Source organism: Poecilia mexicana, unplaced genomic scaffold (genome assembly GCF_051168715.1).
Source record: "Poecilia mexicana isolate PSO_F unplaced genomic scaffold, ASM5116871v1 scaffold_12, whole genome shotgun sequence".
NCBI classification, from domain to species: domain Eukaryota; kingdom Metazoa; phylum Chordata; class Actinopteri; order Cyprinodontiformes; family Poeciliidae; genus Poecilia; species Poecilia mexicana.
The window spans coordinates 7,896,654-8,037,838 of record NW_028263381.1 but is presented as its reverse complement, the minus strand read 5'-3'; the positions used below and the strand labels follow the sequence as shown (position 1 = coordinate 8,037,838).

At 39.6% G+C, this 141,185-nt stretch overlaps 5 protein-coding genes across 5 annotated transcripts; all 5 read right to left on the bottom strand.

Moving 5' to 3' along the window:
* Positions 1 to 25,639: 25,639 nt before the first annotated feature.
* Positions 25,640 to 79,398, bottom strand: LOC106932550 (carboxyl-terminal PDZ ligand of neuronal nitric oxide synthase protein). The gene is made up of 11 exons (XM_088010846.1): positions 78,746 to 79,398; positions 75,034 to 75,105; positions 50,013 to 50,105; positions 49,871 to 49,929; positions 49,217 to 49,325; positions 48,073 to 48,220; positions 46,318 to 46,496; positions 42,986 to 43,147; positions 41,462 to 41,666; positions 38,888 to 39,200; positions 25,640 to 28,223 (listed from the first exon to the last, which is right to left on the bottom strand). Exons 1-11 carry the CDS (start codon positions 78,848 to 78,850, stop codon positions 27,674 to 27,676), a joined length of 1,995 nt encoding a protein of 664 aa, XP_087866972.1. The 5' UTR covers positions 78,851 to 79,398; the 3' UTR covers positions 25,640 to 27,673.
* Positions 79,399 to 82,432: 3,034 nt separating this feature from the next.
* cacfd1 (calcium channel flower domain containing 1) lies at positions 82,433 to 89,436 on the bottom strand. The gene is made up of 6 exons (XM_015011318.2): positions 89,054 to 89,436; positions 88,771 to 88,932; positions 86,732 to 86,804; positions 85,693 to 85,818; positions 85,429 to 85,536; positions 82,433 to 85,070 (listed from the first exon to the last, which is right to left on the bottom strand). The coding sequence occupies exons 2-6, from the start codon at positions 88,877 to 88,879 to the stop codon at positions 84,980 to 84,982; spliced, it is 507 nt and encodes a 168-aa protein (XP_014866804.1). The 5' UTR covers positions 88,880 to 88,932; positions 89,054 to 89,436; the 3' UTR covers positions 82,433 to 84,979.
* Positions 89,437 to 90,383: 947 nt separating this feature from the next.
* ptcd2 (pentatricopeptide repeat domain 2) lies at positions 90,384 to 94,526 on the bottom strand. Its single transcript, XM_014997992.2, has 10 exons — positions 94,253 to 94,526; positions 93,225 to 93,317; positions 93,016 to 93,145; positions 92,808 to 92,925; positions 92,635 to 92,713; positions 92,475 to 92,566; positions 91,806 to 91,919; positions 91,638 to 91,712; positions 91,431 to 91,544; positions 90,384 to 91,325 (listed from the first exon to the last, which is right to left on the bottom strand). Exons 1-10 carry the CDS (start codon positions 94,365 to 94,367, stop codon positions 91,104 to 91,106), a joined length of 1,152 nt encoding a protein of 383 aa, XP_014853478.2. The 5' UTR covers positions 94,368 to 94,526; the 3' UTR covers positions 90,384 to 91,103.
* A 4,362-nt stretch (positions 94,527 to 98,888) lies between these two features.
* map1b (microtubule-associated protein 1B) lies at positions 98,889 to 119,127 on the bottom strand. Its single transcript, XM_014997991.2, has 7 exons — positions 118,013 to 119,127; positions 115,890 to 115,991; positions 109,102 to 109,184; positions 108,183 to 108,323; positions 102,063 to 107,196; positions 101,724 to 101,953; positions 98,889 to 101,095 (listed from the first exon to the last, which is right to left on the bottom strand). The coding sequence occupies exons 1-7, from the start codon at positions 118,197 to 118,199 to the stop codon at positions 100,940 to 100,942; spliced, it is 6,033 nt and encodes a 2,010-aa protein (XP_014853477.2). The 5' UTR covers positions 118,200 to 119,127; the 3' UTR covers positions 98,889 to 100,939.
* A 4,122-nt stretch (positions 119,128 to 123,249) lies between these two features.
* On the bottom strand, positions 123,250 to 129,046 carry LOC148155968 (uncharacterized). Its single transcript, XM_088011340.1, has 2 exons — positions 128,750 to 129,046; positions 123,250 to 123,942 (listed from the first exon to the last, which is right to left on the bottom strand). Exons 1-2 carry the CDS (start codon positions 129,044 to 129,046, stop codon positions 123,250 to 123,252), a joined length of 990 nt encoding a protein of 329 aa, XP_087867466.1.
* Positions 129,047 to 141,185: the final 12,139 nt, after the last annotated feature.

The window sequence follows — 141,185 nt, the reverse complement described above, 5'->3', positions numbered from 1 at the left end:
TGATCATCTCTTATCATGGGGTGATGTCTGCAGCGAGCTGATACCAGAGACATGTCATCTTTATTGCACATAAATCTATTTGGTACATGTATATATGTGTGTGTGCGTGTGTGTGTGTGTGTGTGTCTTTGTAAATCAAAGTATGTATCATTAAAAATTTCCCACAGCAGCAGCATACTGTGTTATAATAAATGTCTGTCAGCGACTGTCAACTCCGGTTCTAATCTAAAGAAGCAGCAAGCTCAGCACACCAGCACAACACAGGCAGAGAGGCCCAGTGGAGAATGATTCTTGTGCCAGAGTTGCTAAAATAGCAAAAGAGGAGTTATTAGCTAGAGGTGTCACTCGGAGAGAAATCGAAAATGTCCTCTGTGAGCCGGAGGTGGCAAAAATTGAAACATAAAACACAGTATTTTACAGTTTTTGAACTTCATAGTTCTCCAGAAAATATTGTTACACGCCGCTGTGTTGCGTGAACACAGGTTCACTTTAATTTATTTCTCCCCCCTGATTAAAGTTGTAACAAAGGACTTCTTCTAGACAAAACAATTCAAGCTGAAACTTCAAGCGGTTTAAAAGGTCAAAGCAAAAAGCTGTAGTTGATGTTGCTGCTGCAAAGTTGTCTACAATAATATGAAGTTTAAATGTTTTTATTGTTTAAAATGTTTTTTTTTCTTGTTTTTTTTTTTTTTTACATATTTACGTATACAGGAGATTAATAAACAAATCAGCTGAGTTTCCATCCAATTGTCATGTGAATGAATTGTAAGCAAACTTTTAAAATGTCACAAAAAAGAAATGCAAATTCGACATGTTTGGGAGGAAATCTGCCAGGCAACTCAATGCGTAATTTATCCAGATGCTAACGTTACGCGTGGCTGTAATAAAGAAGCAGAGACTACAAACTAGCATGGACCACATATCTGAGAAAAACAAAGAGGGGATTTCAGGAGTATGTGGCTGTTGGGCAAGTTGTAATTGTTTTGTCATAAAAGCTAGCACTGCCGATGTTACGGACGGAGAAAAAGAAATGCAAACGCCGACAGCAGGAACGGCTGGTCGGTCATGTGAGGTAAATGTTCGCTACATTCGAACTTATTCGGCAAATGTGTTTCCATCTCCCCTTTAGCATATCAACTCTTTTTCAGAAAAGCCAAAAACCACCTCAAGCGAGCGTAAAAACCTTTTCTCTCCCTTAGCCTCGATTACACACAATGAACCCTTGAGGCGTACGAAAGAAAGTTGTTTTGAATTTTGCCGTTTCCGTCAATCATTTCTAATGCCATAATTAAAAAAAGAGCTTTAAGAAATTGTTGTTGGAGACACAGTTAATGTTTATTGTAGAACAACACAAAGCGATTTACGCAAGATAAAAAGATGTCAACAAAACCGCATGCAATTAATATTCACCTGCTGCCAATGTTGTTCAAGCTCTGTACTGGTGGTAACACAATTCTCCGGCTCAGTCCTCTTGGATGTTATTAACCCTTTGCTATGGCCCCTGACCTTTCACCTTGAAGTTCTTGATAATCTGGAAAGCAGTTTTTTTCTGATCCAATGATCTCAACAGCAGATTTCTTATATTTTGGGGGCATTTTTAAGCACATCGGCCCCTCTTTTATAGCAACAACTGTCCAGATGAGATTACTAGACTGTTTTCAACTGGACTCTTTCACGGCTTCACCTGTGCTGCTATTTGCAGTGAATTAATATGCATCAGCAGGTCGCAGAGTTATCTAAAAATGGCTCTAAACAGGATGTAAAACCCACTCTTCATTCATAGCAGCATTCTTGAGCATCAAAGCTGAAGTAGGAATCACAGCTTTTTATTTAATTAATTTATTTATTTTTAGCAGGCTCTTCTTTGATTGATAAACCGCTACGTGGGTGCTTCCTGTAGGTTTGCGGAGATTCACTGTTTCTTTATAGCAGGAAGAAATGTCAGCCGATCTCTCCTACGTTATGTAGATCTCTAGTGCATCTGCCCAGTGTTTAGATGAGGAATTCTCCCAACATGAGTCATGGCTGCGTTCAAAGAAAACCACGGCCGTGTTTGCGTGATTCTGTTTCAGCAACTCTCTGACTCACAGTTCTACGGGAACACATACATCAACCTATGGTTAGTGGAGCCTTTAAATAGCCGCCCTCTCACTTACGCCACTGATCAGGCCACATTATTACACAGAACGGCAGAACTATTTGTTAAAGTCTATTTGGATTTTTGTCAATAAGGTATGACTGGACATCAGATTAAAAAAAAAAAAGTAATATTTTTTTATTATTAAAGAACACATTCTGTGCGTATTTTTAATGAGGCGGCGAGGCCGAGTGTGTATATGTGTGATAATCTTGTGTATTTGCTTAACAATCACACAGAGCCTGTTAAAGCTGCAACCCGCTGTTGGCTTTGATAAAACTCTCAATGAAAAAAACAGTATTTTTGTGGACTGTACAGAGAAGATATACAGTTACAATAAACAGTAAGTGCTCACAATTTCACTAAAAGCTAATATATATATATATATATATATATATATATATATATATATATATATATAAAATCCAGCCTCTGCCTGGTCTGGTGGTTTGTTTTAGTCCTATGGGAGGATAAATAGCAGAAAATATGAGCATTGTTTAATGTTACCTTCCTAAAATAATAGCCTACTTTATTTTTTTATGCCAAAAGAGTTTTGTTTTTGTTTTTTTGTCTAATCATTCTTTTGGCAAAATATGACTTAGGCTATTATTTTAGGAAGGTGACAACATTCCTTTGTTGCATTTAGTGTATTTAAGAAAAAGCAGGTTGCTCTTTTCCACCTGCATCCGGTGAATGCATAAACGTAATGCTGCACCAATCAGAGATTACTTCTTTTTCAGTATCGTTTTTGCACATCCATTCCCAGGGTTGCATCGGCCTCATTAGCATCCATTTAAATTACGGCTCCTTTAACCACGGCGTTCACTTTGCATCGCATGTGGTTTTTATGTCCTTCTGAAGGTAACATCTGACCCTCTGGTATCTTAATTGCTGAGCTGTGATCAGAAGCTGGCTGGGTTCAGACAGGGAGCAGATGAAAGCGGCGCTGATTAGAGAGATAACGCACTGACACCAAACTTGCTTCGGTACCAAATCCGAGTTGTGCGAAAGTAAATCTGCAGGCATTAACGTGTTCTGGCATACTGAAGATAAACGTCTGACTTAAGAGGCGACAGTGAGTGACAGCACACGCTGCATAGAAATAATGTATCTTGTTAAAAAAAATAGAAATAAGGAAAGCAACAAACTCTGTACATCACCGTCATTTTTAGTGTAAGCACTGTATTCTAAGCAACATCCCTTTTTTAAGCCACTAACTAGCTATGATCATTTGTAATACAGTGAAACTGACATCGTGTAAGAACTACCTTAAAAAAAAAGAATGACTTCGTTTATGACTGTTTTCTTTTCCTTGAATTAGCATTATGGTTCACACATTTTTGTTCTCTTGTACATCTCTTTCTTTGTGACATGCATAACCTGCACAATTCAATGTACTAGAACACTAAAATTAAAAAAAGGGGCAGTAACTTTGTTGCATCAGAGTGCAAACTCTGAAATGATCACCTCGTTAATGAACCTGTGGATTTAAAAACCCCATTTAGAGATTTTTGATCAAAATAATTCCTTAATGGACCCTCAAGCCTTACACTAGATGTCTTAATATGGTTTTAATGTGAAGATGTAGTGTCATGTTAAAAAGTTCAAAAGCTACACAGATTGCAGTCTGTTGTGTCCATAGCTTAATGACATGAAAAAAATAAATCAAATTTCATGATGGAATTCAAATATTACGCTGTCACACTTGGAGCTTTTTTTATACTGGAGACCTCATCTTGTGTTGGTAATATTTGTCTACAATACCTTGAAAAAGTCTTGAAATCTGTCAAATGTGTGAACATCTATCCACAGTTCCCTTCAGGTGACCTCTGACCTTTGGCTAAGCCATTAAAAAAACATTTAACTACTAGGAGGAAGTCATTTTGTTGTTGATTTGTGTCTTCCTGGACTCATCTTCCGCTTCACCATCAGCTTTGAAGGAAAGTGATGCATGATCACCGCCGTGTTTCGCTGTGGGTATGCTATCCTTCCCTTCAGCTTAGCTTCATCAGAACACATCCTCCCACAATATTTCTGCAAATCTGTAGCCAGGCCCTGATGTTTTCTTTTGAAGAACACACTGCCAGCTCCAACCGCACTTCTTATTCCAGACATAATAACACAGAGGACGACTGTCACAGCCACCGCTTGCCAGAAATTTCTCCTGCTCCTTCAGTTCTGCTGCTGGCTTCTTGGCAGGCTACCTGACAAGTTTACAACTTTTCTTTTCCTCAAATTACCAGTGACTATTTTCACTGTGGGTTGCATGTAGGGGAGGGGAGTTGGCTGCTCTGCTACCTTAGAGCAAGAACGTCTTGGCTTGGAGTCCAGGCCTGGGGCTTTTCCCGTGGAGTTTGCATGTTCTTCCTGTGAACATGCAAGTTTTCCCTGGATTCTCCAGCTTCCTTCCATGTTCCACAAGGTAGTGCATGTTAGGTTGATTGGTCTATTAACGTAGAAAAGTAGCCCCTGCTCCAAAGTTGAGATAAGCATCCTTGTACTCAGATCAGTTGCAGCACTTTGCAGGCATTGTTGGTGAAATAAACGGCAGCCTTCCACAAATACCTATGCTATCATATTCAGGGAAGCACACCCACCTTTTGTTCTTGATCATCAGCCTGATTAAAGAATCACTGCCAATCAGAGATGCAGCTTCACCCACTGAAATCAGAATCACTAGAGGAATACTTGTTTGTGTGTTTGGCGCAGGGGGTTTTAGAGCCACTGTTCATTGTCTGCGATTATCACCAACAATTCTCCCTTCATTCCCTGCACCTGATTGCACCAACAAACAAAATGTTGGAAGGGAGCAATCAGACAGGCGGGCTGAAGTGTCTGAGTACAGATGTGCTCCAGTAATTTACTTTGCCTTCTCAGATGATGCAATCATGCCACACTTGTGTGGTTGATGAGAGGGTTTTGTAGGTCTACGAAAGTAATTTGCACCTGCAAATGTGGGAAAATTACTATGCCAAAAGCATCTTTGGCAACGTTGTACAAAAGTGTGCACATTTTGGTTACATTGCTAAGTTTGTGTGGTGTAAAAAAAATATTCTTGATAATATTTGCCCTACTCTAAATTGTAAAAGTTCATCAAATCTGGTCGACTGTTGGGAAATCTCTTCTCCACAGCCCACTTCAGCTGACGTCACAGATTTAGATCTGAACTATTGCTGCTTACTGAACGATTGCCATATACCAAAAATATATCTTCATCTAGAGCTTTCTGGCAGATATCTCCAGATTTTGCATCACTTGAACTATTTTTAGTTTATTCAGAGAAAATACCCAGTCCCTCCAGATCATGATACTGCCACCACCATGTTTCGCTGTTGTCAGTGTTCAGGCTGAACCAAACCTACTACTTGTAATCGTTTCCCAAAGTTCAAGCTTTGTTTCAACCCAACACTGAGCTCTGAAACCTCAGCTAGACAACTGGAAGACCAAATGTAATTTTCAACCTCTCTGAAATAAAGTAATTTTGTAATATTTAAAAGTATTAACAAGATGGCAATGTCTAGGAGTATCTAGCCCTTTTCTTAGTGATTCACAGTGGTTCTCAAAAGTTTCCAAACTCCTGCTAAAAAGCCAATTTTTCCAGTCTTTATTGTGACGCATATGCTGCACAATTCAGCTGAGAAAATAGGGAATAAAAGAAATTAAATTGCTCCATATGCCTGCTTTCAGAAGTGTACACATCCTTGATCTAATGCTCATCACTTTTTGGTTCAAAAGCAGCATCCAGTCTTATTTGGTACGGATCTATCAGCACCCACTGACTTGCAAATGTTCTCCAAACTCTGTCACGTTGTGACGACATCCGTTATCCACAGACCCTGTTCATGTGATGCCACAGATTCTCTCTCAGTTTTGGTCCTGAACTCCAGCTTGGCCTTCTTCTGGTTGCCATTCTGCTGTTGATTTGGATGCGTGCTTGAACCGTGTGATCAAGAAAAGTAAAACCTTTATCATCAGCTTTCTAGTAGACCCCCAAAGTTGAACTGATGTGTTTAAAACTGTTGATGCTTTTATTCGTTTTAACAGAAAGCTCAGTTCCATTTGAGGAAAAGGGATAAAAATGTATATCATCTTCCACTGGAAGATTTTGTTTATTTTGGAAATACAACACATCTCTTCACCCTACTACTTTGTCCAGAGAAATAAATACAGCACAGTGAGTTGCTGATCCATGTACTGATGGATCAGCAACTCCATAACGAAGTCCAGTTTTTTGCAGTTTTCTGTAATTTCATATTTCCTCAAATTATTAACAACTGTCCACTACACTGTGTTAAAATTTTTATTATTTTTTTTTTTAACCCTGCTGGCTGATTGAACAATGAGATTATCCTGATATTTTCAAAACTCTATTAACTACATGATGCAAATTTAACAAAAAAATAAATAAATAATAATAAGTACTGTCAAGTGCTAATTTAAGGTCTTGTCAACTCATTCTAGCTGTTTTCATTAAAATTTTTTCCACTTGAATCATGTATTGCAAATCACCCATTATACAAAGAACAGTTTAAAAATGATTTTTAATGGTCTTACATTAAAAAACATGACTAATAAAAGGACCACGCATATACCAGTGTCCTTCTGTCAGAGCGATCAGGCTTTCCTAAATGTTTCATGCATATGGATTATTTCATGTTCCACTGATTACTCCAAGGGCCCTGCCTTCCTCTTAATTATAATGGCTTCATTAGGATGCACATATATTCTGAATCTCTGCCGGATAGCCACCCTCTCTACATTTTAATGTGACCTCTCAAGCACCCGGCTAATTGAAGGCACAGAAGTCTTCTTGGAAATACTTAAATTTCTATCTTTTCCCTGAGTGCTGCTTTGTTCTGACGTGGGTCTCCAAACCCGGGAGGGCGGCTGTGCATACACGCATGCAGCTTTGTTCCTCTTGTGCGCGTCGAGTGTCAGCGAAAGGCCGGGAGCTAATCAGCAGCGGCACGGACAATGAGAAACAGCAATTACCGTCTGGTGGTCTGTGATCACAGACGTGTGGGCGAGCATGACTTCGAGGAATACGGTCTCTCGTTCTGATGGTCAGCCCCATTTCTCAAGAAGGACGCCGAGGCTGAAGTCCGCCCTAAAAATATTCAGCTGAAATGGACTAATGAACACGGTTCGTGTAAAATGTTGAACGTTTTCTGAATACATTCAGACAAGCTTCTTTTGCTTCTTTGACCTGATAAAACAAAACAAGATTAATTTACGTTGAGAAAAAAATTGAAAAATAGCAACAAAAGTCCTTGTCAAATGGCGTTTTGACTAAAAAACTGGATCTTTTTTTCTTTCAAAATCTCTTTCTCTTTCTTACTGTTTATTCAATGTCACATGCTGTAAAGCACTTTGAAATGCCTTGTTGCTGAAATGTGCTATACAAATAAAATTTGATTTGATTTTTGATTTACCTAATTTAATCGTCCTTTGTTTTGTTCTTTCATATTCTCATTTTTACAAAGTTGCTTTTTAAAATGGGGAAACAATCTCCACTGCTTTGATTTGAGATGTGATTTCAAAACATGAACACCAAATTCCAGGTAACACTTGAAGGCTTCAGAGTCCTCAAGTTGCCAAAATCTTTTTAAAAGGAATAAAATTGTGTCACTAACTTACAATTCAAAAAAATCATGAACACATTTTGTCACATTAGAACCACATTCTGTTGAGAACATAAAGTAATAACACAGCTATGAAAGGAAATTAAAACAGTCTTCAGAAATATTTTTCAAATTAAATAGAGCTGAGATGGATTGTTGCAAAGTAAAAAAAAACTGAGAAACTCTAATCAGTTTTTGTCATTTTATATCTGACCGTCTCCAACCATTTGTGCCAGCCAAAAATTTAAGGTTGTTTTCTCAATTTGAATTTTACTGTAAAGAGATGTGGTCATATGACTCCATTAGACGTTAGCTACAAATGTATCCTGGTTTCTTCAGGGATTTAAATTTTACTTCAACAGGAGCCCTCTTGTGAGGTTTTCCAGTTTTCCTTCCTTGTCATTGTCTTTGTCCATATTTTTTTTCTGCAGAGAGTATAGTAAGCAGCTTCAAACCAGCAATCCCTGCTCTCATTATGACATTAATGAGAGAGGGAACAGTTTTTTAAAAAATCTGTTCGCTTCTCTGTGTTAGCGCACGGATCATAGGAACAGCTGTCAGCTATTCTCGCCACGCTGCGACTCCCCGAAATGTCATTAAGTTCAGCTGATGCATTTGTGCAACGAAAACATCCTCCCTTTTAAATGTCACTCGGACTATTCGCCGGCTGCGCTGTGAAAAACGTTATTGCTTCTTGCCATTTGTCGTAGCACATTATGCAGCTGGGAGGGCACGTTTGTTTATCCGCGCGACACGTACCGGGGCGTGGAACAGGACGAGAAGGACGTCCGTTGCCATGGGAAAGGTGAGGAGGGCAGGTGAAGCTGCTTTGTTGTGGGGAATCCCCACCAGCATGGCTTTAAGTCATCTGAAGGGAGGGCCACTTTTATAACCAGACATGTTGTTTAGAAGTAAATGAAATTTTTTGCAAATGTCTCTTTTATGTGTTGATCATTTCACCTTCCCTGCTGTCAGCATCTTCCCCCTACCATTGCTCACCCTGACTCTTCCTGAGAGGGAGGTTTCAGGCCTAAATGTGTGCATGGACACAGATTGATTTAGCAGGGACACCTTTCTAAGGCACGAGGCGGCGTTATTACAAAGCATGCCGAGGCAGCTGCAGTAACTTTCAATATTCAGAGGCCCAGCTAGTGATCTGCAGCCTGCGCACTATTTTTAGATAGTAATAAATAACATTCATAAGAACCCCGACCACCGTCTCCTTTTTCCAATATGCACCAGCAGCAGGGTTTGAATATGATAATCAATTTTGGGACCGAGCGTGAATCTGCGACTGACGCTGCTCCAGTCAAGGACAATCATCATCTGTTTCAGAAACCACAGTCAGCATGGCTGCCACTTATTTTCAAACTCATCAATTTCACTTGAGGTGAACGTTTTGCCCTTGAAACAACAAACTGATTTTTCTAGTTTGTCCACTGTAAATGATTAGTGTGAATACAGATACATGCTATGTAAATGTGAAAGTGGAATCCATGGCGTTAACCCTAAATTTAATGGAATATGTACAGAAACACATTAAACACCAGATGCAAAGTTAATTGCATCTGCATTCTTATGCCCATTGTCCGCATGTTTTATTTTACACCAATAAGGCTAAACATTTTATTTTCATCTCTATTTCTAATATCAAAACATTTGTATCGCAATTTCATAATTGCACACAAAATACACATTCTCCACATAATAAGCTGGTTTGGGGCTATTTTACCGTAGACAACAAACAAATGAGTGTGAGAAGAGCAGATGTCCCTCCAACCTGTTTGTGTCCAGATGTACCCTCTGTTTGGAGGCATTACCCAGGGTGCAGTTCACCCCTGGAGTCCACCCAACTCATCAGCAGTTGGCTCCAGCGAAGACAAAACTCTGTCCGTGCTGTCGGAGACGATGGTTGACGCCCCCAGTAGAAAACCGAGCAGCTGGTTGTTAGATACCCTTTTAATTCCAACACTATAAGACCCAGAGGACAGGCTTGTAAAAGACATCTGCAATTTAATGCAATTTCCCGTAAGTTGAGAGTTCAAGACCGGGGATCAGACACCACCGCAAGTTGTGAATTAGTGAACACTAACATTCATAAGAACCCCGACCACCGTCTCCTTTTTCCAATATGCACCAACAGCAGGGTTTGAATATGATAATCAATTTTAGCAAATTCAAATCTTAGGCGTCCTCTAATGCATTCAGAGAACACCACGAGAAAATTAGAAAATACTTTCCCTGCATATGCAGTGAATGCTAAATAAACCAAGCTGGTCAGCAACATGATCGACGTACTCCAGTAAGACACAATTCCATGAAATAAGAAGATAAATTGAAGCATGTAAATCAGAAGGCCCGTAAATCAAGGCTTATCTCTTGAGGCCAGGGACAGGATGTGAACCTACGAATGTGTTTTTACGCACACGTACATCTCCTCTCGTGCACGCACACTTACCCTCATGACAAGTGTTAGACGCAGTGCTGGAAATGAGGTCGGATGTTTCTCCGTTATGTGTCCGTCTCTGGAGAATGGAGCGCATGCTGCCTCAGCATCACTCCAATCAATCTATCACCGCAGAGCAAATAATCGGATTAATCTTTAGAAGAGAGGGATTCATCTTAAAAAGGTAGATGGCTGTTTTTTTTTCCTTACCTACTCAGATGTCCTGTTTGTACGGGCCTATTTTTCCCAGCCATTTCTTTTCTTCTTGATATTCTTGTTCTTCACCTCAGTAAGAGTTGAAGTAAACAACAAAGGAGAAAGGACCTGCAGTTGTGTTTCTGTTTGTATTGTTAAGACATAAAACAAAAGGTGCGTGAAACATTTCAGATCTGATGAGAACTGAAACAATCCAACTGAATTAAATCAACTTAATAACCCATTAAAATCTGACACCTTAATCTTTGAAAAACTAATTTTAGGAACTGTTACTCAGATGAGAGAGGTTAAAAAACATTAAGCAAATAAATGATACATTTTCATCATGCTGTGCCATCTGTTATGGTAGTTTCAAATGGAGAAGTCAGCTGTAATTTTCACCACTGGTTTTTACAGCTTCTCCCTGCGATCTGATCTATTTGGATTTGTAAACAAACAAGTAAATTGCATATTATTTTATATGTCCAATCCAATCCAAATGAATTCAATAATATTCTTTCAGATGCAGAACATCCAACAGCAGTTCAAGCAGGCCAACAATGTAGCCGGTCGATATCCAGTCTTCACAGTAACCAGCTTAGGGTTCAGAGTTTCACAACAGATCCTTTATCTGAGTGGAAGACAGGCATGTGACAAAGTGCTAAAGTTTGTCTCCATTTACCACTTGGCCCTTAAATATATTTCTGATTTATTTAATCTTTCCATAATTGGTCATAATGCTTTAATTTAAACATTGCTGTCATAACCTAACTTCCCTCACTGTCAAAGCATTATATATATATATATATATATATATATATATATATATATATATATATTGTTTCAAGGTAAATTTCTGGTATCTTATTTGTTTCTTTTATACTCACCATCGCTTGTCCTTTTGATGCTACAGTCCTAGCAGGTGTATAGGAGGGGCCGGCCCACCAGTTCCTGTTTAAACAGACGTATGACATCACTGATTACATCACCGGCCACTACCAAATGAAGGGTTTTCTTTTTTTCTATTGTATTATTTGGCTTCTTTAAAGTAGCCTTTTGGGTTGCCCTGTATTAAATGTTTTATTTTGCAGATCTTTTGGTTATGTAGGGGAGTTTGCAAGTTAGATTAATAATTTGATTCCTGTTCCTTTGTTTAAATTTTGTTGTTTGGTTTGGCCGGTTTTCTCAGGTGAAGTCTAATGAAGAGCAGGTGTGTTGCCAATTCTGTGTAAAACCAGTACGATTTTTGGCCACTTGAGAGAGATGTCAGCAATTAAAGATATTAAACAATAAAATCCAGCAGAAAAACTTGGGATTTGGCTGCTTTCAAATCAGCTTTTATAATCCTCTGACGACACTACTTCACAAGGCACGAAATATATTATTCCAGACAGATATAATTAAGTAGCAGTCTTTGTGCTCACTAGGTTGCAACTCATTGTGTTTCATTAGATGCCGCTGCATGATTCCCACCTGATCCAAAATGTCTTCTGCTCACACTCAAAACAGCTAGAAACTGCTGGTGCTAGCATATGTTTGCCCTTTGAGAAAATTCTCATTTCTTAAATTAGTCTTGTTTGATCAAACAAAATGTCCTTTTTTTTTAGCCTCATTAAAAAGAAAAAGAAGAATTAAAGATAGAAATTCTGATTCACACCAAACTTTTCTTCATCAATTTCTGTTTGACAATTTGAGGCAACAGCAATCGAAGGTGCGGCCATGAAATTCAGACATTTCTCTACCACCGTGCACTTAAAAGTTCTGATTGACCCAAATCCAATATTGCGATGTAAGGTTTCACTACTTTAGCTTGTTGAGGTCAAGCTGTGAGGCGAAGTAACGTCCGTTGTTTGCAACTGACAGTCAGGCATGAAAGGAGATTTCTGCTGGCACTTTTAAGAAAAGGTTGGATGTGACAATTAGACGTAGTCGAGGCAGTTGCACAAGAATGGGGGCAGAAGAGAGAAGTAGGCGAACACATAAAAACACACACAACCAGGCCGCCTTAATGAGATCTCCAAGGTGATGCCCGCAAACTCCTCCAGGTGGTTTCCAAGGCGTACCCAGACCAAAGTGTATATATCATCCCTCCAGCTGGGTCTGGGTCAACTCAAGTGTTTCCTCGGAGCAATTAAAGCCTAAAAGACTGTAAAAAGTAAAGAAGCATTGCAATCAGATTGTTGACTTACTTCAGTAAGCAGCAAACACAAGTTAATTATACACTGCTCAAAAAAATAAAGGGAACACTCAAATAACACATCCTAGGTCTGAATGAATGAAATATTCTCATTGAATACTTTGTTCTGTACAAAGTTGAATGTGCTGACAACAAAATCACACAAAAATCATCAATGGAAATCAAATTTATTAACCAATGGAGGCCTGGATTTGGAGCCACACACAAAATTAAAGTGAAATGTTCCCTTTATTTTTTTGAGCAGTATATATTAAGTCATTTGGTTCTGTTGAGATTCCATTGTGTACACTTGGATTTAATTTGTCCTTCACAATATTTTACTGACTTCCCAGATTAATCCACTCCAGACTATTTCCAGTGTGGATGTAAAGTGCAAGTGATTGTCCATGTGTATGAAGGCTGAGCTAAGCACTCAGTCCAGATGGCAGATTATGAACAAGGTCACACACACACAGATAAACACGGTGGATCTTAACGAAATGATTCCCCGCTGTTGCAAATCAATGAGGGCATGTCAGCCTGGTGTTTGTTTGAGTACCATTCGAGAAAGTTGGCACTGAAGGCCTCACCTGCCTCATGAAAGGTCAAAGTTCATGATCTACCAATAGGAAAGACATTGGGAGGAAATAGAAAAACCAAATATTCTACAATATTGTTATCATAGATGATTTATGGCAGTTAGGAAAATTATTTTTTCATACAGGGTGAGGACAGTTTTTCCCTTTAAGAAAGACAATTTCTATTAAAGCTTTTGTTAGTATTTTGTGTTGATTCAGATCATCTTCAATTCTGAAAACTGTTTATTTTATTTGGGTGTGACAAAAAAGCAAAATCATGGCGAATAGTTTTGCAATGCACTTTGTGATTGATGCCTGCCAACACAATGTATGTACTAAAATGTTGTGTTAAAGTTATGACTGTGTAAATTAGTTGGCATTTCTTTCATATTCATTGATTCCCTGACCATCTGAGGGTGAGAGTTTAATGTTTTATATAGTACACAAGTTAGTTCCCACATACATTGAAATAATTGTAACAAAATTGCTCCCAATGGCCTGCTACTGGAGCCAATTTCAAGCATTTGGCATGCTGAGGTGAGGAAATCATCAGTGCAGGCAGAGTATTTGCATAATGTAGCGTAAAACTAAGCGTACGCTGCAAAAACACTGTTTGTTCTAGTTTCAAGTGCAAATATCTTAGTTCACTTGGAATAAGACAAAACAAACTTACAAGTAACTTTTCAGAGTTGGACAGTGCTTGATCATTATTTACTTAAACGTGATCATCTTTTCATGCCATTAAGATGTTTTATTTTGTACATTTGGGGACAGCAGATGAAAGATAACAAGCATTTTGAACTGAGACAAAAAGTGTTACTTTTGACAATAAAACCCGAGTGACATTATGATGTCGATAATATCAGCTGTGCCGAACTGCGGGCTTTGAGCACAGCAGAAGGACCACTTAGCTGGATTAGATGAGCTTATCTGAGTGACTCGCTTTTGGATGACTTCAGTCAACACACCTGTGCTTGTACATGTTGACCAGCTTCAAAAGCAAATTCTTTTTTGTGTTTTACAAACTACTGGTACAACAGTGGTTAGAACTTATAAGGTAACTCCATTTTTTTTAATTACTCATTCTTTAATTTAACCCATTCATCCGTTTAAGTGGATGAAGTCAGGTGGAACTGCAAAAGTAGTTTTTGGTCTTTGGCTAGAGGCAAATCCAAAAGCAAGAAAACACAAATTTCAAACATAGTCTGCCAAAAACTAAGCTGAAACACAGGTATTTTTCCGCCTGCTTCAACCAGCTGAGACATCTCACTGTCTAGTATCAGAGCCCGCCATTACAAAGGGGCCAACTCGGTTTTGAATTCTCATTTTCCTTCAGCTGTGTTTTAAATTAATTTCCAGACAAGTAATTTGAGGATAAACATTCTGCTTTCCAGCCTATTCCATCTAATGGAGCATCATTTTTAGGGCCTCCTCACTTTGTTAAAAGCAGTGAATAAAATAATGTGAAGTGGACTGATTAAATGGGCCTCAGATTCAATTACACGGGTTGCGGAGGTTGCACCGAGAGCTAGTTACTGGGTAGCAGATACTATTGGAGTCTCGGAGTGAACATCATCAAAAGAACTGGCAATGTAGCTTAAGGGGGAGTCGTGAAGGAATAGCTTAAAAACAACCGTAATTGTGCTGTTAAATGGATAACGTTTCAAAGGTTTACTACTCCAAGCATTTCCCACACTCAAAAGGAGAGTAATCAAGGACATCAAATGCAATGAGATTCTCTGATTGTCATTTTTGGACCAAAGACTTTGTCTCATGTATCAGAATAGGAATAATGCAGATCTTTGATGTAAATGTTCTGGTTTTTTCTGGGGTTTTTTTTCTTCATTTTCTTTTGAGAAGTAAATGCTAAATATTAAACATATGACAGCACTATAAGGAACAAGCTGTCAATAATCATCCGATGTTGGCTGTGAGTCAACTTTAAATTATTAGAAAATGAAAAAGGGAAATTTAGCCTCAATTAGAACAACCTGAAGAAAGATGCCACAAAGTTTTTATACTTTGTGAAGCCATTTGCAACAGATCAGTCCACAGTTTTATCATGTCTTTCCCATCCAGGGAGAGAAATATTGCAGAGCAATCTCAGAGTCATGCCAGATCAACTCTAAAGCTCTAGATTCCTTATGACTTACATGAAAGCCATTTTCTTTTGTCATTGTCAATTTTTGGAATTACTGAAACATATAGTTGGACCCCAGGGAAACAGGACATCATAGAACGATAATTATATTTGCTAGCCACTCTAATCAACTTAAAAATAATATAAATGAAAAAGAAAAATGCTCTAGTTTTCGTAGGAATTTTTAGGGCAACCAAAAGACAAATGACCAAATCTTTAAGAATTTTAGATGGAAATGTAAACTTCCTGATCTTCCTCTAACTGTCATGGTACCACACGATGACGTCTGACGTCTGTAGCCAAAACAGAGCCAGGAGGCATTAAAACTGTGTTTTTGTGCAAAAAGCATTCATTTGACATTGTTGCTAAAATTACTCCTGCATTGTATTCATTCCAAACAAAAAATAATAATAAAAAAATCCCTCTCAACAATCTGCAGTCCATTCTCTTGCCTATCATATCCCACAATGCTGAGTGCTGAAATGATCGCAGCAGTCGGGGGGGATGAAAACACTAATCTGGTGTCAGCAGGGAACGCTTTCTTTTGTATCTGAAAAAAGCTGGAACACAAAGCAACATGAACTGCGGAAAAAGTAGCTGCAACCTAAATTACATTTAAATACAAGTGATATGCATGATGTCTTCCTGTTTTCTAGAAAAAATGCCATCCGTCTGTCAGGTAAATTCACATATTGGGAGATTTTTTTTTCTCTTTTTTTTTTTAGCAAACCCAAAGGGTTTGCAACAGAAAACCTGCTCTGCCCAGCTTAAACCCTACATAATAAATCTATTTAACTACAGAAAGCAGTCTGCAAACAGGATATTGGGTTCATGTGTACCATGTGGAAAATGGTTTGAAAAATTGCAGAGCATTTGAATGTGTAACACACACAAAGAGAGAGAGAGCTGAAGAAATAACTCAGAGGCAAACAGAATTACATAGCTGCTAGCTCTGCTGCAGACTAAGGTTGGCTCTAAATTATATCTGTCAATGCTTAAAAGTTGTTGTCACAGAGGGAGTGAGAGGGTTGAGCTAGATATATGAGGTGCAGTAGAATATGGGTTTGGGCTAGTTATTGTGACCTCTCTGGTGATGTAGGCAACCAACATCATTAAACAACCTTTTTGTCTTTTTAAACTTACATCAATTCATACAGGGCACCAAAATAACACATTAGTGCCATCCCCCCAAACCCCCAAAAATCGCAGAGTGCCAAACTTTTATCACAGTTCTAGGTCTTCAGATCAGATTAAAATCTGTGCCAGATTCTGCTCCGATGTACAGCGCTGCAACGAGAGACGGCCGCGCGTCGCCCACAGTAGTCAGGAGAAACCGCTGCACCTCTCAGTCAGCGCTGCCAGAGAAAATATTATGCTGTAATTCCATCGTCCTTACTTTCTCTGCAGACTATCAATTATCATATCCCAGAGAGGCCCGCTGGATATTTTGCTTTCAAAAAAATAATGTTTGCATTGTTATTCATTTGGCGGTAAATCTGTGCTGGTTGTTTTGGGGCCTGCCCATAGCAGTGCTGTGACTTCGCAAGGCAAGGCAGTCGCTGCCTCCATGCATTGCATGGCAGGAACCTATTGTTCTACACCCAATAGAATGTCTCTTTCTTTATTGGCGCCTGCCCATAGCAATGCATAGGGAGGGCAGTGACTATGTAATGCATGGAAGGTAAACTAAACCTTTTTTTATTCGCAAAGACAACTCCGGATGTCATCTGTGCCTGAGCCCAGCAACACAAAGATATAACTTTTAGATCAACTGCCAACCTAGATAATATTTTATTAAAAAATAAAACTATTTTAAACACATGGCTACAAAGAGACCTTTCAATATTTGGAAGAATTTTACTCTCAAAAATGGAAAGTCTATCAAGACTTATTTATCCGTCTTACTCCTTAGAAATTTCCAATAACATAATGAAAAAAGTTAATCAAAATAATTTTACTGTCATTTGGAAAAACAAACATCACTACATTAGAAAAGATGATATTATAAAATCACTGGAAGAAGGAGGCCTCAGTGCACTTGATTTTGACTCTGTAAACGGTTGCTTAAAACTTCGACAAAACTTTCTGAAACATGACGAGAGCTTTTGGTTTTGGCCTCCCTGCTAAAATCTTCTTAGACTTTGGTGGGGTAGAATTCCTTTTAAAATGTGACTTTGAAATTAATAAACTTCCAGTTGAACTTCACCAAATTTCACCAACAAGTCCTTCAGTATTAGAAATTAATCTATAAGCACAACGTTTCCCCCCATAACACTCCTATTTGGAATAATAGATGGACCTCTTTAAAAAATATCGAGAGGGACTCAAAACTGCAGGTTGAGAAGATTGAGGCAGAAAAAAGGCAAATGATGACTGAAATCAAAGCATACCAAGTGAAGGTTGAAAAGCATCAAAGTGAAGTGAAGACACTTGAGGTTGAGGTGTCCCAAAAGATCGACAAAATCGGCATGAAGAGTAATGAGATTTTGAGAGAAAGAGACAAGTACAGACTTCTTGAGGTCAAGGTAAATGCTCTGGAAAAGCAGTTGGAAGAGGCAGAGAAGGAAAATAAAATTCTTGAGAAGAAACTTCCAAAAACTTCAATGGAGGAAGCCATAGATGGACCTAAGCAAGAGTTTAAAACAATGATCAATTTATCTTCAGGCATATTAGCTGTGAAAAAACAGCGAAACAGGTGATTAAAAGAGCGTCTGATGAAAAAAAAATACAAGGTGAGTAAACTCATGGAGCAGCAGGCCGAGACCTCCAAGCTCTTAGCCTACAGTAACAGAGAGAGGCTGCGGTTGTAACAAATAGTTTTGCCCAGACAGAATCTGATTGGAAAAACCTGAAGAGAGAAAATAGATACTTAAATAATCAGTTAAAGTTACTACTCGAAAACAAGGACAGGTATCTAAATGACATTAAAGAAGCCACCGACCAAGTGCGTAAGGTGACAGATTTGTCAGGGCCGTGCAGAGACCACTAAAGGGGCAGGTGCTCAAAAAAAAAAAAAGGGCACATCTAACCACATTCTAGGACAGAATATTAAAGCCACACAGTTTTCAGAGTTTAATAAAACAATGATAAATTACAAAATTTTGCAATCAAAGCTAAGAAAAATCTCTATATAGAACATACAACTATGCATATGCAAGATATTTTATTAATTTCTTTCTGCAGGTCTATTTTGTTATAGGAAAGTATTGCAATATTCAAACCCGCCATTTAGCAAGATATGTAAATCAGAGCTAGACCACCAGACATATTTTGTCTTTACAGAATTACACTATTAAAAATATAAACAAGGGCACAATGCAACCTGATGCAACCCAAGAAGCAAGTCTACTCCACTTTATTCACCAAAAAATATTTTTTTTAATTCAAAAACTGTTCTGTAATCTGGAACGTTCGCTACGTTGAGCGCCGCAGTTAGCCGCCTTATCTCACTGCGCGAGAGACAGCTGCGTCATGCGTCACGGGCAAAAGTTCAAAGGTAACAAGGTGACCGGAGGGCTTATTCTGTTGTACAAAAAATACCCAACAACAAAAAAAAAAAATAATAATTACAAATAATTTTAGTACATGTTATGTGTCAGAAGAGGGCTTAGGAAATAACACCAAAAAAAAAATTGACTAAAAGGGCACTTGGGGGCAAGGAGCAAAAAGGGCAAGTGCTCAAGCACCACCAGCCCCCCTCTGCACGTGCCTGTGACATCTATTCCCTTAGTACAAGTGCTACAGAAGTACTTATAGTATTTCAAAAGAGCAGAAGAAATCTTATGTTTTTTGAACAACAATTAGCATTTTGGCTAAGTTTAGTTTATACACTAATTTTAAGATATTGAATGAAGTCAATGTTTCTCAACATGCTCGTGTCTCTCCACATGCTATGAGTACATTGTAGTTTACTTTAGCATTGATGCTAATTTTTAGCATCAGAACAGGCACACTTTGGCAGTCTCCGTTTAAATTTGGGGACAACTCTAGACTTTTCCAAGAATGGGGCGATCCGGACCCCCGGGATTTATGCCAATGCGCGGTACTATCGGAGACGACAAATAGCCTTCCCATAGCTTCAAACGGTTTTTGAATACATCTCATGGTTCCTGAATGGGAAGCAGTTGTACTTTGGACTACTTTTTTTCAGAAATAGAGATTGATTTTCAGAGTTGGCAGAGGAGGGCTGAGTTGGGAGTTAAGAACTACAACAATGGTGGAACTCTCAGGTACCACAGGGCTGAGCTGGTATTTATAACTACTTGCTGTTTTGGGCATTATATAGCTGGATTAACCAAACCACTGTTACACACTGTTACGGATTAGTGTGGCCATTTAAAATGAAGCTTACTGAAAGTTTCAAAATAAAAGCCTTATGCGGCGCAATAACATTAGCCTTTATTATGGTTTTCTCTCAGGTTAGTAAACATTAGCACAAACATTAGCATTTCACTGCCCCCCATTAGCATTAGTCTTTTCCCTAAAGTTAGCTGTTAGCTAATTTTCTTATTAATTAGACATGTTTAGTATACTGAATGGAGCAAGTCAAATTAAAATAACATGCTAGTGATGCTCCACATGCATTTAGGCTAACATTAGCATTTTGGTTAATTTTAGCTTATACACTAATTTTAACTTATAGAATAGCATAAGTCCATGTTTTTCTGCTCTTTTTCTTTTTCTTTTTCATCCACATAAATAAGAGAATGTCCTGTGGGTCACTTCCTGACTCATGTTTTCTGTTTGTCGGTAAAAACCTTTGTAACCCAGTCCAAAATAAAGGTATTTTGTATTGAGTTAAGTTCATGGAAGGTGTAATAATTTAGAATGTATTAAACATGTTTGCTTAAATATGTTAAAATTGTTATGAATAAGTGTTGACAAAAAGCTGTATTTACAGGTATTTGATGTAACAGGATATAATAAGTTAAAATATTTGGGAAAAATGTAGTTAAAACTGTTTCATAGAAAAGTAATCTTCAACATATTTTATTTTGAAGGGCTCATGTTTGAAAGAGGAAGTTGTGTAGAGCAAAGCAACTTTTCTGGTTCGTGGTTGGCTGAGGATCAGGAAGGGTTAGGAGAGTAGCGGGGAGACACAGAAAAAACGTGTAAGAGAGAGGGAAAGAAAAAAGAGAGATTAACCGCGCTGAAAAAACGTGGCGGATTGATTAATGAACGAGTGTCTTGCAGATATTTAGACTTTCAACTCCACAGTCTTTAATAGATATCGACTCTACACTCTTTGTTTGCAGCTACTGTGATAATTTCAGACTGGAATTCACTGTACAGTAGGCGAAAGTCATATGTAATGCTCGCTAACGCATTAGCATTCATTAGCACATTGAATGGACTTGAATACTGTGAGCTAACTCGGCTAACAGAAGACTCAACTAATGTTTCCGTCGTGGGAGCGTTCAAGAGTTAACCTAGTGCAGAGAGATGAGCTTACACTGAGAGTTTCTATGACCGTGCTGGAGGACTGTGTCTGCGTTGGACTTTCCTGCTGTTCCTGAATCCTGTGGACCGAGGAACTGGTGAAGGAGCTGAAGACATCTTGCCGACTGGGACCAAGGACAGGTTAAATTCAAAGAAGGTTCGAGATTTTTCTTGGAATAAGGTATTGCAATTCCACGCTTCATCACATCAGGCCTGCAACGGGTTTTTGTTTGGGACTATATTTAGTTAATCATTGCCGGCTTAGGTGGACATTGAAGTGTGGGCCCACATTTATTAATATAGGGTTTGTGAAACTAAAGACTGAAATATTTGCATTTTGTGAATCTATTATTGTTTAATATATGTTCAAAAGTTCAAATCTCATAAAGGTGTGTGTGTTTGATTTTTTATATGATAGTATGTGAAGTTTATTATCCTTAATCAGTGCTACATAAAAGTACTGGAATGTTGTTACTTTAAGGTGAGTGAAACTCAACATAGGTTTTAAACACGAGAGTGTATTAAGTTATTATTCCTAATTTACTGGGTTTAACGAACTCAGGGGCCCGTACCTACTTTAGAACGGTATAACTGGGCTACACTTTTTTTTTTTTTATTTGATTTGGTATTGTGTGAAAAAGCAACACAAAGCAGTACACAATTTTTTAAGTCAGCCCTCTTTCCTCTGACACCCCTTAATAAATAAAATGATCTTCTCGAGTTGTAAAAAGTTTCCTTGTGTTAATTCGACTCTGCACATTATCCTGAACATGTCATCCCCATGATGAGAAACAGTGGCAGAAGCATCATGCTGTGGGGAAAGGGTTGCTGGTTGAAGGATGGAGGAAGACCTGTTAAATGTGTTCTTTTATGGTTTTAATAGATGCACACAGGATTGATGTGCCCACTTTGAAAGTGTTTTTTTATTTTCTCAGGAAGGTGTATGACTCACCAGCATGGATATGGCACCCTTCAATTAACCTTCTTCAGCTCTGACCCTTCCTGGATGACTCTTTCTGTTTGCTAAAACATCATGAAAGAAACACCCCGTCTCAGTCACTGCAACTTGTAGAAAATTGTGGAGCTGTGTCGAATATCAGAGAGCAAGCAGAGAGAGATGCGTGGCTTTCGGAGGGCATAGATGACCTTTTTTTTTTTAATCTGGTTCTAATAGTAGAGGGAGGAAACGTTATTACTTCTTCTCTTGACCTCAAAAAGAAACGTTTCTGTGAGAAGAAATATCTTGAACCCAAGGTTATTGTTTCTGCTAGAGGGTCAGACGAGAAATAGTTTTACATTCATGTCGCTTCAAAAGGTTCCCAGCAGCACAACGATGTCAGGGGAAAAGCCTGATAGAAATTCAGCTAAGAATATTATCTGTGACTCACTCTCATTCTGCTACAGGAAGACAGGAAAAGTGTATGTAAATAAAAGACAAACTTAAGATGTAGGAGAAGCTTAATCCTCTGATTTGTGTGTGTGTGTGTGTGTGTGTAAATTCCTCTTTCTGGTTAGTTTGGTTTCTGGTTATGTTCTTGCTACGTTCTCAGTCCTCTGTTGAATTAGTTTTCCTGCTGCTTAGACCGACTGTCGATCTATATTCAGTCCCATCTGCTCTTCATCAATAATCAGCCTCCAAGTATTGGCTTTACACTACACGGCTCACTCTTCAATTTTTGTTTAAAACCATGATGACTCGCTTCGCTGACAGATGTACATAAAAAAAAAAAAAAAAAAATTAATCAAAGTCTGAAATATCTAGTAGCCAAACCCACATGGAAATGCCATTTAAACACATATGGAACTTTTTCATACATTTATTATGCAGACCTATAGTTAAACCAAGGGTGAAGGGTGGCAAGGGTGAACTAAACCGGACTTGTTGGTTTCAAAATAAAGGTGTTATCCTAAATCTTAATTTGCCTGGCAGTAGCAACAGACCAGGTCTAAATAATCACAAAATTACATAAAAAAAAACCCCCTAAGCTTAAAGCATAACACCTTTTGAAATTGCTCTGTATTATATTATAGTTTATTGTAACTACTGCTTATCTCACCCTCCACTATAAAAAAGTGAAGGATTAACGTTTTATCTGACCATTAAGGCCTTTTCCAATCATTAAAAAAACCCAAAAAAACTACACCTTGTTTACGTTTTTTAGTCTTGACACTCCTCTGATGTAGATAACAGAATGAAATTTCAGAGCACATGCATTCTTGAATATTTAAAGGAAAACGCAACAATAAAGTCAGCCCCGTTTGCTTTATCTGCAGCCCTGCTGGTAGCAGTTAGGAGCTTGTTGAGTTCGCCCGCGTCGCTGTGATCACAGGCCTCGCATTAGCTTTGACCACTGGCAGGCTCGCCCCGGTCCGCTCACACAGGCAGCTAATGCCTCTTCTGCAGCATTAATGACTGCACAAAGTGCGACGGCCTTGTGTTTTAAGCGTCTGTGTAAAACCTCAGAGCCGGAGCTGCCACGTGGCTCTTAAGAGCTGCATCGCATTGATCGCAGATCAAAAAGCAGTCCCGGTATTGATCGGGCTCATTGGACTTGGTTGGAAGCTACCGCTGGAGGAGGAGAGAGTGCAGGCGAGACGGCCTGACAGCATCATCGATTGTCCGGCTGGGGAATACCATGTTGGAAGGTGGCACGAAGTGAGAACTGGTGGTTATATAGAGAGATGCATCGAGGCTTTTCCTCGCCATTACTGATTTCTGGTGTTCTCTTAGGTCTGAGTTGCAGATTTTGACTTTTTGATAACATTTTGCTTTTTAAAGGACTATGACATAAAAGTAAAAAAAAAAAACGTAAAGTTTTTTCAGACAGCAGTTTAGAATCTGACAGAAAATGAAGCTTACAAGATTAATGTTGACAATCTTATCTGACTTTTTTTTATTAAACTCAAAAGAAGGTATCTCATACGGTGTTGTTTACAAGCTGCTGAAAATAGTACAAATCTAATCTGAATTCTTTTTCATCACAAATACATATTTCAAATCATCATTATCATCAAAAAAAAGTAACCTACCTCTGTTGCATTTAGTTTTGAGTGTGTGTGAATGGTTGCTATTCCTGTGTGTCTCTGTGTTGACCTGCAATAGACTGGCAATCTGTCCCTGGTGTCTCCTGCCAGACACCAAACCCCAACAACCCTGCAAGGATAAGAGACTCTAGATGGATGGATGGATAAAGATAACATGAACAAATATAAAATGTTTTTTTTTAAACAATGATTTCATTTATTACGGAGAAACAACGTATCCAAATCACCTAACTGAATGTGAGAATAAATTCTCCCTTGTCAAACCAGAAATAACTGTGATTCCCACCTTTATTGGTTCAGTTTCACTCACCTCACCTTGGGGTAATTACTGCCTGACTCTTAAAAACAACAACAAAAAACAAAGCACTTAAATCCTGTTTGGCAATATGAAAGGATCTCAGAAGGTGAAACATTGCCTTTTGATCATTGGATAAATGATCATTGGATCACTTATCCAATGATCATTGGGCAAATTGGATAAATTGGTAATTTATCCAACTTAAATGACCAACATGACTCCACCAGTGCATCAACAACTCGCTCATAGAGTCACAAACAGAACATCCAGAGCCTGAAGTCTGCTTCTCTCAGCTGACGTCAGTGTTCAAATTCTCGACTGCAGTTGTCACCAAAATTCAAAGATGTCATTTGTTTTCTCACATAAAGTCTAGTATGAATATGTTTGTCTCCTTTAATAAATGGAATCCTCATTTTGTATTTACTCCAGTTATATTATTAGTTGGATGGTTTGGGGGCTGCACAGTGGCTGTTGGTAGAGATGTTGCCTTGCAGCAAGAAGGTTCTGGGTTTGATTCCCAGCCCCGGTCTTTCTGCATGGAGTTTGCATGTTCTCCCTGTGCATGCGTGGGTTTTCTCCGTGTACTCCGGTTTCCTCCCACAGTCCAAAAACATGACTGTCAGGGCAATTGGTTTCTCTAAATTGTCCCTAGGTGTGAATGTGTTTGCATGGTTGTGTGTCTCTGTGTTGCCCTGCGACGGACTAGTGACCTGTCCAGGGTGTACCCCGCCTCTCGTGGGGTACAAAGAAAATGGATGGATGGTTTGAAAATTTTAAGCGTCATGAAAACATACTTTTGCACAGCAGCAGTAGACTGAAGCTCATTATTGCCTTTAATGTAGTCAATTCTGATCTCTGGCAGATTAATTGGTGCATTTCTTGCTACAAAACATGCAACTCTTATGCTTGCTGTGCCAAGAGATGCTGCTTTCACTTCTGAGATCCTAGCTGCTCTGGGACAATTTACAGCTTTAATACCTCATAGCAAAGGGAATTCCTATTTGCTTAATTTCTAATGAGTGCATTGCACAGAGGCCCAGAGGGCAATAAGCCGTTCAGCCTCGTCTTAATGCCTGGCAGTGACGGCAGTGCTGTGCATGCATGCCTTTCGGCTTTCGCGTGGCAGAGAGAACCGCTAAGCTTGAAGACGCCTCTGGAAAAAGTGACACAAAGCCTTAATGAGACTTGTGTGGAAAACGAGGAGTATTATAAACAAGGAGATCCGATTCAAATGTTATCAACAAACCGAGGAGGACTTCTCTGCTGCCAACTCAGCTAATTCTCTAAAACTTTGCTATATGTAAGCTCCTTGGTGCTTTCAGCTCCGTCTGCGGGTCCAATGTACTGTGGTTACAGGAAATTATATAGAAGGTTGTCAACAAAGCTGACTTGCAGAATGAAGTACGTGCACAGACAGGTAATTTCAGCAGTACAGAGAACGTAGGCGTCATACACGGCACATTAACCTTTCTATCATTCCGTGTGCAGGGTAATGCAAAGCCCAGACCAACGTGAAGGTTCCCTGAGAATAAATAATGGAAAAAAGAGAGAGAGTAAAGTGCCATAGTTTTCAGCTACACCTCTTTATTGTGTTTTATTTTCAGCCATGTTAGTGTTGTAAAACTCCCTGCTGAACGTGATGTTGGGGAAAAGCCTCATCTTTTGGTGTAAAACGTTTCCCTTCAGGACATTTTACTTCCGCACCCATCGCCTCCATCCCTCCGCAGCTGCTTCGCCTCGCATCTCCCCTTTTATTGTGTTTCTCTGTCTACTAATCAAAGCTCACAACAGAGCGCTTTCAGTGAAGTCATAAAGAATAGCAAAGCAGCAAAGTGAACGCATAAACTTCTCAGCCGTTTATTGCTGAGCTGCAGAAGTTTTTAAACGTGTTTTTACTTTAACCCACACTAAGAAAAATAGTCAACCCAATTTTACTACGATATTATTTTTTACACTTCCAAGTACAAAATTCACGAAATGTTACACCTGAAATATAATAAAGTGTCGTTGCATTATGTAGGTCTACTACAAGGGAAATTGTATTTTTTTCAGAAATATTGGTTATTGGCCGTAATGGGAACATTTACATCAGACATTAATTTTCATATTGGTGCATCGCTAGTGCTGTGCTGTAAGAAATTCAAAACAAATAAATTTGGCTGGGTTTTTGTTCTATCCACATTATCCCCACCTGCATCTTCATGATGCAGATTTAATCAGCTCCAAGTGATTTAAAAGCATGAAAAATGGCAGACAAGTCTGTGGTTCAAAATTAAAATAAGGATTAATAAACGTCATGTGTATCTTCATTGTAATAATCAACATGCTGGATTTATATTTGAAAAACTGAAACTATAAGTTATCTGAATGAGGTCCAGGTTTGAAGGTGAGAGCTTTAACCTCTTTGAATTCTCGTTTTAAGGTATAAAAGGAAGTCGTTCTTGAGTTGTTGCCCTGACATCGTCCGTCGGACAACAGAGACGTCTCCACCACTTTTACATCACATATCTGGCAGCATTTCAGGTACCTTGTACAAAAAAAAAAAAGAAATGACAGACTGATAACACAATAAAGGATTTGTAAACACTGAAAAGACAGCAGCCAACTAACAGTTAGCTGTTGTTGGCAAAATAAAAGTCATGTTTCAGATTTATTACTTTAAATTCACAATTTAACAAACATTTTCATGATGATTTTTGATTGTTTATGAAATCACTGCTGCTTGTGGCGACATAAAAATTGAAATTTTTGTTTTTTGTAGTTTTGATAATGGCATGTTGTCTCCTTTAAAGACATATATGTATTGCTACACTCCTAGTATTTGCCTTTAGTTTTACACAAAACCATTCAGATCAAGTTTTCAATATCTTTTTGTTTTCAATATCATGATACTGTGGTATTTTACTCTATCATGAACGTTTGATACCAGCGTACATCTAGACTCGACATAACCAAATCCCACTTGCTCTTGACAAAAAAAAAAGAAACCGCGAATGTGAGCCTAACCATAGCCCCAAGAACAACCATAACAACTAAACTGACTGACTTTTATCTCTCCTCTGTCCAATCACTGACTTCCTAATTCCTTTCTTACCGTCCGTCATCCTATCAGGTGCATTTGAGGAGATGAAACTTTTTCCCAACTTCACCTCTGTCCCCTGCTCTTGTCTTAACTGTGAATTTTTACAAATGATCGTCCTTTTCCACTTATTTGCACCAAGGTGAAACATCGTACAAAATAACAGCTCCACGTCGACGGCTACCAAAAATAAAATGTGTTTCCTTTGTTAGTGTTGAATTCTACAGTGAATTCAGTACGACTTCGACAGTGCAATATATTGCTACATGTACTCTGCTTAACATTCTAGGCCCTAAAAAGTAAATTAGATCAGAAATTTCATTACAAAAATACTAAATCTATTCATTGGCTAATTACTGATACAATAGCAAGCGTTTTAGCAACACATGCACTGTGTCACAGGTGAGTGGAACGACTTAAGATCCTGAAATTGATGCCCTGTGCAAACATAGTTGGGTCTGAAAGCAAGTCCTGGATTTTTTTTTTTTTTTATGTCGACTGAATAACATTTAAGTCTTCCTAACTCCGCTGGGTCGTATTGGTGTCCTCCTGGCTGCTCTCCAGAAGCTCATCCTCCGAAAAACTGATATGAAGGCAGGTGTCGTTCATAGAAGATGAAAAGCACAGTGGCTGATCACAGCTGTCAGAACGCGAGGCCATGGTGTTTGACTCCGTGGTCGACGAATCAGAGGACGAAGCGACCGCCCCGCCGTGCTGCTCCAGGGGGCTTCCGCAGCTGCTGGACGCTGTCAAAAATGCCCCGCGGTCGGCAAAAAGGTCATCGTCGTCGCGAAGGGGCGACAGCAGGGACTTGGTCTCGAAGCGGACGCCCGAGTCCTCGCTGGCCGAAGACGAGGAGGAGCTGCTGTCTCCGTTGCTGAGCGAGTGGAAATCGGTGGACGACAGGGAGCTGGGGGTGATGTCCGGGAAAGAGAGGCTGCTGCTGCGGATAGGGGCCGCCGGCGTGGGCACAGCTGGGACCTCTGACCCCGGAGAGAACGTTCTGCTGGATCGCTTGCGGTTTGTGGAAGGTGGAGGAGGGTCAAGTTTGGGTATTATCTGTTTATACCTACAAGTAGAAAGGAGAGAAAAACCCTGTTAATAATAATACTGGTTATTGGTTTAGGGTGCATTCACTCCAGCGATGCTTAGTCCACATTAATTAAACTGTAGTTCATTTAAATTTGTCCAGAAAGTTCAGTGAATCTGGGCAGGTGTGAATGTGTAATCGAACTCTAATGCGGACCAAAAGAGTGAACTTTGGTCTGCCTAAAAACCCACAAATAGGTTCCATCAAAGTGAACTCTGGCACGGTTCGAATGCATATGTGGATGCAAGCTAACCGGAGACTGCTCCAAAAACAGGAAGCAAACCAAAGGTCATGGGATTCCTGGTAAATACACCCAAAACAAAGGCGAGAGTCTAGCATTAAAGGGAGAAATGGCTTGTGGTCTTTTACTAAAGACAAAAGAGAAATCTTACAAAATCTGATGCCAATCCATTTTTGTTGAAATTTCTTGGAGAAGAAAGTTGCTCTCGGGGTTCTCTTTAGGTCGATCCCTCAGTACAGGTGAGGGATAAACATGTTTTTTCCACTTTGGATAATAAGACACAGTGCAGCGTGAAAGCAAACTATACCTTCTGAAAATCTAACAATTTTGGTCCTCACTCGAATCGAGTCTACCAGGCCATCAGGTGAGAAGACACCCTTAATTTCCTTTTTTAGCCAATTCCAAGCCAGCATCACTTCCCCACTAAAAGGTCTCAAGCCACTTTTACTCTCCATTATTCACATTATACCTCATTAACCTAAGTGCGCGGGACATAAGCTATTCCTGCACGAGACACTGACTCCTTCTCTGGTTCGCTGTTATTCTGTCTGTCAAGAAACTTATCTACAGCCCACAGGCTCACTGTTGTGAAAATAGAAAGCCTCTGGGGAAGAACAAGAGCCAAAGCCTGGGGGATGCGGCTAAGGAAGCGAGAAGAAACGGGACTCGCTGATTTCACCACAATAAAGCCTTGACAAGCACCAGCGCACGCATCCACACACAATTATCGTCCTCCTCTTGGAAAAATGACTCCCGATAACAAGGCCCGCTTCCTCTGAGGATCCTCGCGGTTATAAGTCTGCTAACTTTGTTCCCCCGAGAGATCCGGTCTGTGGTTAAGTTCGTTTCTGAGTAATGAAATCACAGAACTTGATGATGCCTTCAGTTTCTGATTCAACAAGACGACGACCAAAGCTGGGGAAAAATCATCTTTAGATGCGTTTAACATTTATTTTCTGAGCTGAAAAAGGGACACCGCACTTTCTAGATTTTTCTTCTTTCACATTTTGAAAACATGTCGTGTTATTTCCATTGGCCAAATGTGTTTCTCTCTGTGTTGGTCACATAAGATCCAAATACAAGACAGTTGTATTTGTCACTATACTGACTACTTTTTACTTTTGGTGGAGACTACATTTTGTCAGCCATGCAATGTATTTTACTCGAGTAGGAAGCGTGGTACAGTAAATCTACTTATAGAAATACATTTTGTTCAAAATGTTACTCAAGTAATTTTAAACTTCCCCACCTGAGTTGATGAAATATAATCACAGCAAATGTCTACACAGCTGCTAAATTAAGCAGCACCAACATTTGTTTAAAAAGAAGAGGTTTCCCTGAGTCGAGGCGGATGATTGCCCGGCATTGACAGATAATTCATGACAGTGACATTTTTCAAAACAAGTTGACATGTGGTAATTTGGATCAGTGCTGTTGACGGTGTTGCTGGAGAGCTATATTTATCATTTGCTGACTGAAAAGCATCATTTTTGTCAGAAAACTGTCGCTCCAGACAATGGCACAATTCTTAATCTATTAAACAAGTGGACCTGCTTTTATACTTTAGTGCCTTTATGAGGAGACGTAATAATAAAAAAGTTTGCTTGACTTTCTATTCCAACAGGAAATTGCCAGGAAATGTAACTTGGTGAAGGAATGCTTCATACGTAGGTCCGCCAAAGTGAAATGATACTCAGGCATACCTAAAACGGTCTGTTGTGGTTCCAACAGTGAAAATAGCTTTTTATGTCTTATAAAACAATTACCAAGGTAATATTTGTTTTATTAAAATCATAAGCAGTGGAGTGAAGGAGTAAATCGCCTCTTTTTGTTCACCGTCTTTGTTCATTGCCAAGTCGAAATGAAGTCAGTTTCTGCCTCACTAACCCGCCTCCCTTACCAAAATGCTCCATTCTGCCTCCAGAATGTAAAACAAAATGTGTTTTGCATGCATCAAGTCTGCCTGGATAAGTGCAGGTGCAGCAGAGAACCTCCATGTTTATTTTCTGAGAGTGATAAAGTTAGTTCGCCTGTTAGTGCGGCAGCATTATTTGACAGGTTCTTTTATTTTCTATTTTATTTCCACAAACTCAATCAGTGGAGAAAATACTTAGCAAAATTGGTACATTTCACATAAAACAAGTGTAACCTCGGCATATTCAATGCATTATTTACTTGTTTAAGTTGATCAGAGGTTTGATAAATATTTCATTTGTAATTCATAATTCCTGTTTCTGTAAAGAAAACGTTAGAGTGTGTTGACCACTCTTAAAAATGGGAAAAACAAGAAAGCATCTTGAAATAAGATGGATTGGAAAAAATATGGGCATCTTTGGTCCATAATCCACATGAACACACAGTAAAACAATCTGAGATTATTGTAAAAAATAAAAATCTACAAAGGATGAGCTTTAAATATGAAATCTACAAAAGTGGATGGATGGAAGGGTTGGACATTTACATAAGCTGCTCTGTTTTTACAGATAAAGACAAAAATAACAAGTAAATATAATTTATTTTAACAGGCAATTTCACTTGATAGAACCTAACATAATATGTTATGTAATTTAATTTCTTCCTATCTGTGTTTTGCATGACAGCAAATATCTCTATTTGGGCACATTTCAGAGAACAGTGTGGGATTATTCTTTTAGCCAGCTGCATGGCAGTGTGCAGGAGGAAATAGGGGGCAATAGTTGTTACTCTGCTTCTCATTTAAATAACACTGCAATTCTTAAAAGAGTTTGTATTCATGTACATCTTTCAAACTGTGTGTCGTTGACCTCCGATGCAGGACAGGCTTGACATAATCCATCTGAAAGAGCGCTGAGTCAACAAAAGCTAAGCATGCAAGTGACAAAGACACACATTTTAAATTAGATCACAAAAAGTGCGAGGGTAAAGCTCGCACACGGAGACGTGCCGCTGCCTCTGCTACGACAGCTTCACCGCTCGGCCTGAACCGCCTCTGATAAGAAACCTGGACAAGAGCATTTATTGTTTGCAAGCGAGTCCGTGAAAGAGGAAACCCCCACCCCGAGTGTTGAAGAAGGAGCCGCCATGCACCAAATAGCGCCGCAGTGACTGATTATCCCCGTGCTAATGTGGTTATTAATCTGCAGGCGCAACGTCCGCGTGTAAATAGAAGCCATCATGCATTCGTTAGCAGAAAAATCTCTGGCGAGTCCCACACTCGAGCCCACAGACACCCACACCCACCACATGCCCGGTCCCATGCCTGTGCCACAGACACATGCTGCTTATGATGAGTAATACTCACACAGAGGGAGGAGAAGGGGAGAAGAGGAAGAAGGGGAGGAAGATTAAGGGGTGGCACAGAGCTCCCCAGGCTCCTGGGGGGAGAGGCAGGAAACGATGAGAGGGGCGATAGTGGGGACAGAGCGATGGAACGCATGAGCTGCAAGGTTTTGAGGCAGCAGCTGCAAGCTGGGTGGGTTTTTATGGGGGGGGTGGGGGAGTTAGAGGAGGAGGAGGATGAGCAGGAGCGGGTCCTCACACCTGTACCAAAGAAAGGCAACAGTTAGACTACGGCCGATCGGGGGAGCCGAGCGAGGGAGGAAGGAGTTTTAAGGCCAGTGAGCGTCCAACCATCTGTGACTTCAGAGCCTCTTTTGTGTTGGACATTTAAAACCCTGGCTCCCTCTCTGGCAGAATCTAAAAAGGACACAGTGGGAGACGGGAATGTAATTAAGTAAGTGGGCAGAGCTGCTGGTTTGGTTGGTATTTCTCGCTAATATGAATTCATGCCTTTAGTGTTACACAACGCAAAAAGGACTCTGCAGTTAGTGCTGCTGATTTGACCAAACTCTGGAAATGTTCCCACTGTGACCAGTTTAAGATTATCTGCTGGACCAAAGAGAAATTCGTTGCAGGAAAAGCATCTCCAAAATCTTTTGGCTGTTCAGTCCTCCATTGTTTTTAAAGTTGATTAGAACATTTAGTAGTGTTATAATTATTAATCCACGCTACGTTTCAGTGTGGTATGAATAAAATGCGAGAAATAAATCTATTTTTGGATGATGAACCATGTTTATCTCGTCACTCTGCACAATGAGCTGAATACTTAGGGAGATAAAAAAAATCCCTAAAGGAAACTGCAGCAAAGAGAGGTGGCTATAACAATAATTAGACAGACTCTTGTCTAATTATCAGGCTCTGTTTGGGAGGAAAGCTTCCAAAAGAAGCTTTTTCTGTCGAAACATCGCAAATGCAAACTTGTCAAAATGTCTTTGGCTGCTGTGTGCTTTGGCCAGACAAAAGTCAAGTAGGACCGGGCATCAAGTGGTCCAGGAAGGTGCCCTCTGTACAGTATGGTCCGAGCTATGATCTAGTTAGGAAGGGATTGAAATGGTACAAAGATCCCTTTCTCTGCATATGAAATGCGGCAGAAAAACAGAATGACAAAGAACTTTCCAATGGCCAAAAAGTATTATCAGAAAGGTGCTAGCGAGAGTGCTGTATACAGTAACAGTAGATTATTCTACTGTTTTTAAAAGTGTGCAGAAACTTGCAAGAGAGACTGATCAGTCATACGGCGAACGTGCTGCGATGGTGGAAGAGAGACATACAGAAGCTGGCAGAAGCCGGTAGGCAGGAACCAGCAGCAGTGCGCCGCTGGTTCCTGCAGTAGCGCAGCGGTGTGCAGCTTTACACCAGAAATAAATCAGCCAAATCAATAAGCTGCGGCTGAAATAATCTACAAAACATTTGTGAATATTTTACCTTTATTGTTCGGTTCTTTGCGGGTGTTTGTGGTGACACAATTATTTCTCAAGTTTGAACATGTCACGAGTGTTTCTTCAACTTAGATATTATAAATATGCAAACTAACAGCTGTCTTAATCCCAGTCCTGTTGTGTTTCTTGCACTATTGCCAGTAAAGATTTGTTCATGACTGGAAGCTCACAGGACCTCTGGCAGGACCCCGTAAACCAGCATCGTTTCAGGCTCGTCACTGTGGGGAAACTGTTTATTTTTGGACTAATTAAATGCCACCGAAAAGTCAATGAGGAGACTGGAGCAGCAAAGGTGCTACAGAAGCTCCGACGAGTCTCCCCTCCCCCCCATGGCGTCTGAAGTCGACATGATACAGAGGCACAGCGTGTTTGTCTTCCCCGCTCAATAAGCAGGAGCAAAGCGGGCAATCAAGAGGGGAGTGTGAATGCTTCCAGTTAGGAAAAGAATCGGCAGGAGCTCCGCATTACAACAGGTAGGTAGGAGGAGATGCCGCTGGGCTTCTAAAAGATGTGTTGCATTGTCCCTTTTTTACTCAAGTCTTTGTTTTAGACACACAAAAAAACAGAATTATGGAGGCAACTGAAAGGCAGACAGCAGGTGGTGGATTCAACTCCAGATAAGAGACCGTGGGTTTTTTGGCTTTGTGAAGAATTGATCACACTTGTGCTTTATTTTGAATGTACGTGGGTGATCAGGAGGCTCGGCAGAAGAATGACAAATCTTCTATCAGTTTTCCTAAAAAAAAGCCCAACAATACCTGACAGAGTCCCTTTCAAACATTATCCCAACAAACCCTATAGAAGATCATTTTCAGACCAGCAGTAAGTCGAAAGGCACAACTGATAGTATCTATTTCCGAGCGAGCTCCACATAACTGTGTGTAAATCTAGCTGACAGTACCGGCTCTGCCTAAACGCCAGGAAGCATCATCCATTACACTCCCATCGAACCCGTGCAATTGGGTTATCGGCCGACAAGATCTGCTGGTGCAGCTCCGGCCGCGACGTTAAAGATGAGGGGGTAGAACAAAAGTGACAGAGGGAAAGGGAATATCACAGCTAATTTCAGGAAATGCGATTGTGCACCGTACGAAGTGGCTGGAGCGCAAGGGAAAGGGGAGGGGGGGGAGAGCGGTTCTTATCGCACACGAAGAGCTCATTTGTGAGTGAGATTGTTAGGGATTCTCTAGACTCGAATGGTGAGATAGGGAAAGCTTATGTTCACATTTGCTAAGTGTGGGCAGGGCGCAGTTTTTAGCTCAGTCGGCTCAAGGGATTGCAAACTTTAGTCGGTGAAACATCACTGTTTCGCGCTTATATTTAAATAAAATGCCTTGGAAGGATAGCCGTTTGGTACAGGCAGTCATGATCCTCGGAGAATAAACTGACTTTAATCGTCATCCTACGACTTAGTGGAGCCTCTGGCAACAGAAGTATTTTCTGACTACTACAGCATCCTTATATGATGTTACCGTGCTACATATAACTCCTCCATCTGTTGTGCAAAGTGTGACTCACTGCAGGCTAGGCTATAGCTATTAGCAACTGAACATACGGTAGCCAGGAAAAAGAAAAAGAAACTGGATCGTCAAGCGTTAAGTCAATTTTTTGCAAATTTTACATAACAACAAGCCTGCGATGATAAATTTTGCTGAATGACAGATTGTCCCAGAAGTTATTGCGATAAAATATATTGTTATTTTGAGATCACTTTGAAGTAATGCAATGATATAATGGTAATGGCATAATAATAATACGATTTCAAAGATAACTTTCCATTCTAATGAACGTTTAACACTGGAACTGGAAGACATTTTAAATATCCAAAAATAAATAAACAAAAACATAGAGGCAAAACCTTAAATGAATCATGAAGTCTCTGCGAACAAAATTATTCTTAAAAAAAAAAAAAGAGCTATTTGAGGTGAAAACACCAGACTGAAGAATTTTACCATACAGATTTTGGTTGAAAGAGAAATCATGTGATTAACTGATTTATTGGTTATTTTGACAGGCCTATATAATAATTGATTTTGGGCACTGAAGTTGAAAATAACTCTCCGTCTTCCACACGTTGGCTATGCACCCTACGTAGTTTGTAGCAAACATTAAATTTGACGTCTTACGACAGGAAAGTCTTGATTCAGGGGGTAGCTGTAAAAGTCAGATCTTGCAGAAACTACCTTTACTAGTAAGCGGTTTTGTAGCTGCACAACTAGAAAAGGGAAAAAGTAGTATTTTTCTGAATGTTTCTCTTATAAAGCAGATGACTGCACGATGTTGAGATTGCATTCTTTTGCTTTAAACTGACAGACTTTTGGATTATTTTCTAAATAAGAAAAAAGACCAAAGAAAGGTCATTTGGTTTTTGATGCAGGCATGTTTGGCTAGAAGCAAACACTTCATTTCAACTGACAAACACGGTGGGAGAAGAATGATGATGATGTGGCGCTAAGAAACCTGCCCAGGTGACGTTTTGCTGAGACGGGACGGGTCACCCATCAGCTCAGTATATTTTATTCAGCAGTAGTAACCCTCTAAAATAGAACAAAACTTAAAAGAAGTCAAGCGGCACAAATGTGATTAACTTTTTAAGAGTCGTCTGTCATATTTTATGTGTGACACCATACTGACCCCACCGAGCTCCACTCCGTGCCGCTTTTGGCTCTGTAAAGCTGGAGTCTATTTGCGATGCGAAAACAACCAGGGTGGGGCCCAGAGAGGTCAGCGTCACGGGTTTACGACTGAGCTGCATTTTGATGTCAACTTAACCACACACTTGATCTGTACGACAAAGCAGACACCGGTCAGACACGGCCGTTTGTGTTCTTCGGCAACAGAGAGGACGAGAGGACGCATGTAGACCACAATGGGAGACGAGTTCATAAAAGTGAAATGAATGATTCATGTGAAGTCTGGATCCACTGCTTGACGAAGAGGGGCTGGGTGAGAAGGTCCGACCGGCGAGAAAGGAGACTAGAGCAGTATTAGTCTGCCAGTTTGCAGAACATAAAATCTGGCCACTCAGGCTGTAAACAGTAATCCACTGGGGGAATCAAGGAAACAAAAGAAAATGAAAGCAATAAAATATGCGGTGCAGCGGTGGGGGGCGGTCTGACTGCAGCAGAGGTGATGCAAAGGAGTCGGGCAAGGCAGCAGAGTAACATATTGGATTTTACCCAAACATTTTTCAACCTAACTTTTTTTTTTTTTTTTTAAGCTGTTGAGTCACTGCGCTACATTACTGTACTTCTAAAAAGGTCACCAAAGTTCAGCTGTTGTCTTTTATTTTTTTCAAAGCTGAAAATAAAGTTCTCCGTTTTTCACTCTTTTTTTTCTTTTAGTGCAAACTGAACACAATGTTTTATGAGTAAAATATGCATAAAGGTGATATAACTCAGGGGATGAGGCAAGCAGAAGTAGACATGGGGGGAAAAAGGGAGAACGCTACTTTATAATCTCTTCAGTTAAAAATGCGACTTCCTCGTGAGGTTTTTTTTTTTGCAGCTTTTGTAAAGCACTAAATGGAAATATGGTAAGATACAAAGAGACGAGAAAACGTAGCTGGTTACATAATTTTAAATCGTTTGTAGCTCCCGCTTTGACTTTCCTTTGTGCACAAAGCAAAAAAAAACAAAAACAAAAACAAAAAACCACTGAGACGCATGCTGTTGCAGGAAAGAGGTTCAGCTTGTAAAGGGATGAGAGCCATAACTACCTGGGAGTCAGTGCAGTAGGAAAACCACAGCATGAGAGTCGGGCTCAGCTGCAGACTGACAAACACACACACACACACACACACACACACACACACACACGCACCTACGCAGAGGAGACATATGGAATTACAGCATGCAGATAACACACACAGCTCTGCTAAGTCAATCCCAGATCTTTTCTCCTTTCTCAGCTCTGAAATCAACTTTACTGCGCTGTCCTCTGAGACGCCTGCAGAGAATTTTCTGAGTAGAGCAAACCCTGGGAGTGAGAATGAAAACGGAGCATTAAAAAAAAAAAGAAGAAGAAAAAAAGAACCTTTGTGTCCTGTAAAGTTTTCATAATTTCATGTGGTGCATGCTTTTTTTAAGAGGATTAAAAACTTGTTAAAATGTGATTATGAGCCTTGGCTCCATAGTTACAGTACGAGTCACGTATTCCACACACATCCCCAAAAGTACAGACGTGGATGTGCTTCAAGTGCAAAACAAAAAAAAAAAAAAAAGAAAAGTTCCCATATCCCTTAAAAGCTAGATGCATTCATTATTAATCGTCCCCATGAATAAAGAGGCTGTTTTTCTCTTTAAATGTGCTTTAAAAGCTGTTTAGAGTGAATTATAAGATAAAAAAAGACACACAGGAACAGGAGTTAAAGCTGACAGAGTAACAATGTTTTTCTTAAATCTGCTACTCTTACAGGCTGTTCTGATCCCTGCTTTTAAGCTCAAATCTCATCCCCTCTTTGTTCGTCTTTTTTTTTCTCTTCCCAAAATAATCCCTTGATTACACTTGTTCTTTCATTAACTGCAGGCGTTTTCTGCTGAGCTGTGCCGCTCTCCAGCAATAACAGTAAAAGCGACTGGATGTTTATGTCGCTGTCGCCTGGCTACCCCCGAACACAAACCGACAAGGTTCACACATTCGAACGGCTTAACGTATATTTGGACACTAAACCGTTCCAACACTCTTCCAGAACTCCTTATGCGTTTGGGTTGACTTGAAGATGCGTGAGAATTAGCCCAGCTTTGCTCCAAATAGTGACATTGAGAGGAAAGTGGCTGACGTCCTTCAGTGCAAAGGTCACAGAGTTGACCTACCAGAATTTTCTAAGTGCTACGGATCAAGTTCAGCCTGGTTCAGGCCTTACAGTAAAGGGAAATAGGTGCATTATATTAAGTTAAGTAAAAAGAGCTACAACACCTCTATAGCACATCTCAATAATGTATATGGAGTGTGGAAGGCGGCTTGTCGCGAGGACACGTTGCAATTTATCCAGTTACCCAACAATTTACAACAAAATTATAAAACAAACTGATAAATTGATTTTATAATGTATGCCAAACTGACAAACTATTGTTGTAAATCTCGAGTTTTGTTTGATTGTTCGATTGTTGCTGGGTGTTTTTTTTTAAAGCTGTTGGTGATGGTAACCTTTCTATCTGTCAGTAAAGTAGCAGTGGGAGACAACATTTTGCTTTTAGCCTATTTGCTAAGCTACTTAGTTACACAGCTCCTTGCAGTAATTTTGGCACCATAGTTATTGCAATGAACACAAGCGTAAAACAAATGACACTTCTTAAATGTATCCCACATTCTAGGGTAGCATATCTTTTTAGATTTTAACTATTATTTACGTTGATCATATCTTTTTAAAAGTACAATCCTAGATATGCGAAAGGAGTAAAATTGCCACACTCCTAGCTCAGAGTACTTAATTTATGCTAGTCAACCATAATACTCCAGAATAAGCAGGATGCTTAATGTAAGGCTGTTTAGTGCTGGATCTCACATAAAACAACTAAAAACTCACACTGTGGTAACATTTAAAGTTGCTGCGTCATCCTCGTGCATTTCTACACCAGATTAACTATAAGATCCAAACCTGCACGGACCTGTGTGTGTTATTAGCGTGAGGTCTGAAGTCTTACTTTTCGTCCAGGTTGGCAGAGTTTCTAGATGAGAACTGGACAGTCTCGCTGTTGGAGCTCTCCTTGTTATCCGCTGTGCCAGTGGCTCTGATGAAGGGGTCCCGCTCAGCAAACGAGGCTGCTGGCTTACTGCTGTTCTCCAGGTTCAGCAGGTTCAGGAAGGACTCTGCGCAGTCCACCTGGTTTGGGGAGAGGGGCCACGCGGCCGTGGAGGAGATGAGCTGCTCCAGGTTCTGATTGTACTGATTCTTCAGATTCAGGGATAATGATTTCGCTGATGACAATTGCGAACTTTGTGCCGTCTGTGGAGCATCTGGAGATAGACAGAGAGTACAACATGCTGTCCTCAGACTCAACGGAAAACACAAAAGGAAGAAGTTGACTACAAATCGAATGTTGGCTTTTTTTTATTATTATTTGCTTCGTAATGATCCCCCACGGAGCTGACTCAGCCCAGAGAAGCTGGCAGGGTGCCACCCACCCCACTCGGGTCGTTTTCTATCAGAGGGGATGACATGATTAATACAAGCATGAAACACGATGTGACAAATTAAACTGCACACACACACAGAAAAAAAAATGTGCACAGACACATCCATGCACACTGCACAGAGTGAAACGGTGGTTATTTCTGGCAAGATCAGCCATTTTTTTCAACCTGGCGTAAACACAGATGTATAAAAAAAAAGTTATGAGGGCCAGAGAAAACGGTTTTAAATCTTACAAAACTCTCCCTTAGGCAGTACAAATTTACTCTGCACAGTTTGAAATGTGAAATCGTGTGAGAAGAGATCGGCATATAAAACGAAGAGGGAGTCCAGGAGCACTTCTTCTCGCACTCGGTTATTAGACCTTAAAAAAAGCGGCAACGTTGCAAAGTAAAACTCAGCTTTAAAAGCAACGCCTTCTCAGCAGATCATTTTGCTTGTGGGTGACATCAGCCTGAGCAGCAATCTGTGTTTACTGCTTAATTGATGGATGTCACCTTGCTAACATTCAGCTAGCACCGTGTTCTCTGTGCCTTGCAATTACAGCCTTTCTGTTGCTACCATGGTGCACCAGCTACCAAAATCATAAGCTAGTGTAAAAGTTTCAAGACCTCGATTCAGTTCAGACTATTGGAAACCTTACAGTGTCAAAGATGCCAGGGATGCATGAGACATCTACATTCCCAACGGGGACGTTGCCACTCACCTTGCCAGATATCGTCTACATTAGAGCTGTGTCTTTGTGCCAATCTGAAGGATGGTTTCTATCAAGAAGACTCTGTTCTCGCTTAAAAATAAGACCACCAAGAAACTGGGTTAAGCAGCACACTGCCTCCACTAGATCTTGTGTGTTTTACAGCAGGATGTAGTTGTTGTGATTCATGGTTTCCCCAGAAATAAAAATCAATTGAAGCCACCTTTAAAGTCAAGTTGGAGCCGATCTCAGGATTTTCTGTTTCCTTCTGTTCCATCAGGCCACGCTTTTGTTGGTAAAAGAGATTCTATCCGTTCTTCTTCTTTTTACAGAAAACAACAGGACTGATTTATTTTGAGTATTGTTTTTAGTTATGATGATTTTGTTTAGAAAAATATGTTTGTTTTTCATCATATTCCTTTTGGGTTTTAAATGTGTAACCTTGCCAGCTCTTTTGTTTTTTAAGATGCTGACTAGTTTCAATAATATGCTACCCTGTTAAAGAACAGACAATTTCTTTGAAAGTGAAATAAATTAATTTGAAACCATTAACAAAAATCCAACATGACAGACACCATAGACCAGCCTCCACCATTAAACCATACTTGAATGGTATTTGCATTATTGCTTATTAGGTTTTTCCTGTCAAACACTGGATTAACGTTTCTTTTTGTCTAAAATGCATCTTATGAACATGGCTTCCCTAAAACGCTGGGTCAGGATGAATCCGACATTTGGCTTGCATCAAAATATTTTGAAAAAAAAAATGTTAAATTAATAAATGCAATTGGAAGGTTGATGGAAGCATATGAGACAGAAGTCTATCCAATAGCACAAACGTGAATTCAAAATCTAATCTTCCAACTCAAACAACGGCTCAAAGTAAAATGCTTGGACACTGCCCGGCTTGAAGCTATAACCATCTTCTGTTTCATTTTTATTATACACTAAAGAACCGCTTTTATTCTCTTTGTTTACTTATGAGAAAAATGAAAGGCTGTGCCTCCACTGAAGAGATATTTTTAGCAAAAATAATAGTAATAAAAAAAGCCCCAACCGTCATCAAAGATTTATGGGATTGCTCTTTACTTGTGCCTGGAGGACAGTTTCTTTCTCTTCTGAACTGATAAGTGGAATCCCGAAAGTAGCACTAAGGGAAAAAGCCTTTGGAAGGGGGGACTCCTAAAACAGCCCCTGCACCAATAAAACCCGTCCTTCAAATCGGCAGGCGGCCACAGAGAGCAAGTGAGGCTTGTGTTGCTGCTGTCTGCTTCACCCGCAGGCGAAGACGGGAGCGAGCGACGACGGCAGCAGCAGCTGAAGGAGCTGACCTGACAGTGTTTGCGCGACAGACTCCCGCTGTCCCTTCCGGTCGTCCGTTGGGTCACTTACCGTGTCCGTTAGCCTGAGTGTCCTGTCGCGACGGCTCTCCTTGCGCTCTCGTCGGGGAGCGGCCCTCCATCTCTTTCAGCTGCTGCACGAGCAGCGCCAGGTGCTGCAGCAGGTCCCTGTTCTGCAGCAGCAGCTGGTGGATGCGGGCCTGGGCCTCCATGCGAGCTGCAGTCTCTGCTGCCACCTGATCCTTCAGCAGCTGCACCTGGAGCCACAGCAAAAGGCAGAACGAATGTGCTTGCGTGTGAACGTTATCCGTTGAAAATGGCCGATTTGATGATCTTCCCTGATCTCCTGTTGCGTCTCACCTCCCACCACATCCAGAGAAGAGCTGTATGGCTCTAGGACTGGAATGTTGTAAATATCTGATAATTCTGACTGACTGAAATTTGGTACTTTGACATGCATATTAATTTAATGCAGCTTTCAAAGATTCAATTAATTGACATTAGTTATTTTCTGTACTTATTCTCGTTTCAGTGCTGCCCCCTATGGGTATAAAATCAACATCTGCTTGTTTTATAATTGCAGGTGAAATAAAACCTGAAAGATTTCAAATGGTAAAACAGATTCAACTGGCAGATTCTTGATCAAAAAAATGAAAGTCCTTACTGATGATGCACATGGACTAACATCTAATGAAAGAAAGACTTAAACAACTTCTCAAAAGATTCTGATGGCTTTTAAAGTTACCGGCACAGAGATGCCACTGGGCATGTTTTCGACACAGAAAGTGGAGGAGGATGCATCAGACCCTTATTTCTTATTGCTGTTTAGATTATTGTTGTATTGTTCAGCACTTTATGCCCTTCCAGTTTTTTTAAGGGCTCTATTAATAAAGTTGGATTGGATTGAATCTTGGAGCCACAGGTTCTGCAGGAGCATCAAAAATATTACTACCCATTCAGAGATGCATGCATCCCTCTTGACTCAGGGCTGCATAATTAGTCAATATCAATAATTATTGATTCGTTCTTCTGTTTTAAATATCTGAAATACTGCCAAACTGGTGACCTGACCTTTCCTGGTTTGTCTGAAGTTTTTACTCCACGCCATTGTTTTTTTACTCTTAAGCAGTTATGAGGCATGTGACTGCTGCCAGGCAAGTTACTCAACAGGCTGTTGCTAGGTAACCATAGACTGAGTGAGTTAGTTGATGTCACACACCTTGCTTAGTTGGCTGTGAGATGTTGAGTGGCTAAAGTCTTTCGTCTGCCTACATCTCCCAGAATGCTGTGGGTTTTTGGATCGGAGTTCAGCGAAATTATTGAATCTTCTATCAGAAGTATTATCTACTGATATTGATTATGTCTCTATCATTATATATATTATTACTGATTTATTATTCAGCCCAAGAGTTACACTTAATGCAAAATTTCTAATCCCAAAACCAGAAAGAGCAGAATTGCTAAATTGTTCCTAGTATACACAGCAGAGTGCGTGTGGCTGCCGCTGTGTGTCCTACCTGTGTGTGTGTGTGTGTGTGTGCGTGTGTGTGTGTGTGTTTGTGTGTGTGTGTCCTACCTGCGCAATGGCCACCTGAGTGTGCTGCTGTTGCTGCTGCAGCTGCTGCTGAAGGAGCTGCAGGTAGTGCTGAGAAGCCAGTGGAGTGAGAGACGAAGAGCAAGGGCTGCTGGGAGTGATGCCTTGAGACGTCACAGTGAAGACGGACCGTCTGTCGATGTCCTGACAAATATTATTAAACACAGACGGAGATCATGAGTGGTTTTCAATCTTCTCTTTTCAAATCCCACAACTATTGGATACGCTGCCAGCAGAGTCTGCTGTGTCTAATAACAATAAACGGCTCAATTCAGGCTCGGTTTCAGATCGTATGCGTGAATACTCTGGTTTGTGCCTCTCCCGGTTTACCCCACGGGAATTTCAAAGTGATTTTCCAGATGATCTCCAGCAGCATCATTTTCCCTGAGGAAATAGTGCAGTCACTAAACCTGACCAGCCTTTTCTTTCACACCGCCAAGACAACTGGAGAAAACGAGTAAATCAGCATATTGTCTGGGATCCCGCTGAGAAACATAAGTGTGTAGTGAGAGAACATGCTTGCACAAAAACACATGGGATCTATATTTGCACCTCTTCTTCTGTCTGCAGGCACACAAAATGAGGCTATGCAATTCTGTAATGCCCACAGTCCACCACTAGAGGGAAACACAGCACAACAAAAACTAAAGCAAGCTCAATGCGAATGACTAAGAAGTCTCATACTAACACAGCCTCCTTAGCCTACTGAAAAAATATATATAAAAATTATATAAATATATAAAATGACATAAGTGTCACCAACCATAAGACATTTCCTTAAAAAGCCTGAAAGCATATTTTCCAATTAGTCTATATAAAATAAAGATGTGCTAAAACCACAACTTTAGGCCAAATGTCTGACACATGCACAGAGTTCTCAGTGAGAAGTCCTAATTAGGATAACTTACTGTTCAACATATGTTTAACAGCCAGTGATTTAAAATCCTAGTCCTGAGTTATCGCCACACAATTTTACTAATCCTTGTTTTAGGTTATAATTCCACCTTTTATCCAAGTCAGGCAGCAAAAGCTCTCTAAAGGAGGCACAAATTAGAGAAATCCATGTTAATTTCCAGAAGAATATTTTTTTTCCATATGAGAAAAAAATAAAATAAAAAATTTGTCCCACGCACATGTGACACCTCCACGCCTGACACAAGCATCACTTCCATCACAGCGTTTAAGTTTTCAAAATCTCATTGTTCCATCCCCACATGATTCTCTGCTTATCTTCCAGAGCAGATGTATGAGAACCCTTCAGATGGATTACTGTGACGTTTCTGAGAAATCAAAGAGAGCAGACGGGGGTTTTTGGGATTAGGTGTCCCCCCACTTTTTTTCACAAGGCGAGCAGGAATATTCAGGTTCCCCGCACTAATCCCTGCCTGTCTTTTTGCAGTGTAATAATTCCATCTCCCACAGGGACGGCGTCCCGTCTGTCAGCGCGTCAAACATTTACAATATACAATGTGATCTATTTATCGGATACTAAAGGAGCGAGGCGTTTTGTGCAAACGTTATCTGGTATTATTAATCAATGGAGAGCTGAGGGTAACGATCTTGTCAGATACTCTACAGTTGCTAAGCTTAATGAGCCATCTGGAAGCTCTGCGCTCAAAAAGCCGAAACCCGACATTGAATTGCAGGAGCGGAGTCAATATCCCGCAGCGACAAAAAAAGCAAAATGCAGCTTGAGCCCAGGAAACCTGCAATCATTCAAACCAGGAAGATTGTGCTGCCTCACACTGCCGGCGTCAGAACTGACAGGAGGTGGAAGTGCGAAAGGAATAATCTGACACCAAAAAATGAACTTTATGACTCATTTTACTGCAAGATTTACCCACTAATGAGAAATACGGACCTGTCAGATGCTCTCTGTAAGAAAACTCAGAGCTGAACGACAACGGAAAAGATCGAAAGACCATAATAAGCAAACAAAAAGCTTGGCGAGAAAGTCACAAGAGTTCAAAAATTGGGAAACAAACACAAATATATTTAACCTCAACTGCCAGATTTCACACGACATACAATGCAAAAGTTAAAGGTTTGAGAACGCATCAATTCTTCCAGTTTTATTAAAATTAAACTTAGTTATTAGGTAGGTGGACCAATTCTGAACATACCTATACAAATATGTCTTTTTCAGGGAACAAGATATAAGTTATTGACTTAAAAAGGTTAATTAAGCCTTCAAAGGTGATTCTACCAGAATGTACAGGCCAAGCTGTGCCAGAACTACCTTGACCAGAACAGTCTCCAGATTTACTTAAACCTTATGCAGGTAGTTTGGGATGCACTAGCCAGGAGAGTGAGAGCAAAGGAACCTACAAGAGCCACATGTTTACAGGAACATCTGCCAATAGGTTTTATTTAGGGATATCAGAGTTACAGGTGCAAAATCCAAAGACACGGCACTGAAAAAATGTTCACATGTCAGGAAAGGATTAAACTGTGTATTTTTTGTGTTGTTCTACCACGTAAATCCCTAATAAATTACCTGTAGTTTGTTGTTGCTACATGAAAAAGGGGAAATGTTCAAGAGGTACGAATCATTTTGCAAGTCTTTTTTACATGGCTGTTCAACATAAAACTCAGTGCAGAGCCACAGACGAGCTGAAACTGTCTACAGCAAATATAATAATACTATATTAAAAATGTTTAAGTTTTAGCTGAATTCTCTTGAGAGCAAATACTTTTTAGGGGTTGTTTCTCCAGCAGGTTTACATTAGTGACGTCTTTTTTATTTTTATTTTTTAGTTGGCCTACAGTTTTAAAGGCATTTTGTTAGAAGCAGGGTCTTTAAGTGCTTTAAGTGCAGACTAAAATGGTTTGTAACATAAAATCAATTCCAAACTTTACTGTCGCCAGTTTTCCTACTTTGTTCTACAACTCAGCAAAGGTTATATCTTCCTAGGGATTTTTATGGCAGACTAAAGGGATTTTCCTTGGCAGACCATTGCTCTGTTGCTTTTAAAGTAGAGCCACATATCTTTAAAAATGTGCACTCTTTACTGCCTGGAGAGCAACTGAGAGCTGCCGTGGCTGGCCTGCAAACAAATGCGTTTTAAAAACTGATTTAAAAATTGTTCAATTCATTTAGAGGGACACTGAATCCCCAAGACCATGTGTTGTATCTGAAAATACAGTAAAATAAGTATTGATCTACAACTATCTGCTCAAATTACAAAGCACATAATTCTAAAGCACAAACGTTAGACCCGCTAATACTGAAGCATCAGAACGACACAGCTCTTATTTCAGTTTACGTAGCTCTACTGGTTCAAGGTGCGACAGCGCGTCCTTGAGCTTCTCACCATGATTGTCTGGCCTGGTTTGACCACGTTGAGTTCAGCCAGGCTCTGCAGGATCTCTCCGACTGCCTTCTCGCACAGCAAACCGTCAATCGAAGGATCTCCTTCTCCTCTTCCTCTTCGCCCTCTTTCATCTGTATCCTCGTCCTCTTCATCCCGCTCACTTCCTGTGAGTTTACGAGCTGCAGAGAAAGAAAATAAAGCGCACACACAATACTCCACTTTAGGTGCTATACGTGCAAATGTCTGGCTGTAAATTATTCATTAAATTCATATTACACATAGATGGCATGACGGCTGAAAGCTATTTTTGGAGCAAACAGTAATTTATCCAGACGTGATGAAGAGCTTTTCGATCCCAGGGAGCTGCGGACTCACTGCGTAAATTACAGTTATTAGCTCAGATGAGTTTCAGCCCACAGAAACTGGTCTGTTGTTTTCTTAAGTTTGTGCCACATCCTGCTTTACCGGGCACCGGTGCTTTTGCTGTAGGATAATTGATCAAAATTAAAAAGCTGGTAAGGTTTGATGGTGACATCACCTACAATAAGGCATGGAAGTGTAATCTCAGAAGCCCCAGTCAAATTTACTTACAGAAATCAAATATTTGGAGGTTGAAGTGCCTTGTAGTGATAAATGCATGGTAATTCAATCAATCTTATGTTAATCGTAAATTGTCTGGTTTCTAGTATCACAGTGTATTAATTATAATAACAACTCTCTTGCAGAATCATCTGCAATTAAGATTTGAAATAACATAAAACACAATGAATGCAAAATAAACCAAGCATCTAAAGACATTTGGTTTTCTCTGCTGGAGTTTGAAGAAATGAAAAGTAATTTAATCCACAGCTTCCGAGGTTGCAGTAAATATAACACCTTTAATCTCAGTCTTCTTCTTCCGTTTCTGCCCGAGACTGAAACAGAAAGTCGACTCTCGTCCCCAGGAGGCTTCATATCCAGGTCAGATCGCTGCAGCGAATTATGCACAAACAAGAGACTTTGGGCTCATTCTTATCATCGACACACCAACAAACAGCAGGTAGATGCCAGAGCTGACAGATTCGGGATTAATCATTGATGGTGAATTGGATGAGAGCTAATTGTGTCACCACATGTTGTGTCAGATGTTCCCAACAGGTGCCCGGCATCACAATGAAATAATCCACAAGTTTGACAACTGCTGCACTTCTTTTCTCGCGTGACGAAAACAAATCCGTAAAATACGAATTTATGTAAGCATTACAAAAGCAAATCCTTCAAATTAAAGAGAGAAACCCAGAGTTAGACTTCAACTTTTCCCAGCTTTGAAGTGTCTCTTGTTTGTTTTAATTATAAAACGTCTCCAGCAAAGAATCTCTCTTTTTTTTTTTTTATTGTTAGATTCGCACAAATTCTGAGTTGTGATTTAACTAGATGCTGCTCTGCTCTGTACATTTCAAGTACTGGCTTCTTCCTCGCTAGGCGGCCTTTCAGCCGGCGTCAGTTCAGAGAACAACAAGCCTGCAGGTGGAGACGCTCATTCACCAATCTGCACACAGACCCATCCAAGAATTTCCAGTCATCCTCTCCACAATATAAATCCTTCTTGACTTTTCTGTCCCTTTCCTCCTCCGCTGGTAATTTCGCCAGACGAAGTTAATCTTCCGGCAGCCGGAAGACAGCACCTTGCATTACAGTTTTCAGCCCAAAGGGATTCACGAGATCTCATCGTCGGTGTGTTTTTCCTGTGCTCTGTTACAGAAAGCGTGTCCTCACCGTGGCTGCTGGGCTCTTCCGTCGACTTGTCGCTATCGCCGTCCGCCTGTCCGTCGGCGTACTGCTCCTGCTCGACGTGCTGCAAACTCAGCTTATGGCAAACCTCAAACGCCTGACCCACAGTTCGCACAATACGCATGGCCTGAGTCTGAGAGGGGGGGTAGAGTTAGTTCACAGCTAACGTGGAGAAAAGTGAGCAGAATATCTGCTGCTTACACGAAAGAGAAGCAACACAGAAACACATTTTACTATTCGGTTATCTTTTTTTTTTTTGTCAAAAAGAATATAATACCACTTTTATATGGAACAACTGAGCCAAGATAATGTATGGCAGACATAAAGGAATGTCTCAAAAGAAGAAAAGGACAAGATAGTTTTCTAAAATGTGCATTTGTACTCGTCCTTTAGTGCAGCTCGTTTGTATTCACTGCAGGCTATAATTCTAAGTGGGTGAATATTAACTAAGCCAATGGAAATTGAGTTCAAGATCCAATTTAAAACTCAAAATGGATAGCCGAACCGCCATGAACAGAAAATGAATTTCGAAAGGAAACTAATATTAAAATGAAAGAAAATTAAGTGCTGTGGAAAAAAAAGTATTTAAGCCTAACAGATTTCTTCTATTTTTGCCTTTTTCCTCCAACTAAAATGTTTCGGATCATCGAAAATAATTATAACATTAGAGAAATAAATATATATAGATTTCAAATGACTTTATTTAATTGTTTAAAAGAGCCATCCAAACTAACATGGGTTTTGATGATGTGATTAATCACATTTTTTGGTTCAAATTCACTAGAGGTACCGACATCTGATGACTGCCAGACAATTACAATGAAAATATCACCTATATATAAGCTGTCTGACAACATAAACAGGATAAAAGATCTCAAAAAGAAACACATCATAAACAAGAAAGGAAAAAAATGGGCAAAAAGTTTATAACTAGACTGCATATGGTGTTTTTAATTAGCAATTTTTATCAGTTTTTCAGTATTTTGGTGAATTTCCATATACTGCAGTCTTCTGCAGCCTGTGGATTAACATCTTGACAGAGCATCATCCATTTTTGTCCCATCAATAAGCACCGAAAGGTGTGATTTCTCTGCAATCTGCACTTACTGAGGAATAGACCGAACTGTACCTTCTTTTTAGATTTGAAGACATTACATCTGAATGAATTACTGGAGCCGTCTCTTGCAATGTAGCTGAAGATCTTCAAGTCCTGGGAGTCATGCGATACATAGAAAATCCTGCAAATGATGACAGCAGTCTGAAGTCATCAGTGAAATAAAATCGTCAAGATGATCCACAAAGCTCGTTGGCACTGACTTTTAAATTGTCACTAATAATAATGACTTAACCAACAGTGAGGAAAAGTAGGAAAAGTTTAACTTTTTCACTTTACATGAAAAAAAAACATAATCCTGTTCAGCCTGCAAGTAGGTCCCAGTTTAAGGTCTTTGAGGATTGACACTGGGTTAGATTAGATCATGTTCATGCATGCCCAGTTCAAATCTAAATCTCACTCAGAAGCTACAGTAAGACATAAAAAATATTAAGTTCAGAAATCCTTTCCATCCAATCCGATTGATATTCAAACGAATGGTCAAAATCCAGTCACAAGACTGGATTATTCAATCAAATAGCTCAGGGAGGGATGAATGCAAATAGACACTCCAGATTTATGTATTGGCATATTATTTACAGTAACAGGTCCAGGTCATTTTATGTTTCTGACCAACTATGTAAAGCCATAAGAGGAGATCTTTAATCTACAATTCAGTTTTCAGCTTACCTGTATATTGGATCATGCATGATCAACATCTTGTTCTCATCCCATGTCCATTCTTTTCTCTGTGTAAGACAGAAATCAGCATCGTCAGACATAGATACAGAGTTATAACTTCAACTAGTAGAGTTTTCCGGGGATGTGGGACCTTCTGCTTTTTCCTCAGTGCCACCTTGACTCCATCCACAGACACCACAATGCTGACCTTCTTCTTCTTGATGTTCTTGGCTTTGAATTCATACTGGAAAAGAAAATCAAAATAGGTGTGAGTTATCAACACAGGACAACTGTAGGTTGCACTACGTTCTTTTTAGGGGCCCCAGAGTAAAGGGGAATAAACACAAATCTATCCCTTCCTCTTTGTAGTTCTGCATTGGTCTGACACATAAATCCCAATAAAACACATTAGAGCGTATGCTGTTAGTGGGAAAGGCACCATACTTTTGTAAGCAGGCATTTGCTAGACCTGGACACATTGACACCAACACTTCTTACTGGACAGAGTAAAATCCTGGTTTTGCCAGGAGATCAATCAAGAGAGCAAACACTTCAAAATAATATTTTTGCTAAGAAAACTGAGTTGTTTTCACAAAAATCTCATAAGAAAAGAGGCTTTAGAGCTACCTAATGTTTTCTCATCTAGTAAAGTGAACCATCCAAGCCGTGTGATTATCCTTGTTGTGCTTGCTTAGTGCAAAACAAAAGCTGTGCATGCACTTAACACGTTTCCCTCTCGTCAGCTAGCCTCAAGGTCTGCTGAGGCACCTTGCATGTCTGCTCCGTCGCCTCAAATCAGCGGCCAATTTAAACAAGAAGCACTTAGGCTCCTTCTAGTTGCAATCCAGGAAGGCGTACAGGGGGACTATCGGAAAACAAGAGCTAAAGCCGGTCCAATTCAGCTGAGAGGAGACTGCTTTGCTTGGGGACTAGACTGCTGAATGCGCATTTAATGAACATATATTTAATGTGATGAGAGGCCGGTTTGTTCTCATGTTTCTCCTGTTTGCTGGTAGCAGCAAGTCAATGTCTTAGCTTCGTTGTAAAAAACTGGACAGAGAGAAACTAGCGAGTGTGTGTATCTATGTGTGTATCAACATAAGTCGTAGCCAAGCTGCTCATGAAGAGAGTGGGAATGTGCATTACACCAGGGAGCATCATTACAAGAGCAAGATGAAAAGCGTGGACCTTAAATATTAACCATGATGCACTGCCTCTGCTGCAACACCTGCACACCCAAACTAAAGTTTTAGAACAAGTGAATACACTTTGCAACAAAAGGATAAAATCCTCCAGTTAAAAGGCGAGCTGCTGGGAAAAAAAAAACAAAAAAAAAAAAACAGGCCCATATTCTTGGCTGAACTCTCAAAACTACTTTTAACAACGTTTGCTAGGGTTTGTTTGTTTGAGTGGCTAGAGGGAAGATATAACCTGCATCTTTACAGCTAAAAAGGTTTTAAAAGGAGCTTCAAACTTTTTTTGTTTTGTTTTGTTTTACTTGAAATGGCGATAAAAGGTGATTATCAGTCGCTATGGCTGTTTTAAGAACAAAAAGCCTGTGTGTGATAAGGCTGGGTTTTCAAAACAGAATTTCTTCTGAAGCCGTTGAGACCTTAATTCCATCAATTTGTAATTTAGTTGCAGTATCACATCAAGCTACATAATAGTTTGATGGTCACTTTTGGAGGTGGTAGTGGACAATACAGTAATTTGCTGTTGCTAGCTGTCAGCTAGCTTTACTTGGGTAAAGTGCCTTGCCTAGGGGCACATTGACATGCAACTGGAGGTTGTTGAAATAAAATCCACAACTTAAAAAGACAGGGACGCTTTTAATTTATTTTTAAGATTAAGTGGCTGCTTAATTGCCTGCCACTTTTTGGCTTTACACTGATTATGACAATGGCAATATAGTCATACTGCTACCGACAACCTTTCTGATCTCCAAAGGAAAACAAACAAAAAAAAAAACCTGCTCTATTGTAAATGTTATGAAATGACAATAAAAGCCAAATTTGAAGGCTTGGTATCAGATGTGACATATACAGCCGATCCATCTACAGTAGCTTTAAAAGGAAAAGTCTCACTTGGTAAATTTGCACTGTACTGTAACGTCAAAAACTGTCAATTTTGATTTCAGTTCTTTCACAACAAAAACTATGCATGGCTTAGCTTACAACATTTTTTCAGGACTTTAAAATAAATGCATCTTACATAAAGCATATGGAAATGCAATATTCTTGTCAACTATTTCATAAAATTTCCAACGACACACTGCTTTTTAAAATCTGACAGAAGGAAGTAAGTCATGAAAACTGTCGGCGTCTGCAGGGCCTTGTTGGATATCTGTTGTTGCGGCAGGCGTTGTGTCTGGGAGAATAGCCGGTGCTATAATTAACAGGTGCTATGCACACATACTGTATGTACTGTATGTTAAAATGTGCAATAAACAGTTGGGCTGTGCTGCATCAGTGTGAATAATTTCCCCAGGAGCTTTACTATGCAAATGAGATGTTGCAGCGAAATAAAACAAATGTCATCACGGAGACCACGACCGCTATAAGAATGAAGAATAAAAGCGATGATTGGAGGTTAGAAGAACTGACAAAAGAGGCGGGGTACCATCATCATCATCATCATCATCAATGGATCTCCTGGGAACGCAACCTTCCCATTCAGCCGCGTGATGCTGCTATGCAACAATTAGCTCAGCATTATGTCAACAAGGCCCGTCAGAAGCCATTAGAGACGGCTATTGTTCTGTTTTCTTGTGTAACGCTTGGATATGCACACTCTGTTTGAACAGACTGAGAGCAAATAAATGGCTTAATTTACCAAAGCAGTTTTGTAGCTGCACAATGTTTTGCTTGCATGTTCATCATCTGCCTGTGTCCGCTTTAAAAGCTGGGCTCTCCCTGGCCTGAATCCACAGTGATTAAAGTTTCAGTCGCTAATTATCCAGACCTGAGTCCTGGGAGAGCTGATTAAACGGAAAATAGGCGGGAGAAGCAGAAACACACCAGAGACACTAAAATGGAGTAAAAGGGAGAGCCAACATGTCGAGAAGTGAAGTGCTGTTACCGTAAGATGAAAAGGAAAGTTTCAAAAGTGAAATTCAGATTCGGTTGTCTTTATTACTGGAAGCTGATGAAGCCAATGAAAAACACACTTCCTGTGCTGATCCGGTTCTTTACCTGGAGCTGCTAATGAGCTGACCTAATTCAGAATAATCAGTTTTGTTTGTGGTGTCAGCTTCCAAAAAAGATGACAGAAACATCAATCTATTAAGAATCTGAGTGTAAAGAAAAAAAAAACATTTTAATGCAAGCAGTGCTTTGGGGGAAACCTTTGATCTGTATCCTTTGCACTTTAAACAATTTTCCTGCTCTTTCATCAAGTATGCCACTTATAAATCCCCCTTTTTGATTTGAGGATTTCCTCACATCCCAAAGTTTGACTCATAAACTTCGTCTCTCCAAGTCTCTTGGCATCTTATAAAAAGTTTCCAACATCAAATTTTTCAACAAAATGTTTCAATGTCCCAAAACCAAGAGTGGTTATTTTAGCCACGGGGGGAGAAACAACAACAAACAGCATCAATGTAAAATTGCTAAATGGTTTTCATATGAAAGTTAACCCTCACCATGTTAACGTTATGTAAACCCTCAAAGCTGTACCAGCTCTGTGGCCTGGTCTGAAGTCAGCAACAGCAATGAAATGTAAAACATGGTGTCTTTTTCAAACAGGCTAATGTTGCTATTATAGTGTCTGAATTTGCTTCAGTATTTGTGTCAGAACAAAAACGCAGCTTTTCCATAATTTAAGCTTCATTCCAACATCACGCAGAAGCAAAATTCAATTTTCAAATTGCATCTGAAAGTATGAAATTTTTATCATTTCTTAAGTGCAAACATTTGTTAAATATTTATGCTTCTGATGCAATTATAGTGTAACAACAACAAGAATGCAATTGGCATCTGATGAAGGAGAAAGAGGATTTTAATCCCAATGGGTTTTTATCCTGGTAAAATAAAGGTTAAATAATTCTTTCTTTTTTTTTTTTTGTAAATAACGTCAGCAAACCCATGAAGAAATAAATGCTAGGTTTAAGCTCTGCTTACTCCACTGTGACAGTTAAAGAAACCCTCTGAACTGCAATAAAAATATTTAGGGTGGTAATTACAGGCATGCAAACGACTTTGGCTTCAAGTTCTAAATTGCTCTCTTTAAAAGATTTGTGCAAAAGCCGCAAACTGAGCCCAAAACCCACGGAAGTGACTCTTGCTGTGGTACATGAGTGCAGGAGCTTAGTGGAAACAGACTGGGGGTATTTATTTCAAATGCTGGCTGTCACCATTAGGGCCGTCAGCCTCATCGGTCTTTTGATGCATTTCCATCGCTGCTCCTCTCTACAATGTATTATGAAAAGTGTCAGAGAGAATGGTGATTGCCGTTGTGTGCACTGAGTGAGGAAAGAAAACTGGCTCTCATTACAGCGGCCTGGGTTATGAGTTATGGCCTGGCAGTTTAAAAAGAGACACAAACATTTAACAGGAGACCATTTGTCATTCTGAAGCAAATTTATAAAAAAACAACTTGGACTAGCTTATTTCTGCCTCGTGGCCGTCCTGCTTGCCTGCTGTCCAAATGTTTCCGATGCTTTAAATGTGCGCGGCATGTCTTTGCCTGCATCGGATTTTGCTGAGCAACAATTACCCCTTACACTTCATAATGGATGCATGCTCATGACTGCCCCCCAGAGGTGAATATGGGGTGTGATACTGGTTTCCAGTCCATGTCAGGACCTACCAGTGGGTTCCACTGTGAAATAAACACGTGTAGGTTATGGAATGAAAGGATGATACGAAAGCGGTTCGTCTTTTCAGCACTGTTGGTACTGATCAGAAATCAGCTGGGCTGCCAAACATTCACAAATACCTTTTGTTGCCTCAACATGATATTGATGTTAGTGCCAATATATCTTGCATCCTTAAACCGGCATGTTTAACCAAATTGTGTCATATGTGATGCAATCTTTTGCAACCAAAGCTGACACTAATGCTGCATTATTCCTGAGAGTTACAGCTGTTAATAAATTAAGCCAGTTGCATTAGTCCTTTTTTGGAGAGTTAATGTCATAAGCAATCCAATTTGAGTCGTTAAAGTGTCTGAACGCGATCCAGTCCTCCACAAAATGTAAAATAAAACCAGTGATTTAATAGACAAGACATAAACAGATGTAACTGGGATTTTTTTTGGTTGTGGAAAACCAAACTGATTGTTTTATTTTAATAATTGGCTTTAGCACTAGCCAGGTTGAGGTGGAAAATCCTTCCAAGTGTCTCATGTTGATGTGAGGAACGATATTTCCACATTAGTGCATTCACCAGCAGTGCTTCCCAAACCTAGTCTTCAGGGCCCGCAGCTCTGCATGCTTTGCATAACGACTTACTCAAACATGCCTGATTCAAATGGACGGTTACCTCTTCAGGCAGTCAGGAAAAGTTCTGCTGAAAATTGTCAAAAACCCAATTAAATGGGTCGAAACAATGGAAATTAACTCGGTCACATGTGTGACCCAATATCTATGCCTGATTTGTGAATGCTATGTAACTCCAATTCCTGTATTTTGCCATGGCAACCATTTCATGACTCTTAGTTCTTGTTGGTTTAACAGCTTTAAATTTCTCAGTTAGTGAAAGAGCTATTTTATATTTCACCCATACTTTGGTTTACACCAAAAAGTAGCCATTGAGTGAAGAGTCATCTTCGTCCTGGTAAAGTACCACAGCCCTGCCCAGTAGAACCAAACCTTCCAATGGCATTAAGGGTTTAATATTAAGAATATTTGCTTTTACAGTGTAATGTAGAAAGCAGCAGTAGCCATAACTCAGATCAAAATTTTACTAAAAATCAATCAATCAATTTTCCCAAGTGCAACTGCGTGAACAAGCCTCCCATTAGGTTGAAGTGGTTCTACTGCGGCTACGGTAAATAAACCCTTTGGCTCCAATCTGCCGCTGCCAACAACCTCTTAATCACAGGCCACTGAGTCTTACAGTCATTGTTACTTCGTTTGTCTTTGAGAGGTCTTGCTTGAGAGAAATTCAAAGGGTAAAGCTGAGAAAGGACTAGTGAGGGTCCACATGTGCTGCTAATGGACATTTCTAAATTGGATAAAACAGGCGGATTTAGCAACAGCAAATCACAGAAAGAGAAATCCGGGGGGAAAAGTGCCAAGAGACCGAATGGAAAACAGTGGAATGTGGGTGCAATGTGGGTCACCGATGCTCCCTGTTCAACCATTAAATCCATATAGGAACCCACAATAGGCCCTATAGATCGCAGCCTAGCAACCCCTTCATTATAATCCCAAGGATTTGGGGAGTTCCAGGGAATTTCAATGCTTTTTTCCCCCGCAATTCAGTTTACAAGGAGCTGACTGTGGGTAACAGAAGTGACAGGGCTACTGCCCACCATCTGAACCTAGAAAGATGGAAACAAAGTCTTGCAGGTCAACATGTACCCTTTAAATCATTCGGTTCATGATTATTTCATTTGCTATAAGTGCATTTCATTTTCTTCACAATAAACCCACTCAAGCAACTGCTTCCCAGAAGTTCAATGAAATAAAGATAATAAAATTTAAAAAACAAAAGCCGAGCTTTGATCACAGCTGCTCTGCTAGTCTCGGATGAATTTAATTTTCCTGCTGGCCAAGCAGGAGGGGCTGAATTACTCCCATGACAGCGGAGATGAACAAACCTTCAGAGTGAATTGGCACTTTTTCGTCATCAGTGAACAGAAAAGCGTGAGAGCAAAAATGACCTCGACCTTCACCACTGATCATGACCTTAGTCTTTATGACCCGGTACAGAGAGTTGTTTTTTTATGAAAGTAACAAATCTGCATATGAATGCCATTTATTTATTAAACAAGGAAGTGAAAACTTTGTGTAAATAACAAGCAAATGCAGCAAAAGAAATGCCCTCATAAATCTGAGAGAGAGAGAAAAAACAAAACAAAACAAAACAAAAAAAAAAAACAGATAAACGTGACCCGATCTGTCCGGTGTGTTCTGGTGTCAAACTGAGTCACTTATAAACACCTGTGAGAACCAAGCTGAATATGGAGCCCCTCTGGCAAACCACCAGTTTCAGATCTTGTCAGAGTAATCAGCTTTGCCCCGCTGCAGACCCAGGCAGGCACTCCGAAGGCAATGACGCCCTTGGAGTGAGAATGGACCGACGCTTGAATGAACCGCTGAGTGGCACAGCAAACGGACAGCCAGTCCCAGAGCGCTGACGGCAGCCACTTTGGGCTGGTCACATGGGGCACGGAGGAAGTACAATAGAACAACCTGAAGACGCCAGAAACTTGCTTCTTATAACAAACAAGAGAGAGGTTTGCAAGGGGTTGACGTTGGTATCTATAATGCACACTGAAAATAAAAGTAATCAGTGCTGACATAAGCCTGATAATGTTACCAATGCTAAATCAATTCGACAGTTTCTAACGTCTAGTGAGATGAAAGTTTAATAACACCAACATATATTTCAAACGAACCAAGATCCACAATGAGGAAGTAGCTGTGCTTTTTACAGACTCATATCAAGCCAATATAAAACAGTTTTTAAGGTCATCTGTCTTCTTTTTTGCCTAAAACAGTAACTGGTGGAAAATTTGGTGATCTTTTGAGCAAACTCTGCATGCTTTGTGAGTGTCTTAGTGCACGGAAACAGACACAATGCCTCGTGTTCATTTCCTGTGAAGGTCAGAACACGAGAAAACTTTACAGTCAAGTGAAATGTGCTTAAAAAAACAAGTTTACTTTTTTTTTTTTTTTTTTTTTTTTTAGAGTAAATACCATCCGGGAGAGCCCCCCAAAAAACTGAAATTAATCTTACAATTAAACTCAATTGATTTCAAATTGAAATAAATAATTGAGAGCAACATGGAACTGAAGTCAAACTCCTGTTTTATTTTCACAGTCTTGGCCACTAAAGCCGATTCTCATTTTTACTAAAGCTTTTAGAGATGGAAGTGTGAAACAATGCGCTAGTTAAATCACAAAACAAACTGTGTCTAAACGTCTTACGAAAATGTGATGAGTATAAAGGCAAATGAAATGTGAAACAATGCATGGTGCAATACACGGTCATTGTTGTATCCTTTCGAAGCAACAATGAGATTAATAGGATTACTGGGACAAACATTGTCAGATCATAGTCGCTAAAATCCCCTTGCCCTACGGAACGACAACTGGTACCAGAACACATCTGTACCATACAGTGCAACCTAATGCTTTACACAAGTATGAACTCAATAATGTGACAATTTCTTTCAAGATAAGGCATTGATCCGCAACTATTGAAATCAACCGTTGTGTTTTGGCATTTTCAGAGCCGCACCATTGAGCAACTAATCCGCAGTTCCAGCAGTAATAACACAATCATGAGCAATGATACATTGTGTTACCAGACAACTTAGATAAGCTGCTGGGAAATAAATAGACCAATCAAGGATTATGATCTTAATTCCAGTACTTAGATGAGTGATTAAAGACCACCAAGGACCAACAAGAAATGGCTCGCATGCAGAAATCTGCAAATATGTCGGCAAACAGGTCTGGGACTTAACATGGAAACCTTCACAAGACAAGAAATAGGAAAAGATAAGACTCAACGGACACGTGAGGTGAAGGGTGCTCAACCGGGACAAGCTGGGGAAACAGACAAAAGGCAAAAAGATTTTTAATAACGTTTGGCACAATGACATTCATAAGGTCAGTGCCTCAGCACACGCTAACCCTGTCTTAGGGGGTTAAACACTGGGCGTGAATTGGGGCACCATCTGCGATTCACTTCCAAATTTGCTGCGAAAAGCCCATTAAAAGAGGCTTCGAGAGGCCATGAGGCATTCAAAGACCTCAACCACAAGTAGTTTGAATCTGTGAAACACTCAGAAACACTTGTTCAGTTCAGTAGCAGAATGTTTAGCATAATCTGTCATAGTCAGCCTTTTTTAAAGCCTCCAGTCTAAATACGAGTACATGTGACATATTTGCAGAAATATTTAGTAGATTGCTCCCTCCAGGTCAGGGCTCAGCCTTTGTCTCAACTGTAGCAGTTCAAGTGTCTTGTTGACAACATGATGATAAGATGAAGCAAATGATAGTTAGATGGACTGAGGCAAAAAGGGGATCAAAATGGGGGATTGCTGAGGGTGTTTGGGATATCTGCATGCCTTTACTTTGAGGTTGTGCAGGTAAATCCTAGTGGCAGAACCAGAACATGTTGGAGGGCCTATATACCCAAAATAAGTCTAGAAATGCCTTAAGGTCCTCCTGACTGAGATGGAAAGTGTCACTTGGCAGAAGAATATTCCTTTCTGGATCCTCAATGATGTCTTGGAAAAGTGAGACAATGGATTGGTGGATACTTGATACTGCAAATCCCCAATATCTTGCCTACTATCGCACATTTACACAAATTGGGCAATGTGCTTTCACTTTCAAAATAAGTGTTGGATATTACCTTGCTAAGACCTGCCTCTGGGTGCGTCTTACTGGAACAAGACCCTGCGGCACACCCACAGCGAGCCCCACAGAATGAACTGCAGGAACTCAGCGTTACTTCAGATAAGTGGGAGACATTTGATGGATCAATGGATTTGGAGTATCTTTCTTTTTGGTAACACTTTATTTGAAGGGGTGTGCAGAAGACTGACATAATACTGTCCTAAACATGATAGTACCTGTTCTGAACATGAAGGAGTCTTGATGAATGGTTATGATCATTGTCATGACGTGTCATTCGGTAAATAATGACACTTTTAATGCAAAGTTGAAACTTTATGAATGTTTATGGCTCCATGTTCATAGCAGGTGTTATGTCATGTTATGACAGCCCCTTCAAATAAAGTGTCACCTTATTTTTCTGTGCTACTTACATTTTATTGAAAGAATGATAAAGTTGAACTACAGTGTGTCAAAAAAAAAAGATGCGGATTGGCACAAAAAGCGATTGGATCAACTAACTCTATTCAGTTAGTTGAAAGAGTCAAGTTGTTTTTTTTGTGTTTGCATTTGATGGCCCTTTGAGGGCGTCCGATTTCCCATCCACAAACACAGCAGCAGATTACAGACATTCGAAGGGATCAAGCTAGATAAATGTCTTTGGTGTAGAATCAAAGGACTTTCTGGAGATGTGCAGGACTCGGGATGCAGAGTGATAAGCGGGACGACCGCTCTGATGCTTTCCTGTTATTACCGCGAGGCAAGAGAAAGGTTCTACATCCGCACCATGAGATCAGCTAAATTTAAAGGTCAGCTTGAAAATGTGCTCACTGTAACAAAGTTGTTTACCAGCATCAGTGTTTCTGTGTTTACCGCCTCGTGTTGGCGAATGACCTTTATGGAGTTAGACGTTTCAATCATCTGAAGACAGTCCAGTTTTTTTAAGTACAGTGTGGTGAGTCAACCAACAGCTGTTTAGATATTTAGCCTCAAATAAAATTATGGCTCTAAGTATCCTGGGACCCGTGCATCGCTACAGCTGCTGTCAACACCTTGCATCCAAGACTGGCGTGGGAATTTAATCCAAGGACGAATGCTGCCATGTTTAGCTGAAAAAAAAAAAACTTCAATCTCAGGAAAAGACTAAACTTAGATTCAATTGGGATAAAAAAAATAGATATTTTAAGGTTCTAGCAGGAAACATGAAAGCAGAGATTTTGGGTGAAACAGATTCCACTTTGGTAACACGGAAATGTCTCCGGCGAATATGATTCAGGTCTCCTCTCTCATTACTCATTCAGTTTTTTCTGCCCTGATTGGCTGATGTAATGAGAGGAGATAACAATGAAAAGGAAGAACAGAGGTAGACGTTCCCTGCAGTAGAGCTCAGTGCACGAATAGCACAAGAAGACTTTCTACAACATAAACTTCACAGTTTTCAGATGCAAGTTTCAGACAACAGTCTAAGTTTTCCTTAAAATCATGCCGTATGCAGATAACAGAGTGACCAAAGGATGGGCCAAACTGAATGACAGAATGACAATCTCAACCTCGTCATTGGGTCAACAAAAATTTCATTCACACAGCTTAGAAAGTTTAGGATTAGCTGTGCTTTATCATTCACTTTGTGACATTAGAGAAGAGAAAAACCAACTGACTACAGAGAACAAGATTTCTTATCCTGGGAAATTCAAATTCACACAAGTTCAAAATCATAAATACTGACTCAAAAACACATACAACCCCACTCATTTTTAGACTGATATCTTTTTGCAAGTTACAAAGAAATCACACACTCTTTGTAACCAAAAACACGCTTCATAATTCTGGCTGGATTCTTGACTACTTCTCTTGCCAGAAATGATAAGCTCATATAACTTATACTGTGAGTCAGTTAAACTGTTTAAGTGGAGCGAAGAAGAAGAAAATGTATTTCTTTAACACATATAAACTTTTATAACTCATAAATCTTCTAATTTCTTACAAATTTTTTCTTTTTAATTCCATATCTAATACCTACATAAAATCCATTTTTAGAGTTTTACCATCACACAACATATGACAAAATAAACAGGAGCATATTCCAAGGTTTCACTGGCATAGGGGGGGAAAAATGATTGACTTATATGGAACGACTGATAACCAGATGAAAGGTATTTAGTCATTCCAAGTGTTAAGCAGGGAGTTGTTTGAGCTACAGCAGCTCTGTGTAGGTAAGTGTTTAATGGAAATTTTGACATCAGGATGTCTGCAGGGATTTGAACTTGAAGCTTTTAAAGCTCATCAACTTCATGCATGTTTAAATGAACACAAACCTGAGTGAGGAGGAGGAGAGCAAAAGTTTTACGAAGAGAGAGAGAGAGATATAAAGTTAAGAAAAAAAGCAGTGTGGGGAAGCTGAGCAACAGCGAGAACTAGAAAATCTCTGAAGAAATTTAAACGGGGCCTGCCACAGTTTGCCCGTCAGTTTGAACCCAGCGTCCTGATGCTACAAATTAGCCTCAATGCTAAAGTAAGCTGAGATGTACTCAATAGCATGTGGAGAGTCACAAGCATGTAGAGTAACATGGACTTATGCCATTCAGTATGTTGAAATTAGTGTACAAATTAAAATGAGCCAAATTGCTAACATTAGCCTAAATGCTGTCGTTAGCATGTGGGGCATCACTAGCATGTTGTCTTACTTTGACTTACCCCATTCAGTGTACTAAGTGTGGCTAATAAATAATAAAAATAACTAAAAGCTTTTTTTTAGGGAAAAGGCTAATGCTAATGGGGGGCAGTGAAATGCTAATGTTTGTGCAAATGTTAATTCACTGCCTTGCGCTGTGTTCCTGTTGCTCCCCGAGATTAAACTCATAATTACGATCCTCTGCTCTCTGATAGCAGACGGCGTGTCCGTAAACAAGTTTTACTAAATATTGTACAATAACCGAAAAGAGAGATGTAACTTCTATCATGATTATAGATTAGCCAAAAACCCCACCCTTACAATAAAATACTGCTACCTCAGGTGGGCGCAGGAAGTAGCAGTATTATAGTGTAGAACAATAGGTGCCTGCCATGCACGTCAGTCACTGCTCTCCCTGTGCATTGCTATGGCAGGCCCCAATGACACCTTCGGGTTTTCTACTAGGATCACTGGAGGAAGATGAGAGAAAAGAGATGAATGAATACAGAAACACAGACACAGGGGCCTAAATCACATTTAGAAGTAGGGCAGCCTATGCTGGCAGCTCGAAGGCCTGGAGCACTTTCCTGAATTGTTATCCAACAAACGACACCACAACACAATGAGCTTAGCTTATCTGCCTACTCATGCTTACAGAGCGCTCCCATGCCTGAAGGCACTGCTTACAAACCTGACGTCTTAAGTGATATATGAAAAGAACACAAGTCTGGTGAAATGAATGATTTCATTTGTGGTGAATATATAAAAAAAAAAAGCTACATGAACACCAATTATTTAACAGGAAATGAGGCTTTGCAGAGTGTAAACATCACCTCATCGCAATTAAAGACTACCCTGGTATAGATGTGCAAAAAGGCTTCCGGTAAATTTCCAGGAGCAAGAGTTCCCACTAAAGAAACATTTATTTATTATTCTGAGAGAACATTTTAAGAGATTCATATATAGTCATTTCTGTCTTCTTGGTTCCATAAGGGAATAAGTAAGATGGGGAAACAAAACGGAAAAGTCAAGAGTGATTGTCAAAAGTTAGGAAATCACGACAGAAGGAAATCTGCAACATACTACTAACTATAGTCTGTGTGATAACTAAGAAGTTTATAACAAGTGGAATTGCGATAAACAAGGCAAGGAACTAAGCTTATCTCGCCAATCTTTGGGGGTCAATAAGTCTCCATGACAACCATTACATACTAGCCTCAATTGCCAGCTGGCTGTTCAAAAGAAAAGTCTTTTCTAAAGTACCACTAAAGTCATTTTGTGTTTCCTAAGTCCACTGGAACTTTGCCATTTGGTATGTTTGGGTTGATTTTGGGTTCTAGAAAGTTTTTATTCCACCTAAATTTTGGTTCGTAGAACATTTTAAACTATCTGAGCTTTTTCTTGTGTATGTTTTCACCATCAGGTCCATACTGTTTAGGTAGATTATGTGCCCTCACAATAAAAAATCCTCTCTTCCTGCAGGAATGCTGATGTGATCTACAGAACGCACAACAGCAGAAAGCCGAATGTGATTAAAAACAATGAAATTAGACCAATGCAGCAATATTATCAGATTGTTTCATAGTAGTTACATTTTGAAAACCAAGTACTGTCTGTAAACTTTGCAGAAATGTGCAATGACGACTGCACAAGAACAAGAACTGGAGAAAAGGTCATGGAAATGGTGCAACCAGGAATGACTTTTTATGTTTATTTGCCACTGGAGAAAAGTAGAGAAACTGCAACAGCTTTAACCTTGCTTAATATGTTTGTTACTTCCAAATGTAAAAATTGGTAAATGAGCCACAATCTTGGGGCGTTGTGATTGTTTTCATTTGTTTCTTAGAACAGAAACGCAGTAAAACAGGATGCACAAAGTTTGACCTGATGCTGCTGGACTTTTGTGCAGCACTGACAGCAATTTATTTTTATTATTAATTAGCTGTTTTAACAACCACATTTCTTGAACACTGAACTTTCTTTGAGATGACAGTAAATAGGACCACATCTATCTAAGTACTTTCATTCAAAAGCAGACGTGGTACCAAATCAAAAGGACAAACTTTAAGGGAAGGGAAGAAGTTGAATAAATCTAATAATTCTGCAGGATTATCCAGGATGGCCGTACTGAAGCTGCAGTTTTACACTGCACAGAAATTGCTTTGAAGAAACTTAGATGGAGCCAAAAGGGAAAAGGGGTGAAAAATGTAAATCCCTCAAGTTAAAGAGTTCCACTTTCTTTCTGGCAATATAAGATGCTCAGAGCACACAAAGAGAGGACTGAAACACGGCTCTCGTAGCCACAGCAAGCATTACAACATCATGCTGTCATCATAGTACTAATTTTTAAGGATTGCCTTTCTACGTCAGCATCATCAAACACTGACGTTCTCCAGTGACTGATCTTTAAGAAGAATTTTGACCTGATTAAACCACAAGATCTTAGAGGACCACTAGATTTCCTCCACTGGCTGCTGCAGGAGGTTATACAAACATCTGTCCCTTCAGAGCAGAAACGTGAACATAACAAAGGTGACCCAAGAGTGAATCAAATCATATGTTAACTGACAGGTAGGAAGATTCAATGATGTCAAATGTTAAATGAATAACAGGGGGGGAAAGTATTCATTCCCTATAAATGTTACCACCTTTTCTTACATTATGTAGATTTCTACATATTTTATTAAGATGTTTTGTTGTAAAAAAAAAAAAAGAAGAAAAAGTATTGTAAAGTGGAAGTAAAACAAAAAAGTAAAAGTAAAACTTTTCTGGAAACCAGAAAAGTGGGACATGCCTTTTATATTTAATTCCCTTATGCTGTGTCTTACTGCCTTTGCAGTTTATTGAATAAATAAAGATACTCTGTGGTTTGATACGTGTGAAATCTTTATTCTGTTTGGGGAAAACGGACATCTGCAAGCCAGAGATACAATGAAACGGATTTAGATCAAATCCTTTTCATGTGTTAGAATGATCCAGTCTCGTTTTGTATTTGTAAAAACAATACTTACTTCCATTTCTTAACTATTCGCCACTTTGTGTCGGTCCATCAGTTAAAATCCAAAGGAAATGCGCTAAAGCTTGGAAGTTTTATTCCCTCTTCGTGACTCGTGTTTACAAGCTATTTTATCCACCGTGATTTATTAGTCTAGAACCTATTTTATGGGTGCTGACTCACGCCAAACAACACACGCCAACAATATCTTTCCAATAACGGCACAAAAGCGGGAGCTCTTCAGCTGCCAGTATGTTGACTTTGCTATATTTGCACTTTAGATTAGCTGCAGCAGACTCTGTGGCAGCCAGAGAAGGCACAAACAAACAGGACTGTTCACAGGAAGTGCGCACTGTAACATAGCTATGAGTTTGTACTTGCAGACATTCTGAAATACCTCTAAAAATGGAGCATAAATAACAGTGCTCCCCCTCACTGCTGACCTGGTTTAAAATGTCACAGGTGATCACATCTGTCGAAATTTCCTGATATATGTATATATTTTTTTCCTCTTTTGAGAAAACTCACTTTGCACATCCTACATTCTTATAAACACTGGCGGCATCAACTCTTATGTAAGAGACGTGTTTAACATTTTCATGCTGAGGCTTTATAATGGCTAGGGAATGTCGGCAGAGCAAAACGTAGCTTCAGGGTGTGCAGCAGGATTGAGTTTTTGCCTTTTAGAAAGGGTTCTTCCTCAAGAGAGAGGTTTGTTTTTATTAAATGTGATGGCATCAGCGTATATACACATATAACTTGAATTACACGTGGCAATAAAGGACAAGACAAAGCCTTTGGGTGGATTATGAAAGCAGAGACGTGTGCTTGTATACTCCGGGGAAATAATAGCGGCCAAGAAGACTGAGACAACCAGATTGTGAGGTCACTTCGACGTCGGAGCGACAGACTTCTGACTAACCTCCAGCATCCCTCTCGAAGAGAAAATAATTGTTGGCGTTTCAAACTTTTAATGAGAGACATCCACTTTCTCTTGTTCTAGTTGGGCTTTATGAAAATAACCTGAAGGTCTACAAGGAAAAAACAAACTATTCTGAATGTTTTCCCGCTCCAATATCAATCAGGTGGCAGCTGCAGGACGGCAAACGTTTCCAGGTCAATGGCCAAATTCCTTTTGTGATGCCAAGCGTTAAAATGATTGAAGTCTGCCAATCTTTTACTCTTCCACATCGCAGACTTTATGTGGAATCCCAAAGCAAACCTACAAGCACCTGAAAGCTGCGGTAAACTTAAGCACATTGCCTTAGGAGAGACTAAAAGAGAAGATGTAGGATTCACAGTACTCACATATCATCCCAGTAAGATACAAGGAATTTGGTCCAGTGCAGCCTGGACCAAATTCCTTGTGAGACATGTTTAACATTTTCATGCTGAAGCTTTATAATGGTTAGGGAATGTTGGCAAACATTTATGCCACATTAACTAATGTGAAGAAGTTAATGTGGTATAAATACTGTAGAAAGGTACAGTCATAGTGTACCTTTCTACCTAACCTAAAGGTCTACAAGGAAATAACACGCTGGTCTTTATACCATATATTATTTTGTGTCAATGAAAACAGTGAAAGATCCAATTAATTGAATTGGAAAAAAGTAATAAACACAACAGTCATGACTCAAAGTTTCTCAGCTACAATTCAGCCAGGTGTCGGATGATAATACTGTTCTCCATAAAAATATGCTTTACACTTTGAAGCTTGTGAGAATTCATACATAACGCTGACTGAGAGACTTTTTTTTTACCATCTGTCAGTCTAGCAAGTTATTAACCATGAACACAGCAGGTCCTGCACTGATGACACCTGATTGTAAAATCGCTCTTAACAAAGAAGGAAATAATCCTCTTTCTTTTTGTGTTTGCACAAACAATGAAAGTGCACCAGCATAAAGCTGAGATCACATCTAATTCAATAAGCATTTAGGTCACCGACTGGACTTGTGCATCTGCCATTAAGCCAGCATGAACCCAGAGTGAAAACAAAGCCTCCCATTGTGGCTCATCCCTTTTTTAAAGACAGTATGTGATGAATCACATGTGAACCATCCAATCACCAACACTTGAACAGACAGACAGACAGACAGACAGACAGACAGACAGACAGACAGATCTGTCCACTGCGATTTTTATATGTAAAAAGTAACAAGACGTATCTCACCAACATGAACCTCCTACTCAAACTCACCACCATCAACACTTTGTGATAACTAGTAAGGAGTTTCGTACGTCCCTGTGTGTTTCGCCTCTCTTCCTAGCAGAATAGTTTAATTTCAGCCGCGTTAGAGATTTTTCCCTCTTCTGATCATGAAAAATCATACCAATTAGGGTCATACCAATTAGATGTAAGTCCAGATTCAAAACCTTCCTTTCGTTTGATAGTGCTTTTGATCTTTGTCCTGCTGATAGCAAGCTACGCTAAGGCGTTTGTAGAATGGAATAAAAACCTTTAATCAAACTTTTTCTCCTGTTTTTTTCCAATGTGCCAATACTGCAACTATTTCTTCTTGATATTTTTGTGGAGCACCAGAAATTAAATCGCGCTCAAAAGATTTAGTTGGGGAGCCCTGAGGCGCATTGATTAGCACCGCAAGAAGGTCGCTGACGTAAAAGTTTGCCGGAGTCTCTCTGCTCAGAGTTTATATTCTCTGTCCACGCCTGGGTGGGTTTTCCGGTGCTCCAGTTTCCCTCTGCAGTCCAAAGGCAGGCTTACGTAGGCCTGTGATGAGCTGACAAACTGACAAGCCTCGTCTCCTGCCCTTTGGCAGCGTGGAGAGCATCCACCACCCCCATGCTCCTAACAAAAGATAAAGAAAGAGACTGGAAAGTTAAAAAATCTTCTGCCCTTCAAACAAACCTGACCTTATTTACTAGCATATGTCATAAAAAAAAACTTTTCCCAACCTGTAGCACTATAACAGAAACAGAACCTGACAAAAAGAAAAAAACAACAACACTCTTTTCACCAGTATGACAGGTCCAGAGTGACTGTGACTTCGGGACACATTAGCAGTCAAACATCTGCATCTCACCGAGTCGTGACAGTTCAACGAGCTCACAAAAGACTGACACAGACTCAACAGATTGGTGTCGAAAGCCAATAAAAAAAAAATGTCTTCCCTGCACACTCAAACAGAGGCCCGCTCAGAAACAAAAACAACCCCAAAACAAACAAAATCTTCCTCCTGGCAGACCGCACGAAGCAGGCTACATTCTGAAGGACACGTGAGGGAGCCTTAAAAATCCCATTAGAGCTGCAGAAAATTCAAAGAAAAACATGCATAGCCTGCTCTCAGCCCCAAAATCTATTCCTGTCAGCACTGAGTAGATAGCCAGAGATGGGCTAAATTGAGACACTCTATTTTGGTAGGAAGAGAGTGAGGGGATGGAAGAAAAATAGCAGTGGAGCAGAGGAAAAGAGTTAGTGGGGAGGGGGTAGAGGATAAGAGACTAAGAGGGAGCTGGAGAGATAGGCAGAGGTAGAGGATTGCCTTCAACTTGTTTCTTTTTTTTTTTTTTTTTTGCAGAGAGACAAAGGCCCTCCTACAAATAGAACATGTTTCGTTTCCCAAAGAAATTCCCCCGCACACCCTCGTGTCCCTTAGAGAGCCAGCGAGCCGTGGAAGACGCCGGATCTGTCCATGCGCACGGAGCAACACCAGTCTTTGTTGTCCGGCCTCGTTAATCGATTGAGGAGGTCGCGAGAGGTCTCGCCATAATGGAGCGGCAGCGGCTCTCAGAAACACATACACACACACACACACACACACACACATGCACGCACTGCGTGCAAAAACATCTCTGTGAGTGCACGCTTTCTGAGCCACCGGTCAAACTGAATGAATCAAATTCTTAAAAACCAGCCCAGTGGGACCGGTTGGTGATGATCGGGGGCGGGTGGGTGATTAAACAAAAACAGGCTGAAAAGAGCCGCAGGATGCAAACTTGTATCTTTTCACTTCGCTGCCAGGGAAAGAGCGGGCGCATGAGTATGAGAAACACTGACGTTTTGCTCCATAACAGCCACAAATGTCATTGGGGTTTGATGTGACAAAAAAGTAGCATGTTGTAAAATGGGATTAAAATGAAGTGTGTTCTTTATCATTTTCATAAAAATGTAAAATGAGTTGTGCATTTGGATTCAGTCCCTTCACTCGAACATCCTAAATAAAATCCGGTTCCATCTGTCAGTCTCCTGAACAGTAAATAGAGTCCATCACTGTTCCTAGGCTTTACTTTGTTTTGTTAATTCTATTTTTCTATTTACCCAGGACTTTCCTTCAGTAACTCAGGTCCCTGCCTCCCCAGTTGTCTCTCATCTGCTCATTAGCTCACCTTTCTGGCATTCCAGAAATCGAGCTCCTCGACACATCCTTGGTTTTCACAGTTTGTGTCAAATTCTCTGCTGCTGCCACCAGCCTGGGGATTCCCAGAACTCTAGTTTTTCTGTGAGCTTTTGTTTGGTTTTGTACTTAGGTGACTTTTATAATGTTTCAATTATAAATAACGTACTCTGTTTGGCATACTGTATACTTGCGTGCCTCTCGGTCAGGTCTTTCTTGTAAGAGATAAGAAACAAAATGTCCTTGTAGTCCTCAAGTGCCAGTGTCCTGCAACTTTAAGATTATGCTTTCACATAATATGATAATAAAACCCACAGGGACAGAATGTGGACGTGAATGTGATACACTTTTGCAGTAAACCTCACTTGACAAGCACTGAACTGCTATGCTCTGTCACTCTGCCGTCCTCTGTTGACGCCTGCCGCTGTTTTCCCACATTGAGTCGGAGTAAGAAGATTAACTGAGGGAGAAGAAACCAGTGCAGCTCTGCCAGCCAACACACAATCTCTCTCCGTTCCACGACTTTCTCGCCAGCCTTTTCTCCCACCTCCATCAAGCTCAACTTTCAGCCTCTTCAATTACACACAAAACTCCATTCAATCTCACGGTTAGAAAGCTGTGCTTCCAAATGAAAAGGGAGGTGCTTCAACTGCATGTGAAAAAGAGATGAAGGAAAAGTCAGAAAGGTGAGTCGATATTCATCTATCGCAAAGCTGATTGCATTTGATTTGGCAAATAAGCTTAAAATGAGCATCGATGCCCTTCATCGCTTATATATGTGTGTGTGGACTCCGAGTGCGTGAGAGGGGTCGTAAAGATCCGGCAAAGAAATTCCTCCCACGTAGATGAAACCAGAGGCTGAACAAACAGCTACTGGAGCTGGCACTTTAATAGGAGGTGTTAAAAGGAGGAAATGACTCCAACTTCACACACCGCAAATGAAAATTTACATTCATTTTGATTCAGAGATGTTTCTTTGTCATTTCTGATTCAAGTTGTTTGAAACTCCAACAGCAACTTTGATGCAGATCCCTAAATTTATATTTGTGCATAAGTACTGGAATCAAAACAATAAATGTGTGTAATACATAGCTTTACCTGTTAATGTCAATTCTTGCTAATATTTAGCAACAGTGGAAATAATAGTTTTTTTTTGTTTTACATAAAAATATGTAGATGTTTTTTTTATGTATATTAAATTTTACCTTCAGAATCTGATACATCCGTACCCAAGTATCAAGGCGTTAGTTAGGTTTGCAGATTCTCGTCTCCATAATTGATGATGCCAAATATATTTTTTTAAGATTTTATCTTCTATGTTTTTCCAAAGATTCTTGGCAAAAGTTGTGCATTCTTTTAATTGTTGGATGTGCAAAGACTCTCTTCCCTGCAGTCTGTTGAAGTGTGTGTGTGTGTGTGTGTGTGTGTGTGTGTGTGTCTGTGAGTGTGTGCCTTTAAGTCATTTGAGTTTAGCTTTGGGTGCACTACTATTTCATATCACCTTATTTTTATTTATTAATTTTTTAATAAGCTAGGATTTAAAAGTTTTTCAAAGTTTTCGAAGGCCTGAGGGGGGTCAGAAGTATTGTACTAAAAGTTAAGTCATAATAAATGAAAATGTGGATGTTCTGTAAGTTTTGCTGTGAATTGCAGCAGTAAAAGAGTTTAACTGTGGGTAAGTGAGATCTCTGTCTTCACTGAAGGTTGCAATGATTAGCTGCTTGCTTGTTTGCACGTGCTGATCTGTCAGCTAGTGCAAAAGCCCACTGTTAAATGTCTGAATCCCATTTTTAATCACCTTTAGATAAAAAGAATACCTAAAAAGGGCTAATAGAAACAAATATTCTCCTTTTGAAGTTGATCTTATCACTAATTCAGTCCCACCGTATTTAGAATTTTAAACACTCATACTTGTTGATTTTACATATCCATACTTTAAAGCACATCGACTGTGTGTTTAATACTTTTGGTCCGATTGGAGCCATTGTGATGATATTTGAGTGTTGTTGGGGTTTTTTTATCGAAGTATATTGGGAAATGTGTGCATGGCTAATGTTCTGCTGAGAGTCAGTTAGATGTGAGGATCTGTGCCACTCTCATATTAAACCATGAAATATTAAGCTGACACTTACAGACTGCAGGCCGAGTGAAGCAGGTGGGCCGACTCTCCTCAAATATAACAAAACCCAACCGCCAGTTCTTTTACACTCGCTATAGAAAATCACATTTATAAGCCAACAAAATCACATTTATAAGTAGTCTGAGCTTTTCTAGCTATTTTTATTTTGAAACAAATATCACCCAAAAGATCTGTTCAGGTTTTATCTTTCTATAAGCTCAAGGAAGCTTCCTTGTTCCTTTGAGGAGAAGCGGGAAAGCATCTCCTCACAGCATTATGCTGCCACCACCATGCTTCACAGTGGGGATGATGGAGCCTAAATACATTGTAAAATTATCAGGAACAGATGTGTATAATTGTCTTTCCACTTTACAATTTTCACATAAAATCTCAGTAAAATACCTCCTAACACTATTTGCAATGCCTCGTATTGCTGATATTTTTTTTTTACGCGACTAAATCCAGCATCCATCCAAGCCTTTTAAAAGGAAACGACATTAAAAATTAAACAGGTCATCCACTGATCAAAGTAAAAAAAACAAAAAAAAACTCATCCATAAATAAGCAGCTTTGATCACTGCCAGCAGAGATCATGTCAAACACAAATGACAATTTAATAAACCAAAAGGCTGTTTGTATTAACCAGATCACTTAAATTCATCACATGAATTTCATCAGTTCAATCAAAGCCGAATTGTTCTGCACTGTGCATTGAGATCTGATGTAAAAAAATAAAAATAAATAAATAAATAATAAAAATGTGGGATATCAAACTCATAAACACATGATGAAGACGAGGATTTAGTCTCTCTCCGTCTGAAACGAACCAATTTAACTGGCAGGAAAAGAAAAAGAGAGGAGAAATTTGGTATGTATTAAATGATTCATCAAGACATAGCTGCCAATCAAAAGCAAACCCACATATTTCTTTCCTGCATGTTTATTCGGTCTGATCTGGGAGGCCTGTCATTTCTGAAGCATGTTAGCCCAGTGAGTCACACGTAAATTACAGAACCGTCCGCGGTTTCCTGTTTAGCTTTTGGTTTAAATAAATAACCTAATTATCTCTGTGATATCATAGGGTAAATAAAAACTTCATATGGCAAAAAAAAAACAAACAAAACAAAAAACAAGATGAAAAACAAGATGAAGCCTTGAAATAAGCCCAACCATCAACTCATCTGAGTGCAATAAAAATAAGCATAACTCAGTCTAATCAAAAGCAACAATAAAAAACGACGCACACTTTGTGCACTTACCCAGAACAATCCACCTCACTCCGTTAGCCGTTTCCTTTCTGTAAAAAGGCCTCTTTGGATTGCTTTCAAGTGTTGTGATCTGTTGTTCAGCGGCCAGCGAATGCACCACTGCACCGCCTGTACAAATTGCATCTGACAGCACGCGCTTCTTATTCTGTGTGATTACAGTTTTAATGTCAAAGGCGTCTCCCTCCTCCATCACACAGTCCTCCCCAAAAGACTTCAGACGAGGGAGAAAATCCCAGCAATGTTTGTTCTTAGCAGCCTTAACGACAACACACGTTTTATCAAATGCCTGCTGTAACCCAGGTATGTTCACACCAATCTCTTACAATGCCGATTAGGGCTGAAACGATTCCTCGAATGATTCGAGTACCTCGATTACTAAAATTCCTCGAGGAAAATTTACCTGCCTCGAAGCTTCGTTAATTTATGTTTTATTAGTTAGCGCACCGTGTTCCGGCCGGGACTTCATTTGCGTTGCGCGGAGCTCTCACTTCCGCCTCTGAGTTGTTGACAAAAGCTAAGTCTCAGCGGCATAAAGTCCAATCTTCAAGATTGGCCCGTGGGGATTTTATTGATTGATGATAATGCCCGACTTTTTATCGTTTTTGGGGAACCAATAAGCATCCTTAAAATGACTGGGGGAATGCCTGGAGTACGGCAGCATTTCTCCTCCGGGGCTGCTGGTTGAAAGCGAACGGCGGGAAGAGCGCTGAGGTGAGCGGATAGACTGAACAGGGCGGGCGGCTGAGTAGCTGATGCTTACCGTGTAAATGTAGCTTTACCGACGAACCGCACAATAAATTTCATATCCCGGTCTGAAGAAACGGGTGGCGGAGCGCATCGTACATGGCTGGTAGATGAGTTTCTGAGTGTGACCAGTGAAGGTGTCGTAAATATCCCGTATTGCTTCCCCCCGTGTTCATCCCCCGGTCTAACGGTTCGTCAGTCCGCTGGTCTATTTCTTCCCCTCCACCCCATCTTACGTTCGTTCATTCGCCCTCTCCTCCCACTCCAGGCGGCATTTCCCGTATTTTCAAACCCAAAGCGTGACAGGTTAGGTGGCAAGGTGAGTTTAATTAATCTATTAAACTCATTGAAGATGAATACATAAACTAAAAGCTGGATTGTAGACATTTTTTATAAGCATATTTGTGAGCCTGCCTCTTTGTTATTAAATTCAATATAATTTCAGATTTTTCTATAACTTTTCTTCTGGTTAACTTAGAAAGTGAGCTATTATTGTTACAGGTTAGTTTTCTAAACTACAAAAAAGCAACTGTTAGGGATGCTCAAATATGAAAAATTGGACTGATATTGATATCTGATAGTAACACCGGTATTATGCCAGATTTACCAATATTTCATTTTACTTTTTTTTTTATCTGATTACTCGATTAATCGTAAGAATAATCGATAGATTACTCGATTACTAAAATATTCGTTTACAACAGCCCTAGATGACTGTTTATTATTTATTTAAAGCAATGTCTATGTCTTTAACAAAAACAGTCGGGTAATAAATGCATGGATTCAGCTTCAGGACTTCCTGTAAATATAAAGTTATAAAAAGTTATCACCTGCTTTGCGTGTGTTCGGTTCAAATAGCATCACAAACGGACAAAAACATCGAGCTGATCACCCGACATCGCAAGACGCTTAAAAAAGGACATTCAACATATATTCTAAAGCAATGGAGTTGCTAAAAGTCAGACGATTTTTGAAAATGAAACTCATCGTAGATGAACCCAAGCATGTCGTAATCATTATTCTTAAAATATTTGTAAATTGTTTCCTAATTGAGAGAAAAATCTTGATGAGAAAGCTTCCTTGAACACACACTCCTGATGACAACACATGACGCATAGAGCAACTAATCAAGCTCTAGAGACGATCGTTGTTCTCCCTTTGTGGTCTGGAAATCATCAGAACCAAATTCTGGCACAAATCAGTAAGTTTAGATCTGCTGCATTACCCGCCAAGACATTTACCAATGCCAGCTCATCATGTTGATTCCTGTACCTCTTGTGATGTCACCCAGCAAATACACGCCATGTGGAATCAACAGCCTTTTCTAAAGAACGTCAATGAAAGATTTATTCTGCGAAAACCTACAACGGAAGTTCATATTTCCTTTCCTAACTAGTGTATGTTTTACTAGTGGAAAAATGCACCACTGGACAATATCTTCAAGATGAACCCATCTAGGTTTCACTTTTCTTTGTAACCTGATCTAAAAAGTGTTGACCTTACCCTGATTCTCCTCATGGCTGCTACGATCTCCATCCGACTGTTGGGCCTGGGCACGTCAAGACTCCCCACATACTGTGGCAAACACGTACACACACATGAAAAAAAAGAAAGAAGAAGAAAATAAATCAGTCATCCATGGTACCACGCACTGCAAAAAGACAGTTTGACAAAATCAACTATTTCCATGTGAAAATGCACAGATTGTTTGACGTGAATAAAGTTCTGCTAATATTTCTTATTGACTGTCACTCAGACTAATAAAATTTCCGCCACAGTAGCAGAATAACACAACAGAATCCCTACAACTTCTCTTCTTGCACACTGTTAGTCAGCAGGACTGTAAGTCATTTCTTCTTAATTACAATAAATAAAAATGTTTGTTTGTTTTAAAAGTCAATTTTGAAAATTACAAGTGACACGCACTTAAGCAGCTGACTGCAGACAGGCTACTTGAGCAGATAGCCTGACTACTTAACCAGATAATCAGTTTGGTAGGCCTTTTGTGTTATTCTATTAAGAGCAGAATGACAAAAAAAGAGGAACAAAATTGTGCAATAAGCACCTTTACTAGATGGTTATTTCATTTTTTGTGTACTTCAATGTATAAACATCCATCCATCCATCCACCTTCTTTACACCCTTGTCCCTCAGTGGGGTCGGGAGGGTTGCTGATGCTTATCTCCAGATATCATTCCGGGCGAGAAGCGGGGTCACCCTGGACAGGTCGCCAGTATGTCGCAGAGCAGCAGCATGCAACAGTAATAATTAATTTAACTAAAGCATAATGGCCTCATATCATAACCTTTTTACAGCAGAAGAAAGAACCGCTACAAATGAAAACATTTAAATTATTTTGTGCATGTTTGTTTGAAATTGCCGTGTTTATTCTGAGAAACCACAGCGTTTTTGCTCAAGTTACAATATCATGAGAATCTCCAAATAACTTATGCATAGTCCCAAATATTGTGCTAGGTACTGAGACTTATTTAATTATGGAAATTTATAAAATTTGACCTTTTCTGACACACTAAAATGTGTTGGGCAAAAAAACAAGAGAAAGTAAACGTGGTATTTAAGTTTTAATGTAAGATAAACATTTTTATGGTATTGCTTTCAGCTGAAACGGCAACTTACAAATGTTGAAAAATGGAACCAGTGGGAAAAACTGCAGTCAGCAGTGCATCTCTATTAGCAACCATTCTCTGCATACAATACATACTAATCATTGGAGTGTCAGCATGTGGGGCAGATTGTGCCTTCGAAAGAGATCAATGTGCGAAAGACGCCGCAAAACAATGATTTTTCTTGCAATGTGTCAAATCTACATGGCTCTGTTTCAAAGATGAGTTTAGTGTGGCACAGATGACACAGCCTTCCCTTATTAGTAAGCTCTTTGCAGCTTGCATATATTTGAATTCATGAGCGGCCCTGGGGAACACGCCGCCTTTGATGTTGCTCTTATTTTGATTGCAGTAAACGGTCTAGGAGCAGAAAATCCGTACCACTGACTTGGTAAAAAAAGATATGTCTTTGGTTTTGCTGTTTAATATTTAGAGAATCGCTGTGTGCACTCATTCAGTTTTATTCATTCATAGTCCTCAAGTCAATTTATTGACTAAGATGTTTTTCTTTGATCAAAAAAAAAGTGATGCTTATCACATGCACTTCCTGTTAGATGGAGGATGGTTCTGACGCACGTTTAAATTAAGCTATGGTTCATCCGCTTTATTTTAAGTCGCTGAGAATCTGTAAAGGAGTACAGCAGAAAAGTTCGGCATACGTACATAAGCTTCAAAGTTTACTTTTTAGACCTTGTACATCTTAACTTGTTGTTTTCTGAAACAGTTTTTTTTTTGTTGTTGTTTCTTCATCCACTGAAAACAAAAAATGTTCCAAAATCTGCAGGGGACGTGGGCTCGAAGCTAGCCGTTATGTCTGATGTGATCGTAGGGTATGTCTGTGTTTCCAACATCATAGTTTTCAAATAATTATGTTTTGGTTAGCTACTTTAAAATCTAACAAATTACAACACTTCAAGGGCTTATGAGTTTTCTTCAGAAATGTAGAAGTAAGTTGTTTTTACAACATTATATATTTTAACATTGGGGAAAAAAAGAAACCTACAAATTCAGACCTCCCCCAAAATCATGCAGGCTCTTGCCTAGACATGCCTTTGCTCAAATCCAGACACAAAACTAAGAATTTAAGAATATCAGTTTTCTATTATTCTTGCACATAAAGAACAGAACATATTACATATGAGTCAAAAATAACAAAATAAATAAATGTCCTCTTTTTTTTATAGAACTAATAAGCAAAAATATATAATGTATTAAGACAGTGAAAAGGGGCAATCTTTAGGAATTGCAGTCCAATCAGAGTTACTGTTATGGACTTCAGACACAGGTATCTTTACTGTTGAACAGGAAACAGCACTTTATTAAAAACTGTTAAAACAAGGGAGTGGCACCGGGTCAAAGTTCAACAACAACAGCACATGTCTGCTTTAATCTTCTCAACTTTTCTATATATATATATATATATATATATATATATATATATATATATATATATATATATATATATATATATATATGGTGGTGGATAAAGAACAGAGGAAAGCCGTTGTGGTGGATGTAAAATACCAAGTGACCACAACATCAGGAAAAAGGAGCACGAGAAACTGGAGAAATACCAGGGCCTCAGAGAGGAACTGGAGAAGGCCTGGAAGGTGAAGACCACAGTGGTGCCTGTGGTCATAGGGGCCCTCGGGGCAGTCACCCCCAAACTGGAGCAGTGGCTCAAACAGATCCCAGGAACAACATCAGACATCTCAGTCCAGAAATGTGCAGTTCTAGGCACAGCCAAGATACTGCGCAGAACCCTCAAGCTCCCAGGCCTCTGGTAGAGGACCCGAGCTCAGAGGATGAAAGAGACCACCCGTGGAGGGTGAGAAGGGAATTTATATATATATATATATATATATATATATATATATATATATATATATATATATATATATATATATATTGCTGTCTTATATTGATGGATGTTTTGCAAAAACCTAACCTTTGACCTTGAGCATGTCAGCCATAACAGAAACTTTAAACACATCCTCTAGGTATGAATCGTTTTTTGTATGAATGAAGACATTTCCAGAAGTAATGTAATAAAAATATACTTTAGAAAGGACCAAACCAAAAATAGTTTCAACCTGTCTATCAGTCGGAGATAAGTTGAGTATAAGAAAAACTTTTAACAAAGGATAAATGTAAAGATTCTTTCATGAAAAAAAATATTCCATGTGTATCTTGCAATTTGCATCCATAACAGAAATTGTTATAGGCAAGGCATAGGCACCATCTCTGACTCTTGCCCGGGGCTCATATCAACTTAAATTCGGCCCTGGTGCCCGTTTGTTAGTTGGCTTCCAACGTAGGATTCATAAGTAAAAGAGTGGGGGAATCTTGCCAATATACCCATCACTCAGATCAGCTGTTGGTTTTATCTTTGGAATCTCAAAACAATCAGAGGAACATTCCTGGGATCAACCTGGAATAAATGTCGGAGCAGCTGCTGCCATGTGTTTCAACTTTATAATGGATCCCAGCTGCTCCGTCCAATACACCTGCCACCGCCACATGGTTGGGGAGAGGGCGGGTTGGAGGGAGCCAGACTGGCTAGAAATAATGAATGGACCAGGTTATTTCACCTTGGCTTGGAAGTAAATCCCGTGCTGGTAAGCCTCCTCGTTGTGCAGCGGCAGCCGAGAGTCCGCCACATCGTCCACCAGGTTGTACCTGTTCCTCACGGGCATCCCGGTCTCCCTTTTACTCCTGTACAGTAAAAAAAAATCACTGAACAGAAGCTGAGCGGATCGATCCAGAAAACGCTACAACAAGCCAGGTGTGCGCGCCCCGCACGGCTCCGTGAGGCACTTCCCGGTGGGAACGCGTTCCATCGCCGCTGCGCGGGGCTCCAACCCGTCCCGACCTCAGGAAGGACAAAACTGCGCGGCTCTTTTGCTCACACACAAAAACAAAAGCAAACACGCACACAGGGTGTCCCCTGCACGTTCTACCTGCCAATAGGGCAAAAATAAATAAATAAATTTTAAAAAGCAGGCAGTGTGTGTGTGTGTGTGTGTGTGTGTGTGAGTGTGTGCTGTCCCAGGGGAAATCCTCTTTCCCTCTCTCTCTCTCTCTCTCTCTCTCTCTACTCAGGTAATGAGTCCCGCTCCCCTGGAGTCCTGTTTGAATTCCCGTCCACTCGGTCGGATTCAGCACTGCTCTGCCTACGATCAGAGAGTGTCTCCCCCACTCCTTCCCTCCCTCCGTAAAGCACAAAGCGACTCCCTCATTGGAGCGAAGTTCCCAGGCATGATGCAACCGGGAGCTGGGAGGACAGCCAGCAAACAAAGTGAGCCCTCCCCTCAGGAGGCAGGGGGGGGGAAAAGGGGGGGGATACAATCATGTCTGACTGTGATGATTTTACTGTGGGAAGGCAAATTCTCCAGACATGAGAAGAAAATGAGTAAGTCCGGGAGCTACAGAGCCTTGCAAAATGCACCTTAGCTACACATATAAATTACTTTTTTTTTTAGATAGATCAAAGTAAAGGAAACATTATATTCAACTATTTTTTTTTTTACAAATAAAATATGAGAACTGTGTTGCTTTATCCACTCCCTTTACTCTGATACCCATAAATCAAAGAACAACAACAAAAAAAACTGCCTGCAGACTAAGTAACACCGCAGACAGGACAAGGCTAAAGTTGAAGAGGTTTAAACCTTCAGAAATGTAGAAATCTGTTAAAAATGACAAAGTTTAGAGGGGGAAATGCCTCAGTTAGAGGCCAGAAAAGAGCAGCAATAATGAGAAAAACTACCCAGAGGCCCATGACACCTCTGCAGGAGCTTTAGAGGTCAACAGCTCAGGTGAGAATCTATTGACATGGCAAACAGGAAAGTTATTAAAAGCAGTAAGACTTCCTTATGAAGTTTGACAGAAGACATGTGGGACACACAGCAAATGGGGGGAAATAATTGATCAAAGTTGAACTTTTGTTGAGCACAACAACCCCACAGTGAAGCACGGCGGTGGCAGAATCATGCTGCGACAACGGCTTCCTTGACTGGAAGATGGATGAAGCTGAATACCGGGAAGAAAACCTACTGTGGGCTGAAAGCAGAGGGCTCTACAAATGAAACAGCTCAGATAGAATGGCCTAGTCAAAGCCTGGTGCATCCGGTTGTTGGTTTTAAAATGTTTGTCAAATTGTAGATATGTGCCGTAATTGATCCGTTACTGGTTTTCTTTTCTTTCGTGTCTGGGCTCAGTGAGCTGGTTGCAGGACGTGACGTCCAGCTCAATAAGTTGGTACCTGCCAAAAAATAGAGAAGAAAAAACAGTTGAAAATTTAAACAAGAATCATTTTTTGCATATATATGGGCTACTGCCCCTTATTTATTTATTGTTTTGTTTTTCCTATGAAGTTTGCCTGTATTCCCTCAAATAAGTCTAGAAACAAATCTCTTCGTTTCCTCATTCTCATGCCCTCAGGCCAGATTTCTGATAAAATTATCAAAATTGTCGCAAACATCAAAGAGACTGTTTTCATCTTTTGCTATTTTTGCTCAAGAGCCCCCAAATAGCCACTTGATACTAGTGTCACAAATTATTTCACCTTTTTGACACTTCCCTTTCACACGGTAAAGTTGCGAAATGGTAGAAATGCCCCGAGTTGATTCTTGCTCTGCTTTTGTTAGGCTGCGGCTGCTGATGGACTCTGACGTGTCCCACCCTGCAAAGATCTTGAAACGTCAATGAACAAAACATGATTATCCCCTCTGTGGATTGCAAAAGAAAGAGCTTTTACTCTTCCAGCCGCCTATGATCAACATTAACTTACAGCGCCCTCTGTTGGTTTCAAAGGTGACTAAAATCAAAATACAGTTACAGATTGTGTTCTTGAAAACCCTTTCAATCTGAAGGCCTGGGCTGACAGAAGAAGTGTTCTGCTGACAAATCGTATTAAGATCTGCTCATTGTGGTGGTTTTAAAATCTGGCCAGTTTTGGAAAACTTTATATAAATCTGGATTGTTGTTTCTTTACATTTACTTATTTGTGTCAGAGCGAATTTCAAAAATAATCCATCAGACAACATGGCTATATATTGTCATAGTTTTGAGTACTTTGTCTTATAAATTAGTGCTGAGGACTTCATGGTCAACTAAACACAGAAGCATTCCTCCTCTAATTCCTGCAGGTCACTAGATGTTTTTACAGGTGTTGTTTTGTGTTTTTTGTTCAAATTGAAAGCCGAGATACTTTAAAAAGCATCTATTAGCTGCAAATTTGAAAAGAGAAGAATATTGAAATATATTATATTGTGCTGTAGTAAACGTGCTACCTACTTTAGAACTTTAAAGAAATTCTCAGTTGCAGCGAAGGGGGGAAAAAAATACAAAGATGTAAGATTTTAATTCCCGTAATTAAATTCCCATTAGTTACATATCAGGCTTTTTATCTGGGGTGTAGAGATAAATTACCAGAGCATAACGACCTGGGTTATCTTGATTTGTGACTACATTACGACGCTGTGCAGCTGCCAGGAATAGCAGAGCGATACATATGAGTGTACAGAAGCACAATGTGAAGAGCGCTCTGATAAATCTGGAGTCTGTTTTGAAGAGCAACATTGTTTTGTCAATTGTAGAAAGATGATTCAGATGTTTTTCTTAAAACCTCTCAGTTATGTAATATGTGACTGAGTTTTATTCAGAGCAGATTTTATGGGTCTTAAAGCACAACTTGAAGGATTGTGCATCATTACCACCCCAAAAGTGTCTTTTTTATGGAAAGAAAACCCTTAATAATCTATGAGTTGCAGTCATGAGGCCTAATTTATGTAGATGTCACGTTACCAGAGTCAGGCTTTGTCCTTTCATGATACATTAGATTGTGCACTGAAGTGATGCCCCTGCTCTTTTCTAACAGTAGGTCATACATCACTGCAATTACGGTAATGTCTTTTGAGGACTATTATGGTCAGGTCAACCTATTAGAAGCATAGGATGGAGGTTCTGGTAATGTGCTGTGGTCCTGATGTAACACTAGACCTAAAAGTGATCTGATTACATTGATTCTCTTTAAAGTGGAGCAGATTATTAAAAAAATAAATATCAATAAAAATGTAGTTTCTTCCAAGAATGTAGAACATATCTTGGGTTTTGATGATATTCTCTAGCAGGGTGCTAGAGGCTAAATTTGGTTTTGCGTGATTCCATTTTAAGCCATGAAGACTCTGTGAAACACACACAAACAAACAAACAAAAACAAACAAAAAACAAAACAAAACAAACAAAAACAATAAACAAACAAGCAAATCCAGCACTGGTAGTAGCAAGTTTATTTCACCAAATTCAGAATCAGACTTCACATCACAACACACAATGACTGTACACGTACCTCTTACAGCTAAAACGGCATTAAACACCCGGCGGCAACAGATGAATCAAGCGGGCGAATTGCTCGAACTAAATAAAGACAATAAATCAAATGCGTGTGGACCAGGAGAATAACCATCAGTGATGTTCCTTAAACATTCACCAACACCGGAGATTGCTAAAGTGTTTCAACTGGTTAAAGTGACATGGTAGTTTCAAAGTCGTGCAGCTGGCGCTATGTCTGTGTGATACCTGAGAGCTGTCCCTGGTGGTACATTAAATAAAACTTTATCGGAAACTGACAGAATAGAGACTTTTAGACGGCGAAGGCTGTAAGAGACACATGCAAGCAGCATTCGTTTTTCTGGGGCAAGGCAATAAAAACAGCTAAATCGTACAATCTCCGTCTCGCTTATCATGACTAAGGTAAACCATCACCCTGCCTAATGAGTGGCATGCAGTCCCTGAAGAAAAACACTTCCCTCCATTAAACCGTTAATAATGACCCAATTCTTTTAAAGAAACAGAGAAAGAACAAAAAAAAAAAAAAAAACAATTTTACAAAATGTTTTACAAATGAGCACACATCCCAGCTCCCTATAGGCTTCACAGGCTGAGCTACACTAAATCAGCTTATCTGGGGATACAAAAAAGAAAAGGACACAAAAGTCTAACACAAAACTAATAAACCATGTGGAAATCTTTGGACAAACCAGATACATTCAATCCCTTTTGCCTTTGTTCATAAATGCCCACAAGCCACTGTTCAGAGGTTTTTGTGTGCCATGTTATCAGACCTTAATACATCTTCCTATTATGAACTCCAGGTTTGGCTGAAATGGGGTTAAAAACTCAGGAGTCTGAGACTTAATTGATCAAAGCCCATAAACTCAAAACTGTTCAAAAAGTGAAGGGAATACAAGATTTCTAATTTGATCAAGAAAACAAATTAAAACAAAAGAGGTAAGTAAATACAAAAGCTGTGAAAAAAAGACAGTGAAGAGGTTAAGGAAACACTTTAGGTTTTATGAATAAACAGAGATCTCCATATTTACTTTCACCCCTGATAAAAACACATTGAAAGCTTTAAAATAGATTTGAATTACTGAAGAAGTAATTTCCCTCACACTGGAAACCCTCCTGAAGTTCTCAAACACAGTGAATCGACATTTCTAAGCACATCCACTGCCAATCCTCCACACTTATGTTTGGTGGGAAGATAAGCTTGGTTCCTCGTCCAACACAACACCAGGTTTAAAAAAAACAACAAAAAAAACGTTCTAATTATTGTTCTCACTGTAAATTTTATCCAAATTATCCAAAAGAAACCCACCTGCCTGTTTTCATGTTTTCCCCACTCATTTTCACATTTTTCTGTAGCAGACTGTCGCGATGCGGTAATAAATGTTATTCCCTTTTGGGCTTTTTAAACATCATTTCCTTAACTGTCTCTGGCTTGATTGGATAATTTAAAACATCAGTTTTAAATGAAAACCGGCACAACAACAAAAACAAGGAATAAACTAAATCCAAACATCATTGTGATTTATGGAATTGCACTGCTCTACTCCCCTTTCATTTTAAATTTGTCCTTTTGCTACAGAGAGCATCGAACATCTTAATTCCCATGTAGTGGGCAGACCTGTGGTTTCTTTTTGATAAACTCAAACTTTATAACGGAAGCATTTCTGCATGTGTACCATTTTTATTATTAATGTTACATCCCCAGTAAGACTCAGTAGTTTCAAGTGACAGAGTTTCGTTTTCCCTAAAATGCAGCCACACATCTCTGTAGTTATTTGTGGCCTCATCATGCAAGACCAGAAGATTTCAACCTCCGGACCACGATCCTGGCTAGCTTGGCTTTTCGCTCCAAGTCAGGTGGAGGTTTCATGTATAAATATATATTAAACAGTCAAATTTGTTTGTTCAGCTGGTGGGATAACTACCACTGTAAATTGGTTTTCCTTTCCCTCCCGAAGAACATAAACTCAGTTCTTACCACTTTTTAACGGTCATACTGTGATTAGTAAATAATAAAAATGTCAAATCTTTTGCTGGTGAGCTTCCGGCCCACACTGCATGTCTCTACATTGCCTGAACAAGCTGAGCTCCATTATGTTTCTATTACAATCATTTCACGTGTAATTTACTTGGAGGCTTTGAGGAAAAAAAAAACAGTTTTTGTAAAAGTAAATGTTGGCTAAAAAAAAACAACTAAAATCTAAAGGAAGAATTTAAAGAATAACCTCAAAAGTGTTGAGCATGGTGATAAATTCCATCTTTTAGATTGGAGGTAAATAAATCAATTCAACATTTGTTGACAGTATTGGTTCAGAACAACAACAACAACAAAAATAATGCACCAAACTAAGCAGTTAAATAAACAACTATGTAGTGTTGGAAAGGAGAACATGACAAAAGGTAGGATGAACAGAGAGGTCCAAGTGAAAAAACTGCAAAACAAGACGAGGGGAGGAGGAGAATCAGATTCCTCACTCCGGAGCTCCGTTTACTGTCCCTGCCGTCCGCTCTTCGTCTCCCTGCTTCTGGTGCTGTAGTCTGGCGTAAGTCACAGCGTCTCCCCTGAGATGGCAGGGGGAAAAAAAAAAAGAAGAAAAAGAAGAAGAAGAAAAAGAGGAAACGGGATGCGAAGGAAGGGTGGCAACAAAAATAAGTGGGAAAAAATAAAGAAAAAGCAAGCATACAAGAATCAGAGTTAGAATGGATTAGTACAAAACTCACTCAGTTTAAACCTATTTGCATCAAAAACAGGGAAGGTCATTAGAGTGGCATTGTGTTAACTGATTAAAATGTTGTGAACTGCCTTTAACGTGAGAGCCTGTTATAATGCGAGTCATTGGGAAATAAATAAAAAAAAAGACATGTTTAAATACAAAGGCGTAACGTGTTGCATGCTTTTAACCTATAGACGCCATCTCACTTTTTGCCTAAAGATGCAAGGCCATAAAGAACTCCTGTGGCAAAGGCGATGGCGTTTCCAAACAGCGTTGTAATGGAGAAGCTCAGGAACACGGGAAACAGGGCCATCCTGAGGAGAAGTGACCAAAAAGGACATTAAACAAAAGGCAAACGTTTAGAACATGCAGAAGAGATGAAAAACAAAACTTTCGTACATAAGTGTTTATGCTTAAAAGTCCAGGTTTCTCAGACGTCTGCCGTTTTGACAATGGATGCTTGTTCTTACCCGCAGTAGAAGAGGGCTTTCTGCCAGGGCTTGAGTTTGTCAGCGCGGGCTGCGATCGCATTTGCAAACTCTATGAACTGGCAGCAGAATGGGACCTCACAAAGGAACAGCACAAAGGCATTCAACCTTGAGACGAGAGGGCGGGGCCACAAGCACAGCAGAACAGGGAATTATTGGGAGCAGCACGCCAATCTCAGACACAGAGAAACAAATCAACGAGAAGAGAAAATAACAATTAAGCTGTCAAAAAAAAAATGTCTTTAGCATAATATAAATCATAAATATGCCTCGCAAAACAGAGGGCGTGAACAAACTTACAAGTGGCTCTGTTCGGGTGTTTGTTGGAAGGCTTTTCTTGTGATTTCAGACAGACATACTTTCCTGTTTGGCTTTAATGCTCAATATCTGATGTTCTGTTCTAAATGTGAGCCCTGAAATTAGAGGTTTGGCTCTCCATACACATGAGATTGTACAATAAAGACATTCTATTCCATCTATGGTTCTCAATTTGTAGGTTTTGACGATGAATCCCAGTTAGATTTAGGTCTGGACTTTGACTAGGCCACCCTAACACATAGAACATACTTTCATCTAAAGCAGTGGTTCTCGATCCTGGTCGTCAGGGCCCCACTGTCCTCCATATTATAGATGTGCAGCTGTTCCTGCACACGTGGTTTAAATAATTACACTCCCCCCTGCAGAAGCATGTTAATCAGCTATCGTTTTAAATCAGGTGTGTGACCTCAGGGAAACACCTAAACATGAAAAACAGTGGATCAACCAGCACTGATAAAAGATTCCACTGAATCTCTGGCTGTAGGTTTATTGACGTTGTCCTGCTGGAAGGTGAACTTTCACCCCAGTTTGGAGTGCTGGCCATGCTTGCTAGTAAATATGTGCATGAAACAGCTTTATTTTAAAATTTAACCTGCTCTGCTTGGTTGGGTTAATGTTTAGAAAAAAACATATATTTTTTTTTATTTTGTGCTCAGCAAAACAAAACACATTCAGGTGAACATTTACAACTTGAGAAACTTACACCATCCATACTCCAGCAGCGATGTTTAAAGGGTTCACAGTGACGCAGTTCCACACTCCCGAGACAGCGCAGGCTGCATGCGGAGGAGACAAAACGAGACGGCTGTTTTTTTGTGGTAAAACAGATGGCAGGTCGCGGGATCAGACACAAAACATTACGGCGCACCACAAGACGTTGATCTGTACGGTAAACTCCTCAGAGGAGAGGGGATCGCTAAATGAACGATGAGGCTGCGAAAGAGATGAACGTCAGCCACTTCTGTGTTTAATAAAAACATGACAGGTACTCCAAACAGCAGGATGTCTCTGGAAATCAGCACATTTACACTCCAAACACACCTGGAACGACTCATCACAACTTTCACTTAAAATAACTATAACAAATAAAATAATAATAATAATAACTACAACTGTTTCAGAGTCTAAATAGATTTGAATTTTATGAGTAACACTAACCACTTCATGACTAGAATGACACATTTTTACTTCAGCTTTTTAAGCTTTTCTTATTCTTAGCTTTAATAGCAGGGTGCAGGAGGGGTTACTCTAAACAACATCTGAAAACCCCCACATATATAGACCATCAGAAACAAATACGTGTTGAGCTGATTGGAAGCAATTATGTTGGAAAAAAAAAAAAAGGCTCTGAGGTAAGTGAAACGCGAGTGTCGTGTTCATATGTTCTAGGAAAGCTGTGAGAAAACTCACGGAAACATGATCAGAGTGGGAATTAGAGGGAGAGGGTGAGAACTGGCATAATCTCACTTTGCAGAGGCGCGTGAGATACAGCAAATAAGAGCAGAAAAATAGGAAGAATGAGATTGCGTAACAAACTCCTCTGACATTCAATTACTGCACTGCAAAAATTATAGTAGAGAAACTTCTGGATAAGGCTTTAGGTCAATTACGATTCAACAGTTAGAAGGAAAGAGTCACAGTAAACCAAGAAACGCGTTTTATCAGGTACTCCAGGATAGCCTCATGGCTCCGTGAGGCTATATTTGGGGTGGAAATCTGAAAAAATTATTCATGCCTTAGACTCAAACGCAACTTCCAGGATGACAGAAATAAAGCACTGAAAAATATTTCTAAAAAAATCAAAGCATATCAATTGTCATTAATGCTGCCATTGATATGTTTTGTCAACTGGAATTAAACAGCTCAAATGTATATCACTGAATATAATATTATGATATAAATACAGGACTGCATGAAACTGGATCTGAATAGAAATATTTGAAAATGTTAGGTGATTTTAACTGAATCTGGATCTGAAACGGACACGTTTACCTTGAGATGACATTTGTTGTGAATTGGCAGAATATAAAATAACTTGAACTAAATGTAATTGAAGATTTTCAGCCTACTAAAAACAAACATTATGTACATCTTAATATTAAAGACTTTTTAATTTACTTGGTAAAAGAAATGAGCCCACCTGCCACCTATCTTTTGTATTTTCACCATCCACTTTATTTGAAAAGAACTGCTTCAGCAGATCATTGCTCCCTCACACTGTCCATCCCTCTTAATAATACAGGAGCCATTGAAAATGCAGTGGTTAATGTGATACAGGAACTGTGACTCTGGTGTCACTGGGGAGGAAAGAGGGAGGGGACGGAGGGCTGCAGTGCTGCTGGAAAACTGCAAAGGCACCACCAAATCTGTCTCACGGCGAGATGGATTGTGCTTTTACTGAAGGGAATATTCAGCAAATCTGATGTTGTGTCACTCCTCTTCGAGAGTATTAAGGCTGGTTGAGAGGGGGAAAGCAAACAAACCAGGCGGCGCCCCGCTGCAGTGAGGGGACAATGAACAAGCAGCAGGGACAAAAGATGAAGCGGTATTTACACGCTCAAACGTCACACTCACAAAACGGATCCCGTCCCGACACAGCCACGAGTAAATACACAAAACAAATAATTCAATCACAAGCACAAGAATAAATTCCCCCGAAAAACAAAACAAAACAAAAAAGTAGTGTGGCAAATAAACTATATAAAATGTATAAACTTGAAGAGGACACTGACAGCTACTTACATATTCCTCCCAAAACCCCAGCGATTTTGCAGAGCCATCTGTACCACCAGGTCATGCCATCATCATCCGGAGCGGCTTTGCTGGGCGCTGCTGTCTCTTCGGAGCTCATTGTGGGGCTTTTTCTGCTACGGCTTTCAAACACCCACGGGCAGATTTCACAGCCTGAAACCACCCAATAATATCCAAGTTAAGTTCGCTCCAGGCAACAAAACCAGCTGCCAATAGCCTAATACGCCACTACGCTCCAGTTCGGTGAAACCAGATACAATTCCAACTTTCTAACCTTTTATATATATGTGTGTATATATATTTTTTTCCTTTTGTGTGCTGGTGTCAGCTGCCTGATGTCACCAGCTGCCTTCGCCCACGGTTCTCTGTCCCCGTCACTCCGAGCCAGCTAAGCCTGTGCTAGCTGATGGTCACAAGCAGTAGCATCGCCACCAGCTGCCGCTAGGAGCGGATATCACCGACGCATATGTCCTGGAACTCCCAAGCCGCCTTATAAATTACTAAAATATCGAATGGAAACACCTTATTACATCGGCTAAGAGTCAATTTAACGGGTTTGGATTAAATAAAAGCAGCTTCGTCTTGTTGCTCACTGCGGGAGCTCTGCCAGCGTCAGCGGTGCGTGGTGGGAGGGGCTTAAAATGCGTCATCCTTTGTTTACAGTCGACACAGCTATCTGTATGTTTAGCTTTAATAGGTTTACTTTGGTGCTTCATTCATGTTTTCAAAGCACAAAAGTAGTGAAATGTACTGAAAATCACAGTGAAATGTTAGCGCGTTAAAAAGTAATATTGAAATTTCAAAGAGTACAAAAGAGAGATATATTCCAGGCCTGTTCGGTCTGTTTATTTCCAAGAGTAGGCTTGAAACTGAAAAAAAAAAACTACAAAATGAAGGATTCAAAAAAACTTGAATAGTAAATAACACCATTAAAAACTGATGTCAACACAGACATGTTGAAACATGAGCAGTTGCTCAAAGAGCGTTCCATCCAACCATCACAATGGAAAGTTGAGTGGAAGGAAAACATGATAGTAAAACGTACATAAGGAACATGAATTGTAGATAGCCATGTCATTTGTTGGTGTTGGTTCACTGAGTTTCATCAAGTTCGACTGACACACTTTCTGAGGTCAGAGTTGGATGTTTGGATTTGTAAAATGTCAAATACAGAAACATGTACATTTAAAAAGGTTATTTTTAATGGCACTATTGGCCTTTATTTCAAAAACAGAACCTTTAAAAATATGTACATTTCTATATTTGACATTTTGCAAATCCATCATGTTGTACTGGGGGAAAAAGCAGTTCTGATGCAGTATCTCTCTGTAGACTTGGGTTGTCTGAGGTTTTAGAACAACTCTGACCTCCATAAAGCCAGAAAGAGTGTCAGTAGAACTTGATGTTCTATGTGGAAAGCCTAATTTTTGTATGTGCACATGCCAACATTGTTTTAAACAATCTTTAAAAATTTTTTATCAGCTCTATGATTTAAATCAGTTAAGAGTGAGAGACTACTGGCACATGTCCAGGCTGAAGGTTCTTACTGGTAATATTTTGCAACCTATCAGTTTAATCCTCGGCATACAATGACACCAAAGAAATTCTTAATTTCTTAGTTTTGTTCATTTCAAATCTATTTTATTATTAAATATTTGCACACCTTTAATCACTCGCTCATACATCTATACCGGATATACAAAACACAACCCTCCCAAACTGTTCAATTTTAACACAGCATTCTTGGAAGCAGATATAACACAAATACGGTTATTCTTTTTCTTCTTGAAAAAGTTTTAGCAAGACGAGATATGCAGCCAAATACCTGTCAGCAGAACATGAACATACATTTCTTTCAGAGATGGATAATCAAAGGTAACAGGGATGTGCAATGTATCTACGGATTATTAATCTGACTCCAGGAAGAATCATAGTTTTGATTTAAACAATGTCCTTGTCTTAGAGGTACACAGCAGCTTCAAATAACCATTAGTTATTCTACTTTTTGTTGACAATAAGATCATGTCTGACCTGGCTCCCAGGTCAGACATGATCTTTATCCCAAGATTATGGGAACATGAAGAGATTTGTGTTGGTAAATTTTGAAAAAGCTCTTCAATGTTTAAAATAAAATAAAAATAAAAGATTATTTCAGTCTTATTTTTTGAATTTAACATTTTTCTATCTGCGTGAGATAAACACCATTGGTTTTCATGATTGTGCTGGTAACAGAGCCCATATTAATAGGGTGCAATAACATCCCGGAAATTTCACATTATAGTTCATCCCCAGTGAGAGTTGATTCTAGGTGTTCGTCTCTGGCTTCACTCCGACAACAGATTGGACTGCAGAGACGTCCGAGTCCTTCGGCTGGTCCTCCTCACCACCTCCAATATAACCGGTTTCCTCTTCCCCGTCGGGACACGGCACAGCATGTCGTCGAGGGTCTCCTGGGTCACCTGACCGGCCTGTTCGAGCTGAGTCACCACCTGCTCCACTTTCATCTTGAATGGTCTGCCTTCACTCCTCAAAAGCAGCAAATCGACCTGAAAACCAGCCAATAGAAAAAAAAAATAAATCCATATGCCTTAGAACCTTTTTGCATTACAACCTGTCATGTGACAAATCTGACAGCGTTTGTAATCACTTACCACTTCCTTGGAAAACTCTGGCTTTTTCACAAAAAACGACCTACTGGGCGACATGGCTGCCGACAGCACAGAAACAGCCCCTAAAACATCTCCTGACATGATAAGTATCATAACCTGCAACATAAAAAAACACATATAAAATATGCATACTTGACCAAAAACCCCCAATAAATATGTATACAGTGCAATGATAGGCTGCATACTTACTTTAAAGTTTTGACACAACTTGCTGTCAGTGCTCATGATTTGTGAATATATAGAGTGTGCCTTTTCTAGGTCATTCTGACACAAAAACAGAAGAGAACAGGGGGTTATTTTTCAAGCTATTTGCACGTATTTCTGCAATATCATTAAGAGAGCACAGATTTAACTCACCCGTCTGAGTGCTAATGCTACAGCAAAACAATATGCATGGCGAGTGATGAACTGACCTCTGGTCTGTTCTTCATCTATTAGTGACATAGAGATTCTGTAGCATTCTGCTGTGTTCTGAGCAACAAATAGCAAATAACAAAAAGATCAAACTCTAGACAGAGACACACTTGGGATGGCAAAGTGCTAAAGAATGGTTAAAAAAAACACTCTTGTCTTGCAAAAGCAATAAAACACCATTAACTTTTCCACATTTTGTGATCTGGAACAGCAGATTTAATTTATTATTAGATTTAATGCCATGGAAAAACACAAAGTAATACATTAATGAAACATGCATTCAACTAATTATTAATTAGTCAATATGAACTAATCATGTATTATTTGTTTCCTCAGAAAAACTGTAATATCTACAATTAACTCTATTAATATTAATGTAATTTTATTTTGGGCAACTGAGGATAAGGGGGTTAATAAAAATGCACACCACACTTTTTAGATAGTGTATTGTCACTCCTCTTCACAATTGTAGAACATTAAATTAGTTCTTTTGCACTGCTTGATCCCATAAAATCCCAGCAAAGAGCACAAATTGTGGCGCTAATGAGACAAAATGTGAAAAAGTTTAAGGGGTGTGAATACTTTTGGTAGGCACTGTAATTTAATCATTACCAGTTTATAGCAGGTAGCAATGGCTAGTGTCAGTGTGTCTTTGTTGAATGGCACTCCTTGGCTCTTCATTGTTCTTAAAACGTCCATAGCGCCTAGAACAACAAACGCTTTTTAGAATATTACCTCTAATGATGCATGTAGGCTGTGACTTATTCCTTACTTTCATATAAGCCTTTAACAAACAACATGTTGATGGCGATGTTAAAAGTGGTTGAATCAATGAAAAAACCTTTCATATCCTGTCCAAGGTAGAAAGAAAAAAAAACATTAATTGTACAAGTTGTTTCTATTTTGTGTTGTAATTTAATGTAATTAAGGGTTTTGACTTGTTACCTTATCAGTTAAAGTTGCAGCAGCCATTCCCTCCATGCCGAGCTCATAGCAAAGCCTCATGAAAAGTGGGCCAAACTTGAAGTCTCCGTACAAAAGGTTCCGGTTCTCCGCATGATACCTTTTCACATTTCACAAATGGGATTTTTAGTTTTCTAGAAATAGTGAAGGCTTTCAGCCTAACTTGTGTCTGGGACAGAGTAGCACTTACCTATAGATGGCTTTTCGGGCTACTAGCATATCGTCTGGCGTTTGACACAGGTGGAGAAGCAACTTCAGTTCATCTCGCAGAATCAGCTCATTTCTTTGCATCTTCTCTCTGAACAGCTCAATGTAATTGCCTGTGTAGGTGTGTTGACAATTTTAATTTAAGCAAATTTCCACATTAAAACTGAGGCTCAGCATCAAACAGTTTCTCACCATCTGATCCTGTAACGAGGTGAGCCACAGCAAGCTTTCTTTGCTGGAAATCCTGCAGTTTGATAACATCTTCCGACAACAAATGCCTCTTAGCTGTGGATAGAAATGAGAACAGGTAAAACTAAGTGTGGGGCGTTTTTTGTTGGTAGCATTTCCAGATTAAATGAGGGTTGCAAAACCTGCCTGAATTTACAAGAGAAAGACTGACTGTTTTTCTGTTGGAAAAATCAACAACTGCTATAAATGATGCGGAATATTGTGTGCATTATTAGATGATATTGTTTAGCAAATATTACCAAAGAAAAAGCAAACATATTGCATAAGAGTTATCACTGACTTGGTGAAAAATGTTAAAAATCTGCTTAAATAAACAGGTTTATAAATGCTAAAGTTCCTCAAGGTTCAGTGCTGGGACCCATGTTGTTTCTTCTGCATAACTGATCATACTTGACAAGTTTCTAAACTATCATTTGTAGTGCTCACAGATTAAACTGAATTATTATGCTTTCTCCACTTTTGCTATGGGGGAAGAGTTGAACAATATTAATAAGTTAACTTTAAATGTGTATTTGTGACAGAATGTTCAAAGGGCCTCCACAAAGGACTGATGTTTGGCAACGCTATGCTGCTTAACATAGTCAGAGGTGAAACGCTTTCAATAATTAAATTAACGAATGTAAAATGTATATTGTTTTTTTCAAGCATCGATGTTTAAACGACAAAACAGAAGATGATTACTTGTGGGAATGTTTTAAATTTCAGGCCACTTTGAATTGACAGCTGACATGTTTTACAATAACTCCATTCGCCACAGTCAGTGCAGAACTTTTACAAGCAACTCAAGCCTTTCAGACTTTTTGGAAATGCTAGTATTTCTTAGTTGGTTCGATTACTATGAATGAACATGTGCTATGCGTTTTCATGGTCTACAACGGAGGTGCTTGCTTTACCCTGTCCTGTAAGTTTCCACAATCATGTGTAGCATGAAACAGGACCGTCGCTGTCGGTTTTCCTTTTGTTTCTCTTACCTCCAATGCAGCCCTGGACCCAGCTTGGCCGTAAAGCTCCACAGAACAGCCCTTTGCAGGGTTTAGAAAGTAACGACCGACAACATTTAGCAGCTAGTGTCCCCAGCAGCGCCATGACACTAGTCGACCAAACTTACATATGAAAAAAGAAGGGGTGGTATGTGGCGTCGTATTCGAGTTCCAATAAGTAAGTTTACATCGAAATGCTCTGATAATTATTCATAAACTGCCTAAAATAATTTAGAGATTACATTCATGTTAAATGTATTTTTGAACAAGTAGTACCACAGTAGTTTGACAGTTTCTGTTTTGCAGATAGATTTTGGTATCATCCAACATGGCGCCACACTCTGCAATGTTAATTTATTTACTTCTCAAACTCCACCTCTAGATGGCGCAGTGATACCATTTCTGGTCGTTTCAGAAAAGCATTACAATGTGCACACCGAACATCTGTATGAAATAATAATAATAACCACGTAAAGAGCCATGCTTTCCCTTCTTAATTAAATTGTCCAGATCCACAAAAGCCACATAGCCATTTAAAATGATAGACTTAGATGGTTTCATTGTTTATTTTATTATTAAACCGCAGAACCACATTATTACTTACATTTTAGAGTTTTAGAAAAGAAAAAAGAAAAAATCAAAACAGCAAATGAATCAAATCTGTACAAAAACAGTATGAATACATTCCCCTTCACATTTAAGGAACATTTAAAAAAATAAACATATTATATTAAAATGACTAAAGAAAAGAAGAAAAAAAAAACTTGTTGCTTTTTTATTTCTTGCAGTGTTCAGTGTTATTCTGTTGAATCTGTTACTTATCAATTATATTCACTTTTGAGAGCTAATTTAAAATAGTGATGACATTACATACTATTGCAATTGAAAAGCTAGTTCATGCCATGTACATATCTATGTAAAAGAATATTACTTGATGATGTGCAATAAATTATGATTCTTTTCATGTTCAATATTTTATTTAATACTTTTTATAGTTTATTATTGTATTATAATAAGCTTATGTCTTTTACTGAAAGTATTTGAATAGACTTAATGATTTAAAAACTATGAAATAGGAAGGTTAACTGTACATTTTGAGCTCAGAGATAAAACGGTGGAATACAATCTGGTACAAATAATCCTGTCGATCTGGTGTAGATCTACTGATACGTCATTACAGGACGCTGCAGGAAGTAGCACTTCCTGCCTTTTTAGGTTTGTGCCCCCACTGACCTGACAGGATTACGTAACAGAAAAGGAGCGTCCTTAAAAGGTTTCTCCTGTATTTTCCTTGTAACGGCTTGACGTCACCATACATTTAAAATGAAACCATGCCTTAAAATAGGTTACACTCTTGCTGTTTATTAGTGCGTATTTCCAGTATGTACGTGTCAAAACTAAAATGTATCGGGCATGTTCAAATAGCTTGCTGAAATCAAACTATTTGAATAATATCTTGATTTTTAAAATGTTTTCTATAAGTCCTGTTACAGGCTTTGGTGGAATTACTATCAATTTTGCAAGCATACTGGTAAGTTTTGAAAAGTGAACTCTCTACAGTGGATGCTTCCATAATAAACTCCTATGATAAACAACAATGCAGAGAGAAAGAACTGGGAGGTTCCCCACTGTTGCCGTAGCAACATGATCTCAGCCCATCCAGCTGAGATAGCTCAGCCAATAAGATACAGGTCCCTTGGATAATTTATGGCATCCTGGAAGGTGCATGAGCCTCTTTCTCTCCCAGTTTATCCCTCTGCATAAATATGATTCCATACTAATTGCTCATCTGTACCTAGAGGCAAACAATTCAAAGGAGAAATATCATCATTTATCTGGATATTGTAACACATTAGTGTCTGATTTCCCAGACAAACAGCCAGGTTGAGCTGAGGGACTGCAATTTTTAGATCTTCTTTGATTTATCCTGACATGCACTTCCCTTTGGTTTTGGAAAGCGCCTCGGGTGTCCTGTCATCACTAATAAACGTCCCCACTGAAACGGTTTTGGAACAGCGTGAAAACAGCTGGAGCTGATTGCCCTTGAAAGAAAAAGACAAAGCCTCCGTCTGCAGAAAAACGGAAGATCTAAGTTTGTTGGCAGATGTTTTTGAGATTCACATTGATAATAAATACCTGCTGGTGAATGCTTTATCTAGAGAAAGTCTGGGATGTTGTCTCATTTGTATACATTTTTTTTATAATATTATAGCACACGAGAGGAAATAGAAAACAGGTTCACTTAATGTCTAAGCCAGAAGATTGTAATTTAGCTTTTGAAATGTGTAGTAACTCTTATAAAACAAAAATAAATAGAATTACAGTGATTCTCATTACTATCTGCACAACTATTATTTTTGCTTTTTATATCTAAATCAAAATGTCTGTCAGCTTAAAACACACAGGAGCTGCTCAATACATCTCAAATCTATTAAAGCTTTATTACTTCATTTTCTTCTGAGCTCTCGGGGGGCTGGAACCTGTCTTAGCTGTCACCAGGGAAGAGGTGAGCTACAACTTCCACAGATTGCCTGCCTATCACAGGACCAGAGTCATGCACGTGATAAACAACCTACTTTAAGGTCAAACTAAAACTGCCAATTAACCTGACATGCACACTTGGAGCTGCACGAGGAAGCTAAAGTAACAAGGAAATAGCCATGGGCTTGTCATGAGATTGTTATGGTCTGATAGTCTTGATAAAAAAAAAAAATAATAATAATTGCCAGTTTCAAGATATGTATTGTAACATGTGAACTCATACTCAACAGTGGCATTTCGAATAGACAGTACACAGCTTTTTTTTTTTTTTTTAATCGTTAAATTAATAAATAAATGCAGGGGAAGACTTGCACATAGAGGTTTTAAATATTTATATTTTCTACAGTACAAGCTGAACTCAGAAGACACTTTTAGCTCATCTGTCAGCAGTAGTTAGCTGAGGAAATTTAGAAGGAAGAGACATTTTGTGCTTTTTACCAGATATAAAATAAAACTTTATCTCCTGACATTAACTGTAAAATATTTCAATATTAGAAATGTTAATGGATAGTTAGAGCTATCAGATCAAATGTGTATCCTAATTACTTGCCATTCTTTTCAGTAAAATTAATAAACTCATATTCTTGCACGTTTTCTCAAATCAGTTTTAATTTCTTCTTTTTCTTTCTCATTTGTCTTTTGTCTATCTGTACTTTATTGTATATCTTAAGCACAGATCCCTCTATACTTACTGGCACCATTGTTAAATAAAACAAAAAAAGTGTATATGCATAAAAAAGCTTACAAAAAATTTATATCTTATTGTAATACCATAATGCTACACTGAAAATTTTTAGAAAAATCAAACTTTTAGAGAACATTTAGAGAAAAAAATCCTCATTTTAAGTTGTTTTCAGTTGAATCACCAGTCACACAATGATTCGGACTCCAAATAAACTGCATGTAAAAGATGACCAAAAGAATGTTCAAAAATCATATTTCTTTTATACTGACCTGATTAACATTTGATAAAATAATCCATTGTTTTAATTTTTTTGTGGTATGAGACTTGACACAAAGTGACACTTGCTTTAGCTAAGGCCGCTATGGCTGGACGATAACGACGATAATCATCTCCATTCTGACCAGGAATGAAGTTCAATTAATGATAACATTACACTAACTGTATTCTGTAAAAGTAGTAATATCAATGCCAAAGAGTTCAAAGTATGGCCCATTCCACCAGTAAAACAAAACCTGTGACTCTGGTTCATGCTACATCTCACAGTAGGAGCATAGATCCATCTGTCTGGCCTTCGTAGCTCAATTTATCAGAAACACTGGAAGAAAAACTCTTCCCCCGGGGCTTCAGTGTCATGTACAGTCAGTCATCGTTGGCCTCATGTCATTAACCTGTCAACTCTTCGGTCCTCTGACATTATACTATTACCAGCCATATAATTTAATTTAAATAGAATAGGAGGGAATGCTCTATAAATCACATTTTAATCACACAGCTGCTATAAATACAGACAAATAGGAGACAGATTGACAAGGCAGACTGGCAATGAACACATTAGGATGCATGGAACTGGGGATTACCTCGGAATTTCATGTCAGACGAAAATTGCTTTAGTCAGTCCTATTCCTCGCAATATTCTTGAACAAGCATTCAGACATTTTCCATTTTTCCATGACACCTATACGCTGTCAGACAAGACGCTGCCAGAAATGTGACATGAATAATAAGTACTGAACATGTCAAGTTGTTTTTGTTTTTTCTCAGAAAATATATTTCCCTGAAATCGAAAAGCTGAAATCGGCCACCAATCAGTGCAAATTAACATCAGCTGGTCAATTGGATATATAAAAAGTTATGACATCACCAAGGCATGTTGAGTAAAACCTAAAAGCTTCTTTAAGATCTTTGCAACCGTTCTGCTGTAAAACTTTCAAATGCTACTGATTGCATTTCTAAACTTGAGACACATTCGCAAAGATGAAAGAACGCCATTTTAATATAAACCAGCCATGGTCAGGATGGTGTTGTAAATTTACTCATTTTCTCCATTCTCTTTGTATTATATGTTAATAAAAATTGGCTTTAAACAATGGGGGGAGGGGGAAAAACTCAAGAAGACAAATCTTTATTCTTTCACAACAGATTTTATTGTGGCTGTCCTTTAATTTGTGGTTACTCTTACATAAGATTTGCCATAACAGGTACTGTAGAGGACAGATAGCACACAAACATCTGAAAGCACTAAGGAAACTAATTGCTATAGGTTACATATGAGTCTGGGGGAAAGGGCAGAAGGGATGCCAGAATCACAAGACAAATATACCACACAGCTGCAGACAAACATTTTTAAACTTCTTCCGAGAGAAAGACATGGTGGGAGAAAAGGCAGATAGAGAGTCAGAGAGAGAGAGCGAAAGAGAAATAGAGGAAGTGAAGGGAAGGAACCAGAGAACAGAGAAGAGAAATGTCAGTTCAGTTTGACAGTACGTTCGTGGTGATGTGGTGGTTTTGAGGTTCCCCTGCGGGAAAACCAGTCTGTGGTGGTATCATGAAAAACTGACGTCATTTAAGAAATACCCAATGAGACTTCATTGGATAGCCCAAAATACCAGAGCATGTAATCAGTGTGTGGTTGCTTAAATGTTCCTCCATATGCTGGCCTGTCAGAGATGATTAGTGGCCAGTTCACTGTAAGTTTGATGTGAGTCATGTTTGTTCTTTAAAGTGTCTAGTGTTTGGTTTTACATACTTTTGTCAAAAAACACACAAGCCATTCACTCGCACCTCTGTGTGCTGCCTCCCTGGTGACCGAGATTCTTCGAGAAGTTAGTTTGTTGTCGTTCTCACCCATGTTTTGTTCCTTTTTTTTCTTTTTGGTTGAGAATGAAAATGTATGACAAGGTCGTGTTTTCTGTTACTACGGCGCCACTGGCTTTTGTTGGAATTTGTGTGGAGTACATATGTCATTGAAAACTTGCAAAAATCACTGATTGGGTGCTTCTTTTTTCCCCCCCTTTTCAAAATTAGTCTTTTGTTCTCTCATTGTAATTTCTTGTACGTCCTAAAAGCAATTCTGAGCAAAAACCTCATTAAAAGTAAGAAAAGTTCCAGTATAGCATAACTCATGCATGCCTCCCAACCACTCTATTGGCCACAAAGCTATTTATAATTATAGTACAATTTAGAAAAACAAGACATTGTAAGGATTATGAAAATATCCTGCTTTGCCAGCTTTACAATGGGAAAAGGCTGTAGCTCACTCACTGATTACATAAAAAAACACTTCTAAGAAATAAGATAAGGTTCCCTTTTTCTTGAATTAGCATAAAATCTGCAAGTAAAACAGATATTCCAAAATTAAAGCCGTTCCTCTACATTTCTTTTACAGACAATAAAGTCTATAAAATGATTTTGTACACACTAGAGTTTTCTGAACCCATTAAATGATGTAAAAAATTAAATAGACATAAACAAAAGTTTTAATTTACTGTCATAGCTCACTGCAAAACATATTGTTGGCATAGTTAAATAAATAATACAATTCAGCTAACTTAAAAATTAAAGGAAAAAACAGATTCTATTGGTAGCAGCAGTCATTATATTAATGAACAATGATCTCAAGCATCCCAGTCTATTATCATTTCTCACTGTAGCTGTCACCATTTAGTAATTATTGGGTCTTCAGAGTTGTTCATCCAATCAGGTCTTCTACATTCACTTTGACTCTCTAAGGCAGTTACAGAAAGACATTTTTCCTCCCATTTGTTGTAAATAAAAGCTGTTGTTTCAGAACAACAGCTTTTATTGTTGTTCTGCTTGCCAAAAAGCTCTAACTGAATATTACAGAGCTTTATGATAATACAAAAGAATCAATAAGTATTGATCAGGAGACTCAGAGGAAAAAAAAAAGTACCATCATTATGTGACTATATTAAAACTGGCAAGTCTGGACATTCAGGGGGTGCTGCTGGTTTATTTGGGTTTTTGTCTCTTTGATCCTTTCATCAGGATCAAGCCGAAACATGAAGGCCCTAATCTTCTTCTTTTGGTAACATTAGTTAATGGTCATTACAGGTTTTCATTTCATTCAGTGTTTTTGTGTCAGTTCAAGCTTAGTGCTACATGGGTTTGGTTTTCTTTGAAGACAACACTCCTTTCTGGCATTTAGAACAAGGCTACAGCTCTATCTTACAAGCTGGGAAGGACTCATCTTGCATGACAACTGTGCTGCTGCTGGCCAGAACCATGATGTTCAGCTCCTGCTGCTTGTCGTGGGTCTCCTGGTACCACTCCCTCATCACATCTGTGTCGTGGGTTGGAATTAGAGTAACCTTAAGGAAGCAAAGGGAAATTATTTGATGAGAGTACGTTTCTGAATCTGGTCAGTACACTGATTGCAGGTTTAAAGGAACAGTGCATATTTCTACTATGGGGTTGTGTGGAGTAGTCTTGAGTTGTCAGTGACTTAAATGCAATGGTCAGCACCTCAAACCTCAAAAGTTTTGTACTTGTTCGTTTTTATCATTAAGTTGCTCTGAGTATTATTAATCTCTGAATTTATTAGCAAGTTTGTCATGAGGCAAACACAAAATAGTCTCATTTAAGCAAATAAAAAAAATCAATATTGTGCAGGACGATGGCAAAAGCAAGGAATATAAAACCACAAATTCAATGTATGTTTTTCAGTTTCAACTAAATCATTTGCCATGATTTTATTGCTTTCTAATTTACTTAATGTTCTCATAGAATATGTACTGGACAATTATTCTACTTGGAATTTATAAGACTTTTTTTAATGTCAGGTTTTCACCACAGGTAAGATTCTGATGAATCTTAATTAGTCGAAGAAAATCTTTCTTCAAAAACAAGTTTTTTAAATCAATGATGAATTTGTTCCAATCTTTTACAGGTTTTTAGCACTGGATATATTTACAAGCTCACTGGTTACTTAAAACTTACCTGCATGCCGTTTCCCCACTGGGTTTTTCCTTCAAGTAAAGCATCCAAGACGGCTCTACTGGGTTCCTGAGCTGATTGATTGTTGCCACTGACTACATAGTAAGAGGAGCGGACACGTTTAAAGAATTCAGCATCCACATTTTTGGCACTGCAGTGATTAGGAATGTAAACCAAATCCATGTACACAGGAGGGCAGTTGGACAGAGGTGGCACTTTCCCACTTCCGGTACCTGAAAAAGATTTTTGGTTTTTCGTCTTAGTCAAAGTCTCAACTGCATCAAATACTGTATGTACAACAATATAAGCATAAAAGACGATCTTGTTTAAAAGAATACCCACCCAATGCAGAGCTTTTCACACCTTTGGATGCAGACGTATTGGTTGCATTTTTGACATCTTTTCCTTCTCCAACACCCTTCTTTGGAGAAGCAGTCTTTGAGTCCTTAACCTTGGACAGACCACTCTTCCTGGCTGGCGATGAGGACTTTTTCAATAGCTTTTTCTTTCTGGTCTTGTCTCCGCCATCTGTATTTGCATTGTGAAGGTTTTCTTCAGCCTTGAGGGCTTCTGGGTCCACCATACAAACATCATGATTACCTGAAGTTGGAGCAGAGTCCCTGAGTGCCAGTGGAGGTGGATCAGCATGCCTGTATGTCAGAGTTCTGTCGCTCGGCAAAGTTTCAGAGTCATCTTCAGAGTCAATGTTTGCATCTGCTGTGATGGAAGGGCACTCTTCTGTTCCTGGAGGTACGTCTGAGTCTGTCTGTGATGGGGCAGATTCACTGATGGATGTGGGTGGGGTATCCTCACATTGCTTGGCAGACAGCTTACCTCCTGGTGGCGGGGGTCCACCACCTGACTTGGCCAGGGGCTTCTCCTCATCCAATGCGTTTTCTTCATTAATAAAGTATTCTAGAGGGTTTGGGTTGATGAATGATGGTGACAGCTCAGTCTTGGGGTGACGGTACTCACAAGATTTCACAAGGCAAAGATCAACATCTGTCTTGGATGGAGCACAGAAGCTCTTTTTAAGGGAGTCTGGTTCCCTAGAGCCACAGGGAGAATTAAAATCGTAAGGCTCAAAGGAGAGAGGTAGTTCTGATGGTGAAGGAACTTTTGGACTTGTAGAATTCTTTTCAAGTACAGAGTCATCACATTTGAATGGATTTGTTTCTGTTTTGGGGGAAAGAGTATCTTCTTTTGGAATATTGAAAGATGTAGATGGGGAAGGAACTTTGGGAGGTGATGGTGACTTGTCAAGTTTCTGCTCCGAATCCATTTTGGCTGTGGTTTCCGAAACTGGACTGATGCTCGTATTAGCCGGGGGACCTCCTAACACTGGGGAGGGTTCATTGGAATGGGGAGACAGGGTAAGAGATGAGGCTTTTGGGGTGGATGGAGACTTATCTGTCTGCTCCACAGCAGAATGTAGGTTCTCTGTCATTTGACATGGAGCTGTAACAGAAGACTGAGATGCATCTGAAGGGGTTGCCGAAGTGGCTCGGGCTGAATCCCCTCCTTCAAAAAGCAAAGGGTTTTCTGTACATTTTGGTTCTCTAGACGCCTTTACCTCTGTTACATCTGAGGGACTGTAGTCCACTTCAGTTGGACCATTTTCAGTAGCATGAGAATTGCTGCCCAGTGACTGGTGCTCTGGAGATTGCTTACTGAAATCCAGGGCTAAGGAATGATCGGGTGACTCCTGGCCAAACTCTAAAGACATAGTGGAATGCTCTGGAGATTTTGTGTCCTGCGTCTGCACTTTGCTTTTAGTCTTAGGTGAGATTTCTGGGGAGATAGACATTGGCCTTGGACTATCTTCCTTAGTTGGTGATCCCTCTGCCTCATGAAAGGTGGTTGGAGTCTGAACCACTGAGACAGACAAAGAGTCATCAACCTCTGTTGAGTGAGGTGAGCCTACCTCAGCATGCAGAGAAGGAGAACCAGTAGTTGGTTCTGGCAACGAACTAGTGGCCAGAGAAGCTGTGGATGCTGAGGCTAAGTGTGAAAATGTATCTTCTGCAACCACTTCTTCCAGGGGAGTTTCAGACTTGTCTGATGTAGTGCCCTCCGAAATAGACATTTTACTCTCTTCTTTAAAAGTTGTAAAAGCACCGGAGTCAGATTCATGTTTGTTCAGTGGCGGTGAGGACAGCAGTGAATGGCTGATCTCTTCCTGTTTCTTAGCCTCTGCATCGATGGGTGATGACTCCTGTGGGGATTCAGGCTCAAGTACAGATGGGCTTCTTGGAGCGGAATCTGTCCTATCTACTGGTGATGATTTTTCTACTGCTGGATCATTAGGCTCAGAAGTAACTCCACTGTAGGACTCTTCTTTGTCACTTGTGACATCCACAATAATTGGACCCTGTGAGCTGTCCTCTGAAAGAGGTGGTAGAGTTTCTACTTTCTCATCAACTGGTGACTGATAGTACGGTGTGTGACCAGAGGACTGAGGCGAACTAGCTCCTTCCAAAGGTTTGTCATCAGGGCTCTTGTAGGAATCAGCTGTGGCTTGGGTGCAACTTGTCAGGGTGGATGACAGTTCTATTGGAGCAACCATCGTTGAAGAAGGATGAATGATGTTCTTAACCTCCACTGAGGGAGATCGAACAACAGGAGATGTTGTGGAGACCGAACAAAGTTTGACTGAGTCTTGCCTTTCATTTGACTCTTGAACAGTTGGAAATTCTTCAGCTATTCCACCTGATTGAAGCTCTTCACAAAACTGATCCTCTTTTAGAGGCGAAGGGGGGGATACTGTTAAAGCAGAATGGTGGTAGTCTTGGCCTTCTGTGACGTCACTCTGAGAAAAACCTGTACCCGGTATATCTTGAAGTGGAGAGAGGTTCTTTTTCTCAAACTCTGCTGACTCTGATTTCCCAAACCTTTCAGCGTCCTGCGATGGAGATCCTGTCTCGTCATTGGGTGTTTCATCACTCAAAATGTCCCTGGGAGTCAACATCTCATCCATGGGAGTAGGCAAACTGGAGATTTCCATAGTGGACTGCGTGTAACCCGATGTGACTGTATACTCTTCTGGTGGCTCATCTCGGTTCTCTTCATCTGAAGTTGTGAAGCTCTCAAAGCCAACAGGAGGAATTTCATCACGGGTGCATGCAGCAGGAGAAACTGGGGAAGACACTTTGGGTGAAGCTGATTCAAAGAGCTTTTGCTTCTCTGTTGTGTCAGGACTTAGATGCTCCTCTACTACATTTTTATTTGTGATATCATCATTGTCCTCCGCTTCATCTCTTTGTTCCGGTTTATCATATTTGGCTTGGTGCTCATTTTGGTGGTTATTTTTATCTGATTCTGCTTCCTGTGGCTCATAAACCTCCTCAGTCTCTCCCTTCTCATCATAGTCCCCTCCCTCAGATGTCTCCTCCAATACAGTGCCCTCATCCTCGAACTTCTCACAAGCACTGCCATTGAGCTTGCCTTTCAGGACTTGCTCATCTGGAGTCCCTCCACTGTCACCTTCTGCCTCTGTTGTTGTTATGCCCTCATCCACAGACTCTAATCCTTCAGGTGACTCTTTGGTTTGTATCACTTGTTCGTTTTGGGCCACCAAAGCCACTTTCTCCTCATCTTGCTGAACAGTTGCATCATCCTCAACAAACTCTTCAGCTCTAAGTTCCTCAAAGTCTTTTGTGAGGTCTTCTGGGGAGGACATCAGGAATCTTTCTGCCTCTGGGTCTTCTGCAACAATGGCAGTACTTGCTGCTAGTTTGTTTTCTACCTTCGTTTCTTTTTTTATCACCTTTGACTTTCCTTTATCTTTTAACTTGGAAGGAGCTCCCAGATCTCTCTTTGAAGAGTCATCCTTTTTCAGTGGCTTTGGTTTTAGATTCTTTTCCTCACCTGCATTTGAAGTCTTTTTAACATCTTTGGAGAGTCTTTTTGCATCTTTCTTTTGTTCTTTCTTTTCTTCCTTCTTCTCCTTCATTGGAGAATCTCTTCTTGTATCCTTTTTTATAACTTTCTTTGCCTCGTCCTTCTTCATTTTTTCTTCCTTCTTAGCTTCATCCTTCCTTGCTACTTCTTTTTTAACCTCTTTTTTCTTTTCTGCTGATGGTTTGGCCTCCTTTTTAATTTTTTCCATTTTAGACTTTGCTTCGGATTTTTTTTCAGGAGTTTCATTTTGTCCAGTTTGATCTGCATTTGCCTTTGGTTCTTTCTCCTGTGGCTTTGCCTTTTCCTTTTTCAAGGGGACCTTTTCCTTTTTATCTATCTTCAGTGTTTTCTCAGGAGTTGATTCTGTGTCTGTCTTTGCCTTCTCTGGTGTTTCCTCCTTTGAAATCTTCCGCATGGCTTTGCTTGGTGATGGCTTTGGGGTAGACTTTAGGCTCTCTTTGCTGTCTGTTCTGTGTTTTATCTTTGCTTGCTTCAGTGTTGGTGTGGATGGGGTACTGGAAGGCATAGTTTTTGGAGTGACAACTGGCTGTTTCAAGAACTCTAAATGCTTTAACTTCTCTAAGCCTTCAAATATATGGTCCTGGATGGCATTTCCAGGAAACAGAACCCGTACAACCTTATCGGAGGGGTTTGCGGGATGCCACACAATGAGTGAAGAGATTGACGTCAAGTAGGAAAGAGGGAATTCAGACTCTTTTCCATTCGGTAAAAGAATGGAGGTAGTGTCATTTTCACTTCCTGTCCACTGCTTCATAAAGTGCTGCATCTCCTTGCTGTTTTTTGAAGGATTGAGCACGTACATTTCAAGCCTCCCAACACCCATTTTCTGAAAAAGTGTGATCGGTTCTATGGTGTTTCCTACAGGCTTCTGCAAAGGCTCGATTCTTAAATTTAGCTTGTTGAGGAACACCTGAGTGAATGCTGCCTCCTCAACATTCCTACGCACTTTGTAATCAGGTTCAGGGTTTTCCAGGTTCTCGGGAAAATTCACAAAGACAACGCCGATATCTGGAGAAATCATGTTCTTCACCCAGTCACTGTTAGCTGTCGAACCCTGCGATTGCTCCTCCTCAAGCTCCGCCATTTTCCTCTGTAGCATACTGTTGATGCCTGGCAAATTGTCTTCACCAATATGAGTCAAGAGGATGGAGTCCACCCGATCTAGATGTCTCACCAGCTTCCAGAAGCATGACCTCCTGTCGGAGCCGCCGTTAATGAGCATGTTGAAGCCATTTACAGCAAAGAGAGCAGAGTCTCCTCGACCACCGGGGAAAATATAACAACATGGCTTAGAAAGTTTGAGAAATCCACCTGAGGTCGGGGGCTCCAACATGTCAAAAGGAGAAGGGATCTCTACTGATTCTGATAAATACTCGGTGAACTCTGAGAGACCCTCCATTTCTGGGAGGATGAGAGCCGAGTTTAGTTTCATGTTGATGAAGTCCTGTAGGTTGTGTTTGTCCAAGTTGGAGTTTTTCCAATCTCCTTGTTCAGGGCAGGAGAGTGTAAGGTTGGCTTTGTTTGCTGGGGGGATAGTGCTGAGTAATTCACCAAGCTGTGCAAGGAAAAGAAATAAATGGAGTTTTATTTTTGAACAAGAAACGAATCCACAATGCATACCTCAGTAAATCTTAAAACAAACACTACATATCTTTTTCACAAACATTTGAATTTAGACTATGTCTGATCCTCCAACTATGACCTACAGTTTTTTCAACAGTGTGTGCTTGTGTAATTTTAATGCCACTGTTATACAGAGTATGACTAAAGATTTTTGGTGATGTTTGGGAAGTGTAGTGATCAGTTTTACTGTCAAGCTACTGTTCCTGGTTCCTGACCTACTGTCATACAGTGTGGTCTGAAATGAAAAGTACACATTGTTATCACTGTCATGGCCATTTCCACATAAATTAACTCTGTAGCTGCCAGTCATGATAATCGATGATGTCCGCTGTAATAATTCTTCAACATCAGTAGTCTTACTTGATACATGTTTTCTTTTATTTTTATGAATGTGTCTCTTGGATATATTAGCTAAGTTTTGCTCCATTCACTGTTCTACTCTATCTTAGCGACAATTTGATAATGGTGATTACCAAAGCCACTGTAATGTTTTTTTTTAAGTTGCTGAATGCTCTTTAAGCAGTTTAGGGTAATTTGTGTGTTTTACTTTACCCTAAATAAATGCTTCAGGAATAATTTAGACCCACCTGTGTATTAGATTTTATGTAGCATGTCACTGCCGTCCATTTGAAACACACTGAGGCATGTAGACTTTAATATCTCAATAAATAATATTGAAATCAAGCAAAAGGATAAATAAAACAATTTCATAATAAATTTCCAAGATTTCTTCGTTTATTAATTTCCAGTTGAGTCACATCATATTTAATACAGACAATGAACACGGTGAATTATGCATGTATATTTGTAGATGAACACCCAATAATGTCTGAAATGTAACAATTTTCGTCTTGTTTCAGGTCACCTTAGCTGTGCACGACATAAGTCATATTGATATCTTTTTGCATGTAATCTCACCTCTTGATCAGTGAATATGTCTATGAAATTGCAGAAAGAGAAAGATCCAGACTGAAGAATCAGTTCCCCTGTTTTTTCTGAGCACTGCCCTGAGAGGACCAGTAGCTTGTGTCTGGCTGTGTCAGAGATCATTAAGCGAGCCTGCAAATTGAGAGAGAGAGGAAGAGAGAGAGAGAGAGCAACAATAACAGCTGTAGTGATAGGAATATACACTTGGGGGGTGGGGAAGATAAATTACAACATCTAACAATGGATTTACACTTACTTTTTTTTTTTAGAAAGACAAGTGGTGACACATGCGAGCATAACATTAACGCAAAATCTTATTGTTGCAGCAATCAGCTTAGCAGTGAGGTTTATCTTAGACACCACCAGTTATGTGTCAGTCAGATCCATTAGCTAATTAGCTGACACACACTCTCTCTCACTGTCCACTCATCCGTCTACTGTATCTGCTTTTCCCTCCCTGCTGGTATTTTGCTCCACCTCAGCAGCATTAGCCACTCTGGCAACAAGCCCACTCATTCTTGCAGTGCTGTGGCATATTATTAATGCACATTAGACTATAGACATACACGAGGGGCTGGAGGCGCCAGTGGGAGCAATGACACAAAACAAACTCATGTTTGACCTCTGCTCCTGATTGAAGTGCTAAGAACCAAAAAACATACATAAGCTGCATAATGAAGCATTAATCCAGCTCCCTGGATTTAATTCCTCCTGTCTTTTTCAGACCAGCCACCAGCATTAACTACCAGAGCAATCGTTCTTGTCGCGCTGCAAATCGTCTATGAATGTCTTAATGGACAAAACAATAGGAAGTCAAGCTAATTTTGTGATTCTTTTTAAAGAGAAAAAGACAACAGAGGAAGATGTAAGGAAATGAGACGATGCCAGCAGCGGATTTGGCTCATTTTACCTCGGTGCTGACGGCTTCATCTGAAGGGTTAATGAGCACAACCGTCTCGAGGATGTTGCTTTTATGGTGAAGAATTCGTTGCCCTGAAAAGAGCCAAATGACAAAATATAATCAGTGAAGATGAAGATTTTGGCTATACACATTTGCTTCCTAAGAGATTCATTCTCTGCATTTTTGTTGATGTTTCAGATAACCCGTCAAAGGTTAAACATGAGTAAATGACACAATAAATGAAGTAAAAAACAATATACTCCTTGGTTTCCCATGCATCATCCACAGGCATTTGTGTTATTTCTAAACCGTAGAGGTTGTTGCTGTGGCCGTTTTGGTCCAGTTCTCTTTCAATTTCATGAAACACTTGCCTTAACTGCAGGAACTGAGGCCTGCAGTCCTTTCGATGTTCTGGTTTCTTTTTTGACCTCCTGTATGAGTCATTGGCTTTGGAGTAGTTTTTGTAGGCCTGCCACATTTTTAGAACGATGCTCTACATTCCCGTATTTTGTGTAAACCAGAATAATGGTTCACCTTGGTTCTCTGGAGTCCTTAAGAATGGTTTGCAAAGTTTTCCAGACTGATAGACTGTATTTGTCATCTATTCTTTTGTTATGATTTTTATTTATTTATTTATTTTGCCTACTTCATGTTGTCAGACTAGTGCTACTTTAGTGATTTCTGGATCACAAAAACAGTTTTTTGTTCACTTAAGTTATTTTTGTCTGCTTATATTATTTGTTTGATGCCACCTATCATTGGCGATGCACTTTAACCTTTAAGTCATGTAAATAGCATTCAACATCTTGACTTTTTGTACTTTTGGTTTGATAATTTATGTAAACATTTTGGCGATTAAACAAGAAAATAATCATGATTCTGTTTGCATCAGAATCATGACGAACAAACAAAAAGCCTTTCAAAGTCACACCGAACTCTGCTATTGTTAGGAGGAGCTGTGGCCAAATGAGTTTATCATCCAATTTATCAACCATGGATGTCCTGACAGCAACAATGTTAGATTAAAGTCTGTTAACGGCCTCTGCAGCGTGAAACTCTTCATCAGCAAGATGGATGGGATCTCTGTAGGGGGAAGGACAACACATTCCTTAATATGAGTTCTTGACATTAAAAACTGTCTCAAGATTAGATTTCTCTTTGTTGGAAATAGGTGTTTGTGCTGTTGAATGATAAAATTTCTCTTAAAACAAAAGTGAGATTAATTATAACAGCGGTTTAAAAATCTGCTAGTACCAAAGATTTAATATTTCAAAAACAGCTCTGTAAATTAAAAAAACAAAAAAACAAAAAAAAAAAACAGGACAACCACACAATGATGCTAAGATATGCTACAATGAAATTGTAAAATATGTTCATAAAATGTTCAAATACTTTAAGTTTTATTTTGGGAGGGTTTTTTTATCCAACATTTAGCTCATAGAAACTCCTTTAGTATGTTCACAATGTACTTATTTGGAAAAAAAGTGAAGAAAAGGTTCCCATGTTAAAACTGTAAATAAAATCATATTACTATATTTAGCATGTAATATAATCAGCACAAAATATAATTTACTCGTTGCAATCTTAAAATGACATAAACACTGGAAATTAATGTTTTAAATCATAATAGTTAAATTTTTGGACCAAAATATTTTAGACTAAACTACTGCAGAGAAAATAGATGTTTGTTTCTGGTATTTGTTTTTATTATGGTATTCTAAGGAATTAAGCAAATATTGTTGATTAGAAAAGATGTAGGAAATACAAAGATCTGTGTTTCAGCCTTTGACAGTATCATGGCAAAAAAAAAAAGACAATTTCAGCAGTTTGCCTCGTTTTAATTATTTAATTTTAAACATTAATATAGTGTCACCTTTAGCGATTATCTAACATTTATTTTCACATAGCAAATCTGTCAATCTGGACATCTATGGGACTGTAAGTGAAAGGCTCTCAATCATCTCTGGTTCTTGGTGATTGATTTTGATAATGATCAGTGGGGGTGGGTGGAAACAGTTCCTAGTGAACCTTTATTGAATCAATCCCACAATCCCTCTGTGTATGTTTGAGCCCCAGATCAAGCATACACAGTAAAAACAGCGGCTTTCACTGACAAATTATGATGAAATGCATGTAAGTGATTGTTATACTTTTACTCTTTATATTGGCCATTATAATTGATGCAAAACAGACTTTTTATTCAAAAATAAATACAAATAACTTTTTATTCAATGTATGTAAAGATCTGTTTTCAACTGCATATATTTTTTTTTCTTTTGCTTTTCAAGGTCTAAACCAGAAGATATAGCTGGACCAGAAATAGGTTGGCAAGCCACCTGACCACAATCAGTGTTTGGGAAATTAGTAGTAGTGTTTTTGGGTGTGGTTGGTGCTCAGCAAGATCAAAGAGCCAAATGTGAGTGTATCATATTTGCGTCGGTGTGATGAAAGCTTGATCTCAACTGGAGTGAAGTGTCGGGTCGGCCAGGGTCGCCGTGACTCGTTCTGAGAAAGTCGCAGTCCAAACGGATGAGCTGAGCTCTTCTGAGAACAAACGAGAAAGCTCTTATCACAGTGTCAGTGAAATAGGAGAATAAGCAATCTCCCTAGTCTAATTTTCATCCCACTCATGCTTCTATATGCCAAGCAGTATATATAAATCTCTGATCGATAATGTATTCATAAGGAGGCATCTCGTTTCCCGATGCCTCTCGCTGTTAGTTCCGCACCAGCTACTGGTATGAAACATAAAACACAGAAACCCTTAAATAAAGCACAACGCCACAAGGCAGCCACCATCACGGTTAGTCTGAGCCACTTCATCGGAAATGACAGATTCTGCCGTGAAGCTCGTTTGGCTCTGCCGTTACTTTGATCAAAAATTAAAAAAAACAACCAGAGGGACTCTGTCTCAGCAGGAGTTAATGCTTGCATCGCCAAGCATTCTCCTTCCAGCAGAATAGAAAATGCGAGGTTGGCACAGCGACCCCGGCTCCAGACTAAACCGGATGGGAACATTGATCAGGATGGCACCACACCAAATGATAAAACCGATTCTTACAACAACTTAATGTCTGCTGCTTCTGTTTGACTTTCTTACATGTTTCAGGATGGTGAAGGAAATTCATCATGACATCCACTCAGATTCATTCCTTTTTTTTTTTCTTTGGCTTTATCCCAAACTGACTTTCAGTGTCGCTTGTTCCTGTGTCCCCAAACAACCGGGTTAAAAAGAGAACCAGCACATCTAACACGGCCAGTTCATGCAGATAATGGCACCGCCGCTGCTTTTGAGTGGCCCGACTTACTGATCAGTCAATCCACTGCACCATGTTATTGAAAGCCTATCAGGAGCATCTAGAGCAGTCATTGTCGTGTGGTGTTAACTCATTAGATCCTATCAAACCCTTTTAGAAAAAGAAAAACCACCAAAAAAAAAAAATGATCTCAGTTTTGTTTTCCATCATCTGGTCACAGTTCCACAAGCAATTTTCATATCCTTTTATGACCTGTTTTCAAACTAACTAATTATAACCAAAAACGCTTTAGTCAAAAATCCCAGAGGCAAGCAAGCAGCCTTAATGGAGTCGAGGTATAGAGTCGATGCTGAGGCTTCATTATTTTCTCCACCTAAAGCACAGTGCTGGGAAATCTATAGCTGAAGCATCTAATATCCAGCAGGAGGAGACTGAGGGGCTCCTGGTGAGAGTCAAGGCTTCCTGCACACACCGTAATGGATGCTCTGTCCTCCGTCAGGCTGATGGATGGTTGCAGCTGATCCGAGGGTTTTTCTTAATACTGTTCCCGTATCAGTGCCTATTTTTCAGTGCTGAAAAATAGGAAGATATTAAATAAAATTATTGTTGTTTTTTTTTTATCTTTATTGGAGTTAATTGTTTTCTTCAGATGACTATAAGTGAGGGATGCAGTGGTTGCTTGGAGACTATTTGGTTGACATTTTGGGATAAGCAGATTTACACTTTGGCTTTTAGATTGATGAGAAGCTGCTTCCGTAAAAGGTTGTTATGGATTATGCTAATTTATTTAAAAACCATTGTGATTAATGTTTTTGTTTTGTCCAACAACCTTTTCCTTGTGGAATACACAGCAGCCTCCAAACCAAAAAAAAAACATCAAATAAAACATCTCACACTGATTTGTTTTAGAAGATTACAGCAAAGAGTTGCATCTTGATGGTGGGGGTCACTAAGTCGCCATAACAACAATAAAATTCAAGCTAAATGCGTAAACAGCTGTTTAAACTAAAGAATGAGAGCCTACATATGTCTAAGTTCTCATAGCCATGAAGTATAACAGAAGTAAAAAATAAAACATAACCTTGTTTTGAACCTTTAAGCTATAATATTATTAGATCACAACTGACTCAAGTGGCAAAAGAAGCTTCTTCTGTAATTCTCAGAACAAAGCAAATTTTAAGCAAAAGGTTTTTGATTATTTGCAGGTCAAAACTGGAGATCGGACTCAGAACATGATTTAATCGTTTTAGAGTTGAGTTCAAATTCAGTTTGAGAAAAGATTCGAATTTCCAAAGCAAACGGTACAAGAAAATATATTAATCCGACTTTTACTCTTAGACAGCTATGGGTGATAAAGCCATGGCTTCTTTACCAGATTTTAATCTGTCATTTCATCTTCATCTTTCCCCCTAATCTTTTGCATTTTATCCCCCTTGCAGTCACCTCCCCCTGGTCCCCTGCTCGCCTCTTCTCTCGCTTTTACAGCCTCCCCCCTCCCTCCTTTATGTTCGCGGACAGACCCTCGCCACTGGGGATCCAGTGCTGCTAATTACTCCCAAATCAACTGTGCATCCAGGCAACAGCACATCGGGAGAAAGATGGAGAGCAAGGAATGGAGGATGGGAAGGGGAAAGCTGGAGCGCCACTAAATTTCATTTTAGATTGATCTCTGCATTTGGTGTAGTCTTGTTCTCTAGGAATAATTTCAGGACAAAATAGAACTTGTCCTTTCATCTGCTGCGTTTGCTGGCTGGATGAGTGTAGTTCGCGTCCAAGGAAGTGTTAAATCCTGCTGGTCATTTCCAGCGCGAAGCAAAGCCAGACAGAGGCTTTCATTGCCGCCGAGGGTCAAGGCCATGTTACACACTGACAGACCACATGTCTGGGTTGGTTTGATGGAGCTGCTCTGTCTTTGCAGTGGCTATTTCATTTTTACTTTGCAAAGGGTAGACGATACAAAAACGTGAGAGGGCAAATCTGGGTGAAGGTTGCTTCTGTTTCTAGCTGAAACAGAAGCATGAAAGGATGAGAAATGAACCGTTTTGAATGCTTTTATGGCGTAGGGGTTCTCAATCTAGTGTCGCTGGACTTTAGTTTAAAAATATATTATCATTAACCCAACTACAATCAGCTGGTAATGTGTCTTTTTTGTGCTGAAAGCTCTTTGCTCTGACAGAGCGTCCACCGACCACGCCCTTTTTCAGACAGACCTCAGTTACATAGAAAAGACAAGCCAACGACATCGATCAGCTGTTTTTTCTTGCTTTCCTGTCTAAGCCACTTAAGATAAAAGAAGAAGAAAAAAAAAACTAAATCCATGTAACAGGTTTGCCAAGACGTCTTTGCAGTCATTTTATTAAGACGCCGAAGATTTTAGCGCAGACGCCTGGAAAAATATATTCCCATAAGTCATTGCGTTACTGTGCCAAGACTGTACCAAGAAACACATAAACAGACAGAAAGGTAACGACACGGTGGGGGTTTAGACTGAACAGAGGCAACACAGCTGGACTTGGCTTTGTACTTCTCTGAACAGCCCACCCCTGCAGCATCCAGCAGAAACGGGCGTGGCTGATCAGCCTCTCAGATTCACCTTGTAGAAAAAAAAAGATGAAAATCCTAGATATGCAAAATCTTCTCCCAGCCATCTCATGATAGTCTGTAAGCTACAAAACAGGCTTCATTGCAAAATTGAAGGTTTAAACAGTTCAGTGAATATTGTTGTTTTTATAACCTGGATTTACCGTTTTTTATGTGTAGCAATTGAGAGGTTTTTATTTCCAGTCAAACAAACTATATATATATATATATATGATGTTCAAATTATGCATCCGCCTGGCAGATTTAGATGTTTTTTATTCGACCTAAAACAAAAACAACAACAAAAATCTGTTTTCTATTCACATTTTATTAAAAAAAAAGAAAAAAAAAAGAAAACTATTTATTATTAATTTAATTCTCTTTTCAATAATCAACAGGCTCATGTTTAGACCCTGCCTAAATCATCCCAAAAAAGTTCATATTATTATTATTATTACAATCTAAATGAAAATGTGGGTCAAATAAAAAGATTATATTAAACTTAAATCAGCGTGGGATCTGAATGATTTTCAAGTTTTCTATAAATTGGAAAAGCTACAAAGACTGCATTCTAATTACCATTTTTAATTTTGTAAGATTTCAGGTCCAAGATCCTTTCAAAGACATGTTGTGTTTTGGACTCATTCATTAAGTTCTCAGATGAACATTTTTTTCTTTCTTGGCAACAGCTTTTGGGAAGAGAAGCTGACCTTACAGAAACCCCACCTTCCTTGTTAAAAATCAAAATCTCTCTGTTCATCTACAGCGATCGATCTAAGAGGACAAACGGACACAAACCCAGCCAGTAAAATGCCGCCCACAGAGCCAGCAGCTCCCCACACAGCAGGGAAAGATTGGGATTCCCGTCTTTTCCCTTTAATCTGTCTCCCATCTGCGCAGGAAACTACGCAGCATGTGCTAAATTACACCGGCACACACTCCGTTTTACTTCCAGTTTACCTTTGACGTCTGCGGAGAATCGAGCCGAGTGTCTGGAGACAAACAGCTTGAGCTCCTGGTCCAGGTTGCAGTCGATGAGGTTGGTGTCCCACGAACGGATCCCTGGAACACACATACAGAAATTGATCTTCTGCATAGGAATCATTCAGATCACCCAGCATGTGTAACACTTAGAAACCTCTCCACCCACACGTCTGTGCTGTTGATCCTCCGCTTCCGGTTCACTGGAAAATCTTGGGGCGATCGTGTCTAGACTTGCTACGGATTTGGCACGAGCAAAGGGATCCATAGTAGGAAACATCTATAATGCTTTCTGTGCTTTGCCCCAAGGCCAAAGGCGATGGTGGCCTCAGTTGTGATGAATCATAGCATCATCCGATCTACACTATATATATATAAAAAACAAAACATCTGAAACATTTGCTACCAAAGAGAAATCCATCTAACTGGTTGGATGTTAGAGAAAAGGTTGATTATACCGTTATGGTAAAAACTGGTTTCAAAAGCGTATTACCATTTCAGAGACATTTTCTGTCTTCATTGCAAATTAATTCTTAATTTCTTGTTTTTAAGATGGGAGGACAAATCAGATAATCAAATACATTTCTAACAAGTATTTGGAATTTGATGTTTACCTCCTATCCAGAGAAATTAATTGAACTAACCCAATTAAAATGTGAGCAAATTGTTGCACCGGTTTTATTGTTTAACTTATAATCATTTGGTTTTTTAGTGGATAAATTATGCCTTGTGATGACCTCATGATTAAAAAACAATGAATAAAAGAAAAAATATGTTTTTGGAAATCAAATGGCAAATTTGTTTGAGGAATGAGGCTCTGTTTCAACGATAGTTTGTTGTGACACAATAACATAATTAAATGTGAAAAATAATAAGTTTAACACAGGAGTATTTACACTGATGAAACACACAATTTAACCAGTTAAATAATAATTTAAATACATTATATATGTTTATTAATCAATATTCATGGGTGACCTTTAACACCTGAAAGAAATGTTAGATACATGTAAGCATCTTTCTTACTGTCTCATAGCTGGGCAGCAGAATAGCAACAATTGCTTAATTAAGACTTAAAACCCCAGCTTGCTAGCAGATTTTACTTTAGCATTAGCATTGTTGCTAAGCTAGCTAAAGCTGAAGAATCAACTCAAATTCTTCTTGTAGCACAGAAACCCTCTCAGAGAGTTGCTAACTTTATTGTTGTTAACTATCATATAATATATTCCATGATGATAAAACCCATTTATAGAAAGCTCTGTTATGGTGTTAGAGTATAAAATAACTTGATCTTCCTCCTACAGTTACTGCGCCACATCTTTCTCCTCCTACTCCTCTTCAACACAACACAATGCACTCTGGCCTAGAAGGCAGGCCTCGGCAGCAACTGTATAAAAAAAAAAAAAAAAACACCCGCCCCACTCAGCCCAAAGATGGGTCCTCATGGCTTTCCGTAGGGACCGCAGTGCGGACTGAGCCACGCCCACAAGCCGGTGTGGGGATGAGAGAGCTGGATGCGGGATAAGGATGATGATGATGATGATGATGGAAACATGCTCCCGCAGGATGCACGAGGGAATTGATTGATTTACAGGGAAATCAGATCAGTCTGAGGACACAAAGCGTAGCGCAAACTCCGTGCACAAAATGAGCGGCCACATCCCCTCTCCCCCTCCCACCCACCCACCCCCAACCACCACCTTGCTGTCTGCTCTAACTGTGGAGAGAGGAACAAAAGCCTACGCATCTGCAAAGAGCCCGAATAAGGGGGACATAATCGCAGCTGCACTGGACTTGTAGAGATGTGTGATGCGCTAGTTTAATGACGCAATGTCCAGTTATGGTGCTGAATCACTACCGTCAGCTGTCTCCCATGTGTGGGTGACAACAACCAGGCCGAGACGGGTACAAAAGAAACCCTACTGATCCGAACTGCTCAGATCCTATAAGGTGCTGCGCTGACATATTGAGTAAAATCATCTTAAAATGAAACCCTAAGAGAAGTGGGTGAGAGTCGTCACAATTGAGTAATTTGCGCCGTGCGTAAAGTCCTGCAAAGCAAACAGATGGGGAAAAATGTAAAGTCATGAGCTCCACCTCACCTTTCTCTATGTCCGCAATGGCACACTTGAGGTGATCCTCTGATATGATCTCCCCGATGACCACCAGCAGGTAAAACTTGCTGTCGTTGAAGTGCTGTGAGGGGCTGGAGGACGTCGGAGAAGCCCCGGTGGTGTTGCTCTGGGCGCCCAAGGTCTCCATTTCTGCAGATTCTACTAGCGTGGCCATCCTCTCCTTTCTGTTTTCTATACGTGCCTGCGCTTATCCTATGGATCCCACCAGAAGCCGGTCCCCTCCCCTCTTCTTCGTTTTTTCCCCCCCTCTATCTTAGCCTACTCCTCGCAAAAGAGCCAGACATCCGAGTGGAGCGCTGATAGGAGTGGCTCTAGCTTTTTATACCGGCAGACATTGTGTCATGCTCAGTAACCGGGGAGAGAAGAGGGCGCCGGGGCTTCTCTTTTTTCTGCACACTCACTCCACAGCTGATGTCATACGCGACGAATCAAATGCCGCCGGAAGTCAGCGAGATGATGATTTTCGCATATTCACCGTGGAGCTGGAGTTATCATTTGTCCCTCACATACTAACATTCCACTGGCAGAAGACAAAAAATAAAATAAAAAATCCCCAACGAAAAGCGCCATCAAAGTGAAGACCTGAAAGACGTCTGCTCAACAGTTTAAACAGCAGCTACACTTTGGCATTTGTATCATTTTTATTACTTTTTTAATCAGACAAATAAAAAAGAACAAAACAAGTTAGAACTATTGTCAGATTCTTGGGTATGTGATTTATACGCATGCAAAAATTTCCAAGTCAATCTCAAGACAGTTTTATAAGCCTGGAAGAAAAAAAAAAGGAAAAAGAAAAACGGCATGAAAACACCCGGAACTGAGGCCCCACATGTAAACTGCGTTGTGGGAATTGTAGTTTTCAGTTTATTTCTTGAAAAAAAATCACTGATTTTATGAACTTAACAGAAAAGTTTTTGTGAAATTCTTAATATTTTTTGCTGTCGAGTTTCCCAAAAACATTTTCCCAGCTCTCTAATACCTTTTATCTATTTTAGAGTACAAACTTCAAACTATTTCTTTTAATTAACTCTGACCAGCTTCCCCAACCCTGTTGAAGAACATCATCACCACAGCATGATGATGCCTCCACAATTTGGGTGTGTCATGCTTAGGTAATAGCATTACTTTTCCAAGCACATATACCAAAAATGTCAATTTAGGTAAATGTTAAGCACTTCATAAATGCCAGATTTGCAAAGTGTGCAACAAACATATACCTTCAACAGATTTTCCCATAGAAAAAATTATCTCTGGTCTCCATGATGCTGAATAAAAAAAAGCTCACCACAAAGATTCTGTTTACCAAAAGACTTATGAAAACCATAAGAATTTATAACTATGCACTACATTGTGTTGGTTTTTCTTTAAAAATAAAAATACAGAAATTGAGAAAATGTTTATGAGGTATGAAGGTTTTCCACGGTTTTCTTAAAAATATTCTGTTGTATTAGATGTCCTGAATGGTGATATTTCCTTTGGTTATATGCTGCAATGCAGAACGACATGCAGCATTTTGCTTCAGTCTAACAGGGAGCTTCGAGAGATTCTCTTTGATTGTGGAAAGCTTCCTCCCAGCACACAAGTGTTTATATGAAAGAAACATCTGATCAGAGAGAAGGTTAAAGATGGGCAACTACAATGAATTGCAAATGAAAAGCACTGAGATCACAGGCTTCTCCTCTGTCATGTTTCATTAGACAGGAAGTGTGTGTGTGCGTGTATGGGTGTGTTAGGTTTTTCTCTGTCTGTACTGTAGAAGGTAAAAGCAATGAAATCCTAGCCTTTGATAAGAGCATTAAAAGTTTCTCAGTTTTCCCCAGAGGAAAATAGAAGAGCACTGAAAAAAAAAAACACACCTCGCAGTGTAATAACAATTGTCATTGTATTTTCTTGAAAAATAATAATAATAATAATAATAATAATAATAATAATAATAATAATAATAATAATAATAATAATCACAGTATGGGATAAATTTGAAGCAAAATTAAAATTATATATTGTTTTCAATACTTAAAAAAAAATTGTATATAAACTGAGGCAAGCACTTATATTAAGCCCCCTTTACTCTGATACCATGCATTTCAGTGCAACCAATTATCACCTGTGAAGGCCTTAGAGCAGGGGTGTCCAAACCTTTTGCAAAGGGGGCCAGATTTGTTGTATTAGAGATGTAGGGGGGCCGACCTTGGCGGACGTGCTTTACATAGAACAGCAATATATTTAAACAAATTTCAGCAAGCCATTCTATGTTTCACATTTGCTTTTTTATTTTAATTTCAGCGATCTTAAACATGTCTTTTGGTTCATTTGAAACATGCATATCATATGCAATTGAATATTCACTTAACTTCACTTTTTTAACACTAACTTTTCTAACAGTTAAACAGAAGTAATTGTACTCTTGAGTGCAAATTACATTTGAAACATAAAAAATCTCACCATGGCAGTTCAATATTTACAGAATTTTTAAATAAAAAAACAGAAATGAGTAAGTAATAGTCATATCAACAAGTCCAGGGCTCATTTGAAATATGGCATATTAGTAACTATAAATGTTAATTAAAAGTTTATTATTCTGGAGTGAAAACTGAAGACTTGTCTGAATTTTTGACTGATTTTGATCTTTAAAAAACAAAATTTATTCAGAGACTTATTGTAAATGACAAATGACTTGTCTGCATTAAAGTGATGGGAGATACTGAGATCTGGACTGCAGCACATAGGCCAGGTCTGGCTCAAAGGCAGTGGTACTGACAGGCCCGTTGGCATGGGCGGGCATTGAGGGACATTGCCGCCCAGAGTCAGCCGTGCCCCCCCCCCCTGGACTGGAAGCTGTTTATTATTTTTACTTTAGAATGGCCTACAGTTTGTTATTCTTATATCAATTTGATACAATAGGAGCTTCCGCACTTCCCATATCCGTGTCCTGTCACCTTTTTCAGCAGTTAAAACAGTTTAATCTGTTAACAAGTCGTAACCTGTTTTTCGGAGCCGCCTTCAAACGCAACATGAACGCTGAGACGCTGGGTTTACACCTGTGCGGCAGTGAAGGAGACCTGCTGCTGCTGTGCAGAGCTACAGGTGTGTTAGAATCATGGCAGCAAACCAGCAAAACGCAAAGAACTTTTAAGAGATTTTCCCCCAAACTAACCGACTGATGAGTAAAGCTGTTGGATGCAGGTAATGCTAGCTAAAAGATGACTAGCTAATAACAATACTAAAGCTTGTTAACAAGTAGCCTGTAGTCTACTGATGTTGTCTATGTTCAGCTACGTAGATTCATTTTGCCCCCCCAAAATAAGTCGATGTCCCCCCTGTTAAACTCGTCTGGAGCCGGGGCTGGGTATTGATGCACAAGATATCTCTTAAGTGAGAGTCCGTTAGCCGTGTCCTCACACGGCTCTTATTTAAGTTCATAACCGAGAAGACACACACGACATATTTGTGTCTTCTCACACAAATACGTTGACCCAAACAAGATTAGCATTTTCTTTCCAAATGCTCGAATCTCTCGAAACCTGTCGGTAAGAGTTTGAGAGAAAGCTGCTGGTGCCGACCGAGGCTCTCTGCGTCACTCTCCAGCTCAATGAGCTCCAGCTGCAAATGGTGTGAGTCACACGGGCTGCTGCCCTCTAGTGGGTAAATGAGGAACATCATTTAGTGTGTAAGCTACGCCATATGCAGGTAACACTGCTGCCCGATATATTAATTCTACGTGCGGGCCAGACGTTATTGATTTTATGACAGAGGCTGCGGGCTGGATGAAATTTGACCACAGGCCGCATTTGGCCTCCGGGCCGGACTTTGGACATGCCTGCCTTAGAGGTTTATGGTAAAGCAATAGAAGACAAGCAGCATCATAAAGACCAATACAGATTTCCTTTACAGCAGGGTAAGGCAGTATAACAATATCCCAATGTTTGAACTCTGAAGAAAAGGCAATAATAAGTCCTGTTTAAAGTGTACACAACCCATGTTGGAGACACTGTGGAAAAAGGAGTTCCAGTCAGATGAAACAGTCATCCTGAACACATCATCCACCATCCACACTGGTGGCAGACTCATGCTCAGAGCATCCTCATAGAGGCAAAACAGTCCGAGTTGATGGGAAGATGAGTGGAGTTAAATTGTCTGAAGAAAAGCTGCCAGAGGCTGCAAACATGTTAGAGTAGAGTGGAGGGGTCGACCCTTCGGCAGCACTGCCCAGGTCGGTGTTGTTAGTGAGAATTAATTCTCAAAATGTCACTAAATGTCAAACTAAACATACAGCCAGAGCTACTGTTAAAGGTTTTAATCAATCACAGTGCCCCAGTCAAAGTCTTAAACAAATTTTTTAAAAGAATCTGTGATCAGACTTGAAAACTTAAAGGCAAGGCTGGTGTGGACAAGCTCTAAAAGACTTATTTGTATAAAAAAGTGCATGAATCCCTTTCTTTCTACTTTACCAGGTATACGTTTGTGTTGGTCTATCACATATAACCCAGCTAAAATACAATAAAAGGTTTCTGGAATGTGACGTGGTTTATTATTCATCTCGTTCTTACACAGACAACTGTCTCTTCTCCATCAACCTTAGAGATGAGAAAGGCTCATGGGGAGTTTGTCTGAAAAATCAGCAGCCGATCTTTTGAGTCTTCCTGCAGAACATACTGGGGATGCTCGACGGGACTGGGAATTATCAGGAGGAATCAATGCCTTAGGCATCTTTAGCTGTGCGCAGGTTTTGCACAAAGGGCTACATAATCCTGCTAAGGGGGGGAGTCTTGCAGTGTTCGGGGGTTGTGGTCGGTCTCGATAATATCGATGTTGGTGTTAAAGTAAGATCAAACGCGTAAATGCAGAAAATCATAACCAATGAGTAGGCATAATCGTACATGCAAAGATGTGGACATGAATCTTGACTTTTTCTTAGGTTTTTCCTTTGTGTTGTGACATAATACAGATGGAGGGGGGGTCACTGCTGGTGTTTTATTGGGGCCTGCCACAGCAATGCATAGGCAGGCACCTATTGTTCTACACCTCAAAATAACTGCCTCTTCCTAGTACCGTTAATGAGGCTCGTACCGCTGTGTGCCTCCTTCACAATATATATCAAAACGTGCGGCTCGATCCCATGAGGTTTGGTTTTGCGTGGACTCCTCTGCTTGCAACCTGAGTGTGGGACAGCGCAAAGGCTGAGCCAGGCTATGCATGGAGACCCCTCATTGATTCAGGGTCTGTCTTTCTTCGGACCTCCCTGGTTGATTGGAGTCCTGTCTTTGCTCGGACTTCCCTGGTTGATTGGAGGCCCATCTTTCCTCAGACCTCTCTGGTTGATTCAAGGTCTCTCTATCCTTGGTCTCCTCTGTTTGTAGGGACCCTTTTCTTTGCAGGGGGACATCTGGTTGGGTGGAGACTCTAGGATGGTTGCTTTCCAGAGCAAGTTTCAACTCCACATTCAGGTCTGCAACCTGACCCTGCAGAGCTTTCACCGTTTCCTCCTGAGCCTTAAATTTGGAAGCTTCCTCAGAGTGACTTTTGAGCTGCTCCTCATATTTGAGTCTCACTCGATATTCTTCAACCATTACTTCAATCAGACCTTTATAGCGGGAGGCGTATTTTGCAGCCTCCCACTTGAAGTACTCCAGCTGTTGAAGAACGCTCTTGTCAGTTGTAACTTTGGAAGAGCAAGAAACCTGTTCATGTTTGACTTGCAGGTGACGTTCTTTGTCCAACAATTTTTGCAGCCTTTGAATCTCCTCCTGCTGGGATTTGACTTCAGCCTGACATGCAATCCTTCTGTCTCTTTCCTCATGGAGTTCAAAATTCTTTCTCTGCAGTTCTGTTTTAAGATTGTCTACCTGCTTTGTCAAATCTTTGACGTGTTGGCTAGTCTCTGCCTCCCTATCCCTACCCTAACCCTAACCCTACCATTAATTAAAAAAGACAATGACGACATTGCAAAATTATTGAGACCTCATTAAGAAAAATATAATTTATCAAAAGAAGTAAAAGCAATTAGAGAATTAAATGGTAATAAGCAATTATAAAACCAGCGGATAAAGGAAGCGTAATAATTTTAAGTAGAGAGCAATATATTAAAGAAGTATACAGACAATTAAATAATACAACTTATTATAAAAAACTTGAACAACCCATATATTTAAAAACGGTCCCTATGATACACCAAATCTTAGAAAAATTACATAAGGAAAAATTCCTTATGTAATGTTAAACAGAAAAATACACTAAAAGGAGAAACAACACCAAGACCGAGACGATTCTACATTCTCCCAAAAATTTATACAGACCCCCAGAAATGGACAATACCACAAGAACTACCACCAGGACGCGAATCATATCAAACAGTAGAATTTATCGATCATTTTTTGTATCCTCTTTCCATAAAACATCCATCATATATTAAAGATACATATTTCATAAATTTAATTAAAAATCTTAAAATTCCAAAAAAAAAAAATTATTTTCAATGGACATAGAGAATTTACATACGAATGTAGATATTGAGACAGCCATAACTTGCGTTCAAAACATACTAAAACAATACCCGGACCCTGAAAGACCAGACAAAGTGATTTTGGAATTAATGGAAATTAATCTAAAAAGGAATGATTTTGAATTTAATGAATATTTTTTAAAAATTAAGGGAGCGGCAATGGGCAAAAAATTTACACCAGCATACGCCAATATTTTTATGGCAAATTGGGAAAGACAGGTACTCCAAAAATGTTTTAAAAAAACATTCCTTTACTAAAGATATCTAGATGATTTTTGGGGACTTTGGACGTTTGATTTGGCCGAATTTGAAGAATTTGTTAAAATTTTAAATGCACATGATCCTTCAATTAAATTGAATCACGTGATCAATAAAGAGATAGACACTCATGCACTTTTGTTTAAAACTAGCTTTCATCCAAAACATACATTTAAAGGTTTGGTAAAACCACAGTTTATAAGATTCCAAAACATTTGTACTAAAAATGAAGATTTTATGATGACATTTAAAATACTTTTTAAATCACTGAGAAACCAGAGGTTACTCCAGAACATTTTTAAGAAACTGTTTTAAAACATTTAATGAAAAAGGATGTGAAACACAAAAACTAATTATTCCAATTATAACAATACTCAACTATTAATAAATAAACTTTACTATTTTTAAAAAATAATTACAAACAACTCATTGAAAAACAGGAACTATTAAAAGAATTTAAGGTTATTTCTGTCATAAACGGTGTGGTTGAGGTGAGGATGAGGACGCAGGCAGACCCAGGATGTAGGTGAAAATAATGAGTTTAATGATAATCCAAGCACAGCACAACGGCAAATAGCACAGGGAAACAGGCATCACACAACAAGGATCCAACAAGCGACAAGAACAGGTGGGTTTAAATACACACGGGGTAATCAAGGGGATGAGACACACCTGGGAAACAATCAACGGGGAAGATGCAGAGACAGACACAGGGAGCAAACTGAACACAAAAAACTCCAAAAACAAATACACAGAAACACGATCATAACAATTTCTGCATATAGAAGGAGTAAAAATTTAAAAGACATTCTAGTAAGAGCAAAACTTCAACCGATACAACAAACAAAACAGAAAGTAGTAAAAGGTATATTTAAAAATATAAATTTTGTAAAAATCAAACAGATAATAAAATATTTACAATCAATAAGAAATTTGATCCCATATCAAAAAATTGTGTGCATAATAATTTGCTCAAAATGTGGAAAACAATATATTGGAGAAACAAAAAATACCCTAGCAACACGAATTTGGCAGCACAAATATAATGTTACACATAGAAAAGAAACAGACGGAATTGGTCGAGCATTTCATTAATCATAATTGGAATTCACTAACAATTTTAGGACTTCAAAGCAACATATTATGGACAGATATAGAAAGAAAAAAATGGGAAAGATGTTGGATATTTTGGTTAAACACAAAGAGCCCAAATGGTTTAAACAAAAAATAAAAAAGACACAAAACAAAAACTTGAGAATAATTTGTGGGAAGAGACATTGAAACCCAATTAGACAATCAAACACCCCTATTTAATCCTACCTTTCCTTTCACCAGCCCTGACCTTTGACCTTTTCCTATTCCTAAACTTTTTTTTCCCCTTTATCCACTTAACCTCAAAATCTCTTAACTTCTTTTACTAGCCCCTACCTTTGACCTCTACCCTAATCCTAAACCCCACTTTTTCTAACCTTGTACAGATTCTATAGAATCTGTACAACAGAAACGGATTTCATGGATGCAGTGAAAGTTCTCTTTCAATCATTGAAAAACGGGGGTTATTCTAGGACGTTTTTAAGAAAATGCCTTAAAACATTTAAAGAACAAAAGAAAAGGAGACAGAAACAAGTCATTCCAATAATAACAAATTACTCAACAATTAATAAAAAAATAAATTTCATTTTGAAAAATAATTACCGAGAACTCATTGAACAACAGGGATTATTAAAAGACTTTAGCACTATTTTGGTTTATAGAAGAAACAGAAACCTCAAAAAAATTTTTGTTAAGGCAAAACTGCAGTCAATACAACAGACTAAACCCAAATTACTACAAAATATATTTAAAAATTTAAATTTTGTTAAGAACAATACAAATGGAACAATATTTAAAATCAGCCAGAAATTTAATCCACAATCCAAAAATTGTGTGTTATTTGTTCAAAGTGTGGTAAACAATACATTGGGGAAACCAAGAACACACTAGCCACAAGAATCTGGCAACACAGATACAATATTTTACGGAAAAGAGAAACAGACACAGATCTGGTTAAACACTTTATCATGATTGGGATTCAATTAAAATATCAGGTCTTCAAAGTAATTCTTCATGGACAGATTCTGAGAGAAAAAATGGGAAAGGAGATGGATATATTTACTTAATACAAAGAGTCCTACTGGATTAAACAAAAAAATAGAGTAAATGGAAAATAGAAGGAGGACTTCAAGAAGCCCATAATGATTGGAGTCAATATTTTTTTTAATAAAATTAATTGGTTACCCTGACTCCTAATATCCTTCTTTTGAATTTGACCTTTGGACCTTTCCCCTATCTAACCTTCTTATACCTGACCCCATATCTTATCTAAACCTAACCTCTCCGATTCTGACCTTTGACCTTCCCTTTTTCTGCACCTTACCAGATATCTTTTTTCTAAACCTAACCTCTCCCTGATTTCTTCTTATACCTGACCCTACATCTTTTCTAAACCTAACCTCTCCCTGATTCATTCTTAACCCCAAGCTGACCTTTGACCTTCCCCTCTTCTATGACTTTCCCTATATCTTTTTTCTAAACCTAACCTCTCCCTGTTTTCCTCTATTCTTAACCCCAAACCTTTGCTCTAGCCTGACCTTTGACCTTGCTCCCTTCCATAACTTACCTCATCATTCTTTTTCTCTAAGTCTAACCCAATTTCTTTATTTTTCATTAATAACTTTTTACATTAAAAATCTTTTTATTTCATTTTTTATTTCATTAAATAAAATCCTTCATAAATATTCAATTAAAAAAATATATATATACAAAAGGTAAAGAATTACAACTAACTGAATATAACACGGTTACACGAAGTTAAGCGTTGAGGGAGGAGCCTAAGGTAGGAGGAGACTATATAAGGGGCAACACCTCACTCTCTTGTGAGCCACAACAGTGAAGCCACAGTGTTGAAAATAAAACACAAACGATTACAATACTATTGTGTGCCTTTAGCCTGAGGAAGACAGAATACTGTCGAAACGTCGTGATAAGGCACACTTTCCTTTAATTAAAAAAAGCATTTATTTCATTCACTTCATTCATTCATTTCATACTTTCTTTCATTTAAGTTAAAAAATTTTTTAGTTCAATTATATTTTATTTTTTTCTAAAAAAAAACTTAAAAACCATAAAACTAAAAAATTACAAAAATAAAAACTAAAAAAGAAGCATAGCAATTAATAAATAAGAATAATACAGATTATACATAAAACACATTTTTTATTATTATAGATAAATATTGACTAAGTAATAAAGCCTATTGGGTGAGAAAGAACAAAAAAATGTGGAGACATGACTGGGAAGAAGTAAGGTACGGAAGACGGCGTAAGGAAAGATGGAATGATGGAACGGTGGGGTGGAAGGACCGTGCACCTCCTGTTCCCTGGAGAGGACAGAATAAACCCTTTCCTCCTAAACCCCACTTTTTCTAACCTTAACCCTTAACCCTTGACCTTTCTCTAAACCTAACACCAACCTTTTCTCCTATTCTTCTTTTTTAAAGTTTTATTATTAATTTATTTATTGAATTAAATAAAAAAACTTTTTTCTTCTAGAATATAATTGATTTACAACAACCAAATTAAAACAACAATAATAAATAGATACAAAACTGGTTAAAGTTTAGAAAAACACGAAGAGGAACGTAGTAGGAGGAGCCTCAAAAGGGAGGAGATTATAACTGAAGCCACAACATTGGAGAGACGGAAACAATTGATAATCTTGTGCCTGACAGCAGTTGAAACGTTGCGAATTAGGCAAACATTTTTTGATATATTTCCATTTTCTTCATATATAAAATTGTTTAATTTTTCTCATTCATCCAGTTTAGATGGCCAGTGCTCCTTTCTCCTCCTGATGGAGGAGGAATCAGTTCCCCTTCCCTAACCCTACCCTAAAACTAACCCCCTCACTAGGGGCTTAAGGATGAGAACTGAAGTCTGGGGCTGAGGCCCCGTTGGATAATGAGGATAGGTGGGGATCGGGGTTTCCCCGTTCCCCAGGAGACCCGTCATCGAGCCGGGCCCGTGGCTTCTCTTCCAGCCCCGGTTGCGGGGCTTAGCCATATCCCAGCGTTTCCTGTTTAACAGGCACGATCCCAGGGCTGGAGAACCGGGCCCCAGCCACCAGGAGTCATGTGGTAGAGGACCGCTGGCCCCTTCTGCTTCAGCGGCCATATTTAGGGGATGCTTCAGGATGCTCTCCCCCATTTGCTATTGGATCTTTCAAAGAGACGACAGTCTCCAAGTACCAGCACCATTGCCCGGTCTGTTCCTACCTTGGATGGCGTCTTTGGATGCATCTGGACGAGGTACACCATGTCCGCCATGCCATCGAGCGCAAGCTCCTCCTGGCTTGCGCTAGTGGCCAGGTCTGCGTGAAGGGCATGCCGTGTTCCATCAGCTGCTGTCAGTACGCGGGCTCCCATGTTGCCAAGCACCTGCAGAACGCACACCGAGACCTCAGCCGGCGCCGAAAAGCCCACGTACTGAAGCGTTTACAGTGGCGTCGGATAATCGAGCAGGTACGCCGTCTGAGGGCTTCAAATCCCCGCCCGCCGCTTGTAACCAACCTGGACCTGCTGGACGGAGAGGTGAGTGAACCCGGCTCACCAGGAACATCAGCCTCCCACACCCAGCGCGGTCAGCGGCAAGGGCGGAAGCCCCACAGCCTACGCTCCCTGTCCATTCTCCGGCGCCACCTTCAACGCTGCCCCCGTCGCGGAGCACGCCAGCAACGGCTGCTGCTGACGCCTCTCCACAGTGAAGGTCAGTCACTGCCCCTTTACGCAGCCCGCTGCCGAGGCGCTTGCCAGCAAGGAGCCCTTGACCTCGTCCTTCACAACTGGTCTGGCGGGCACGCAGCCCGATACCGCTTCCCTGGACGTGGGGACCTGCTCTGGAAACACCACCGGCTACGTGTCTGCCACCATCCTCCGGCTGGCTGGCGCTACCAGTCCCCGCCGCCCATTCTTCACCACCTGCCGGCTTGCTGGCAGGACTTCTCTCCGCCCGGCGAGTTGCTCGCTCTGGCCGGGATCGAACCCTCCGAGGGCCAGAGTACACATCCACAGACTGCACCCAGCAGTACGCAGGCCCTGGAAGGTCGTGCCCCTGGTAAGGCAGAGCAGAGGGTGGTTGGGGGCCCAGGGTCTGCCCCATGTAACAGTGGGAGAGACCCTGGCCCCCTGTTGGCTCTGGAGCAACAGAACCACGCAGAAACGGGAGGCAGGTCTGCCCCGTGCAACGGTGGGAGAGACCCCCGTCTCAGCTATGGAGGAGGGACAGACAGAGGGACTGTGTAGAAAGGTGGGCGGGGGCTAAGGGTCTGACACCCACCGCCTGGAGAGCCGGGCCCCGGCCAGACACGGAGGACCGACCGTCCCCCTGCCCCTGTTTTGGAACCGTTACCGACAAAGCGGAAAACTCGGCTAGGTTCCTGGGAGGGGGGCCGGGTGCCCACGGAAGGCACCCAAGATCATTGAGGGGGTGATCTTGAAGCTAGCAGAGGGTGTTTCCTGCTTGACTTCCAAAGATGTCACTGTTCGGCGACTTTGAGAGTCGCCGGATGGACTTGATTCCCCCTGGATCTCTGATTAATCTTCCGGCTCAATGGGGCTGTCATCTTCAACAAGGAAAATGACAGCATCGTAATCGACTTGGATGTTGAGGTCTATCATGTCGACCCATGAAAGCTTAGCTGGAAAAGCTTCATGTTTGCAAACAATCTGTTGTTGCTTCATGTCTAGATTCTAGTAACTTCTTGCTTCTCTGAACATCAAACGTGCTCTGAAGGGTGATCTGTCACAATAGAACTGTGGAACAGATCAGAGAAAACTCTGAGCTACATTCAAGAGAGAGATTCCCTTGATATCAGAGTGATGGCATCACTGCTGATGTCATTGGTACCATTGGAACTGAACATTCTATCCACCTTATTCCTGGGAGGCTTAATGGGGTAACGATTATGGGCCTTACTTCTGGTGACTGGCAGAAGTAGCAGTATTTCATTGTAATTTATAGGGTTTTTGGCTAATCTCTATTCATGATAGAAGTTACATCTTTTGTCAGTTAATACACTTACTTGTGCAGTAAGGCAGTGTATTAACATTAGCACAAACATTAGCATTTCACTGCTCCCCATTAGCATTAGCCTTTTCCCTAAAATAGCTTTTATCTATTTTTCTAATTAGTCACACTTAGTATACTGAATGGAGGAAGTAAATGTAAAATAAAATGCTAGTGACAGCATTTAGGCTAATGTTAGCAATTTGGCTCATTTTAACTTGTACACTAATTTTAACATACAGAATGGAGTAAGTCCATGTTACTCAACATGTTTGTGACTCTCCACATGCTATTGTACTTTACAGCTTTCTAAATTAGCATCAATTAGCATCAAAATTGATGCTAATTTGGATCATCAGAAGGGCACACTTTGGCAGGCCCCATTTAAATTTCTTCAGAAATGTTCTAGTTGACTTGGCAGTGCAGGCTGCTGAATGTGAATATTTCACAGCCTGTGTGGCCTGGTGGGCTGGGGTTGCTCTCAGTCTCCCAAGGCCATGGGGGGTTGTATAAAAAATTTATTACACACCTCTGGAAAAGGAGGAGACATTAAAAATACAACAAGGTGCCACCGGTAGTCTCTAAGACAGAGGCAGGGGTGAAGTGGATGTGTGAGGATGGGGGGTGTTGATTTTGGGTCAATGGTTGATAGACTGAACAGTGAGTTTTGCTTACACGTGTGTTTGCTCAGAGACACTGTCTTAAAACTGAAATGGATGGGATTTTAATAATTCAAAACAGCTTGAACTCTTTTGGGTCCATCAGAAAACATCAACCAAAGCACTTCTTTGGTTCTCTGCCCTGTTCAGTTTACAGCATAATGTGCTGAGTGAGTCAGGGACACAGAGAAATTCAATATGCCAGCAACATCTCTGAGAAAATATGTATAAACATTACAATCAACTCGGCTAAAGGCATTTTGATAAATGCTTTCAGCAGTTTAATGCCTCCCATTTTTTTTGCATATATTTCATTTATTTTTTCACTTGGAGTCCCCTACTTTAGAAACATCATCACTGACGGTAATGTTTGACCCACCTTTTTCTGGCAGTTAACTTTGCCACATGTTGGAGTATTCAAAAATATCCTTTATACAAGTCCAAAGGGAGGCTAAAGTGTACTTTATGAAACAACTCATGCCTCTGAAGTATTTGTCACTTCTAAACATGTGATTTGTACATGTCATGAGTGTTTTAATGAAAGGTTGGTTGCAGTGTGACGTCTTGCATTTGCTGATTTTTTTTTACTGAACGTAATAAACATCTATCAGTGGAATGATCAGTGTATGAAATTAACTGAATTAATCAGAAAATAACTGTTGCAGCTTCTTAACGCATTAGGAATGCTGAGAGTGGATCTTCATTAGTGCAGACAGAACGTTGGCAGAGTGCAGAATGAGATTGAAGAAAATCGAATTTTTTTTTGCTTCAACAATTTAGTCACCCTTGCGTAAATTATGTGACAGTCATGACTATGTTGGATTCTGTGAGGAATTGGGGCGTGGAAGCGGGCTGGTGGCCATCGCCAGTGGTCACTATGAGAAGTGCACCACTGGCAGGTTGCCGGTCCATCAGCAACCCAACCCCATCTCATCACGAACATGCAAACACAGAAATGAACATCCCTAGAGACAGATATCAACTTTGCCACTATGCAGCTAGATTTTAAAGGGTTCTTTCTATACCTTTGAAATGCAGGGCAAACGTTGAAACACGAGTAAACTTGGGAAATCTTGGGTACACAAGTTTAATGGAGGGTCTTCAGAGTTGATGTTTTTGTTTATGATTTTGCAATGCTTTGGCTCATGTATTTGGATAAACAAACATTTCTGATTGGATGAGAGATATGTGAAAACCTAGCTTAGGTTATTTTAGAAGCAGCTTCGACATTTATTCAACACATCATTAAAAATATCAAAACTGTTCATCTATTTGTCTTTATTTTTTTTTAAATACATTGTTTGGAAGCCAACCGTTAGGCGAATGCACTTGAATGATTTACAAATGCCAAGCAGAAAAAAGGAAAAAAAAAGTCTGACCTGCTTTACTAGACATGCTGCACAAAGACAAGCAAACTGCACAGTTAACAGTGTGTGTGTGTGTTTCTGTATGTGTGTGGGTGGGTGAACCAGCTAAACCCTGTTCTATTTGTGATTGTCGACTGTTCAGGAAGACACTGGCTGCCTTTCAGACTGCTTCAGCCAACACATTTCTGCTCCGATGCTCCTTGGATTTAGTTTAAACTTACATGCCTCAGAATCTGTTTGGCTCATGTACTTTTCAAAGTGCAGATAGTTTTGCAACCGGAGAGCTGGGTGTTCTTGGCTCCCTCGGACATTTTGGTAAGAGCAAACATTTTCCATATGACATTTAAACATCTACTCAGCCCATTAGGACAAAATGCTTTCCTCCACTTACATCTCAATTGACCTCTTAATCTCTTTAAATATTTAAAACGTCTTGGTTCAGCAAAAATCCTGGCTTTGATTTAATACTTTGATGTAAAATGATAAACGGTAAATGTCAACAAACCATCCCGCCTGTTAGATCACATCAATAAGAGAAACAATTAAAACAGAGAAGGAAACTGAAAGTTGATAAAAAAAAAAAAATACAATAAGTACCTGAGGAGAATCTCGTAAAAGTAGCTTTTCTCAAATTCATTTTTTGATTAAAAAAAAGAGAGAAAAACCACCAGTTCACAGCAGGCCGGTGGATCAAAGGTTTTACAATGAGGTCACATAATTATAATGAAATTACTAAAAAAAATTAAATAAAATAGTTGAATGTTTTTTAGTGATCAAAATAAAACAAATCCTCTGAATGGAAATATTTCCATTATATTCATAATCTACGGTTTTGGTGGTACATGTTCAGAATCATCGTTTACCAACCGCACCCTCTTGTGGTGATCTTTAAGAACTGCAGAAAAAACTAGACGTTCTGAAATAGTGAATGAAATCCCTTTTGATAAGACAGAAACATGAGGAGCATATGACACACACGTATAGTATTAATTCAGGCTTAAAACTTGTGCATCGTGCATCATTGTGTGACTTTCTAGTAATTTCTTTATCTGACAAGTCTGATCAAAACGGATAACAAAAATTTTGGGGAAGAAAATGAGACCACTGCAGAAAATATAAGTTTTTTTTTTAGCTCTATAGCCTTTTGAGAATATTTCCCCTAAATTCCAGATAAAATCTTGCCATTTCACGCATGGTCTCAAATATTGCAATGAATAAATAAATAATTCTAAATAATGTAATGCTATTGACTTGACCTAGATGGAGCTCATAACTCAGTATATTGACCTCCTCTCCATCATTATGCAGCTTGTATCCAATAGTCCTCAGTGACCATTATTAGCATGTTTTTGTTCTCTCCCTGATCCAACACAGCTGAATCAAATGATTGAGGTCCTACAGTTGCAGGTCACTGCAGAACTTTGAGGAGGGAGTTGGACTATTTGAATCGGCTGTGTTGGAGCAGATAAACATCTAGAATTGGCTGGACACCTGTGAGCTAAGCGGTGCCTCATTAAATATCCTCCTGACTACCAGTAGTTTATTTTTGTCCTCTGTAGAGGACATTTCTAAACTTGAATATCCCCCACCCCCTGCATTCTACTGAATTAATTCCTTTTGGTATCTGGAGAGGACATTTAGGGCTTTTCAATGATACCACATGTGAAGGGGTGGGACTTTTGTACGTACTTTTTTCTAATTCATAAAAATTGCGTTCATCAGTAATAACACATTTTATGGGAAGAGACAAAAAATAAAACCTTTTATTACCTTACAACAAATGTGGGATTTAAAAAAAAATGGTGGTTGGACAATATTTTTTTGCCTGGTAGTCAGGAGGATAGGAACATCCTGAATACAAGCTCTGTCGTTCCCAGTAGAGATCATTTAGATTACAGTGATACCAATGCTTTTATTTTGATGACTTTTAGCTGATTTGTTTTGGAGGATCATCAATTTTTGTTCATGAATTTTGAACCAAAAGCTTTTTACTTTTCTCCCTTTTGTCACCTTTATTGGACAAGGGGAAAATAAATATTATCTGGGTCTTTACAATATTGACAGCTACCTTTATTTCACCACAAACAGCCACTCAGAATATTACTCTTTTTATTTACTGATTGATTTTTTGACCTTATGAGTTCTTGATTGTGTAAAAGTTTTGAACCACCACAGGGGGGCGCTGGTGCGCTGCAGCACGAAAAAGGAACCAATCCCCGTTAGAGTTCCAGGGACATCACCACGGCGCGTTAGTGCCTATTATGAAGACACATCGGTGCAAAACTCAAGCACGATAAAAATCTTGGATTACTTTTAGGAGAAAAGCCTGTGCAAAATTACTTATTTATGAAAAATAAAATGTACCTACAAAATGAATGCAGGACAGAATTCTCTACATGTACTGTAACTCACATTTATTTTTTCCCTTTCATGTTCCACACAAATAAATGATGAATGACCCTATGCCATAATTTACTGCCATTTATCTATGTCACACATGTGAGTCAGAAAACCCCTGGACTCATGTTCAGGGCCAAACTTTGTTTTTAATTCAGAAAACATCAAATGATGGTCAGGTTTACGGAGTGATGACACATTTCCACCGTGGCCGACAGCTAACAGTTGATGTGAGCAATGTCTAAAGTGTTTCAAAAATGCACTCACCATTATTGTACTAATGAGACACTCCTCCACGTGTTTTTGATCAGAGGTCCTCGAATTCAGATCTCGAGGGTCAGTGTCCTGCAACTTTTAGATGCATCCTGGGTTCAATACGCGCAGCTATGGTCCAAAGTTAAAATCACTTAATACAACTAAACTTACAATTATTAACCTTGATTTATGCAACATTTTGCATAAGTCAAAAGTGAGATTTGGTTAAGCATTCTTTATTTTACTGCCAGTTTTTATATCCTTTCTGCCGACACAGTTATGGACAAGTAGTCTATATGACCAGGAAAAGCAACACCTTATGCCACATTCAAAGGAAATGCCAAATGAAAAAGACAAGACACTGACATCTGTCATCTTGGAAAGTGTGAACAACGAACCACACCATCATCTAGAAACAGAGAAACCGTGGAACAGTGGAAACGCTCCCAGGAGACGGTCCCAAGCTGACTCACCCAGGAGATGAAAAAAATGACTCAGAACATCTCAAGCACAGCAGGAATCACTTAATTCATTTAAGCGTTTAAGCATGATTTGAGAAAATCACCTCTGACCAAAAAGATCACAAATTTAACAAGAACATGTTGATAATTCCCAAGACTTTTGTCTCTTAAAGCCACAGAATATTTTCCATAAGAGTGTAACTTTGTGGAAGGTGTTCTTACTGTTATATCCGATATAAGATCAGCTCTGTCTAGAAGGTGAGAACAGTTATAACCCAACCAGATCACGTTTTGGCAGGATTCGCCTCCCTCATGTCCGTGTTTTCATGGTCATTTTTAGAAAACAAAACAATATGGAAATTCCTTTATTCCTTCAGCTTCCAAGTTATTGATTACTAAAGTAGTTGCAAACAAGGGTTTTAAACTATTTATTTGCCTTTCATAAAATCTTCCCCGTTGGGCTTTTATCCCCTACCACAAACACGATGAGCCCTGCAGGCCAAATATTTCCTGTTTAATGTTTTTTTATTAGTGTAATTGAGAAACCTGACACTGGGTCGATCTGATCTGCACTGTCGCTGGCATGTTGACGGCATTGCTAGAGATTTCTGGCCGGATGTCTTTTTAACTACGATGCCTTCTGGGATTAATAACGTTTTCTGAATTTCTGGATCCAGTGTGATGTCAGTAGCTTCATCTCGCCTTTTTCAAAAGAAGGGGAAACTTAGTGTGCAGAAAGACAATTATATTAGCAAACAATTTTGCCATATGAAAACATACAAACTGTTGTCCATCACTTTTAAAACTCACCTGTTGCTCCTTTTGATCTTCCAGGTCGCAGCTTTTTTTGTTTGAGCTGCAGTCAACAGTTCCAGATAGCGAGGCGTCACAATGTTCTCCTTCTTCTCGGTATCTGTGGACATGTGCCAGGCTGGCACTCGGATGACATCAGAGCGTTGAGCCCAAAATAACATACGGGCACAAGAAGCGGGGCTTGGTGCAAGAAAAGCCCCGTCTGCTGCAGAATAACACATCCACAGTTGGTTTGGAAAACTTTTATTTTTTTTTCCACTTATTAAAACCACTTTTATAAAACTACATTTTGTATGAACAAGATTTTCTTTGTTAGGTATTAAAGTTTTATTGTAAAACCTTAAATATTTCACAAAACAGCAAAACCGCAAGACATCCGTGAGAGGGCAAAATATATTTTCACTCACAGCTCACGTTTTCCAAGCCTTTTGATTTTTTTTTTTTTTTTTTTTTTAATAGAAAATGGTTCAAATACATTCAGACACACATTTACACACTGATGGTGGAAAGCTACACTGTAGCCACAGCTGCCCTGGGGCAGACTGACCCAACCGAGGCTGCCAGGCTGTCGGCGCCTCCAGGCCCTTTGACCTTCACCGGCAGCCAAGGCGGGTGAAGTGTCTTGCCCAAGGATACAGAAACTCAGATCAACAGAATGGGGGTTTGAACCTGCAACCCAGCTGGTACCGGATCTCTCCCTACTTCCCCCAGCACCTCTACTTCTTTAAAAGAAATAGCCGAAGCAAATCCATGTATTAAACACTACATGTTTGTTGGTTTACGGTTAAAACTTTGCTACACTCTGCAAGTCCTCCTATTTATCCGCCCAGATCCAACTGTGCTTATCTCACAAACTTAAAATACATGTTGCTCTGTTCCAACACAGCATCCATTCTGCCCTATTTGCTGCTCTCCATCCTCGTTCCTATCAGCTCAGAGGCTCAGCTGCATCTTATCTGACTGCTTTGCTTCAAGTTATCCGCCAACAAGCTGACTGATGTTCATCCAAAAGTTTCCCACAAACCTCCCACTCACACATTCACACGCACGTGAGTGCGCACGCTCAAAATAAGCTTTCCTTTGGCCGACTTTGTTTCATTAACCCGCCCAATGAGGCTGTTCAGCCGGCTTTCTGCAATGCTCGGAGAATGCTCGGAGGTTCACCCACCGCCCGGTTGTAGCAGTGAAAACCAGCGCTTCAGACACGGCGTGCATCCCCTCTCTGTCATGGACTCAACAGGAAGAATTTGAAATGGACAGAGGTGCAGAAAGTGCACATTTCTTGAAGAAAATCCAGTAAATTCTAGGCTTGGCCCTGGCTGCAAGACTAAAAATCTGAATTTTTAAAACAAATTTTATCTTAAAGCACTATTTCACTCCAAAATAAAACAAAATCTTGAATAGTGAAGACAAAATTATCGAGGGAATTTGAGCTATTCAATTTCTCCCAACTACAATTTTATAGCAGAAACTGTAAATTATGCTCCCTTCTGCCTAAAACAGTTTTGTTTGCTCAATGAAAAGTTTATTGATTTCCTTCTGCAGTGCGACGTCCCAATAGGAAGGAAGGCGACATTCTGCTTGTTCAGCATTAGGCAGCACCTCAAAGGATATTTGAATAGATTTAGCTTACTGGTGATGCTCTGATACTGAAGCAGGCAAACAGAGTTCAGCATCTGCATAGATTAGCAGCTAGAGCTGACCTCTCAGTCTTTTATAATCGCTCTGTCATATTTCCTAGTGTTTGTAAAACAGGGGGGGAAAAAAACTTCCTAAGTGAAGGACTTTTTTTTTTTACAGTGGTCCGAGACTAAAATTGAACTTTATGAAGCCTGCAAGAAAACTCTTTGTGTCATGAGGTGGCGATTTGTGAAGGTGAGAATGAACGCAGGGGTCCAGGTTATGAAGAAAGTGATGATGAATTTAATGATGAATGTGGCTCAAACAGTCCAGATCAGGCAGCACAAAAAGCACACAGCTACATACGACTAGGATCTGACAACAGACAAAGACAACAGGTGGACTTAAATACACAGGGAGGGTGATCAGGGAACGAGACACACCTGGGAAACAATTAACAGGGAGGACAGGACATCACAGAGTCTCACAGGGAACAGGATCACAAACACAGAAAAAACCCAAAAAATAAACACAGAAAACTCAAATCCTAACACTTTGTGTGGCTGAAAACTAACAACATCTACAGATCAACCCCCAGAATGAAGCATGATGGTGGGAGCATTGTGTTATTTTTCTTTGAGCTTATGGGACGATGGACGGAGCTAAATACTGCAATGAAAAATAAAATCTACTAAAGGCTGCAAAACAATTTGAGAGAGGAGTGGAGGTTTGGCTTCCAGAGGGACAGCAACACTGAGCTCACTCCCATCTACAAGACGGAACCACTCAAAGTCAAGTTGAAATTTGCCAAATGTTTTCAGTGTCAAGGATGTTGAGACGAGTTGAAATGTGATGTGCATAGTTGCTTCGTGGTATTATACACACGTCAGTAAGACTGCCATACGCACACGTAAGCAGAGACAGCGTTTGTCTGAACTTTGGATGGACCGCGCTCTTCCGAGGGCCTTGGACGCTTCTGACAGATGGCCTGCGTCTCATGTCTGTCAGCATTTAAGAAGTCAAAGGTCAGTTTGACCTCTTCAAACTGAAGAGGTCAGTTTGACATGCAAAAGTGTGACTTTTGCATGTTATCTCTTGCTGTACGTGTTTCCCTCCCCCCCATCGTATCCCCAAAGCAGCAACGCAGGATCTGCTTTGAGCACGTTTCATCCATCCAGACCTGCCAATACGTGATGGAACTCTGTTTATTTCTGAGTCTACAGTGGGATTAGTGCGGAGGGAAGTTTTTTTAAAGATAAGAATCACTGGGAATAGTTTTTTAAAAAACAAAATGTGGACTCGCTGAACCCAGACAGAAAAAAAAAGAAAAGAAAAAAAAAAGCTGACTGGTGTATCATGTTTTCTAAGTTTATCCTCAGGAACCACAATTATGCTTCTCGTTAATCTCCTGTAGATCAAACTGAGTGGGACCACACCAAGCATCGCTGGTAAAGAAGAGCACACAGTTTGTCACAATCAAAATTCCTTTGTCAGGGTGACTGGACAGGTGTAACGGGTCTCCAAATGCATTTAAAATAAACCCGGAGACTTTGGATTGGGTTAGATGTTTCAGGAAGCAATCAATGGACAAAATTAGCTGAATGATAACCTTCTTTTACTCCATTAACAATAACAAGTGTATCACATAATACAAAAATAATGAACAACGACATGCCTCTCCAACAATCTTGCAGAAATCTTCGCCCTCCGACACGCAGCGCTGTCGGTCTTAAGCAATCCATCATCAGACTCAGCCCCAAATGCACTCGGCCGCAGTGGCATTAAATTTCCCTCCCATCTCTGGGAAAGCATTTATCTTTCACAGATCACAAACAGAAGGTTAGCTTGGATATTTTTGTGGCTAGGAAGGGACATCAGAGCCTCCACCCTGAGTTTCAACCCCTTTCCCACAGATAAATGGAACAGATGTGGTCTGCTGCTCGATTTTGCGCTAATGGCCCGTTTGTTGTATCTGATCGACTGCGCAGCACATGCACAGAAAACAATACTGACACCAAGAATCGAAGTTCACAAATACTGCTCGATATATATATGATAATTGTCACAGGTTTGTTGTTGTTTGCTGAATACGTCTTCAATAGTGGGGAATTTTTGAAACAATGGGTTAAAAAGTGAACATCAGAAAGCTGCAGTGTCAAAAAAAAAAAGAAAAAAAAAAAGGTTAAAGCAGCTGGAAGTGTGATACCCAAGAATAAATAATGACAAAATGTTATCTTGCCACTTTGGAGGACAGTAAGGGAAGAAAACATGTCCAGAGCTCATCATTAAAGATCTACAGCGCCATCTTTGGGTCAAGATGTCTGTATAACAACCATTAAATAAGGGGTCTCAAACTTCACAGCTGGTGTCCTGCATCTTTAACATGTCTGTGGATCGGCCCACCTGGCTCCAATATTAGCCCGCTAGCAGAGCTCTGCAGAGCTTAACTGCATGCTAGTGAGGTAGTTTAGGACTCTGGCCCTCGAGGAAACCAGTTTGACACCACTGATAAAAGCTGAGCACAAACAATTTATGTCCAACCATCACAAATGTAAACATGCAGAGTTCGCTAAGCTCAAATTTAACTAGATCTGTGTGCTGTGGTCAGCTGAGACTGAGTTTAAGTTTGTGGAACAATATGCTTGAAAGCATCGCATGCCCACTATGAAAAAACAGTGGAGGATCTGTGATGCTGTGGGCCTGCATCACT

What these genes read in the sequence shown, in the direction of transcription:
- LOC106932550 (XM_088010846.1), bottom strand. Translation starts at nt 78,850, where the DNA reads ATGCCCGTGAGGAACAGGTACAACCTGGTGGACGATGTGGCGGACTCT. An exon ending in GGAAGAGCCCAGCAGCCACG is followed by an intron (nt 46,497 to 48,072) that starts GTGAGGACACGC and finishes CTTTCTCTGCAG; the next exon opens with CTCGTAAACTCACAGGAAGT. An exon ending in CACTCAGGCTAACGGACACG is followed by an intron (nt 39,201 to 41,461) that starts GTAAGTGACCCA and finishes GTCTATCTCCAG; the next exon opens with ATGCTCCACAGACGGCACAA.
- cacfd1 (XM_015011318.2), bottom strand. Translation starts at nt 88,879, where the DNA reads ATGAGCTCCGAAGAGACAGCAGCGCCCAGCAAAGCCGCTCCGGATGAT. An exon ending in TGGGGTTTTGGGAGGAATAT is followed by an intron (nt 86,805 to 88,770) that starts GTAAGTAGCTGT and finishes CTCCGCATGCAG; the next exon opens with CCTGCGCTGTCTCGGGAGTG. An exon ending in CTTGCATCTTTAGGCAAAAA is followed by an intron (nt 85,071 to 85,428) that starts GTGAGATGGCGT and finishes CTGCCATCTCAG; the next exon opens with GGGAGACGCTGTGACTTACG.
- ptcd2 (XM_014997992.2), bottom strand. Translation starts at nt 94,367, where the DNA reads ATGGCGCTGCTGGGGACACTAGCTGCTAAATGTTGTCGGTCGTTACTT. An exon ending in CTGCAACTTTAACTGATAAG is followed by an intron (nt 92,714 to 92,807) that starts GTAACAAGTCAA and finishes TACCTTGGACAG; the next exon opens with GATATGAAAGGTTTTTTCAT. An exon ending in AGTTGTGTCAAAACTTTAAA is followed by an intron (nt 91,545 to 91,637) that starts GTAAGTATGCAG and finishes TTTATGTTGCAG; the next exon opens with GTTATGATACTTATCATGTC.
- map1b (XM_014997991.2), bottom strand. Translation starts at nt 118,199, where the DNA reads ATGGCCACGCTAGTAGAATCTGCAGAAATGGAGACCTTGGGCGCCCAG. An exon ending in ACATATTCACTGATCAAGAG is followed by an intron (nt 107,197 to 108,182) that starts GTGAGATTACAT and finishes TTCCTTGCACAG; the next exon opens with CTTGGTGAATTACTCAGCAC. An exon ending in AGTGGGGAAACGGCATGCAG is followed by an intron (nt 101,096 to 101,723) that starts GTAAGTTTTAAG and finishes TGCTTCCTTAAG; the next exon opens with GTTACTCTAATTCCAACCCA.
- LOC148155968 (XM_088011340.1), bottom strand. Translation starts at nt 129,046, where the DNA reads ATGGGGGAGAGCATCCTGAAGCATCCCCTAAATATGGCCGCTGAAGCA. An exon ending in TTCTCATCCTTAAGCCCCTA is followed by an intron (nt 123,943 to 128,749) that starts GTGAGGGGGTTA and finishes GGTTAGGGTTAG; the next exon opens with GGTAGGGATAGGGAGGCAGA.